Source organism: Corythoichthys intestinalis, chromosome 3, assembly GCF_030265065.1.
Source record: "Corythoichthys intestinalis isolate RoL2023-P3 chromosome 3, ASM3026506v1, whole genome shotgun sequence".
Lineage (NCBI taxonomy): Eukaryota > Metazoa > Chordata > Actinopteri > Syngnathiformes > Syngnathidae > Corythoichthys > Corythoichthys intestinalis.
The window spans coordinates 29,757,027-29,862,898 of NC_080397.1; the positions used below are offsets into that span (position 1 = coordinate 29,757,027).

At 40.8% G+C, this 105,872-nt stretch overlaps 4 protein-coding genes and 1 long non-coding RNA gene across 7 annotated transcripts; 2 read left to right on the top strand and 3 right to left on the bottom strand.

Annotated features, from left to right (window-relative positions):
* Nucleotides 1-10,685: 10,685 nt before the first annotated feature.
* LOC130913503 (far upstream element-binding protein 3-like) lies at nt 10,686-50,321 on the bottom strand. Its single transcript, XM_057832172.1, has 18 exons — nt 50,054-50,321; nt 48,166-48,274; nt 37,902-37,932; nt 37,752-37,798; nt 37,597-37,668; nt 37,460-37,517; nt 30,829-30,991; nt 30,649-30,747; nt 28,259-28,360; nt 28,076-28,178; nt 25,940-26,040; nt 24,778-24,916; nt 24,531-24,691; nt 20,332-20,399; nt 20,175-20,260; nt 17,137-17,208; nt 15,657-15,754; nt 10,686-12,701 (listed from the first exon to the last, which is right to left on the bottom strand). Exons 1-18 carry the CDS (start codon nt 50,150-50,152, stop codon nt 12,693-12,695), a joined length of 1,617 nt encoding a protein of 538 aa, XP_057688155.1. The 5' UTR covers nt 50,153-50,321; the 3' UTR covers nt 10,686-12,692.
* LOC130913504 (uncharacterized) lies at nt 31,007-37,453 on the bottom strand. The gene is made up of 3 exons (XR_009062775.1): nt 35,745-37,453; nt 34,902-35,039; nt 31,007-34,813 (listed from the first exon to the last, which is right to left on the bottom strand). It is a non-coding gene; the product is annotated as an uncharacterized LOC130913504 (long non-coding RNA).
* A 2,377-nt stretch (nt 50,322-52,698) lies between the features above and the next one.
* On the top strand, nt 52,699-76,186 carry LOC130913529 (PR domain zinc finger protein 12-like). Its single transcript, XM_057832204.1, has 9 exons — nt 52,699-52,796; nt 52,873-52,928; nt 52,987-53,001; nt 64,445-64,681; nt 65,768-65,833; nt 67,793-67,917; nt 72,160-72,315; nt 72,886-73,000; nt 75,753-76,186. The coding sequence occupies exons 1-9, from the start codon at nt 52,699-52,701 to the stop codon at nt 76,184-76,186; spliced, it is 1,302 nt and encodes a 433-aa protein (XP_057688187.1).
* A 3,838-nt stretch (nt 76,187-80,024) lies between these two features.
* On the top strand, nt 80,025-99,853 carry LOC130913868 (piwi-like protein 1). 2 transcript variants are annotated; one of them, XM_057832774.1, is made up of 21 exons: nt 80,025-80,182; nt 80,625-80,732; nt 81,668-81,770; nt 83,406-83,534; nt 83,780-83,991; nt 84,107-84,228; nt 84,428-84,508; nt 85,693-85,890; nt 87,004-87,112; nt 88,097-88,220; nt 95,713-95,830; nt 96,004-96,118; nt 96,207-96,394; nt 96,483-96,555; nt 97,939-98,139; nt 98,233-98,336; nt 98,435-98,505; nt 98,587-98,740; nt 98,825-98,950; nt 99,027-99,174; nt 99,490-99,853. In XM_057832774.1, the coding sequence occupies exons 2-21, from the start codon at nt 80,667-80,669 to the stop codon at nt 99,604-99,606; spliced, it is 2,559 nt and encodes an 852-aa protein (XP_057688757.1). In that variant the 5' UTR covers nt 80,025-80,182; nt 80,625-80,666; the 3' UTR covers nt 99,607-99,853. The 2 variants fall into 2 exon arrangements, with proteins under 2 accessions (XP_057688757.1, XP_057688756.1); XM_057832773.1 differs by having other exon boundaries at nt 80,067-80,186.
* On the bottom strand, nt 89,033-92,659 carry LOC130913867 (uncharacterized). Of its 2 annotated transcripts, XM_057832772.1 has the most exons (3): nt 89,358-92,659; nt 89,209-89,271; nt 89,033-89,124 (listed from the first exon to the last, which is right to left on the bottom strand). In XM_057832772.1, the coding sequence occupies exon 1, from the start codon at nt 92,475-92,477 to the stop codon at nt 89,619-89,621; it is 2,859 nt and encodes a 952-aa protein (XP_057688755.1). In that variant the 5' UTR covers nt 92,478-92,659; the 3' UTR covers nt 89,033-89,124; nt 89,209-89,271; nt 89,358-89,618. The 2 variants fall into 2 exon arrangements, with proteins under 2 accessions (XP_057688755.1, XP_057688754.1); XM_057832771.1 differs by having other exon boundaries at nt 89,209-92,659.
* Nucleotides 99,854-105,872: the final 6,019 nt, after the last annotated feature.

Consider the following 105,872-nt stretch of genomic DNA (forward strand, 5'->3'; position numbering starts at 1 on the left):
GTGGTCCCAGCTCTCTGTAGGTCATTTACTAGGTCCCCCCATGTGGTTCTGGGATTTTTGCTCACCGCTCTTATCATTTTGACGCCACGGGGTGAGATCTTGCATGCAGCCCCATATCGAGGGAGATTATCAGTGGTCTTGTACGTGTTCTATTTTCTTTTTTTTTTTTTTTTTTAAACCTGTCCTGTTCAGCTGTTTGACACAGAGAATGGAAGTCTAAGTGCCCAGATTCTGAACAGTTTTAATGTTTCACATTGAGAGTCTGACATACTCCCATTGTGATCATTCAAAATACCTTTTTATTATGACAAAGCAGCGAACAGGAAGGGATTATGGGGGGACAGAAGAAAAGAAATACAAGAGAAGCTAAAAGAGAAGTGTTCTATTTTCTAATAATTGCTCCCACAGTTGATTTCTTTACACCAAGCGTTTTACCTATTGCAGATTCAGTCTTCCCAGCCTGGTGCAGGCTACAATTTTGTCTCTGGTGTCCTTTGATAGCTCTTTATAATTGGCCATAGTGGAGTTTGGAGTGTGAATGACTGAGGTTGTGAACATGTGTCTTTTATACCGAAAATGAGTTAAAACAGTTGCCATTAATACAGGTAACGAGTGGAGCCTCGTTAGACCTCGTTAGAAGAATTTAGACCTCTTTGACAGCCAGAAATCTTGCTTGTGTGTATGTGACCAAATACTTATTTCCCACTCTAATTTGGAAATAAATTCTTTAAAAATCAAACAATGTGATTTTCTGTTTTTTTTTCCACATTCTGTCTCTCATGGTTGAGGTTTACCCATGTTGACAATTACAAGCCTCTCTAATCTTTTCAAGTAGGAGAACTTGCACAATTGGTCGTTGACTAAATACTTATTTGCCCCACTGTAGCTGTAACAAAAACATATCACTCAGGAATTTCAGGTCCTTCCTCACACCTTAAATTTCTAAACCCCTTAAAATTTAACTCATCCAGTGTCACAAAATAAAAAGTCGTTTGAACCTAAAACTTTTCCATGTAAAAATGCTACGAAGCCATAATATCATGCTAGGCCCCTTTTCGACGGAGCTTTGTCGGTGCTTGTAGATGCCGGTTCTTTCTGTTTCGACCAAACAAGCACTTGCCCCAAAGGCCTGCACAGGTTGAGTTGTCACTAGCTGCAACTTCACTTGAGGGGGAGGTGAGGCGCAGGGGGAGGGGAGAAGTGCGGCACATGTCAGAACATTGGGGAAAGAGGCGAAGGCAGGTACCACCAAGAGCTTCAGCTGTCCACACCGCAGTCAGGAGAGACTCTGATATTGCTCAAACCTAGGTGAATGGTTCAATAAAAAGTCTTTGAATGTCTTTTTAACCAAGAATCACCTAACTAACATGATTAAAAGTCCTAAAAAAAGTTAAATGCATATGTAGCCTAGGGCTGCAGCTATCGATTATTTTAGTAGTCGATTAATCGATGAACTAATTAGTTCGAATAATCGAGTAATCGGATAAGGAACAGAAAAAATTAAAATGCCTGAGCTGAACCTCAAACGGTATAAAAAATGAATACCGGTAAATGAGGACCTATAAACAACAAAAGAACAATTGGCTAATTTACATAGCAAAGGTCCGGTAGCTTAAATGCTGGAAAAAGCTTTTTTTTTTTTTTACAATGCTCTCAACAAATGGTTCACACACCTATTCCCACAAAAAAAAAAAAAACAGCTAAATATACCTATAAACTGAATTAGGAATGCATAAAAAAACACTTTAGCTCAAACAAAAACTTGTGTTGGTCTTAACAGGAAGCAGCTGGATTAAGCCATGAAATGAAGCAGACTAGAGGGTAGTGTATCCACCCAAATCAATAAAGCTAAATGCAAAAACTTTCAAAACAAACCATTAAAACGCCACTTTAATTAAACGAATACTCAAAGCAGCAAAATTTTATTCGAATCTTTTTTTCTAATCGAATACTCGAGTTAATCGATTAATCGTTGCAGCACTAATGTAGCCCCCATCTCCTTAACTAGCTTTTAAACTTTTTCAATTTCGGTCAATTTTAACGACGCCGGTGGACAAAAGCGGTAGTGTTTTGTCTTAAGGAAGACTGGGTTTCCCATGAGAACCAGCCTATCATTGGAGGCCTATGACTACCCACAGTAGTAGTAGTTTCGCCAATATCCACCGGTGAATGGGAACCTTTTGAAACCCCAAAAAGGCGCACACGCCTCTTCCTTCACAGCAAGATTTTTCTGCAGCTGTTTGGCTGGTGTGATGCGAAAAATAAATGTATTAATCTGCAAAATCAGCTGAATCCCTAGTCCTCATACGACAGTACGGCTGTATAGTGAGGAGGACTCCTTCTCCCGTACATGTCACAGCGCCCTCTTTCTCAACTCGAGACTGTTGCCGGAAGTTACTCATTTTCATGGGGCGGGATTCAAAAAAACTAAATAAATGTAGCGATCGCTTCCACACACATCCAAGCGGTCCATTTCATTCAGGAGCATAAAATACCGGGTGTATTATGAAATAAAATGTTTTTTCGTGTCACAGGCACTTTAAACAATGGTTCTTGAAAACTGCGCCCAGAGTGAAGATGTGTGAATTCTGCCTTTGAGGCGCCATCATGTGGACACTGACAAGAAGATTTTACTGTGGAAACGTCACTGACTGCTGAGTAAATTAGACAAGTGCGTTTTTGCTTCCATGTATTTACAAACTCTTGCAGTGCTTCATTTTGAGAACACATGCGAAGGATGGGGTATTATGGACAATTATTTTTTGCGCATTGTTATGAATCTACTTAAAAACGAATGAATGCAGTTGGCTGAGGAAGCTTTTATTTATTTATTTATTCAACTACAAACGTGCTAGTGTGGACATAATTATTTTTTTCCCGACGTATTAGGGCAGCATTTCTCGTTTTTAAAAAAAATCCCTGCTAGGTATAGACATGGCCTTAGTGCTTAGCTTTAATGAGAATCACCCAATTAATTAGGAACCCGCCCAACATGGCAACGCTGTCATCAAGAGTGTATGTGTGTGTTCCTTGTTTTTGAAAATCAAAATGTTCGTTGACCTTTAATTTGCTGAGACTTTTTGTTCTTTTTTTCCTTTGGCCAGACTAGACTATATTTTTTCAATGAGTCTGCAAACTGACATTAAATGTATGTGCACCAAAGTACAGACTAAACCCCGCCCCCCCTCCACACACACACACGGCGCGTACACGCATAATGGACACATAGACAATAAATACTCATTAGGCAAGCAGACCCTACGCGAAGCCCCGAGGACACAGCTGTGAGACTTGTTGCAAACAGATGGACACTTTGAACGTACACATACAAAGAGCAGCTGGTGGTGCTCGGTACCTGCGAGAATCAAGTGTGCCATTCATGTCTGCGCGTGCATGTAGGTGCGTGTGTGTGTGGGTGTATGTGCATGTGTGTTGACAGTCAGAGTGTTGGAAAACATTTGATGAACCTGAATACAACCACCCAGACTCGCACAAACATGCAAACATGTTACAGGAACGTACATCCACTACACAGGCACGCGTTTGTTGTAACCTCTCACACTTTAACAAACACACGACACCCATTAGCAATTTAAAAATCACATATTAGATTGACCTGTGTATGCATACATATATTTAATCTAACACGTGATAAACAAAAACACACACACACACTTTCCCTTTTACGCATACACAACACGCACACGCACTTAACGAGTGATGACATCATCAGTGAGGCCATCTGGAACATGAATAAATAAGTGAGGGCTAATTTGACCTTTTGCCAAATCCCGCCCCATATCTGTGGCTAGCCCTGGCAAGCTTTCTCAACTGGTTTGGCCAACATGCATTTTTCTGCAATTTCGGTGAAGGTATTCTGAAGGAATTTGTGGGACATTTTTGGAGTACAGTGGTACCTCGACATACAGTGGGGCAAATAAGTATTTAGTCAACCACTAATTGTGCAAGTTCTCCCACTTGAAAATATTAGAGAGGCCTGTAATTGTCGATTCTCAACCATGAGAGACAGAATGTGGAGAAAAAAAAAACTGAAAATCACATTGTTTGATTTTTAAAGAATTTATTTGCAAATCATGGTGGAAAATAAGTATTTGGTCAAGACCAAAAATTAATCTCATTACTTTGTTATGTACCCTTTGCTGGCAATAACGGAGGCCAAATGTTTTCTGTAACTCTTCACAAGCTTTTCACACACTGTTGCTGGTATTTTGACCCATTCCTCAATGCAGATCTCCTCCAGAGCAGTGATGTTTTGGGGTGTCGTTGGGCAACACGGACTTTCAACTCCCTCCACATTGAGATCTGGAGACTGGCTAGGCCACTTCAGGACCTTGAAATGCTTCTTACGAAGCCACTTCTTTGTTGCCCTGGCTGTGTGTTTGGGATCACTGTCATGCTGAAAGACCCAGCCACTTCTCATCTTCAATGCCCTTGCTAATGGAAGGAGATTTTCACTCAAAATCTCTCGATACATGGCCCCATTCATTCTTTCTTTTACACAGATCAGTCGTCCTGGACCCTTTGCAGAAAAACAGCCCCAAAGCATGATGTTTCCACCCCCATGCTTCACAGTGGGTATGGTGCAATTCAGTATTCTTTTTCCTCCAAACACGAGAACCTGTGTTTCTACCAAAAAGTTCTATTTTGGTTTCATCTGACCATAACACATTCTCCCAGTCCTCTTCTGGATCATCCAAATGCTCTCTAGTGAACCGCAGACGGGCCTGGACGTGTACTTTCTTCAGCAGGGGGACACGTCTGGCAGTGCAGGATTTGAATCCCTGGCGGCGCATTGTGTTACTGATAGTAGCCTTTGTTATTGTGGTCCCAGCTCTCTGTAGGTCATTCTCTAGGTGTCCCGTGTGGTTCTGGGATTTTTGCTCACCGTTCTTGTTAGCATTTTGACGCCACGGGGTGAGGAGGGAATTGAAAGTCCGTGTTGCTCAACGACAGCCCCAAAACATCACTGCTCTAGAGGAGATCTGCATGGAGGAATGGGCCAAAATACCAGCAACAGTATGTGAAAAGCTTGTGAAGAGTTACAGAAAACGTTTGGCCTCCGTTATTGCCAACAAAGGGTACATAAAAAATTATTGGGATGAACTTTTGGTATTGACCAAATACTTATTTTCCACCATGATTTGCAAATCAATTCTTTAAAAATCAAACAATGTGATTTTGTTTTTTTCCCCCACATTCTGTCGCTCATGGTTGAGGTTTACCCATGTTGACAATTACAGGCCTCTCTAATATTTTCAAGTTGGAGAACTTGCACAATTTGTGGTTGACTAAATACTTATTTACCCCACTGTACAATGACTTCGACACACTATCTTTTCAACATCCAACGTAAAATTTGACTCGCTGTTTGTTTCTACACCCGACGACATGCTCAAAATATGATGATTTATGACAGCGCCGTAGTTTGTTTTCTTGCAACCCAGATGCACGGCAGATTTTCTTGTGAGAGAAATCAACTTGGGTTCCAAGAAAGTGCAGGTGGTGAAAAACGGTGACGCTTACCATGGAAATGAAGATGGAAATTATAGAAAAATATAAGCGTGGTGTGCGCGTGCGTCCGTGAACTGCCTCGACAATACGGCCGTAGCATCTAAGATCTCGACGGTCCTCCTTCGACCTCCGTTCGCCAGTCTTTATATGGTAAGGTGACAATTATTTTTGTGGTAACATCGCCAAAGAAATCGCCAGCTTAGTCAGGTTTTTAATCATTTATTTCAGAATTTGTGCAACACAACACGCCTACTGTCCGCTGCAGTTGACGCTAACAACAGAACATTAAAGTAAAATCTCTACCGCACCTTTCTCACTGTTACATCAGCCACGCAGTGCATTCAGGTACAGCACGCAAAACACATCCGCCACATTAGAACCCGATTCGTTACATTATTAAAGGAATTATTATTATATTATTATTCTGATTTGTATTCATAATTTATTTGTTTTGCTATTTGTAATTGTAATCTGTAATGATACCAGCAGTATTTTTTAAGGATTCAGTCGAGGTTTTTGGGCTGTGGAACGAAATAATGAAATTATAATGTATTCTTATGGGAAAATCCTGCTCAACATATGACCATTTCGATTAACAAACAAGGTCCTGGAACTAATTAACTTCGGATGTAGAAGTACCACTGTAATTGTTTGAAAATATCAAACAGAACTAGAAAATGCAATTCCTGGAGAAATTGCGATGGAAGTTTTACTGTGTTAGGTTAGCGTTTTGATATCAGGGTATGATATCAGGTCCCTGCAGCCGTAGCGCAGTTGGTAGTTCGAGTTGTCGTGGGACTGAAGGGTCAGCGGTTTGATTCCTGGCTACGACTGCCCGCTGTCAAAGTGCCCTTGGGCAATGCACTGAACCGTAATTTGCCCTCAATGGGTTATCAGCACCTTGCATGGCAGCAGCACTATTTGTGTGTGAATGTGTGTGTGAAAGGGTGAATGTGTGCTAATATAAAGTGTGTTGGGGATGTTAAAACCATGTAGACAAATGAGCTATACAAGTACTCTCCATTTAGTTTCCAATTACCCAACTATTAGGTGCATACCCCCACCTACTATACAAGAGTGTGCAGCACCCATCTGAAGGCGCACTGCTTTCACTGTTGGTTTTTATTGGTCAATATCTGGTTCACCTGCCTAATCTTGCTTGTACTCGTGTAGCTGCCTCTAGTGCTCAATTATGGTTTAGCTGCTCTATTGCGCCGGAGGCATAAAAGTGAAACTATCAATTCACAATAAGAAAAAACAAACAAACAAAAGAAACAATTTGAAAAGTAGTGGAGTAAAAAGTACAGATACGTGCTGTAAAATGGAGGGAGGTAAAAGTAAAAAGTACCAATTCATATTTGTACTCAAGATACGCAAAAAACTGCTTAAGTACAGTAAAGAAATAAATTTTACTTTGTTACATTCCGCAACTGTGCGCAACCCCATGTGATTAGAGTATGCAGGCAGTTCCTGGAGGATAAAGGAATTGATACCATTGACTGAACCCCCCCCCCCCGTTCAACTGACCTACACCCAATAGAACACCTCTAGGACATTATTTAGTTCCAATCTGGTGCTGCCAGGTTGCTCCTCAGACTGTCCAGAAACTCAGTGATGCCCACGTTCAGATCTGGGAGGAGATCCCCAAGGACACCATCCATCGTCACCTTAGGAGCATGCCCAGATGTTGTCAGGCATGTGTATAAGCACGAGGGCCAACATAAACTACTCGAGTTGCTACAATGACTTTTTGGCAAAATGGACCAGGATGCTGCATCTTCCTTTTTAACTTTCATTTTTGAGTTGTCTTTGATTGTCCCCACTCTATAGTTGTGGGTGGCGTGGCTCAGTGGTAGAGTAGTTGTCTCCCCAACCCAGAGGCTGTGGGTTCCAATACGCCCTGATGAATTCGTCTAAGTGTCCGTGAGCAAGATACTGAACCCCACGGTGCTCCCGATGCTGCGTCACCAGTAGGTCGATGGAGAGTTAGTATAAAGTGCTTTGAGCGCCTTGAAAGGTGGAAAAGCGCTATATAAGTATAACACCGTTTATCACCAACATATAGAGTGGTCATTTTCATTTCTATCAAATTATGTGGCATCATTTTGTTACTAATACATCACCTACTGATTATAAGATAGCTATATATATAAATGGAACTGTGTCTGTGTGTGTTTGTTCCCTATAGATTTCGAAACGGTTTGGCGGATTTTAATGAAATTTTACACCGTTGTACTTTGTTTCTGGAAGTGTTCTTAGATTGGTTTGATCTTTGTAGGCCTCCATGTAGTGCGGAAAATGAATTCAAAAATCCAAAAATCCCCGATTGTGGAGAAAGCGCGGTATTTTGGGCAAAAGAGTATCTCTCGCGATTGCAGTTGGCTTTCAAACTTAACTGTTTCAGGGACAAAGTTAAATGTGCTGTGATGATACGTTGTGGCTTTGACTACTCCACAACACGACTCAGGATTAAAAAAAAAATATATATATTTTCCGGAATATTAGTAAGGGATTCATTTCGGCTGGATAATCATACTGTACACAGTGGTGGAAAAGGGTGCTATGCTGTCCTTTTACTATTTACAGCTGCATCTCTAAGGAAAATACAGTATGTTTTATCTGCGATGCGGTTGTATTGCATTCACATTACATAAAACCGACAATACTGATTGTTCAAGATTATTCCCCACCCCCAGTTTCAATCTGATGACTTTGCAAAATGTTAGAATTTTTTTTTTTAGCAGTGTAGTTGTACAAAGGAAATCTCTCATCTTGAACGAGAGGTTGTCATTTAGGCAGTTTCCCTTTGAACTGGGCGGGAGGTTTTCCCCTCATGCAACCCTGACAAAGACGGGACACTAGAGAATTTTATTCATTTTCCGAGCCGCTTATCCTCAGGGGGGTTGCGATTCGAGGGTTCCCAGATAACTATGGGCAGTAGACAGGGTACACCCTGAATCGGTTGCCAGCCGATCACAGGGCACAAGGAGACGAACAACCATTCGCACAAACACTCATACCGAGGGACAATTCAGAGTTTTCGATCAGCCTACCATGCATGTTTATGGGATGTGAGAGGAAACCAGATTACCCGGAGAAAACCCACACAGGCACGGGGAGAAGATGCAAACTCCACACAGTAAGGCCGTAGCCCTGGATTGAACCCTTGATCTCAGAGCCGCCTCATATGGTTTGGAAACTTCCTTTTGACAATGCTCAAAGCAATTGACTTCTTGACTATGACAATCTCTGCCATATGTTAAAAACTGTAAATTAGTCCCACCTTTGTTGACCTTTGGCAAACAATGTTGTTGCTGTTCCGCAGGGGTGAAAGTGGGCCAGAACGGTCAGGAACGCAGTTCGGGTATAAGATTCAGGGCCAGAATGCAGTTCCGGTATAAGATTCAGGGCCGTAATGCTGTTCCGGTACACAGTGCTTTGATTCCGAAAATATGACGGCAACTGTGAAAACGCTATGTAAAAAAAAAAAAAAAAAAAAAAAAATGCTAAGCTGCTACACATGCATTTCATCTCCAAGAAGAAAACAATCTACCAACATCAGATTTACATACACAAGTGTTAACAACAAGCATAATAAAGTGCTTGTGTAGCGTAATGTTTCCACCCATATTTATTATTTATTTTATTCCACGGACGGCATGGAGGTTGCCCCAGTTGCTGCAGTTATCTGAGTCTGACGATGATGAGTCACGTCAATGTGCGAATGCACGCAGCAAACCAAAACGCCTGGACTCATTTATCCATTCAATTGGCTGATATTCTGACATGTGATCAGCAGAAATAGTTAGCTCTGATTGGTTCAAATGTGTATGTTTTCTCGAACAGCAAAAAAAAAAAAAATAAAAATAAAAAAGGTTGTTGAATAGATGCGAGAAAAAGAGGACAATGCAGCATAAAATGGATCAAATCTTTAAGAGCAATGAAAGAGTTGAGGAGGCTTATTTATCATATTTAGTTTTATTTGCTCTGATGGGGAGGTTCAGAACATCTTAGCAGTCAATGTGCGCTTTGGACTTATATTTGTTCATTTATGTTAGGCTACTTATTCATTTCCTTATGATTTAAAAAAAAATGTTTACCCGATCTTCAAAATACATTTAATTTCATTCTCTATAGGTCATTTGTACTTATTTTTTTGAATGTATGTTACTTATATCTTTGTTATAAAAAAAAAAAAAAAAGTAAATGTTTACATTAACTTCAATTTTAATATACATCCTATGTTCTTAAGTAGTTAAAACTGAGATTTGGCATTTAGTATGTGAGCAAATGAGAGAAAATGAAAAATTAGGAGATGGAGGTTGGGGTTATTGCTGTTTTTGTTAACTTTTATTTTGCAAATCATTGAAAAAATACAATTTTTAATGAAAATCCGTTTTTGTATGTGTTATAGAAATAACTGTGCTAAAAGTTTTCTTTGCATTTTAGTAGTTTAAGAGGTTTGACCCCCCCACCCCCCTCCCAAAAAATAAAATAAAAATAAATAAATAAATAGATAAATAAAATATCTGGCTCCACGGCGACCTTCACGTCGGGGAGTTCCGGCAAGAAATTCTAGCCACTTTCACCCCTGCTGTTCTGCGAACAAATATGTCATACTGTGGCTTCATGTGAATTGGTCTCTTTCTGATGGCGAGCCAATCAGGGGAATGAGGTGGGAGCTGTAGACGTGACCAGGGAGCAACTATCTGCTTGAATACTATGACGGAATGAAAGATAGGTAAATTTCCCACGTTTGGTTGGAAATGCACTGATTACCTCATTAAAAGAGAAGCAAAGAACATCACAAAAAGTGGTTTTAACGGGAAGCAATATTTTTGCTCTTCCTTTGAACTAATGTGTCAACCTGTGGTTTCACATGTATTGGTCGGTGATGAGTGTGATGAGAAGACCCATCGTCCAATCAGCATTGTTTTGTTTTGTCCTGTACGTCTTACTGTAGTCATGTTAGTGCTCCGATTCGCAAATAAACCATTGAAAACCCTAACGAAGTTGTCCTTGTAGATGCTTCAGTATGTGTTTTTTTTTGTTTGTGACTGTTTTCCCGTATGACTTTTTTCAGTGTGCAATATTCATTAAAAAGATCCCGTATTAAATATGGGCAAACTGTACAGGTTGAACGGTACGATAAACACACAGGATGTCAGAAAGTAGGAGCCTGTTTATTAGCCCTCACGATTACATCATAATCACATTCACCTTCCTCTTCCTCGCCCGTCAGTCCATAGAATCAACTAGAAAAGTCCAAAGGTTATATTTTATAGACAAACGTCCGTTAGAAAAACCACAAAAAAAAAAAAACCAAAACAAAATGGGGAGCTTCCTGACTCAGAGTCGCCGCCCAGGCTAACAAGCTAAAATGCTAACGAGCCACTCTGTAAATAGGCAGAGCAACGTTAGCGTTTAGCATAGCAGTCTTGAGAAGAGCGTCTTCTCCTTGTGGAAAAGGGTGGGAGGGAACTTTTTTCAATGATTTCGATGACATGAACATGTAGCATTATTAGCATTATCATAAGCAAAACAAATATACATCAAGATTTGTGGCAATTGGCCAGTAGGGAAGGAGTGAAAAATAGCAAACATAGTTATATCACACGGAAAAAAACATACACACATCAAAAACACAATCATTACAACCACACACACAATGGATACACACACTCGACAACAACACATACACCCTCCTTCTCTTCATTTTGGATGGTTTGGTATGAAACGACTTGAGCGCTCGCTCATGCTAATGACTCTAATCAAGCAAACAACGCAGAAACTCATTTTGAAGTGATGAGACATGCACAATGAATTAGCATATTAGCTAAACGTGAATATATTATTTCAATAGACCCTTGAACCTAACTCATCATCATCACACACACACACTTTGCTATAGCACCTTCTTGTCACTAAGGCTAAGTCAAAAGGCAAAATGATAATCAAAAGTGTGAAAATAAATTCATTTTACCAACAACATTAATAGATTTACGCACTTTTCAACAAAAAACGTGACAGATTGCTAGCACTGTAACTACTAGCTTAGTTTGAGTACTTACATCCTAGTTAGGTGCCACCCGCCAGCGCTATATCACTTTTTTGCACAGCAGAGAAAGCGAATACTAGATCGTCTTGTGCAGTAAAAACTTCAAAAACCAAGCGTAAGAATGAGCTTCAAACCGGAAAGACATGATTTAGCATGTCTCGCTAGTGAAATGGCAAGTGAAGAACCTCAAAATGATTGAGAGTTCCTGAACTTAAAACATCTCTGTGCTATGAGATGCAAAGCGCAATACTATGCTAGCGGTACACACTTTTGCTAAGGCCAGGCGGATAAAAATTATGCAATGAACAAACTTTACGGTTCAAAATTAGCAAAGTGGTCACCAGTTCTGTGAACAGTGTTGCCAACTCATCAACCGTTACACACCTCAAGCACTGAAGACAGACACCCACACACAACAACTCATGCATGAAACCACATTCCTTATGACAACAAACAATAGATAATCACATCTCAACCACAAACACACATTCTCGCCAGCCACTACAGACGCACTAAGGATGGACACAGACAGACACGCACGCAAGAGCCCACAAAAAAACGGGTACTATCCAAAAGATGTGCTTGCTAAGATGCAAGCCTGCCCCATTTTGTGTCGTCTGCTGTCAGACCACAGTTACCAAAATTTAAACTTAGTCAACAATTTCAGACCTGAATGAAAAACCGTAAACCAGCGTTTAGTCACAATCGCTTCCAAAATGATGTCAAGAAATCGAAACGTTTGACCGTTTCCTATTAAAAAAATCCGTCACATTTCTGAAATTAAAAAAAAAAAAAAAGTATAACAATCTGCAGCATGTTTAAACTCATTATCAACCTGATCATCATCGTCTTCATCAAGACTGCTAGGCATCACGTGGTGAAAAGACAAAACGAGTGGAAGTGAACTTTGTTCAAAAGTGTCCATGCCGGAAAAAAATGACCCCCCCCCCCACAACCCAGAGAAAAAAAAAAGTCAGACAGGAAGTCCGACACATTGGAAGTTAAAACCAGAAGAAGAGCACTTCCTGTTTCTGTTAATTTGCTCCAGAAAAGGCAGGAAGGAGGCGCGGCGTCCGAGGGAGGGAGAGTGGTGGGAGCCTCTTTAGTGATCCTACAGAGACAGGAAATTATATCATCAACATCAAATTTATGTTGACCTGTTTAAAAGAAAAACGAAGAACAAGTCTCATAACAAATTTTACTTGTCAACACGAGTACAACCAAAACAGGACAAGACTTTTTAGTTTAAATGCAAGGGCCTTAGTGGATAAATCGAAAAATACGTATATCTCAAACTCACTTTTGGAGATGGTTCATCACTAAATAACTGTGCAGGAATGTTCAGTTTGCCTCGATTGGTTTGCGTCATCTCTTGAAACAAATGACATTCCCTAAACAGGATGGACGACCCTCCAATTCACTGGGCACTTCATCACAACAGATTTCAAAATCTCATTCCTTTAAAAAATTTCGCATGTCCGAGCACACTTTTCAAAATATTAAAGACAATTATCTACAGCTTGCACAAATTGCAAATGCATTACATTACATTACAGTTACCTACAGTTGGCACAACGACAAATTGGACACAGTGGTACACTAACTCTTGGGACATGGATTGTCACCTCTGTGGCGGGAAAGGCGCCCGAGCTGGTGTGTGGGGCAGAGAAGTTCCGACTAGATATAGTCGACTCGCCTCCACACACACTTTGAGTTCTGGTATGAATCCTCTTAAGATGGGTTGGACTTTCTTCCACCTGTTGTGGCGGCAATCCCTAAACCTTCAGGTGGACACCCTAGGTAAGGGATGCCATCAAGCTGAAGAAAGAGGCCTACCGGCTCTTTTTGGCGTGTGGGATACCGGAGGCCGCTGACAGGTATCGGCTGGCCAAGCCAAATGTGGGTTCTGCGGTGCCTGAGGCAAAAACTCGGACATGGGAAGAGTTTGGCGAGGCCATGGAAAACAAATTCCGAACTGCTTCGAGGAAATTCTTGTCCACCCTCTGGCGTCTCAGGAAAGGAAAGCTGACCTCGACTCCAGACGTCTTGAGTCGGTGGGGAGAATACTTGGAAGCCCTCCTTTAATCCCACAGACACGCATTCCCTTGAGGAAGCAGAGTCTGGGGACTCCGAGGTGGGCTCTTCTATATCTGGAATCAAAGTCACTGAGGTGGTTAGAAAGCTCCTCAGTGATAAGGCCCCAGGGTTGGATAAGATCCGCCTGGAGTTTCTAAAGGCTCTGGATGTTGCGGGGCTGTCGTGGCTGACACGCCTCTACAACATTGCGTGGACATCGAGGACAGTGCCTCGGGATTGGCAGATCGGGGTGGTTGTCCCCCTTTTTAAGAAGGGGGACCGGAGGTTTGATATCAGTTATTGAGGGATCACACTCTTCAGCCTCCCCGGCAAATGTCTATTCAGAGGTGCTGGAGAGGAGAGTCCGTCGGGAAGTCGAATCTCAGATTCCGGAGGACCAGTGTAGTTTTCGTCCTGGCCGTGGAACAGAGGACACGCCATATACCCTCGGCAGGGTCCTTGAGGTGCACTGGAGTTCACCTAAGTGGTCTACATTTGTTTTATGGATTAGGAGAACGTGTTCAACCGTGTCCCTCGGGGAGTTCTGGGGGGGTGCTTCGGGATTATGGGGTACCGATCCCCTTGGTAAGGGCTGTTTGGTCCCTGTACACCCACCACTGTACATCGGAGTCCGCATTGCCGGCAGTAAGTCGGCTTCGTCCCCGGTGAGGGTTGGACTCTGCCAAGGTTGCTCTTTGTTACAGATTCTGTTTATAACTTTTATGGACAGAATTTCTAGGTGCAGGGAGGTTTGGTGGCCTCAGCATTGCATCTCCGCTTTTTGAAGATAATGTGGTGCTGTTGGCTTAATCAAGCTGTGATCTCCAACTCTCACTGGAGCGTTCTGCAGCCGAGTGTGAAGCGGTTGGGATGAAGATCAGCATCTCCAAACCAGATACCATTGTCCTCAGTCAGAAAACGGTGGCATGCCCTCTCCGGGTCGTTCAAGAGTGAGGGTATGAGATCGACAATGGTATCTGACTGCCACCGTTACCGTTTCTGTTATTTTATATATATATATATATAAAACAACTTTAGTAAGGGGGAAGTGTAAATAAATTATAGAATTAAGATTTGTTATCAATGAAAAAATTAAAAGTGTTCATTGGCTGTCACTGAGTAGCATTTGCGATCGCTACACAAAGCTAACTAAATTACCCCCAAGAACGGCCAGAGACGTAGGACAACCAGAGGATATATAAGAAAGACAGGGCTGATGGTAAAGGATAGCTTGTTGAAACAGGAGAATGTCATTGTCAGTCGCGTCGATAAAAAAAGCTAAGGCTATGCTTAGGTCGGCTCGTTTTTTTCGTCTTTTTCAGCCTTCGACACTCAAGCCATCTCTTTAACTGAACATTTTTATGTTCTTCCACATCTTTGCCAGTTAATTTGGCACCTGGGACATCATTTTCGGAGAGAGTTGGTAGGTTAAGCTCTGTAAACATCTCCTTCGTACACAATTTCCATTCATTTTCTTATTAGGGACAAACGGTGACTTGTCCCTACTTAGCAACAGTAGCTAATGTCATGAATATTAATGAGATGAAGTGACGTGTTGCTTGCGGTACGTCATTCAGAAAACTATAAGAATTTGATTGGATGAAACTTTACCCATAGAAATCAAATCATGAGGTTTGGCACGCCCTCCTGGCTACTTTTGGCTCTTTGAAAGTGGCTGACCAAACGCAATTTAAAAGGATAATGTAAAGTGCTCATTTGTCATTAAAAATACATTAACATAAAAATAAAAAATAACCAATAAAAGCATAAAATATCCCCACCCAAAAAATTGCACATTGTTCTGGTGTCTAAAGTGAAGATTTTTTATTTTTGCCCAGCGGAAAAAATGAGGGTCTGTAGGGGTTAAGCATCATGTTCAGCATTGTAAATGTAGCTTTAGTGTCTCAGTGAGAGGCACAGTAAACATTTTGGCTTGACTTGTATTAGACGCAACAATGTCTGTTTGATTACATCACTTCCTGTGCTCTACCTGGATCTGGGCAGGGTTCCACAGGTACGGCTGTTGGCGGTAATACTCAGCCAGCGCTGCTGTGTAGTCCGGCAATGAACTCTGCTGAGACGACTGACCTGCGCAAAAATACCAAAATATACATCATCATTCTTTTAGGTGTCCTTAAAGAAGCTTAAGTCAAATATTTTCTTCTTGTAGTACAGGGAGTCCTCGGGTTAGGATGTCCTCGACCAACAACTTTACGACGCCTGTTCCTTATCCGCCATTTAGTCCCCGGAACAAATGTTTCTACTTAGCTACTGTAAAAAGATTGTCTGTGTTTGTGTGCAGAGAGCATCTTTGCTTTTTCCCCCCTCCTTTTTCACATGATGGTCCCAGAAGAGAAAGCTGGTCCTCTCGCTATGCTGGTCAAGCCAAAAGAAAAATGATCATGAAACCAAAACATAATATCACAAAAAGATCAGCGAAAGGAGAGATCCTCCTCTCAGCTGTAATGGCAAAGACACAATATCATTTTTTCATTTTAATGTATCGTAGCGTCTACAAAATGACGCCAACTTTGTTAGCGTTTTCAATGGCTTATTTGCAACCGAAAGCACAGAACACTATTATAGACCATTGCAGACGCCAACAAAACAACAGCCGTCACAATCCCGCTAACTTGTACATCCCTTCCTCCCACTCTCTCATACATGCAACCCGATTCGTCAGAGTGTTTTTGTTTCTTTATATGAAGTATTTTGACATCAAGACTTTAATAGTGAAATGCGATTTATGCGGAAATTCGGGTTATTTTACCAGCATAGGAACAGAACTCGTCCAGAACTCGAAGACTCCCTGTAGTTGTAAAAGGAGTATAAGTAGTACATTGTATCTTGTAGTAGTCCTGGAAGAAGCTTAAGTAGGACAATATTAGGGTGAAAAGGATTGGGTTTTCAATTAAAAAATATGTTTTTCTGCTTCATGCTCGTACAGCCTCTCACTCTCCCTCCTGCTGCTTTTCTAGGTCAGCCGTGCATTGGAGTTCGCTAGTTAAAGTTAACGATGATTGACAGAGTCTGTAGCTTTGATCCTGCCAGAGAAGCTTGGTATCTGTACCATCAAAGGTGCAGATGTGTCAGTCATCGTCTAGCTTGTTACAAACTAGCAGTAGTGTGCTGTGGCAACTCATTGTGTAAGTGAGAGGCTACGTGCGTGCAGCGTGAGCGGATTTGAGTGGACCCGATTTAATGAAGCACACTTTTTTCCTCCCAGTATCGAATTGGAAGTCATTATCATCAGATTCTCAAAATCAGGTGACTCGGACTCGGGTGCAAAAAAAATGCGGTCGGGAAATCCCTAGTAATTATAGTAGTAGTCCTAAAAGAAGGTAAACTATCACACATTCTTGTCATAATCAGTCATGAAAGGAGTAAAGTATAACATTTCTTGTAGTAGTCCAGGAAAAACATCCAAGTACAACTGTTTCATGTAGTAATCTTAAAAGCTAAAATAGTACTTTGTTTCTTGTAGTAGTCCTCCCATGCTTTGCTGTAGTCGCTCATCACACTCGCAGGCTGACTCTGCTGACCTACAAACACATGCAAACATATTTAGATGGATGAAATATGGAGGAAATGAAGTATAGGATACTCCAGATTTTTAAAGTTTTCGTACGAATGAATAAATGAACATGTCAAACGTATCCTACTCCTTTCCCATCCATCACTCTTTCGTTTGTTTACATTTATAGTCAAAAGCAGTTATATTATTGCATTGCTACCTATTACAGTATGTATTATCATCCGTATGATGAATCATTTTTCGTAATATGAAGCGAAAAAAGCTTTTAAAAAATTTTCCATGTACCAAAGCTTTTGTATCTCGGGGTACCACTGTACTTTAATCACAAATTGCGTTTCTATGTCACAAAAATGCCAAATTCATTGGATTTGATAATGTGGGCCCTTTAAATTAAGCACTACATTGAATTGGTCATGGAACAAATGGAACTCATAAATCAAGACCTGTTTGATTGTATGTACTTTACATACAATCAAAGCCTGGGAGTTTAGCTCAACAGTGAATCAACTCGACTCCCGACCAGTGTTGGTGCGGATTTGCAACACAAGAGTATTTAAACCGCTCATAGAATCTGCCCTGATACGGTGACACCGCTTAGCTATTAAAGTGAAAGCCACCAACACCTTTGTTTACATTGTGGAGGAAAATTACCGCACGTCTTCACACAGATGATGTGAATCACCATTACTCCGCATGTGCATAAGACAAGCTGGCGCCATTTTAGACATGCAGGAAAGATAGCCAATGGGAGAGGAAGCAGTTTTAAAAGAAAAAAAAAACAAGACAACGTTGCCTATCAAAATAGTTGCTGACGAATGTGTGTGCCGTCTTGACTAGTCTGGTAATTTTCCCGGCTCTATTGTTAGCCTTTAGCGCTTCAGTTTGTATCAACGATTACCACTATTCTGATAAGGCAAGCAAAATGGTAAGTGGGCTAGGAGGTGGGTTTGAGAGAAAAATTGAGCTTAAAAAAATGACGGCGACCATTACATTACCATTTTTTGTCACGTAATGGTGACCACTTAATTAATCTTGGCAGCCCTACGGCTATAACATATGCACGTGTGTATCATGGTTTGGTGAAATGTATGCAATTGTGATTTATGTGGGTGTGCATGAGCATGGGGTGAACATGCGTGTGTGTGTCTGCACTAGAGATGTCCCGATCCGATATTTGGATCGGATCGGACGCCGATATGGGCAAATAAATGTGCATCGGTATCGGATCGGAACACGGGAAAAATTCCGATCCAGACTTCCGATCCAGTTTTTTTTTTTAAAATCTGGCCCGGGTTTTCCAGCGCACCGATTTACATAATCCATTCCAGTTTTTGCTTCGGTTTCCCTAAAATCCGGTCCGCATTTTACGGCACACCTTCAACACACTACATTTACATTACCGTCTCCCAATTTACCGAGAGACTTTATCGGTAAATCATTTCACCTTAAAGGACGACAAAGACGAAGAGGCAGAGAGCAACATATGCCACAATAAAGTCAAGCGTAGTGGTAAAGCTGTAAGAAGTTTTAATGCAACCAACCTAATCAAGCATTTAGCGAAATACCACCACAAACAATATGAGGAGTATGTTAAGAAAACCGAAGACAAAAAGAAAGGTCCTACGCAACGAACACTGGCAGAAACTTTTGCTATGCGTGACAAACTGGCAGTCGACAGTCCCAAAGCCCAGGGAATAACAAGAGTCATTGCCGAAGAATTCATTCTGGATGACGAGCCATTATCTCACGTGAGTAAAGACGCACCATCCAACACGCAATTCGGTCGCTGAAGATTCGAGAACGATTCACAAACATCCAAATTCCGATTATTGAAATATGTCAAGTAAAGCGGAACTAATACACAGCGCGGTCTTCGGGACGCCATGAGAAACTGACCGCATTGCGTCCCGAAAGTAAACATAACTTGTCTTAGACCCGGGTAATGCCAATGCACAACTCACGGCTTTACCTCAACTCATGCCACTGGATAAAAAACACAAGAATACCTGACTTCTGCTGACAGCCGCAACAAACTACGTCAACGTAGTTTTACTGGAGATAATAGATATCATATGTATATAGATCCAGATGCTACACGACAGACATTGAAGTATTGAAAACCAGATGCGTTAGTAAACAGCCGCCATCTTAAAGCAGAAGACTTCCCTAGTAGGCTGTTGTGAACCTTCCAAGCGAACCTAATTAACTTTTTATCTAAAATACTCCTAAATCGGCAAAATCTTGACTTGAAGCTATCTTCAAAACAGTTTTAAGACTTCCACATGTCGAAAGTAGATAGAAGGGAAATTATGGAATAACGGGAGCAATTTTAACAACTTTAACAGTTGATTCGCAAAATTAAATGAATTGAATGTAGTTTAAAGCTGCTGATACAGAATGGTGACTTGAGTATTTTATTTACTGTTTTAAAATTTTAACTTGATACTGAAATAGAAATAAACCTGAGAGGCTTTTTATACAATTTTTGTAACTAATGCACGAAACATTAAAAGCATCTAATAGCTTGGGGGATTTGTGGGATTTTCCACTGAGGTTGTTGGTGTGTTTTGCTTTTTTAAGACAGTTTACAATATTATTTGCACGTTTTACTGACTGACTATGCCATTTCTGTGTGTTATTTATAATGTGTTTGTCACTGAATAAACAGGTCAGTTTCTTGTTACCAACCGTTGTGTGTTATTCAAACTCACCTAATTCAGCTGGCTAGTTGTTATCAAGAGTACTAAAACCTTTTTCAACATGAGTCTGACAACTAAGTAAGGAGGCTAAATAACTTTAAACTTTAACACATGCTCAGATAGGTCGGTATCGAACAGTATCGGTATCGGATCGGAAGTGCAAAACAATATCAGTATCGGATCGGAAGTGCAAAAACCTGGATCGGGACATCCCTAGTCTGCACACTTTTATGTATGGGTGTGTGTGTGTGTGTGTGTTGTGTGTGTGTTATACCTGGGTCTTGTTGGGCAGTGTTCTGCCAACTAGTCTGGTATGTGTTCCCCCACACGCCCGTCAGGAAGGTTTGAGGACCACCACAGCTGCAAACACAAATAAGTAGGTCACATGACACAAATAAGTAAGCAAGCACAGTTTTGTCAAGGCAACCTACTTTTGGTGGGTGGGGCCTTGAGTGAAGTGACTGAAACTGAAACCTCCGTTACTCATGATACCAGAACCCTGAACACACAACATGACCTTCATCAGCATCATCACCATTTTCATCAACATCTCTCGATCTTGCTCTTCCTTATCAACAGCATCACAAATTGACAATAATGACATATTTTTTTCTGTAACACAATCAATTTCATAATGTTCAACATAATTTTTGCTTTTTAATGTATATGTTTTACATTTTAAAGTGATAAGTTAAAAATTTTAGCGTAATATTTCGCACAACATAAGATCAGTACATATTTTTAGATGTTTCCATGTTTTACATTTTAAACTGAGAAAATAATTGCATGTTATTTAAGTTCGACATTTAAATGCATTGAGTTTAACGTTTAAAGGAGAGGTTTCACATTTGAAAATGCATTTCTCATAAAGCCTTTGTTGATTTTGTGTCCTTTTCCTCCACAGTTGCATTACCGAAGCCCTTGAGCGCATCATTTTGAGTTTCACTGTGCAGTAGTTAGCCTATATGGACAGTACTTATAGACAGTATCTCTTGGCCTAAACCAAATATGAAGAAATGAGGCAGAAAACCAAAACCAGTAATTCAAAATCATCATGTCATTGGAGCCAACTGAGTTGCTAGTGTTGTTTGCCTTTAAGTTGTGGCTATTTCAATGGCGTACCGCACGCATGCTATTTTTAGACCATGACGTCGCATCGTAAAGCGGAAGTAAAGCCGAAGTGGGACATTATAGACCCGCCCTTGCATAGAAACAACGTAGTTTGTGCTACTTTTCGCCGGTAATCTTTCAAAAACGAACATGCCGATCACGCATTGCTTTTTTGGAACTTGTAGAAACGACTCTAGACATTACGACACATGGAGGATGTTTTCTTCATACGTTTACGGAAACCAAAAACTCGGGAGGAAAAAATGTGAAGACCAAATCAACTTGCGCGGACTTTCACAGCTCGGTGAATCCATTCACATTTCATATGCAGTAAACATTTTGTTGGGTTGGCATGGTCTTTCAGAGGACAAAGAGTTAAGCCATTTTTATATTTTTAACTTATTTTTTTTGCGTAACGTTGTGCCGTACTGCTTCTGTCTGACAATGAAAGACCTGAAAAGAATTACAATGGTATCTGACTGCCACTGTTACCGTTTCTGTTTTATATATATATATATATAACAACTTTAGTAAGGGGGAAGTGTAAATAAAATATAGAATTAAGATTTGTTATCAATGAAAAAATTAAAAGTGTTCGTTGGCTGTCACTGAGTAGCATTTGCGATCGCTACACAAAGCTAACTAAATTACCCCAAGGGACGGTCAGAGACGTAGGACAACCAGAGGATATATAAGAAAGACAGGGCTGATGGTAAAGGATAGCTTGTTGAAACAGGAGAATGTCATTGTCAGTCGCGTCGATAAAAAAAGCTAAGGCTATGCTTAGGTCGGCTCGTTTTTTTCGTCTTTTTCAGCCTTCAATTTTTTATATTCTTACACACATTTGCCAGAGAATTTGGCACCAGGCACATCATTTTCGGAGCGAATTGGTAGGTTTAGCTCTGTAAACATCTCCTTCGTACACGATTTCCATTTATTTCCTATTAGGGACAAACGGTGGCTTGTCCCTTCTTAGCAACAGTAGCTAATGTCATGAATATTAATGAGCGGAAGTGACATGTTGCTTGCGGTACGCCATTGCAGGTCAGCTCCAATGTAGGAAGGTCTGGCACCTGGAATAAACATTACTGTGGATGGATTCTCAAACCTGATTACTAGAGGTGTGCAAAATTTCAGATTCTTAGATTATTCGCGATTCGGCCGTGGAAGATTCGAGAACGATTCACAAACATCCAAATTCCGATTATTGAAATATGCCAAGTAAAGCGGAAGTACAACACACTCAGCGCGCCGCGCGGTCTTCGGGACACAATGAGGAACGGAGCGAGAGTAGCTAAACATCATGCTTCTCATTACCCGGCACCTCGGGTAATGCCAATGCTCAACTCACGGCTCTAGCTCAACTCATGCCACGAGATTAAAAAAAAACACAACAACATACCTGACTGCCAGTGTTGTTAATAACGGCGTTACAATATAACGGCGTTACTAACGGCATTATTTTTTTCAGTCGTGGGTAATCTAATTAATTACTTTTCTCATCTTGGCAACGCCGTTACCGTTACTGAGGATGGAAAGGCATGCGTTACTATGCGTTACTATACTGGTCGAAAAGTCTGAGGGAGACGGACTCACCGAGACGACAGAGCAGAGCAGGAGTGGGGAGAGGCAAGAAAGTTGTGACGCCGAGCAGACGCGATGCTAGGTAGCTCCAATAATACATGTTGTAGCCGATAGCCTACAAACTACGCCCGCATGTTATTGTAGATATGGTAGACATGGTAGATATCACATGTACTGTATATAGATATACCTAGATGCATAATGACAGACATGGCACTAAATGCGTTAGTAGACAGCCGCCATCTTGAAGCAGTTCTTTTTAGGACGGCTCTGTTGTAGAGAACCTTCCTAGCGAACCTCAGTAACTTTTTATATAAAATACTTCTAAATCGGCAAAATCTTGACTTGAATCTATCTTTAAATGATGAAACAGTTTTAAAACTTTCATATGTCGAAAGTAGAGAGAAGGGAACTAATGCAATAATGGGAGCAATTCTAACAACTTTTAACAGTTGATCCAAGGTAAAGAGTAAATTAGGGTAAAGAATTGGGCTCGGGCCAATTGTACCAAAAACCTTCACAAAAAACTTCACATAGTGTGGCCAATGTTTTTTTTTTTTTTTTGAGGGGAAAAAAAAAAAAAGTAATTATCACCAATTACTTTGCCAAGTAACTAATTACTCTTACATTGAGGTAATTGAGTTACTAACGCAATTACTTTTTGGGAGAAGTAATTTGTAACTATAATTAATTACTTTTTTTCAGTAAGATTCACAACACTGCTGACTGCTGCCGAAAAGCTGCTACAAAGTACATCCACATAATGTTACGGTACATATCATTTGTATAGGACTAGATGCAATTTAGATTCGGTAGCGTTAGCAGCACATCTACAAAAAGCTAGATGCGGGTGTTAGTAAACGGCCGCCATCTTAAAGCAGTCCACTTCCCTGCAAGGCTGTTGTAGCGAACCTTCCAATCGAACCTAATTAACTTTTTATCTAAAATACTCCTAAATCGGTAAAATACTACTTGAATCTATCTTTAAAATAGTTTTAAAACTTTCACATGTCGAAAGTAGACAATAAGGAAATTATGGAATAACGGAAGCAATTTTAACAACTTTAACGGTTGCTTCACAACATTAAATTAATTGAATGTAGTTTAGAGCTGCTGATAGAGAATGGGGACTGGAGTTTTTTATTTACTGTTATTTTTGTATATTTGTTTACTGCCATATGTTAACTTGATACTGAAATAGTAGTTTGGTTTAGCCTGAGAGTATTTTTGAACAATTTTGGAACTAATGTACAAAACATTAAAAAAAAAAAAAAAAAAAAAAAAAATGAAGGAGGGGGGTGCATCAATAATCGTTTTATAATCGAATCGGAGCCTCTGAATCGTAATCGTAATCGAATCATTAGGTGCCCAAAGATTCCCAGCTCTACTGATTACACAGGTAATGGAGTCACTTAGCACTAAAGTGTGTGAGCCAGGAGATCTAGGTGGATTGGGGCTAGCTAAAGGGCTTGATCTGTTATGTCTGAACAGGCTCGACACGATTGACAGGCCGTTTAGGGCTAATGTTGATCTCGCTAGCAGGTTCGCGTGCGTGAAGCTTGAGAGCCGTTCGCCGAATATCTCATTGTGGAATATTTACGTTCGTGGGTAGATCTCAATAGCAACGCTTCTCCACTCACAAAAAGTTAAAAACCAAGTCTCCGAAAAAAAATTTAACAGCCTAAAAATTCGAGGTGGCAACTGCAGGAAAGGACATGAAAGCCTCTTCGGAGCCTTCAATGCTGTAGTCAACATTCAAACGTGAGTTTAACATTTTAACACAATAGGTTGCACAGAATGTGAAAACTTTCGTATTTTAGCACAAGTATCACGATTTAATGCTTAGAATGTCACTGATGAATCCCACCTCTGCCTCAATTTAAGACAAGAAAAACCTTGCTGCTATAGTTGCTAAGAGTGTATGAGTGTGTCTTACCCCGATCTTGTCATCAATGAGCTGTCGCGCATGTTCCATCTGCTGCGCGGACCCCCTGATTGTGAAGACCCGTGTATTAGGGTCGGTGGAGGGAGGCGGGTTTCTCTGGAGCTCCACGTGGGCTCCCGACTGCTGGTTGATGCTCTTGATGGTTTCACCCCCTACGCACACCCCCTCCACAGTCAATTTTTGTTCACTTGGAAGAAACAGTGCTCCTGCCAGGCACAGTTACCCGAGAGCTGCATACCTTTGCCGATGACCAGTCCGCACTTGTCGGCCGGGATGGTGTATGTGACCTCTTGAACGGGACCAGGAGAACCCACGGTCCAGTCCGCACGACCTCGAAGCCGGCTGCTCCTAAGCGCCGAGCCAAAGCCGTCACGCTCCTGAATGAAAGTTTTGTGAATTACTTTCTCCTACGAGTGTCACTGTTGGAATACTAGAACACTGCTTACATTGAATGGGGATGGAATCCTCAAAGCACAAATATGCAAGTAGAATCACTACAAGACAGTAATGAGGCCAAAAAATACACTAGCTGACAATTGAATGTGACACAAAATTATCTGAACTATTTGGAGCAGTATTTTTTTTCATCTGCAAAACCTTTCACCTAATTTCCCAGACCAAAAAGTTAACACATTTTCCAGGTAACTGTATTGACAAATATATTAGAATCAGCCTTCAGAATCCCCATACAATCCTGCATTCAAAAGGCTGGTGCTACTTTTCATGATTTTGGTGCTATATTTTTAATCATTTAAATTTGGCTGAGTTAGCATCTTTTAAATTTACAAGACGATTTTTACTGCCATTTTACAGGATCTTTAACTGGAAATGATCTTAGTAACATTAATACATTACTACACATCAGTGTTGTTCAAGTTACTTTTGAAAAGAGAAATATTTACTTCTCTTAATAAAAACATTTAAAAAATAAATGTAAGTGGAGGGGGTTGATTCAGCGTATGGTAACATTTTCCTTGCACTTAAAGTTTGTTTTAAGCCCCGTTGTGTTATTTTATATTTATTGTAATTTTCTGCCACACATTGCGAGTCCGTGAAAAAAAGGCCCAAATCACACCGATCCATGGCGCAAAAAAGGTTGGGGAGCACTTAATAGAGCGCCTTTTCAATTGGTTATGAGCCAGCCATCAGGACAAGTGCTCAAGCGTAAGGGCGACATGTGAATTGTGCATCTGTACTTTTTGCAGGTTAGCTAAATAAGAAATGAGCTCCCCTGATGAGTAAAAATAACACAAAGTACAGAGAAAAGTGGTGATCTGGAGCATCAGATTCAAAATCAATAATATCAACAAAATGGAATGTCTTGAAACTGCATCTAAATGGCTGGGATAGAATATTTTGTGGAGCATAAGGGATTTTCATTCACTGTGAGTGTTTGATACCTGCGCAGTCTGGATGAGATCATTGATGAGATGCAACGCGTGCTGACAGCGTTCCGGCTGGCCCATCACCATGGCTACACGCTCTGGACTTATGCCGTCATCTGCATGACAGGACCAGGACTTAAAGGGGAACTTCAGAATTGTTGACATTTGGCTTAGTCTTCGAGTTAGCTGGGGTTTGTTTAGTCAGTGGAGTTGATTTCAACCAATTCCGTGCAGTTCGTCAGTTATTTGTGAATTTCAGGAATCTGGAGTGGCTAAGCTAGCGCGAGTCAATGATACCATCGTAACATGCCAATAAAAAAAAAAAACATGCACGCATGAGAATCACAGATAACCCATGCAATAAATAGTGTTTTATTTCAGGATAAAGTTATAAAAATTTACCATTGCATGTCAATAATTGTGGTATGAACAGCAACATTTGTAATCCAGCAGCTCTGCCGGGAATAGGCTGCAAAGCAGAGTGACATTTTTTCCACTGGTGTGTATGTCGTAGCCAGCAGCAATTAACCACAGTTTATATAGTTCCTCGTTCTTCATAGGGAATTTGTGTAAACTTTCATTTGCCCATTTCCTGTTTCCACAGCCTCTAAATGCACATTTTATCATGTTGCCGTTCTTCAGTCAAGATTCAGACTGATTCTGCACTCGAGGAAGGTGGGAAGTCGGAGTTTTCCAGCCTCCGACCAGGAAAAATATCATTGGAACGCCAATTGAACCCGGAGGCCCAGGTCGCGAAAAAAAAAAAAAAAAAAAAAAAGTACCCTGGCTTCACGAGCTGCTTCAATCTGACGTCACCTGACAAAATGGCGTTGCCCGTCGAAAGCACACCGTCAAACTAAAGAATGCAGTTTACAGTGTGTGCTATTTACCTTAGTTGTCTTTTTTCCTCCACTATTTGATCGCTGACAAGAAGGCAGGTTTTCTGGGGGGTCAAAATGTCTTTTGATGGCCAAAACAAAAAACAACTTGTCATGATCAGCCATCTTGCTGTTTGCATACGCTTGAAACGCTTTCAGGTTGCAACTGGTATCATCTGAGTGGGATAAGTCCGACTTCCCACCCTCCTCGAATGCAGCATGAGTACAAGTGGCCAAAGCACTCCTCTCCATTTTGGTCACATTAATCATCGGGAAAAAAATTGTACTGCAGAATTAAATGAATTACGGCAGTTTGTTCTGACATCGTTTTGGCCGAATGGATATTTGGAACAATGATCTGCATTTAGAATTTATTTGACTATGTTAGATCTGTTAAAATAATTTTTTATTGATATGCTGAGATGGGACCATAGACAACCGCTAGCTAAAGTCCCTTTCCGACTTATATCCGAGTAAATTCCCGTGTAACGTGATTGTGATTCGATCGTGTCATGGCTTTCAGACATGGGGAGATATCCCGGGAATAACGCAGGTTGGACACTCTCATAGACTTGTCCCATGTTGTCGACTCAGCGGTCGGAAGGCGGCTGGCGCGATTTTATAACCCAGACATTACGTCTTTTTTGGTTGGCATTGGCAACAAAATAAACCACACATTTCCAAAGATGGACGATGGACTCTCTTCCTCGGCTTTTACGATCCATTAGCAATTTAATTACGTTACGTTTTCAGTTTAATTTAGCTATTTCCATCTTGCCATGTTGATAATTGCGATGTTTGTTTTCTGCTTTTCGTATTACTGCAAAAAAAGAGGAAATGACTATCAGCCTGCCATGATATTAACGTCATCAGCCTTCACGCTGTGACCCGGAAATTTTAACGCCTGCTTTCACACATACTGGTTCCCGGGAAAGTCTCTGACATTATACTAAGATGCGACTCGATTAATGTCCGTGTCATCTCCGTGTCAGTCGAACCGGGAACTTGCGTTCACACATAAGGACTACGCGTTTGAATCCTGGGATTTAAACGGTGTTCAGGTGTATGTGAAAGGGGCTTAAAGTCACTCCGGAACCCTGAAACAAACAAATGACTGACAATTTGCACGGAACACAGTATGTTGAAATCAACTCCACCGACTAATTAAACCTCCACTAACTCGAAGATTAAGCCTGATGTCAAAAATTCTCAACTTCTGTCTTAAGAATATAGGATTGTTCAAGGTGGTATTATAGAACAGAGTGCACAATACCCGCTTTAAACTGAATCCGCACGCCGGCATCATTCTGTATTTTCTTGATCATCTCGCCGTTGCGGCCAATGACGATGCCGACAGCAAACCTCGGCACAGAAACCTGCCAGGGAGAACGCAAGGGCCACCATTAGCTCACTCGTTGACAATTCACGAGCTGAGCTTCGTTTTGGCCATGCGTACGTCCAGGCTGGTTCCTCCCAGCCGGGCGGAGAAGTCACTGCGTCCCGAATGGAAGTCGGCATCCTTCTCCCGGATCACCTCCAGCACCAGCTCCTTTGCCACCTTCAATGCATCACCATATTACATTAAAAAATGAAGAACTAAACCATTATTAAACAAATTACCATTAATAACCATCATTAACAGATCACATATTACAACATTTATGAATAGAATGGAACATGTAAAAAATGACGTCGGTCATCATGAACTATCTCGGTAACGATAAAGGTTCGGTAAACCGCCCGGCTCTAGCCTGGTACCCACACTTTTTTACTCCAAAGCCACACTGCGGTAACGCGTACAGAATGTTGTTAGGCGGCATTTCTGGGTGTTGTTGATAAATGGCTTTTGCTTTGCATAGTAGGGTTTTAAGTTGCTTAAGAATGTAGCTCTGAAGAATGGTTTCTGAAGTGTTCTTTAGCTAACGTTGTGATATCCTTTACAGATTGATGTCAGTGTTTGAAGAAGTGCGCCCTGTGAGGTTGAAAGACAATGTCATAATTTTCAGCCTTGCGGCTGACATCCAGTGATCTCTCCAGATTCTCTGAGCAATTTGAAGATATTATGGAGTAGGGCTGCAGCTAAGTAATCGATTAATCTGTCAATTAGTTAGTTTGAATAATCGAGTAATCGGATTAGGAACATTTAATGCGTTGCAGAATAAATTTTCGGAGCTGTAAAACAAAGGCTTACTAAGTCTGCCCTTTCAAAAGAGCATTAAATGTGTATACAAAATAAAATTCCCAAGTGTTTTTTCAAACTATGCAGGATTTCACTTTCATTTCACAATTGTAATATATGCATTTAAAAATAAATTAAAACACCTGAGCTAAGCCTAAAAAAAATAATAATAATTAGCTGAAATGCTACAAAATGCTAACTTTTGTTTATAATACTCTTAACAAATCAGTCAAACACCTATTCCCATGGAAAACTGCTAAATATACCTCTAAACTAAATTATGAATGCATAAACAATCATATTAACTCAAACATAAACTTACAACCTGATGTTGGACTTAACAAGGAGCAGCTGGATCCAGCCATGTTAGACTAGTTTCGTCATATTGACTCCTGCTACAAGAGGGCAGTGAATCCACCCAAATCAATAAAACTAAATCCAAACACATTCAAAACCAAACATTACAACACCACTTGAATGAAACGAATCCGGGAAGCAGCAAAACTTGATGCAAATCTTTTTTCCTAATCGAATTACTTGAGTTAATCAATTATATCTTTGCAGCAATATTATGGAGTCGAGATTATAAAATCCCTAATTGCCTTGCAATTGTACGTTGAGGAACATTGTCCTTAACTGTTCGATTATTTTCTCACGCACTTGTACATAAACAGGCGAACATTGCCCCATCTTGAATTACATGAATGACCGAGTGGCTCCGGGAAGCTCCATTTATACCCATTAATGGCACCTACCTGTTCCCAGTTAGCCTAATTATTATTGGCTAAAGGTTTTACCAGTTTGAACATTACATATCTTGTCTTGTGTATTCAATTAAATATTGGCTGGCAACCAATTCAGAGTGTACGCTGCCTGCCTACTGCCTGTAGTTAGCTGGGATGGCTCCAGCACCTCCGCGACCATCATGAGGAGAAGCGGCATGGAAAATGAATGAATAGATTTTTTGGGGGGGGAACTTCTCACATAATTTGTTCTATTTTCTGATTCTATAACAGCCATATAGTTAATGTATGCGTCTTACCGCTTTAGTTATGTTATGTGAACCAAATGAAAAGTCTCCTCTGTCATGTACTTTAGCTATACTTATGACTACAAGTGAGAAACACTGTGAGCAAACATGATTGACTTTTATACAATTGAACCTTGGCAGCGGTCACACATCGCACAAACGCGATTGGGACCAAACCTCATTGGTCCCAATCGCTCAGCCTGCAGGTTAGGTTCAGGATCACAACTGTTGCGTAACATTCACTACCACCACATCCGCCTGCAGCACCATGGCATGTGAGTGTCATTTACAGATGTCTCTGCTGCTCTCTGTATCTGTGGTGTTCTCTGTCAACATATTTGTGTTCTCCTACTAGCCTCTGAGTTCACATGGCTCTTCTCACTCTAACTTGAACACAGCACATCCCAGACGTGGTTATTGATGGCTAGAGCAAGATATCAGGGTAAGCCAATCAGAGACAGTCTGATAGAGTACGTCAGGTCTAGTTGACAATTTCTTCAGTTGATTGTTCTTTTTTTTTTTTTTTTTTTTTTTTTTTTAAATTAAAGTATTAGTTATTTTTTCAGAGTCGTAACTATAACTCTTGACTTTTCAAAAGTAACTTCAACAAAACCAGCGAAGAGTAGGGTTTTCGAACCTGAACTTTGTATGGGTCTCCAGAGATGCGGAGAGGTTTATCAGCTCCTGTGGGCATGGGACCGTCCTGGATCATCATCATCTTGACGCCCGCACGTTCCTATAGGACAAGCAAACGTCACTAAACGATTGAAACAAACAAACAAACAAACAAACAAACAAAACTCCATTATAGTAATACCTGCAGCTGCTTGATGGTTTCTCCTCCTCGACCAATAACGAGCCCAACCTTGCTGGCCGGGATCAGCATCTCCTGCACAAGGACCCCGCCCTCCCCGTCGCCATGGTAACCAGGACCATTTCTGCAGCGCTCCACAATCTGAACCAGGAGACGCTTAGCTTGCCTACATGCGTACACACACACACATTTACATAGATAGATTAGGGGATGAACCAATTAGTCTTTTAGTCAACGCATCGACTTTGCCATGCCCTCACGAGGCTTAATGTTTACTATTGTCGAAAAATCACCAGCTTTTGCAATTTGCACAAACAACATGGACACATCAAAATCAGCAGGTGAGGAAGGGGATGTGCGCTTGAAGCAAATAAGATATACAGTGTATCACAAAAGTGAGTACACCCCTCGCATTTCTATAGGTATTTAAGTATATCTTTTGATGGGACAACACTGACAAAATGCCACTTTGACACAATCAAAAGTAGTCTGTGTGCAGCTTATAATATAAATATATAATAGAGTAATAATAGAGTTTTTTTTACCTCAAAATATAGCCATTAATATCCAAACCCCTGGCAACAAAAGTGAGTACACCCCTTAGTGAAAGTTGTCAATTTTTACATACAACATGTCAACTGTCAATATTTTGTGTGGCCACCACTATTATCCAAAACTGCCCTTACTCTCCTGGGCATGGAGATAACCAGAGCTTCACAGGTCGCCAGTGGAATGCTCTTCCACTCCTCCATGATGAGGTTGCAGAGCTGCCAGATATTTGAGACTTTGCACACCTCCACCTTCCGCTTGAGGATCCCCCAAAGATGTTCTATTGGCTTCAAGTCTGGAGACATGCTTGGCCAGTCCATCACCTTTACCCTCAGCCTCTTAAGTAAAGCAGTGGTCATCTTGTAGGTGTGTTTGGGATCATTGTCATGCTGGAACACTGCCCTGCAACCCAGTTTCTGGAGGGAGGGGATCATGTTCTGCTGCAGTATTTCACAGTACATGTTGGAGTTCATGTTTCCCTCAATAGAATGTAACTCTCCAACAACTACAGCACTCATGCAGCCCCAGACCATGTCATTCCCACCAACATGCTTGACTGTAGGCATGACACACCTGTCTTTGTACTCCTCACCTGGTCGCCGCCACACATGCTTGAGACCATCGGAACCAAACAAATTAATCTCATCAGACCATAGGACATGGTTCCAGTAATCCATGTGCTTTGTTGACATGTCTTCAGCAAACTGTTTGCGGGCTTTCTTGTGTACCGTTTTCAGAAGAGGTTTCCTCCTGGGGTGACAGCCATGCACACCAATTTGAAGTACAGTGCGGCGTATGGTCTGAGCACTAACAGGCTGACCCCCCACCTCTTCAATCTCTGCAGCAATGCTGACAGTACTCCTGCGACGATCTTTCAAAGAAAGCATTTGGATGTGACGCACAGCACGTGCGCTCAGCTTCTTTGGACAACCAACCTGAGGCCTGTTCTGAGTGGACCCTGATCTCTTAAAACACTGGATGATCTTAGCCACTGTGCTGCAGTTCAGTTTTAGGGTGTTGGCAATCTTCTTGTAGCCTTGGCCATCTTCATGTAGCGCAACAATACGTCTTTTAAGATCCTCAGAGAGTTCTTTGCCATGTGGTTACTCCCACTCCCAGGTTTTTGTTTGTTTGTTTTTTTACTTACACCATTAAATTGTTCATTAGGAAAGTCAATGGATTGTTGTCAACAAATTTGATTATCCATTTTTGCCAGCAGCTATGAGCAGTCTTGTTTGGGCTTTGTTCGTGTGCAATATGAGGCTGCGCACGCGCCAGTGATGAGAGCGAGAGAGAGAGTTCACTGCTACAGTCAGGTGTAGTTGCTGAATCAGTAATATACAGTGCTGGCCAAAAGTATTGGCACCCCTGCAATTTTGTCAGATCATGCTCAATTTCTCCCAGAAAACGATTGCAATTAAGAATGCTTTGGTAGTAATATCTTCATTTATTTTGCTTGCTTGCAATGAAACAACACAAAAGAGAATGGAAAAAAAAAAATTATTATCATTTTAAACAAAACACAAAAAATTGGCCGGACAAAAGTATTGGCACCCTCAGCCTAATACTTGGTAGCACAACCTTTAGACAAAATAACTGCGAACAACTGCTTCTGGTAACCATCAATGAGATTCTTAAAATGCTCTGCTGAAATTTTAGACCATTCTTCTTTGGCCAACTGCTCCAGGTCTCTGATATTTGAAGGGTGCCTTTTCCAAATTGCCATTTTCAGATCTCTCCACAGGTGTTATTGCTGGCCACTTTAGAAGTCTCCAGTGCTTTCTCTCAAACCATTTTCCAGTGCTTTTTGAAGTGTGTTTTGGGTCATTGTCCTGCTAGAAGACCCATGACCTCTGAGGGAGACCCAGCTTTCTCACACTGGGCCCTACATTATGCTGCAGAAATTGTTGTTAGTCTTTAGACTTCATAAGGCCATGCACACTGTCAAGCAGACCAGTGCTATAGGAAGCAAAGCAACCCCAAAACATCAGGGAACCTCTGCCATGTTTGACTGTAGGGACTGTGTTCTTATCTTTGAAGGCCTCGTTTTTTTCCCCCCCTGTAAACTCTATGTTGATGCCTTTTCCCAAAAAAAGCTCTACTTTTGTCTTATCTGACCAGAGAACATTCTTCCAAATTTTTTTGTGGCTTTCTCAGGTAAGTTTTGGCAAACTCCAGCCTGGCCTTTCCGAAGTAGGGTCTTCCTTGAGATCCTACCAGAGTCCCTTTTCATTCAGACACTGACGGATAGTACGGGTTGACACTTTTGTACCCTCGGACTGCAAGACAGCTTGAACAAGTTTGGATGTTAGCCAAGGTTCTTTATCCGCCATTTGCACAATCTTTCGTTGAAAGCTATCGTAAATTTTTCTTTTCCGTCCACATCTCGAGAGGTTAGCCACAGTGCCATGGGCTTTACACTTATTGATGACACTGTGCACGGTAGACACAGGAACATTCAGGTCTTTGGAGATGGACTTTGGTCTTCTTTCTTTTCTCCATGCTCAATGTGGTACACACAAGGACACAGGACAGAGGTTGAGTCAACCTTAATCCATTTTAACTGGGTGCAAGTGTGATTTAGTTATTACCACCACCTGTTATGTGCCAAAGGTAAGTAACAAGTGCTGTTAATTACACCAATTAGAGAAGCATCGCATGATTTTTCAAAGGGTGCTAATACTTTTTCCAGCCCAGTTTTAGAGTTTTGTGTAAAATGATAATGACTTATTTTTTCCCCCATTCTCTTTAGTGTTTTTTCTATGCAAGCAAAATAAATGAAGATATTACTACCAAAGCATTTGTAAATGCAATCATCTTATGGGAGAAATTGAGAGTTATCTGACAGAATTGCAGGGGTGACAATACTTTTGGCCAGCACTGTATACGCGAGCGATTTTTTGGAGTCGTTTAAAATTTGAATTCAACACCGAAAAAAGACATTTCATCTTGAAAGGCAATTTAAAATAATGTGGCCAACAACATGGGGAACAAAACAGGGGGACACAGGACTTGTGCTTTAACAAATTATTCATCAACCTCTGCGGGCGAAACAAACCAATAAGGACAGTCACTACAAACAGCCGTTACAATAAAAATAGAATAGATAACAGGCTAACTTGGTGTGTGGTATGCTAGTTTATCACATTCAGCTAATGTTAATGATGCATTAAAAACCAAGTGAGACATACTTATAAGAGTTCCAAAAAGAATACAACTATTAAAATCTTTGTTTATTAAAACTATGTAAACCAATCATGTACCAACTTTAAATTGAAAATACATTTAATCCACACATCTCACAACCAGACAGAGAATATTTCCGCCTCCTTTTTCATTCTGTAGAACCTCTCCATGCCTTCTGGTCTGGTCCATCAAAGGCGACGTTACAGAAGAGAGAGTGCCTCTCCTTCAATATGTTGCGCAGAGGTGTCTTCAACTTAAAAACAATTCATCATACATTAAGTATTTTTGTATTTATTCTGATACAGATATGAAGAGTGATGGTGTTTTCAATCATGTCTTACAATTTTGAGTGCAGAGAAGAACCTCTCTACATCCGCAGTCTGGACAGGAGCTGTGATGGGGATAGCAGCTGCAAGTCTCAACTCAGCAGATTCTGAAGATAGAACCACAGAAGCACCTCCTCCAGACATTTGGTCTGACTAAAAGCAGTAAAAAACAAAGATGAATGAAATTATTCAGTAAAACCAGGCTGTTGTGGTAGTGATACTGTGAAAATTGTTTCAATCACGTACGCATTGGTTTTGCGTTACTCTACTACTTGGAAACAGATTTAACCCTTAAAGTCCTGAGCCTTTTATGGCTGTTTTGGGGCAGTTTTGTTCAAACACTTTTTGTCTCTATACACTATGTACCAATGTTGAACATGCCCTGGGTACATTGCTAAATATTTTTTCTTGGCACAATGCCATCTATATGAACTGTTATTATTTCAGTTGAACTATTACATGACCACATTAGGCCAAAAAATACACCAAAATCATCCAATTTCAACTCGAAAAACATAGAATGTTGACGGCAGTGCTCTATATGCAACTGCATTTTTATGGTACTTTAAAAGATGCCGCGTGATGGACAACGCTGGCGTGATCACAGTACGCTCACCTCGCTGACTTGTCGTATTCCTGCATTCTAACCCTCGCTATCACAAGTCGCTTGTGAATTACTTTCAGACCTGACAAAAATTACAACATGTTGCCTCTGCTCGTTACACTATTTTTTTCCCACTCTGTTTCCCCTGGACTCTTGATTTTCCTTCTCTCGAAGTCACTTTTGGCGGCCATATAAAGTTAAAAAAACTAAAAAAATAAATATATGCTTGGATGCAAAAAACACCAAATATTTACCTTTTTGTATCATCTGCCAGGGAAAATCAGGACACCGAAAGCACCCATGTGCAAGGAAAAAAAAACACAATTTGTTCCATTTCTTCTTTGGTAGATGCTTCAGGTCTTTCCGGTGAACTGCTGTTCATATAGTGCCTCGCTACAGCTGCAGTTACAATACGTAGCTGTCGAAGAGGGACATCAATCACTCAATCAACACAGCTGCAGTTTTTTGTTGAGCAATATCAATTGTTCAGGTTCGAGGGCGGCACAACATTAGCTGGAAGCCGCCGTCACCCAATTTTGATTGCAGGAAAAGCCCTGGATACACAGTGGCCGCCATGTTTTAGATGCACAGTGTATTCTGGGGCAATGAGATAAGACTGATGCTCTTGTCGTCAAATTTGTCTGGCAATACCAGGGTTCTTGCACTATTTTAAAAGTCAGATTTAATGCATTTTAAGACATTTTTAAGTCCTTTAAAATCTAATTTTAGACCAAAACATGTCGCAACAATTTCTGATGAAGAAAAAAAAACATTTTATTTCCCTGTTAAGTTTTACTGCTGCCACGGACCGCTGGTGTTTTTCTCCTTTCATGTGCAACTAGATCATGGGTGTCCAAACCTTTCCGCAAGGGCCGCTGTGGGTCCTGATTTTGTTCCTACCAATCAAGCACAGACAGTTTAACCAATGAAGTTTGTGCTAAAACAAGCAGCACCTGACTGCAATCAACTAATCACACTTGTAAGACACAAGATTGGTGAAAAGATGTCGTCTTGTTTTGTAGGAATGAAATCCAGCACCCACTGCGGCCCTATGTGGAATAGTTTGGACACCACTGAACTAGATGGTTTTGACCCCAACTGTCCCAAACGGAAATGTTTTTTTGCAAGACTTTGCACCAGGCACTGTTGTTATTTTCACTAGGGGACAACCACCTCTTAAATAACCATGTTCCATCCATTTTTGATTAAATTTTTTACAACACACTTCCCAATCTCTGCATAATCGCACTCACATCTACAACCGCAATTAACCAGGAAATAGCATCATGACGACAACTCTAGTCGCTGACATAAGCTGAGGTTGCGAAAAACGCTTGGCTTTATTAAATACTTCATCGAGTGAGTCCACTCTAATCAGCTGACTTACACACAATGAGTTGCCATAGCAACTGTTTAACAAGTTAAACGATGATTGACACATGCGGCGCTTGAAGTTCGCTTCTCTGGCAAGTTCAAACACTAAATGTCTGTCAATCATCGTTAACCTTAATAAGCAACTCCAGTGCACTGACCAACAGAGAGCAGGGAGAGGGAGGGAGGGAGGGAGCGAGAGACAGACTACGCGATCGGCTCGGGACAGCACATCTGTATTATTATTTTTAAATCCACTTTGGACTAAAGGCGCGAAGTTTGAAGGGCAAAGTAGCGAGGGATCACTGTAATAACTATTTTCGTCCAAAATACAGACTAAAAAATTAAAAGGGTTGCTGAAAACAACACTGATGAACACACACATACACAGACAGAAAACATAGCTAAACATGTGAAAGTACACCTATTTACAGATACACCCCCACCAGCTCACCACAACACACATACACATTCATAATGACACACTGACTCGCACGGTAACAACCATATCCATAAATACAAACAAATACACACACATCAGCAGGTGAATGTGTGAAGGTGACATCGTCACAGGAAGTGGACTGAGTTTCAGACTCACTCGATGCACTCTGGAGTTCCGGTCAGGGAACACGGACGCTCCATCAGACCGCCGCTGTCTATACACATACACATGCAGACAATCAGCAATGGCTACACAAAAGTGACAAAATGCTAGACGTGTGCGCCAGGACTCACCGGCGGCGATCTGGATCTTGCATCCCGACTCTAACTGGATCCTGGTGATCTGCTCGCCACCTCGGCCGATGACTGTTGAAAACACACGTGCACAAATACAAGTGTGAGAACACAGCGTAAATCAGGTTTGACTCACAAAAAGGAAAACGACTTACTGAAGCCCACCATCCTGTCGGGAACCTTGTAATCCTCCGTCAAAACCCTGAAAAATACAAACCGCGCTCACGTACACGTTCAATACCTTCCCTTAGTGTGTGTGTGTGTGTGTGTGGGTGCGTGTGTGTGAACCCGCATGTGTGCCTTACCTTTGATGGCCGACAGCTGACAGTTGACTACCTACAAATACACAAACACGTTTACACACAAATATACATAACCACACTCAGAGAAACATTGGGACAAACAACACTAAGAGTGAGACAATATCACGATATGGTGATATATCGCGATATTTCGCAACCCGTTGGGTTATCAATATGCTCCTGCCAAGTATCGGTACGTTTATTCGACACCCTCACCACACTATCGAGTATGGACGCTGTAAACTGCTCAAGTCAATGTTTGTTGTGCAATTCCTTGGTGGTCTGCTCGTGGCGCTCAGAGCGGCAGTGAGGGTGAAATGCGCAGAAATCGCCGAGGGAAGAAGATACAAGACTTGGGTTGAAAAAAGAAGCTGCACGAGAATGGAGGAGGGAAAAAAATGAGAAAAATAATCCTACAAAATCACACGTGTGAGCACACTTTGGATTTTACGTAAATAAGGAAGGAACTAGGGACTTTGCTGTATGCAAGAATTGTCTAACAAAAATAAGGTACACTGGATACCTGGATACAATGAATATGCAGAGCCACTTGCAGCGCCTAGAAAATGGTCACCAAATTTCTTTAACAACAACCTGCCATCACTGCCTCACTTTTATCACCTGAGGTAAGAAAGTTTTGCAGTGTAAATGATTATCTAGTATGCATGCAGTGTTTCATGAAATTTGGTGTTGCACAATATCAAATAAACCAGGACCTTAAATTATTTGGATGGGGATGAATGTCAAAAAAGCATACATTAACTTACTGATTTATTTGATATTATTTGAGAACCACTTTCCATCTAATTTACTACATAAACTATAATTTCGACTTTAAGACGCTGGAGTCTGCCATTTTGTCTCCAGTGTTTTTTTTGTTTTTTTTGTTTTTGTTTTTTGAAGTCACGTAAACAGTACCTTATTGTACTTCACAGTATCTTATTTTTTACTTTATTTTATTGATATGACCGTTTTCCCCTTTGGCGAAATGGCATTTGGCATTTGATTATACTGTTGACTTTTGTTTAGTGCTGCATGCTTATATTTTGGCGCAGGAAGCATTGAGCAGGTAGCACGAGTATGGAAGTAAGAGCGCATGAATGCAAGAAGAACGTATTTGCGCACAAGAAGAGGAGCGCATGTGCAAACACGAGGAAGAGCGCATTTGCGCCCACAAAAAAGTCGCACAACCAAGTGACAGAGAGAGATGAAAGATTAAAGCTTAGCTCGCTGTCTAGCTAGGACTTGCTCCAACGTCTTGGCGAGGACAGTACAATGATGTATAATACAGGTTTTTAGATAGTTATTTTGAGGTTTGGGGGTATTTAGAGGTACTCGAAAGGGTTAATTCCGATTTACGCAGAAATTTGGGTTACGTCAGCAGCATAGGAACAGAACTCGTTCTTAACCGAGGGGACTACCTCTATAAATGTACATTTTCCTTATTTTATAGATATATTTCTTTATAATTATCATATATTATATACTATATATACATACACCGCTCAAAAAAAATAAAGGGAACACTAAAGTAACACATTGTAGATATCCGGGTAAATTAATGATATATTATTAAATACTTTGTTCATTCCATATTTGAATGTGCTGACAACAAAATCAAACAAAAATGATCAATGAAAATCAAATGTATCAACCCATGGAGGTCTACATTTGGAGTTTTACTCAAAATGAAAGTGGAAAAACACATTACAGGCTGATTCACCTTTCATGTAAACAAATTCAAATGTGGCACAGTAGTGCGCATGGCCTCCAAGTCCCTGGATGACCTCCCTACAACGCCTGGGCATGCTGCTAATGAGACGACGGAGGGTGTCATAGGGAATCTCCTACCAGATTTGGACCAGGGTATCACTAAGCTCTTGGACATTCTGAGGAGCAACCTGGCTCTGCCAGATGGACCTAAACGCAATATCCCAGAGGTGTTCTATTGGATTTAGGTCAGGCGAACATGGGGGCAAGTCAATGTTATCAATTCTTTCTTCCTTCAGGAAATGTTGCATACTAGAGCCAGATGAAGTTGGGCATTGTCGTGGACCAGGAGGAACCCAGGTCCCACTGCACAAGCGTAGCTTATGAAAATGAGTCCAAGGATTTCATCCCGATACCTAATAGCAGTCACCATCTAACCTATAGAGGTCTGTGTGTCCTTCCAGGAATATGCCTCTCATGGCCATCACTAACCAACTACCACACCACTCATGCTGAATGATATTGCAGGCAGCGTAATGTTCTGCATGGGATCTCCGGGCCATTCCACGTCTGTCGCATGTGCTCAGATTGAACCTGCTTTCTCCAGTGAAGAGCACAGACCCAGTGGCATAGTTGCAAATTCTGGTGGTCTATGGCAAATTCCTCTTAAGCTCTACGGTGATTGGCAGTGAGCACAGGGCTCTCTACAGGATTTCAGGCCCTCAGACCATTCTTGTGGAGCCCGTTTCTGATTGTTTGGTCAAAAACATTCACACCAGTGGCCTGCTGGAGGTCATTTTGTAGGGCTCTGGCAGTGTTCATCCTATTCCTCCCTGAACAAAGGAGTGGATACCGATCCTGCTGAGGGTTTAAGGATCTTGTATGGCCCTGTCCAGCTCTCCTGGAGTAACTAACTTTCTCCTGGAATCTCCTACAGCTGGTGTCCCCATCTGCCGGGCCGCGGACCGGTATCGGTCCGTGGTGCATTTGCTACCGGGCCGCACAGAAATAATAATTTAATAACGACCGCATTCCGGCCGAATTAACCCTGTGCCCCTGCTTAACACACCAATATCCCTGTCTACTCTAGATATAATACTAAGGGATAGATTAGAATTTCGTCATAGAAATCCATTGATTGGACTGCTAGCAGTACATCTTGTTTGTGTATATAATATATCTGTGCACTTCTCCTTGATAATAACGTATTACTAGGCTGCGGGGGCAGCACATTTGTTCCCGGAAATACAGTAATTAGCCCCCACACGAGCGAAGATGACTGGAAAACAGACGTCTCTGAAGATATTTTTACGGCGAAAAGGGCACCTGACGAGCCTACAACCTCGAAGACCCACGAACTGTGAAGGAGTGGATTCGTGACCCGTTTGTGAATAAACCGAGTGATTCGAGCATGTCTGTGCAACAGGAGGATCAACTTGTAGAGATCCCAAATAATGGCGACCTTATTAAACGTACATTTGATACAACAACTCTACCGAGGTGCTGGATCAAAGTCATTCCGGAATATCCTGACACCGCTACGAGAGCATTGAAAACCCTGCTACAATTTCCAACATCGTATCGTGAAGCGGGCTTCTTAATCAATGCTTAACGACAAGGCGAAGACGTTAATGGTGAGAGCGGTGTGCAGTTGTTGTGTGCAGCTAACATGGCAGGATGTATCTGTGGAGAACTTTTCTACAAGTTCTTCCATGATCAAATGTAAGTTAATATTCCTTTCTTTCAAGAACGTTTGTAGTGTTTACTTTGGAATCACTGCATTTGCACATTTTTCAGCTTTGTTTAACGTTACGCGCATGCGCAGAACCGCATCGTTGCAATTTTTGATGGGTTGCAAAATTTGTCAGAACACCAGTCCGTGAAAAAAAAAAAAAAAAAAGACTCAAATAACACCGGTCCATGGTGCCAAAAAGGTTGGGGACCCCTATCCTACAGGACAACAGGTTGGTCCTCAGATTCTCCAGGAGCTTAGTGATGTGCTGGTCCAGCTCTGGGTGGAAATCACTCAGGAGAACTTTCACCACCTCATCAGGAGCATGCCCAGGCGTTGCAGCATGCAGAGGCCAAACACACTACTAAGCTTCATTTTGACTTGTTTAAAGCACTTTACATCAAAGTTGGATCAGCCTGCAGTGTGTTTTTCCCACTTTCATTTTGGGTATAAATCCAAATCCAGACCTCCACATTTGATTTTCATTGATAATTTTTGTCTGACAAAGTAAAAATATTTCATTCATTCAAATCTATAACGTGTTATGTTAACGTTCCCTTTATTTTTTGAGCAGTAAATATACAGTATATATCTACATACAGTGGGGCAAATACAGTGGTACCTCTACATACGAATTTAATTCGTTCCAGGACCTTGTTTGTAAGTCGAAATGGTCGTATGTCGAGCAGGATTTTCCCATAGGAATACATTATAATTCCATTAATTCGTTCCAAAGCCTAAAAACATACACTAAATTCTTAATAAATACTGCTGGCACTGTTACAAATGGCAATTAAACATAGAAAAACAAATAAGTTATAAATAAATAATTCAGAATAATATAAGAAGAAGAAGAAGAATTAATAATTATTCCTGAAAATAATGTAACGAATCGGATTCTAATATGGCGGACACTTTTTACTGTCCCTGAACGCACCGCGAAGGTGACGTCTCCAGTGAGATAGGTCGGTGCGGTAGAGATAATACTTTTGTTTTCCTGAGAGCAGTCAACTGCTTAAGACAATGAGCGTTTTGTGTTGGATAAGTTCTTAAATAAATGATAAAAACGTGACAAAGCTGGCGATTTCCTTGGCAATGTTACCACAATAATAATTGTCACCTTAACTTATAAATAGTGGCGAACGGTGGTCATAAGAGGATCATGGAGCTGTATTGTTGAGCCAGTTCAGGGACGCGCACCCCAAGCTCATATTTTTCTATAACTTGCATCTTCATTTCAAAGGTAAGCATCACTTTTTTCCTTGTTTCTCCAACTGTATCAACTTTTTTTGAAAACTGTGTTGATTTCTCACATAAGAAAATCCACCGTGGGTTCGTTTGCAGTGCTGTCATGTCGTCGTATTTCGAGCAACTCGTCGGATGTAGAAACAAATGGCGGCTCAAATTTTACGTCGGATGTCGAAAAGATCGTGTGTCGAAGTGATCGTATGTAGAGGTACCACTGTATTTAGTCAACCACTAATTGTGCAAGTTCTCCCACTTGAAAATATTAGAGAGGCCTGTAATTGTCAACATGGGTAAACCTCAAACATGAGAGACAAAATGTGGAAAAAAAAAAAAAAAACAGAAAATCACATTGTTGGATTTTTAAAGAATTGATTTGCAAATCATGGTGGAAAGTAAGTATTTGGTCAATACCAAAAGTTCATCTCAATCCTTTGTTATGTCCCCTTTGTTGGCAATAACGGAAGCCAAACGTTTTCTGTAACTCTTCACAAGTTTTTCACACACAGTTGCTGGTATTTTGGTCCATTCCTCCATGCAGATCTCCTCTAGAGCAGTGATGTTTTGGGGTTGTCGTTGGGCAACACGGACTTTCAACTCCTTCCTCACCCCGTGGCGTCAAAATGATAACAAGAACAGTGAGCAAAAATCCCAGAACCACACGGGGGGACGTGGTGAATGACCTACAGAGAGCTGGGACCACAGTAACGAAGGCTACTATTGGTAACACAATGCGCCGCCAGGGACTCAAATCGTGCACTGCCAGACGTGTCCCCCTGCTGAAGAAAGTACCTGTCCAGGCCCGTCTGCGGTTCGCTAGAGAGCATTTGGATGATCCAGAAGGGGACTGGGCGAATGTGTTATGGTCAGATGAAACCAAAATAGAACTCTTTGGTAGAAACACAGGTTCTCGTGTTTGGAGGAGAAAGAATAGTGAATTGCACCATACCCACTGTGAAGCACGGGGGTGGAAACATCATGCTTTGGGGCTTTTTTTCTGCAAAGGGACCAGGACAAATGATCTTGTAAAGGAAAGAATGAATGGGGCCATGTATTGAGAGATTTTGAGTGAAAATCTCCTTCCATCAGCAAGGGCATTGAAGATGAGACGTGGCTGGGTCTTTCAGCATGACAATGATCCCAAACACACAGCCAGGGCAACAAAGGAGTGGCTTCGTAAGAAGCATTTTAAGGTCCTGGGGTGGCCTAGCCAGTCCCCAGATCTCAACCCCATAGAAAATCTGTGGAGGGAGTTGAAAGTCCGTGTTGCCTAACGACAGCCCCAAAACTTCACTGCTCTAGAGGAGATCTGAATGGAGGAAAGGGCCAAAATACCAGCAACAGTGTGTGAAAAGCTTGCGAAGAGTTACAGAAAATGTTTGGCCTCCGTTATTGCCAACAAAGGGTACATAACAAAGTATTGAGATGAACTTTTGGTATTGACCAAATACTTATTTTCCGCCATGATTTGCAAATAAATTCTTTAAAAATCAAACAATGTGATTTTGCGTTTTTTTCCCCCACATTCTGTCTCTCATGGTTGAGGTTTACACGTTGACAATTACAGGCCTCTCTAATATTTTCAAGTGGGAGAACTTGCACAATTAGTGGTTGACTAAATATTTATTTGCCCCACATATACAGTATATATATATTATTGATCTGAAACACGAAGAAATTACATTTAACAAAAAAAAATTCTGAATAACTTGGGACATTTTGAATATAGCCACTAATTTTGGCACAACCAATCATTTACCTTTTTAAGAGTACTTTTTCATTTTGTTTGGACCAGCGCAACACAGAATGATTATAAGCCAGGAACAAAAATTTATTTTTTGTAACATGGGCTAATCTCTGTATCACGATGTTATGAGATAATCGCTATCGTGAGCCTTGTATCGTGAATCGTATTTTATCGGCTTCCACCCCTAAACAACACACACAGAGAAATGAAAAAAAAAAAAAAAAAATCACACATCGGGTTCTCCTGTTGGAGGCTTTCGCCTGACATTGTCGGAGCGGCGTTAGAAATCAATGCTGAGAGGTTTTACTGTTACACGAAAAAAAACAAAAACAAAAAAAAAACACATGTCATGGCTGTCAGACATGGGGAGATGTACCGGGAATTACACGTAGGCGTATCTGATTTGTTCCTAGAAGTAATGAGCCCACACACTATGGAAGATGACTGGAAAAAATGATGTCTTTGGACAGATTTTTTTAAGGGAAAAAGGCCACCTGACGAGCCAGAAGGGGAGCTTACAACCTCCAAGAAGACGAAAAGTTTTTTAGAAAGACAATGCCAAAAAACCTACCTAAAATATGGGTTTGCTGGATTTGAACAGCTGGATCTCAGGAGACAAGTGACCGCGTTGCATAATATGCGGCCAAAAGCTTGCAAACAAGGCAATGAAGCCTTCAAAGCTGCTTCGGCACATAACAAAGCATCCTGGAATACTTTGGAATTTTTTTAAAGAAAACAATTATTGAGGGCTACCACATCAACAAAAGCAAATGAATTAAGAGCATCATACCTCGTCGCGAACCGTATTGCTAAAGCCAAGAAACCTTTCACGATTGGAGAAGAACTTATGCCTGCACCCAAGGATATTTGCCGTATTTGTCGATCTCCCATCGCACCTAAATGGGACCATCTCGTCTAAACGAAACAAGCTCAGGCATCCAACTGAATCAGTGTATCGTGAGGTACGTTTTCCTTGCACTTAGCTTTCGTTTTTAGCCCCGTTGTGTTATTTACCATTTGCCGTATTTTTCTGCCACACATTGACGGTATGTGGAAAAAAAAGGCCCACATGACACTTGTCCATAGTACAAAAAAGGCCCAGGGACTAATGATGTCCTGATCTGATCAAGCGATCGGAAATCGGCCATTTTTCAGAGGATCGGGTTTGTGTTTTTAATTAAAAATATATATATATTCATTTCTCTGCATCATCCTTGCACATCCTCTAACTCTTCCTCCTGCTGCTTTTCTTGCTCACCAAGCAGCTGCTTGTTAATGTTAACGATGAGTGACTGCTTTGATCCTGCCAGAGAAGCTTGGGAGCGGTAAATTGAAAGGCGCCAAATTTATGAGCTCGTTCAGCTTGTTAAACACTAGCGGTAGTGTGCATTGTGGCTTTCTCAGCAGCGTGAGAGGATTTGAGTGGACTCACTCAATGAAGCGTTTAATAAAGTCAAGCATTTTTCTAAATTATTCTTGTTTAAAAATAATTCAGTGGCACATTAACATGTTTAAAATGACATGTTTTTTTGTTGTTGTTTTTTTTATTGGAACAACAATTTTTTCCGGACACGGATCGGGACTTGGTATCGACAGATTCTCAAAATCAGGTGGCTCGGAAGCAAAAAAAGGCAATCGGAACATCCGGGGACCCTGGTTGAAACCACTTCTGCACTTACTCTTAAATGTATATTACGCTGGGGTAGTTTTGTTTATTTAAAAGAAAAAGTGCTTTGTTTTCTCCTTAATACATTGGACTCAAAATCAGGTGATTCAGACGCAAAAATATGTGATCTGGATATCTAGTTATCTAGTAAACTCGCTGTACATGCTCACAAACACAAAGACACACACAAATACACGTAGACACATGCAAACAGACAAATGCATTTACATGCCAATGCACACGTACACATACATACATACATACGCAAATGTCAGCTAGCTAAAAGGTTCATGTGGAAAATTTGATAATGAAAGAGACCAAAACATGTACAATGTACAGTGGGGAGAACAAGTATTTGATACACTGCCGATTTTGCTGGTTTTCCCACTTGCAAGCCATGTAGAGGTCTGTAATTTGTATCATAAGTTCCCTTCAACTGTGAGGGACGTAATCTAATACAAAAATCCAGAAAATCACATTGTATAATTTTTAAATAATAAATTTGTATTTAACTGCATGAAATAAGTATTTGATACATTACCAACTAGTAAATATTTCGGCTCTTAGTTCTTTTTTAAGAACCCCTCCTGTTCTCCACTCATTACTGGAAGTAACTGCACCTGTTTGAACTTGTTACCTGTATAAAAGATACCTGTTCACATGCTCAAACAAACAAACTCCAACCTCTCCACAATGGCCAAGACCAAAGAGCTGTGTAAGGACATCAGGGATAAAATAATAGACCTGCACAAGGCTGGGATGGGCTACAGGAAAATAAGCAAGCAGCTTGGTGAGAAGGTAACAACTGTTGGAACGATTATTAGAAAATGGAAGAAGCTCAAGTTAACGGTCAATATGCCTCGTTCTGGGGCTCCATTCAAGATCTCACCTCGTGGGGCATCACTGATCATGAGGAAGGTGAGGGATCAGCCCAGAACTACACGGCAGGACCTGGTCAATGACCTGAAGAGAGCTGGAACCACACTCTCGAAGAAAACCATCGGAAACACATTACGCCGTCATGGATTAAAATCCTACAGCGCACGTAAGGTCCCGCTGCTGAAGCCAGTGCATGTCCCGACACGTCTGAAGTTTGCCACTGACCATCTGGATGATCCAGAAGAGCAATGGGAGAAGGTCATGTGGTTGGATGAGACCAAAATTGAACTTTTTGGTCTAAACTCGGCTCGTCGTGTTTGGAGGAAAAAGAAGGATGAGTATAACCCCAAGAACACCATCCCAACCGTGAAACATGTAGGAGGAAACATTTTTTGGGGCTGCTTCTCTGCCAAGGGTACAGGACGACTGCATCGTATTGAGGGGAGGATGGATGGGGCTATGTATAGCCAGCTCTTGGCTGACAACCTCCTTCCTTCAGTGAGAGCCCTAAAGATGGGTCGTGGCTGGGTCTTCCAGTATGACAATGACCCAAAGCACACAGCCAAGGCAACTAAAGAGTGGCTCCGTAAGAAGCATCTTAAGGTCCTGGAGTGGCCTAGCCAGTCACCAGACCTGAACCCGAGAGAAAATCTATGGAGGGAGCTGAAAGTCCGTGTTGCCCGGCAGCAGCCCCAAAACCTGAAGGCTCTGGAGAAGATCTGCATGGAGGAGTAGGCCAAAATCCCAGCTGCAGTGTGTGCAAACCTTGTCAAGGACTGCAGGAAACGTTTGGTATCTGTAATAGCAAACAAAAGTTTCTGTACCAAATATTAAGTTCGATTTTTGTGATGTATCAAATACTTATGTCATGCAATTAAATGCAAATTTATTATTTAAAAATCATAAAACGTGATTATCTGTTTTTTTTTTAAATTAAATTCCGTCCCTCACAGTTGAAGAGAACTTATGATACAAATTACAGACCTCTACATGCTTTGCAAGCAGGAAAACCAGCAAAATCGGCAGTGTATCAAATACTTGTTCTCCCCACTGTATGCAATAATGCTATTATGAACAATAAATACAAAATATCATAACAGGAACCGTATGAGGTTGTCATGTTCAAAGTGAAAATGCTGATGTGGGTGTGGTTACTATGGCTCAATGAGAATGCTGCAGACCCATCAAGCTGCCTACCAATCTAGTCCAATGTTAACGGCTCAAAATAATTGGACGAACTAACAGCCTGGTAAAACGATGGCGCGAAGGTTCATGCTCATTCTCTCACCTGTGTCGTCGCAGGCTCGCTTGTAATAGAGTGACGGTTCCGAGCTTGCAGTTGAGCTGTTTATGTGCGCCATGGCCTCACTGCCACTGCCGCCGATCTTCCCCGCCATCTGACGAGCAACGAAAGTTAACTTGTGTGGCTAACGGAAAATTACCATTTTAACATGCTAACACAAAAACTGTCCAAATTGTGTGTATTGAATGTATTGTTTGTTTGTAACTTCAAAACAGGAAGTTAGCAAATCAGTAAATATGTACATTTTGAGGTCACAGACTAAGCTCACACATAAAGTGGCAACTTGTGTTACTGTGCTTAATGTCTTGTTTAAGAATACAACAAATGTGTTTACCATAGACTGCTAACTAGAAGTCACCTGCCAAAGACTGTAACCAGTAGGTATGTGTACATTTCGATGCACTGCGAACGTGACTGCATTCACGAATCCGGAAGTGACTGACCGTTTGCAAACATGTAGGTAAAATGTCCATTATTAGCCTAGCCTGGAGGTGAAATTCTTGGACCAGCGCAAGACGGTCGAGAGAGCAAAAGCATTTTGCCAAGAATGTTTTCATTAATCAAGAACGAAATTCGGAGGTTCGTAGACAATCATATACCATCGTAGTTCCAAACATAAACGATGCCAATGACAAGGAAGGGATCAAAACTACACAAACATGCAGCGGAACTCGTAATTTGCCTTATTTCCAAATTTTTCCGATCACTCAAGTGGTAGGCTGTTCGTTTGAAGTTTAAATCCCTCGTTATACCATATGAAAATGTATATATAGCCTTGCAACAGTGTGGAGTAGAAGAGAATGCACATTCAACTCAACTGTGTGTATGAACCAACCAATATTTTCTTGCAAAATAGTCAGAGGTTCAATTTATCATTTACTAAGCTTTCTGGTGATACCTTGCGTATTACAAACAGTGAGATGACCAAGTGAGAGGCTTTTACCCGGCCATTGTATTAGCAAAATGGGTAAAAAAAACTGATCCGGGGACCTATTACAATTACACCCATTGACCTTAATTAGCCATACTTTCCCGACCTTTAAACATCCATATCCTTGTTATTACTTGTCATAGAATAATGATGTTGGCATCACTGGAATCATACTTTCCTGTAGAATTTAATTACTGCCATAGGTCTACATGTAATTTTGTATTTTAGGGGGGTGGCGGGGGGGGGGGTCAAATACCTATACAGACATATAGATTACACCAAATTAGTGTACATAAACATTCCACCTGTCTGGCTGTGTACTGCGTGTATGATTTGGGGGGGGGGGGGGGGGGGGTCGGTCTCAACACAGGAAGTTAGCATTCTCAGCTAACAGGAAGATCTAGCGCGTCACAGAGTAAACAGATGTCATGATGAAACATTCAGTCTACACAAAAAACACTTCAGCCCCCCCTTCTCCCCAATTTGGTTTGTTAGTGTACACAACGTCTGTGTAACTTACTTACCGCGTTGTTATTTGTGAGTTCAACAGGTTGTCAACCTGAGTGACACGTGTAAACTAGGTTGACAAACTTGTGCGCAACCCATAAGGAGAGGAGAGAAAAAAAAAACATCGTCGCCCCCCCACACCCCACTTTTTGCGTGACAGCTCGTCAAACTCTCCCCCAAAGTAGGTCCACGTGTACGACAAAGTAAGGGAGTGTCGTGTGTCGTGTCGTGTTAATAGTCAACAAAAGTGTCCCAGCTAACTTAGCATGCTAATTTCCGTGCAAGCGTGTGAGTGTTTATGCGTGTGTGAGTTAATGTGTAGTCCAACTTGCGATTGTTGGAGAAGGGGGGAAAAGTGTTAGGACTCGATAGAAAAGGACTGTTCGTGGGTGTTGGGGGCGCGTAGCTCGCTTGCGGTCACTCGGCGGAATTTACCTGTCGGGCCCGCTGCAACGCATCGGCCAAGCCGTCCGACTTGAGCCCCGGCTGGCCAATTGAGGCCTGTCCTCCGCCCTGTACCAGCTCCGCCATCATAGCGCCACTGGCTAGCCGCTAGCCTGCTAGCAGTTAGCCACAAAACTCAGCTTGCTGCAAAGATGCTCTGAATCAGCACGATGTCCCACTTGAAATGAATCTATTCAATTCGAGTCAAGCGGCATTGCAAGACTAAAGGAGACGCGGGATTTTAAGAGTATGCTTTGTGAGGAATACAATGGTATCATCTAAATGCTGTCGAGAGCTTGGGAAACAGTACAATATATTTTGGGTCTTGGGGTTCGTGTCGTTGCAACATTACGAGGGTGTTTATGTATAGACGATCTATGCATCTCAGCTGGCAGTTGACAAAATGAGAGCTTCCGTTTCCGCGTTGAGTCACGTGTTCCTGCGGACGCCACAGGTGGGAAGCAACTTTGGGCAAAGTTTCCAAACAGGGCAAGTAGAATATAGTACGTAAGAGGATTAGGGCCAGTGAAGAAATGAAAATGGTCTTTTAAGTCAGAATTCTGACTAAAACAATGTATAAAATGCTTCATTGATTGCTATGGGGAAATGAACAAATTTTGTGGTCTAATTTTCACGATTCTGTCATTCAATATGCAATATCCCAGGAGAGAACAAAGATTGTTTTTGACGAAATTTTATAGATAGTAATAGTTTCGAGGAGTGGTCCCCAACCACCGGCCCGCGAACCAGTACCGGTCCATGGCACATTTGCTACCGGGCCGCAGAGAAATAAATAATTTATCAACTACTGCAATCTGGCCGGAAGCTCTAGACACATCATTATCCCTGTGTACTCAATAGACTAATCAGAGTAAAGATTTTTATAGGTTGCCATCTCGTGGTTGGCCGCAATTACTAGGGTGTTTGCACACCTATAGCAGCCCAGGGCCAGTCAATGTAAACAGTAACTTTAGCTGCTGTTGGCTCTGCGCTGCGGGCGACGACGTATTTGGACAGCTTTTTACGGGGAAAAGACCACCTGCTGAGCCAGAAGAGGAGCCCACAACCAAGTCCAATCTGCATAATATGTGGCTAAAAGCTAGCAAACGAGGCAACAAAGCGAATGCACCGAGAGCATCATAACTCATGGTGAACCATATTGCTATAGCTAAGAAACTGTTTGTTTTTTTTTGCAGCGGGAGCAGAAATAAATTCAAATTATATCTGTTCAGCCATCTAAAATATTTGCATACATACCTTTCCAGGGAGCCCTCGAGTTACGACTGTGATCCTAGCTGGCGACGTAGCCCAAATTTCTGCGCAAGTCAGATTTCACTGTTAAAGTCGAAATTTACGTCAGAATACTTTTGTGATGGAAATTTGAGTCTAGACTGTTTAACTAGATCTGCTAATGTTACCATGACAACTTGTGCATTTCTTGTCCTTTAGATGAATTAACGTAAGTTAAAACAAAATGTGCCCGACCTTGTGTGAATGACACACGTTAAAGATCACATTTCATACATTTGACTTTAGCAATACCATATTTGTTAAACCAATAGCAACAAATACATAATGATAATAGCCATATAAGGTCATGTCTTCGTGTTTGACTCCTCCCAGGAACTAGAAGCTTATAAAAGCAGGAACCGCTACCAATTCGGGGAGATGCTATGTTAAAGACATTACCCTCTGTCACATTGTTTTCTCCGAACTGCAGTTTGTAATAAAGAAATCTCATCATTGTACAACACCTTTCCTTGTCTTGGTTTCCCTGGACAAGATAGTTTGTATTTAAAAAAAGTCAAATACATTAAAATACGCCGTATTTACTATTATTGCTGAGCAGTGGATGGAGAGTTAGGGTTTTCAATGGTTTATTTGAAACCGAAAACACTGAACACTATTGGTGGTGTGTCGGTCACGAATGATTCGTTCCACAAGAACGAATCACCTGCAATAATTCGTTTTTAAGGAAGTTGTGACTTGGGTGGGAGGGAATTGAGAGTGGAGACGCAAGCTGCAGTGTCTGATATCGCGCAAGACCAATCAGACGGCAGCCTATTTGCAGGCAGGGGAGGGAGCGGAAACATATTTTGAGCGTCTGTCACTCACTTCCACGTGTGGCCAATACGCAGGCAGGGGAGCGGGACCGAGTTATGTCTCTTCCCGTTCACTTACAACTTGTTCTCAGCCCTGACCCAGATTGCTTAGATGAGTCGTTCTGCAACCTAAACGAATCAAGAATTGAAAGAAAAAGGCTTTGTCACTTCTTCTTTAATGTGGAGCCTATACTATGCTATTCAAAAGCACGAAAACAATACACAAACATACCAAACATGGTTTGGTGTTGTAATAATAATAAAAACAATAATACATTTTATTTCAAAGCACCTTTCACGACAGTCAAGGACACGTTACAACCAAGTATACAAGAGATAAAAATAAAGTAAAATAAAAGATTAAAAGTCGGCGAAGATCAGAGTAGCAGGAAAGAGATCATAACACCAAAAAAAAGAGGATCAGGATGGATATGATCATTTGAACAGATATTTTTTGAGTCTGGATTTGAAAAATGGGAAAAAGGTTGGAATACAAAGATCCAAGGGTAGAGAGTTCTAGAGTCGTGGGGCAGAATGGCTGAACTGTATAGAACCGAAAGTTCTAAAATAGATACGGGGGACAAAGAGGTGAAGAGTAGAAGAGGGCGGGGAGGAGTGTTAATGCGAATTAGGTCAGATATATAGGGTAGGGCCAGGTCGTGAATCACTTTGAAAGTAATGAGTATTTTGTAATTTGTTGTTTTCCAGGGAGTCACTGATGTTGACGGAGGATGGCGGTGATGTGGTGTGTGGTGGGGGTTCCTGTGATTAGTTGTGCAGCAGAGTTTTGGATGAGCTGCAGTTTCTGGAGGTATTCATGAGGGAGACCAAGAGAAAGTGAGTTGCAATAGTCAATCCGGGAGGTGATTAGGCTGCAAACGAGCGGCAGCAGATCAAGAGTTCAATCCATGGATCTGGCCTTCCAACTTTGCATTTTCTCCCTGTGCCTGCGTGGGTTTTCTCTGGGTACTCGGTTTTCCTCCCATGTCCTAAATAAAATTAATGATAGGTGATTAAATACTTCAAAATGACCCTAGATGTGAGACTATGCGTGATTGGTTGTTTGTCTTCTTAGCAGACCTTGATATTGGCTGGCAACTGATTCAGGGTACACCCTGCCTACTGCCCATAGTTACCTGGGATTCTAGGCTCCAGTACCCCTGCAACACTCATAATGATATGTGGCATAGAAGATGAATAAATGACTCATCCACATAGAGAAACACCAGCAAACAGGAATTAACGAGAGGCACAGAAACTCATTTTCAGTTTTTTAAGCCTCATTAAATTAATGATGGTTGCTTGTTCAATATTCAGTGTAGTTAGTATCAAATGTTCTGGTTCGTTGTCCTATAAACAGCCTTTAGTGGCTTCGAACCAAAGGGCTATGACTTGATTGCAGTCTATGGCATTGCTGAGTCATCATCGGCAAAAAAAAAAAGTTTAATCGCATCTATATCCTCAGTCTCCTTGTGAGCTCGTCGTGTATGCTTTGTTATTGCCTTCAGCAATTTGAAAGAGAGCCCTTTTACTGTAATGACGTCACAGGATATAGCAGGGAATTTTAGAATAGGCAACTTTCAAACTAAATGATTTTAAAAAAACAAAACAAAAAAAAAGCATTGGGACAACCTCTAATATTTCGGGAAAAACTAAACATCTAGTCTGGAAAGTCCTTAAAAGGTGCTTGATTTTGGCTATGAAATGTGTACGAACACTGGTTATAAGAACTCTCAGTTCTCCAAGAAAAAATGCTTTTGAGGGAGGAAAAAAAGGAATTTTAACAAATAACTCTTTTTTTCTCAGTACCATAATTTAAGATAATTTCATATAAATATGATTTAAGTTGTAGACCGCTACAAAACGGAGACTTAGTTAATACACATAAAATTCTTTCTCTACAGAAAACCCTACAAAAGAGAATATTTGAACCATTTTGATTCTGACACTGTTCAGAGCGATTGACCTCCTCACTTTGAGGCCTCTTGTCATATGTTAAACCAGGGATTGGGAATCTTTTTGAATGAAAGAGCCAAAATAAATAAATAAATAAAATCCATGTATTTTAAAATGTGATTCCATAGGAGCCATACAGTGTGGGGGTGTGCGCATTTGTGTGGCGGGGTGTACTTACGTGCTCATATATATTCATTCTCAAATTGAAGAGTTTTTCCTTCTTTTGTTTGTGTGCCACTGTCTTTTTAAAGGTGTTTTTTAAAAAATAATTATTTATGTGATCACCATATTTTAAATGGACATGAACACATCTGCGCATATAAATACAGATCCACTTAAAGCCACTTAAGGCTCTTAGGGTTTCCTCTTGCTGTCCAACAAGCTCTTCAGATGGCGCCGTCGCTCTCTCTGTGCACTGCATAGTATACACGTGTACAAGTCACTCAGAGAAAGAAAAGCTTCTTTCTTGACCTTGAATTCCCATGCATGACCTTCATTTTCCCCCAGGCCAACAATCATCGCATGGTTCATAATTTATTTCAGTTTTATTGTTTTCTACTACACCTTGATGAATATTGATTACACAGCTATGGAAACATGTCGCATCGCCCTTTTTAAACTGCAAATTTGCATCTTTAGTATAATATATAAAATGATGAATGAAATCGACACATGATGTTTGCCTTTTTTTAACTGTCAGTCAATGCGTGGAAGAAAAATAGGGCAAATTTAAAATAACACCATGGGGCTAAAAACGAATGTTAAGTGCAGGGAAAATGTAACCATACGCTGAATCAGCGTGACGGTGCTAGCAGAAAGCGGCACCTGTGCAACCTTTTTAACAGCTGTTTCTCCTAAAACTTTATGGCAAATATCCTCGGACGCAGACATAAGTTCTCCAAACGTGAAAGGTTTCTTTGCTCTCTTGGCCAATACGGTTCGCAGTGAGGTGTGATGCTGGCAGTACTTTCGCTTATGTTGATGTGGTGGCCCTCAGTAGTCATTGTGTCTGTCCTTTGTGCTCGCACTTTTATCTTTAAAAAAATTCCAAGTTATTCCAGGATGCTTAGTCTCTTATGTGCCGAAGCAGTTTTGAAGGCTTCTTTGCCTCGAAGCAGCTTTGAAGGCTTTTTTGCCTCGTTTGCTAGCTTTTGGCCACATAATATGCAGAGGCTCTGCACAATATGTTGGCAGCAGAGTGGACCTGGCGCCTGAGAGCCACCTGTTGCGACAAAGCCATATTTTAGGTAGGATTTTTTTCAGGTAGCCGTAAAAAAGCTGTCCAAAAACGTCTGTTTTTCAGTCATCAATGCTATAATGTGGGCTTATTACTTACGGTAAAAAAAAATCTAATGTGCCGACGTCATGCGTCATTATCTTCGTTTTTCCTCCGACTTGTAGTATGTGCAAGCGCTAAGTGTTAGCTAAGATGTAGCATTACATACAAGCTTGTCTTCAGGTGGAGAGGAATCAGGGCGCTATCATGTTATGTATTACAGGTTTATGGCGACTCGGGACTCGTACAGGACTCTTGCTGACAGTTTCCATGTTGGGGTCTCCACAGTGGCAGCAATAGTGCCAAAAGTTGCAGCAGCAATCTGAGAGTGCCCGGTGGGAGAGGCAGGGGTGAAAGTTGGCCAGAACGGTCAGGAATGCAGTTCCGGTATAAGATTGAGGGCCCGAATGCTGTTCCGGTACAAGGTGCTTTGATTCCGAAAATATGACGGCAACTGTCAAAACGCTATGTAAAAAAACTAAAAAAAGCTAAGCTGCCACACATGCATTTCATCTCCAAGAAAAATACGATCTACCAACATCAGATTTACATACACAAGTGTTAACAGGAAGCATAATAAAGTGCTTGTGCAACATCATCCGTTTCCACCAATATTTATTATTTATTTTATTCCACGGACGGCATGGAGGTTTCCCCAGCTGCTACAGTTATCTGAGTCTGACGATGATGAGTCACGTCAATGTGCGAACTCACGCAGCAAAGCAAAACGCCTGGACTCATTTATCCGCTCAATTGGCTGAAAAACTGACATGTGATCAGCAAAGATGGTTAGGTCTGATTGGTTCAAATGTGCACGTTTTCTGGAACAGCAAAAAAAATAAAAAATAAATAAATAAAAGGTTGTAGGATGCGACAAAAAAAGGCTATTGTGTCTGGAAAGCCTGGATTGCCTGCTGACCTTATCTTTCCAAGCTGCAGAGCACACCTCATGAGAGGCCCTTTCTTGTTCGAGGCCTGCCTGCAGCAAAAATGACTTTCAACTAGACTTTCCCGGGCCAGAATGGTGTAGATAATTTATTTGGCATACTTGCTTACCAGTGGAGAATGTACAGGCAACTGGAAATGCGACCTAAAGTGGTGGAAGGGTGTGTGAAGGCTTCCTGTGTTCTTCATAACTACATAAGGAAAAGGCCAGAAACAGCTGAAAGACTGAATGCCACTGCTACCATTGATAGCCATCCTCTGCCTGATGTAAGCACACTTCTTGCCAACAGAGCAGCTTGAGAGGCCATTGCAGTGTGGGAAGCATTCACCCTCTATTTCAATACGGAAGGTGCATTACAGTAGTATCTGTAAATTATTGTGTGAAAAGTCTCTCAATATACCAAGATTTAACCCTCTGCATTTTCGGTAAGCGGGCCCTTTATTAAAATTCACTTTGACTGGCCTGCCTGTCTTTTTATTTGAATAGTGCAGTGTATGAGACATAAGTGCAGCCAGTGAAATTAAAATATGGTAGACATATATGGCGGAAAACACTCAGGTGACTTGAAGTTCTGCTCTGAGAGCCCCAATTTGGCCAAATTTCAAAACTGTCCTATATGCATGTGTGATACATTATTTGGAAGGCTTAAAATCTCGATTTTCTGGGGGAAGAAAAATTTTTAACAGGAGGGCTTTTTTTTTTTTTTTTTTAATGTTTTTTAAACAGCAAAACCCTATCTGGAGGTGAGAGCACGCAAGAGCAGAATTACAGACGCCACGACTTTAACGAGATATTATCGCGTTCTTACCTTATTTCGATCCAAAAACTCCAAGTAGCATGTATCACTGAGTGTCAAGACACAGCTGTGAATGGGCACAGCTGGATTTTTGGGGGATTTTATGGGTCAAACATAGTAAAATAACAAGGGTCACAATGCAGAAATCGCAGACTTCAAGGAGTGGTCGAGATTTTCTTTTTCATATACTGTATTTACCATTTTAAACGTTTTTTCCCCCCAATTTTTCTTTGTTTGGATCAATTACTTATCATCTAAAACAGGGGTCCCCAAACTACGGCCCGCGGGCCGGATATGGCCCGCCTCCACATTTGTTCCGGCCCCCTGAACAATACCAGAGAGCATTTAAAAAAAAAATTTCTCAATAGTGTTATTTATTTCCTGGCCCTTTTCTGTGAAGAACTCAGAGAGGGTTATTTGGTTATTATCTATTTAATTAATAGTGTTTTTATTATTATTATATTATATTTATTTTATTTACTTTTGTTCTGTGAAGAATCCAGAAAGGGTTATTTGATTGTGGCTTTCTGAAAAACAATACATTTTTACATTTAGGCACTTCTGCATTCGTCACACTTTTTCTGTTACAAACTGACCCCGGCCCCTCATCAGAGAAGGGAAAAATTATGTGGCCCTCACAGGAAAAAGTTTGGGGACCCCCCCCTCTAAAATATTGGGGAAAATACGACAGTAACACAAAAAAATGTAATCAAGCGATAGTTATGAGGTAGATATCCGTGAGTTTTTTACAGACGGCAATTTTTTCATTGTGACGTAATTCGTTTAAAAGTTTAAAATATGCGAGGGAATATTTATTTAAACAAAATATTAGACATCAATTAATGAGTCTTAGCTAAAAATGACAGGTATTTCGAATTATAAATATGATTACTTTCCTTCTTTTTATGGCTAGGTCGAAACAAAAGCGGTTGCGCGACCTCTGTGAAAGGGGGTTTCCGGGGTAAAACGGACAAATTAAAAATAATTGGGGGCTTATTGCGCCATGAATCTGCTATGGCAGCATATAGACATATTGTTCTATCAAACACAACTGTTCTTTTGGCTTAAAATACAACAGTTTATTTTATAATGGGGTGCAAGAGCAGAAACTGCTTTTTCAGCCTTGTCTTTGTTTTTCACCATATACATTTTAGTGCCATATGATATGACAATATTTATCATGTTTTTCCCTTCGATTATTCTGAAAATGGCCCCTGGACAAAAATATTTGGAAATGCGCACTCCCACATACAAATAATACACATGTAACACAAGCTTTTTTCTAGTGCAGCCATTAGCTCATTGGCTGCCGTTGATGGCAATAGATGCCCCATCGAGTTAAAATGGGAGGATTGGCAGTGAAAGATCATGTTCATGACATTGACTGCGACAGGTGCGCAATTCATCTTGACTCGGCCAATATGGATTGGACGTCCATTGCCTTCAATGGCAGTCAACGAGTTAGGAAGCATTTGTTCATGCGCCGACACAGTGAAAATGGTGACAAAGCGGGTTATAGAATTCAATTAGTGATGTGTGTGTGGGGGTGTGTTTGTGTTTGACCTTGTAGCGCTGAAAGGAAAGGAAGTGAATAGACGCTCACCTTTTGTTGACGATCTGGTTGGCGTGTGAGTGCACGTGCGACTGAGCGAGCGCGCCTGTCATTGTGTCTAATGAAAATGTTCTTTTTTTCCCCCCATTTTAAACATTTTGACCTTTTCATCATCTCATGAGGACTTGAAATACTTGACCTCTCACCCCATCCGTAGCACTACTACAAAACACATACACAACGAGTCTGTTAGGGTTCTAAAGGAAAAGAAATATTAGACAAAAAAAACAAATCAGACAAAGTTCAACTGACAATTTTATTGATAGCTTTTTGTATGTGTGTGTTTGTGCGTAAAAGAGGTGTTGGGGTGTGTTTGTGTGAAAGACAGTTTGACGTGTTGGTGTGTGTGAAAGGGGTGTGTGTGTTTTTATGCGTGCGTATGCGTATCATATTGATGTGGCTATGAAGTCATTTTTTTGTGGTTGAGTGTGGGCCCTCGTGTCATCCTTTTAACGGTGAGTGCTCGTTTGCATGCATGTGGTCGTTAAGTACAGTAAAGTGCTCTGTAAGTACAGTTGAACTTTGCATTTGTGTGTGTGCGTGTCATCAATATTTAATGACCAACGTCTTCATGAAATATCCGTCTGTCTCTAGCACAAGTCACGTGACATGTGATATCACACCCATAAAATGATAATGATATTAACGTGCCAATCATCCAAGGATGTTTTGGGGTTTGACGTCTCTGCACAAGGGGCCCTGGGGTGTCAAACCGGTCCTCAATGGGCTGTAGTAGGTGCTGTATTTCATTCCAACCAAACAAGATGAATACCTTTTCACCATTCTGTGTTGTTATCCTGCCTTATGTTCAGCATTGATGCCTGTCTGTAGGCTGCACGGGTACGAGAAGGATCGGTCTCCTCAGGGGTGAGGCTAACCAGCAACACCTATGGCTGATTTGTAGAGGCTTTTTAAGCCCAGACACACAATACACCAGTTGCCAGATGACCAGCACGACCACTTGGTATCCTCAGTCCTGAGAAGACCACACTTCTTCAACTACTCGTTTTGCAGTGCGTTTTTCCCTTTATGATGATTTTTTGTTTGAGACTTTTTGTTTTTTTAAATGAAATCCAAACCACCTCTGCAACTAGGTCCCCGGCTTTTCCTGATCGGCTCATAACAATGTGGTGTCTTACAAGTGTAATCAGTTGATTGCAGTCAGGTGCATGCTTGTTTTAGCTGAAACTTCATTGGTTGAATTGTCCGTAATGTAAAAAAGACCAGGACACACTGCACCCCTTTTATGGAATCAGTTTAACACTCCTGGGTTAGCCAAGGAGTGCAGTGAGAGGCAAGGCCATCTGTAAATCAGGGGTGACATGCAAACTCGAATACAGTGGTACCTCGACATACTTCTTCGACTGCTTCGACACACGATCTTTTCGACATCCGACGTAGAATTTAACCCGCCATGTGTTTCTACTGTATATCCGACGACATGCTCGAAATACGACCATTTATGACCGCCGTAGTTTCTTTGTTTTCCTGCAAGACGGACGCACGGCTGATATGCCTTTGAGAGAAATCAACATAGGTTCCAAGAATGTTAGTGCAGGTGGTGAAAAAAAGGGAAAAGGTGACGCTTACCATTGAAATCAAGAAGGAACTGATAGAAAAATATGGGCGTGGTGTGCGCGTCTGTGAGCTGGCCCGACAATACCGCCGTAGAATGTCTACGATCTGGACGGTCCTCCTCCGACCACCGTTCGCCAGGTTAATAGGTTAACGTGACAATTATTATTATTATTGTAATATCGGAAAAGAAAACATCGCCAGCTTCATCAGGTTTTTAATAATTTATTTCAGAACTTGTGCAACACAGCACGCCTACTGTCCTAGAACAGAATAAAAGTGAAAGTAAAAACTCTAATGCACCTCTCTCTCACTCTGTCATGTCAGCCACTTGGTGCGTGAGGTACAGAACGCAAATCACATCCGCCACTTTTTTTTTTTTTCTTTTTTTTTTCCCAAAGAGCTACATAATTGGATGTGAAATCATTGCTATCAAGGCTTTGTCAGGCTGTTGCTTACCTTTGCAAAATAGGAAAAAGAGTAGTACAAAGTATAATACTAGCCCAACAGTAAGAAAGTAAAAATAAGTTCATAATAATAAACTGAATGAACCGAGTAAACTTTTTTTAAACCTCTCAAAGGCCAAACAGTGAAACTTTCATGAAATTATTGTCACATTCTGCTGCTGGTTAGATTGTGTTTTGTTGCTGGGCTGTTAGTGGGGGCCTTCCTGACGTCGCACCTGAATCCAATGCGGGCTCATCAACGCAGCATTTAAGCACAGGTGAGCTCAGAGAAGGCTGCCGAGATATTTGCTTTGCTGATCGCCATTTGACATCTCGCACTATAGTCTCGCTACATTTGCTTGTTACGCCCCTGCATTGGGTTTTTTCTGTTAGTGTGCTGCACTCGTTTGTAAACTCTACCCTGTGCAGGTATTTGAGTGTTTTTATTTTGGCTTTTTGGCTCGCTGCCTATCGTCTTAGGTAACCTTCGAGTTTGTAGTATTGAGCTCCGTCGACTTGCTGTCACGGACTCCTTTTGTTATTTCTACTATCCCGCGATCGCGTGTTATTTTTTGTTTGCAATCATTAAACCCTTGTACTTATCCCCCGCTTGTTGTCCGCTTCGAGGTCCAACCTTGTTTCTGCATTTGCGGACGCTAACAATTATAAGTAATAATAATTGACCACAGCATCCCATCTCTCTATTAGCCTCCTTTTTTCAGGGGGGCTTATTTCTATTTCTGAAAGGTGGCAACCCTACTTTGGAAACAGTTCCCAAATTACTGCAGCATTTCTTTCAGTAAAAGACAATAAAAGTAAATTAGACGTAGTGAACTGACCAGAGATTGTTGCACCTGTCCAGCGCCCTTCCTCTGGATAGCAGTCCTGCTCTTGCAGGCTCAAACTCGTTGTGTTCGTTCACGTTTCGTCTTCACATGTTTTATCAGGTTCGAGGTATTGAAACTGGCCGATTTAACTCCACATCTCGAAACTTTCAGGCCGCAAATCTTGCACGCAGCCATTGATTTTAATTGACGGGATTTCTATTTTGAAATATTTCCCGACCGCCGCCATGTCGCCATGTCGGCCATGTCATTGGTCAGAAGTGGCTATTGGCCCATTCTCATTGGTCTGGAGCAGGCCAATAGCGATAGCTGTTTGGTGTTCACGTGTCATCCCACAACACAGAGACAAAGTGTAGTGAGCGCCAGGAGAAAAAAAAAAAAGGCTGCGGTCAAATGTTATAATAATGGACCGGTAAATGGTATCGGCGCCGTCTCTGTTGGTACTCGCCGATACCGATACCACCATTTTGGGCCGGATTGGCGCCCCCTGCCGATACTAGTATCGGTATCGGTGCACCTTTAATTATTATTACAATTTTTATTGATGATTTATTAGTTTTGCTATCATTTCTATTTGCAATAGTACCAGCAGTATTTATTAAGGATTCGACTATAGGTTTTCGGGCTGTGGAACGAATTAATGGAATTATAATGTATTATTATGGGAAAATCCTGCACAACATACGAGCATTTCGACTTACAAACAAGGTCCTGGAACAAATTAACTTCGTATGTAGAAGTACTACTGTACTGTACTTTTATTCGTTTTCATTCTTAGATAATATCGAATTTCTTTTCCATGGAGACATACTTTTAATGTGAATCAACTATCAGATCACTGTTATCATTTTCCCTGCACCACTCTGGACACGGCGGATATTAGCACTTTTTCTCCGTTTGCGCATCATTCTGCAACAAAGCAGAGTGCAGTAAAAAGATTGCTCGCACCCGCAGCACCTTTTGAGTCGCGCTCGCTCTTCCTCAGGCCCTTTGACGACTCAACAAAAAGGAGCGCTTGCATGTGTTGCGTGCACGTGCCAATACCATGGCGCCCCGTGCATTCCCATGCCAGTGCCAAGTGCCCACCCTCTGACTTCCAGCAAGCTAAGTGCTCTGTTTTTGTTAGCGAGATTAAGACCTTCTAATGCACACGTAACAGGTTTTGATGCTCATGAAAGCCTGCCAATCCCTCGGATTGGGAGGCTCCCATCCTGTCCTTGAGCTACCCTTCAACAAAGAAAACGCTTGACTTCTTTCACTTAAAAGCGCTGGATAACAAAATTCTCCAAGTGTTTTGCAACCTTATTTCCGAATTCATTCAACTCTGCAAAGAAAAGGAGTCAAATACATCGAAATGAATTTGGCTTTTTTTTGTTTTGTTTATGCTATAAAATAGCAACAGTAAACAAAGCTGTTCTCGTACTGCAGTGTAAACATAAGAGAAAATTTTAGGGCGGCAAAATATATATTATTACAATTATTTGTGATAATTTAATACTTTAACACTTAATATTTACTTTGTATATATACAAAGTATATCAGTAAGTTAGCACTTATTTATATATAAATAAGTGCTAACAGTGAAAGAACATGCAGTATTGTTAAAATTTTCAATTTTAGGATATTATTTGGGAAAAAATTTATTTTCAATCAACCTTACAGTATGACTCTTTTGAAAAAAAATTAATACCTGAAAGTAATAGTATAACAGTATATAGTTACTTTGGCATATTTTAAGTTAATGTGATTTATCTTTATTGAGTTCCTGTCAACTTTATTGAAGTGGATTACACTAAGATACCTTAAGTAAAGTGTAATACAAATTTCAAGTGATGCCCACTTGTTTTGGCAGAATATATTGTTAATTTGACTCAAAGTAATTGAGTTGTAACAACTTGATTTGAATTTAACTAAGATACATTATACAAATAATTTCACACTACTTAACACAATTAAGTTTGTTTACTTAATTTTCCCAAGGTAATCGCTTTCCTAAATTTCTTTAAGTAAACTTTTTAGAATTTACAGTGATATTTTTACTGTGATTAAATCCAGAGGTTTTCACTTTAGTTTCTGCAAATAAACATTTAATATGTTTATAGTTTTCCCGGTTTCTCCCCCATACTGGCAAACACATCTACCCATATATTTCATGCATTGGGTCTTTTTTTTCTTGAACATAGCATGAGTCCAACATTATTCCACAACTGAAAACATTTCAAAATTATACCAGTCAAAAATCATTACATTAATTTGAGTGAGAGCGTGCGTGCGTGTGCGATCCCAAAGTGAAGAAAAGCCCCCGTCGTTATAAAGTGATTATTCCTATCTCCCGCGGTGTCGGTAATCACAGAACTGCCACAGTGACTTGCACCTCCTCGTCACAAGATATGCAATCAATTCCAACAAATCACACAGTTTTAGGTATTCCAATTCAGATGCACACACTGTTGAGATTTCCATGCTCAGACAAATAGATGCGCACACATACTTACCGCGTACATCACGTCAAACACTCGCCCCTGCCCCGTCTCACACACTCACATGCATTGCACACACTCATCTCCTGCTGCCACTCACGCCTGCACGCGCGCACCCCCGCGTGCGTGCACGACAAGTCTATAAAGGTTGCCGTGCTGAGCTCGTTGCTTCATTTTGCTCCTTCAACTTGTTGACTTCCCCCCAAAAGAAAAACAATTTTTTTGTAAAGGCCCCAACGAAAGAAAAATTGAGTTGAAAGAGTTGATTTGATTTGGTTTGGTTTACTTTCTCGCTCTGTTCACGTTTGGCCGCGATGGGCTCCGTGCTGCCCGCCTCGTCCTCCTCAGGCCGGAAGTCGTCGTGCTCCGCCAGGCCTCACGCTGCCGGCGCGGGCTCTCTCTGTCCCCTCGGCCCCGCGGGTCCGCTTCTGTCAGAGGTGATCACGTCGGACGTGGTGCACAGCTTCCTGTATGGACGCTGGAGGCGCGTGCACGGGGAGCAGCAGTTGACACACGACGCGACGGCGAGCACGAGCCCCAAAACAGCCTTCACGGCCGAAGTGCTCGCTCAGTCTTTCTCTGGAGGTCAGACGCAATCACCCTGCATGATAAATCTCCATATCATATTAGTGTAGTTCATATTATTATGTGTGGTTCATATTATTTTGGAATATCCATCCGTTTAGGCTGCATGATATTAATTTTTAATCATAAAATGAATGAAAACTGACTTTGATGTAATTTATTGTTAATATGATGATGAAAATGATGTCATGTAATTTCGTTTTTATTCATTGAGATTCTTTACGTCACCTGGTCACTTCACAGTTACATTAAATAGAATGATTGAATTTCATTTAATATTTCTGAATTTGTAGTTAAAATTAGATTCGATTAAAAATGTTTTTGAAAGTATATTTTTAATCATATTTTAGAATTTGAAACATTTTAATAAATTAACGCATGACTGGAACATGATGAAATATTTAGATTTTTTTTTTAAATGACTCAATTATTAGTGTATTCAGTAATGTTGAAATGAGTATTTTCCTACGTTTGTTGAAATAAGTCATTTTAAAGCATTAAAACCTTTTTTAATCCCAATATTTAAAAAAAATTAAAATTACATTAATAATAAATAGTTCAAGTAACAGCATAAATAATGGGAAATGCTTATTACGTTCAAAATTCGTTTAGCGAGGGAGAAAATTTAAAATATATATGTCAATATTACTATTCATTAGAAAAATTCACAATTTTGAGCGTCCAAAATGCTTTGCGGCCTTTTGAAGCCTTCTTAGCTGTTACGTGCGCGCGTTCATAATTTTATTTTATATTTTTACTTGACTTCCCCATCAAATTCGTTTGATGTCTTTCTGCATCTCTTTTTGTTCAATGTCTGAGACATGTTGTCATTACCTTTGCCATGCAGATTTTTGCCTGCTTTTATTTTTTTCAGATGTCTGCCGCTAAAACACTCATAATGGAAAAAGCTGATTTTTTAATTTCACATTTTATGGGTTGTTCGATTCGGTTCATTTTAAACGAGCCTTCGGTTTTATAGTTAACAATCATTTTGAGAATTGTGCTGAATTCGAATTAAAACCAGATTTGTATGTGTCGGTGTGTATGCGCCCACGCGTGTGTGTTTTTGTGTGTATACCCGCGCAGAGGTTCAAAAGTTGTCCAGCTTGGTTCTTCCCAGCGAGGTGATCATTGCGCAAAGTTCCATTCCAGGTACGAACACCCCTCCACACACACACGCCCCCCCCCCCCCCCCCAACACACACATATCACTGTAGTATAAAGTTTAAGATTAATAATGAAAAATGACGGCTAGATCTGCACAATTTAGGGCCCGGTGGGACTTTTCTCTGCAGTCGTTTTTGTTACGTCTAGGACAATAAAATACGTGCCAATATTTGTTGCAATACCAGGCCCTTTAAAACATGTTTTTAATAATCAATTCATGATGTACCCCCAACATCCTTGCCGCAGGACGCCATACAGCTTCTTCACATGACGATGGACAAACGCATTTAATGTTTCAGATAATAACCATGTGTATCATAATTTCTTTCATAATGTTTTTGATCTAACGTGACAACGTTAAATCAAGAACATTGATCAAAATTAATACATTTTTTGTCACAAATGTATTATTATTATTATTTTTTAAATACATAAATATAATTTTCCAGTGTTGAATTATAGGTCCCTTTTAAGGAGTCAAACCACCTGACTACGGGGGAAATGTGTCTGAGAAGACTTGTCTACTCCGATAGTGTTAATTTGGCGCTGCTGTGTGAATTAAAAATTCTCTTCCTCAGAATTAAATATATATTTTTAAAAAATGTTGATTTAACTCTGGAGAAAGTTGAAATATTGAAATATTTAGGCCTTATCTACCCCTAGCTGCGTTTTTTTTTTTAAACCGAGGATCCTGCATGCCCTATACATCGGGAAAAAATAATTATGTCCACACCCGCACATCTATAGAAAAAAAAAAAACTTCCACAGCCAACCGCATTCATTCATTCATTTTTAAGTATACATTTATAACAATGCGTGAAAAATAATTGCAAAAAAGCACCTTTCTAATTTACTCCAAATGCAAACATTAGTCTCATGTGTGACGTAGGGACAAAGTTTGTAGCAGTCAGTGACTACAGTTAAATCTTAATCTTAAATCGGTTATCAGTGTCCACATGATGGCGCCACAAACGCAGAATTCGCACATCTTCTCTTTGGACGGCGTTTTTAAGAACCCTCGTTGAAAAATGCGTGTGAGTGTGGATTATAGATGCAAAACAGTAGAAAAAGTTATTCTCTATCTCTTTCTCTCTCTCTCATATAGTAACATGGCAGGAATAATCATGTTATCCGTGACTTACATCCTCCTCTGACTCACTTTCAGTTTTGTATTCTGATTCGTCACACGAGTCATACGCCTTCTGCAGAAATCCTTGCCTGTGACGACGTCATCACTTTCAACTATATGCAGGAGCAAATGGTTACAAAACAGTATTTTTAATGCACAATTTCATTAGTTATGGAGCTGTGTGAGTCTTGATAATTGTTGTTTTCCCTTTTATTTCTCCTTGACAAAATGCAGTTTTGAAAACCCATTGTGGAAGATAGAGACTTTAAACTGAGACAATGTTAAAATAAACTGTGGGAGTCCATTCAACAATGGACTTTTTTCTGTGTATATACAAAGTAACTGCAAATTGTACAGGTCTCCCACAATAAAAAAAAAAATAGTGCCCCAAACTGAAAGGGAAGGGCCTTAAAATGAAGAAGAAGTAGCCCCAAACTAATATGAAGGGCCTTGAACACTTGGTATCTCAAACTGCAAGGAAGAGCTCTAAAATGAACGGGACATGCTCCCGTCATAATAGGAATTGCTTAAAAAGGAACAATGCGTGCCTCCATAATAATAGGAAGTGTCCAAAAATTAAACTGAATTGGAGAAGCCTTAAATTGGACATGCAGATCCCTAAAATGATCAGGAAATATCTCAAACCAACAAGAAGTGTTTCAAAATTGCACCATTCAAAATTCCTGCATCAACTTTCTAAAGAATCAGTGATAAACATTCCCCCCCCCAAAATCAGTCGTCTTTATAAATGAAGAGAATCCAATGTAGCTTTTTCCTTTTAATGCGTGTTTTGCGTGCATGTCTGTGGGTTTCAGGAGAAGGTCTGGGAATTTTCTCAAAGACTTGGATCAAGGCTGGAACTGAAATGGGTCCGTTTACTGGACGCCTCGTTTCTCCGGAACACATCGACTTCTACAAGAACAACAATCTCATGTGGGAGGTATACATTCCCGTACACACATGCACACACTCACTCCTTCAATGTATGTATAGATCAGGGTTCAGCAAATCTGGACCTCGATCCTATCTATCCTGTCGTGTTTTCCACGTCTCTTTTCCCTAACACACCTGAATCAAATGATTATGTTATCAGCAACCTCTCCAGAAGCCTGATAATGATCCTGATTATTTGATTCAGGTGTGTTGAAGGAGGGAGACATGGAAAACACGACAGGAAAAGTGGCTCCGAGGTCCGGATTTAGTGAACCCTGGTATAGACCCTACTCACGTGACGTCACAGCCACGCCCCCGGGCCATGTCCGTATACTCGTCATGTTAATGCATTAGCGCTTCGTAAATTCCTCCTATTATGGCGTGTTTTTCTGCTCGTTAACATTAATAATCAAAATGGTGAATTCGTGTGTGGCGGTCGGTTGCAAAAACAGAGAAGATAAACGGAGAGACTTGAAGTTTTACGGAGAGGAGACCGAGATTGACTGCTGCAATTCGACGAGAAAACTGGGCTCCAAACGACTACCACAGATTATGTAGTAGTCATTTTATATCTAGTAAGATGCATTTAATATATATTTAGAAGGTTTTGGGCTGACAACCACAATTAAGATCATTGCTAGGCTAATCGCCGACAACATACACTCAGACGTTGTGAATGAACTACCTGAAAATATATGATTATAAGGGGATAATCAGACAGTTGTCATACAATTAATTTACAATTTCACTATTGAGGTCAAAAGCCAAAAAATAAATTCAACTAAGGACAATCTGGAGTAGTGCTATCGCACTTCATATTTATTACATATTATATATGTATGTAGTGAGAGTGCTATCGCTAAACCATATTAACATTAAAAGCCCTAGCTCCATTGACAAATGACATGAAATACATTAGACTTGACAGTGGATGTTAGCAAGAACAAAAGATTTTGGATTGAAAATTTCGTAACTCACCTTCCGAGCACAAGATTCCTGCCGAATTTTCGTGTACGAGGACCTGTTTCACCCAACCAGCAACATAGCATTTATAAGCCTCCAAGCTCTTAAAGTTTTTCAAACTTTCGTGAGAATAGGCTGATTTTGTGTGGACAAGATAGTTGTAAATATCAGGGTCAGGCAAAGATGGCGAAGACAGCGGGTCGAAAAACATTGATTTAGGCATCAAATACGGATCTGGCGAATGGATAAACTGAAGCTTTTCCACGTAATGCCTTTTATGCAACGCATCCAATGAGTTTACAGCGTCAGATAACACTGGGGCTTCCATGAATTGCTCTATAACTTGCACGACTAATTGAAAACAATGAGAATAGGTCTAAAAAATAGGTACAATATGGCGGCCGGATACAGCGACACGTCATTTTGTGACGTAGGTGAGTAGGGTCTATAGATGTATAAATGAGCTCCATCGCAGCAGCCCCTATATTATTATGACACAAAGAGACCGCAAATAAGAGTGGCTTTATTCCGTGAGCTGATTGGCTGCGCAGCATCTGAACTTCCCGAATGGTGATTGACAAACCATAGAACAAATAAGTGTGGATTTATCTTGTGAGCTGATTGACTGCGCACATCTCAGCCTTGCCCAGCCTGTTCCCTTGTTGTATCTCCAGACTCCAGTCTCATGGGGGAATTTCAACAAGACCTGCTGGGTCATTTTCAGCGGTACTTTTTGCCATCTGTACCCACTTTAAAGAGCATATGACACGAGAAAAAAAGTCTTAAATGGCATTATTATGTGAATTAGAATCATATTTTGAGACGATTCGACTATATACAACAATTTAGCAAAGCACAGATGACGAGAAATTAGTCTTTTAATCTGCCGGTTAGCCACGCCTACCATTATAGGGCTTTAGCGTCCCCAACAGGTGGATGACGTCAGCGGTAGACTGGGCTCATCGGTTTTACTTTTCAGCCCATTGAGGGGGAATTATTCAGAACGAGGAAAACGCAATGAAGAGAGCCGCAAAATGTCATTGTTTCAGTCTCTCTACTCCAATATTTTTACAGGATATTCTTTTTATCCAAGTATTTTTCCCCAATAGCTATATAAATGGCTTGAGAAGGACCAGTCAGCCCGTCAAGGGGGAACTATTCACAACGAGGAAAACGCGACGAAGAGAGCGGCAAAATGTCATTGTTTCTGTCTCTTTACTTCAATATTTTTACAGGATATTTTTTTTATCCAAGTATTTTTCCCCAATTGCTAAATAAATGGCATGGTCATGACAAATAACAGTCTTGTGCTGAATGGAATATGAAATAATAAAAATGCATTTATTCAGGACGACATGGCAAAATTACTCCATAATGGTCAAAACTGTCGACTTCACCTTTACTGTCGCACCTCCCGAACGATATTTTATGACACCTCAATGGGACATATGTCATTTCCCTTCCCAGGCTTCGGAGAATGTAAACAAACCAGAAGGCGTGACAGCTAGCCGACATGCTAACCCGAACCGAGTGATGGTTCAAAGTCTTCAAAAGCGGAAAATCACACATAACTAGCCTGGATTATTTGACATGACGACCTGGTTGTCGATTGTCTTTGCGGATCGGCAAACCGCCCGGCGGAGAGCAATTTACAGTTCGTTCCCCGGAGGAGGGTGGCTGGAGTTGTTGTGCAGCTAACGTGCTGCTGCTAATGAGCATTAGGAGAGCTTTTTACATGCCTATCAATGATCAAACGTAAGTAGTCCTTTATTTAAAGGAAGTTTGTAGTGTTTACTTTGTAATCGCTGTATTCGTATTTGACATAATACAAAACAAGATGTTTACTCACTTCCTCGTAAGCCCAATGGTCCCACAGTAAATATCCACGGTGAATGGGAACCTTTTGAAACTCCAAAAAGGCGCATACGCCTCTCCCTCATACAGAATGATTTTTCTGCAGCCGTTTGGCTGGCGTGATGCGAAAAATAAACGTATTAATCCGCAAATTCAGCTAAATCCTTCGTCCTCATACACAACAGTACTGTAGCGTGAAGAGGACGTCTTCTACCGTACACGTCACAGCGCCCTCCTCCTCAATGCAAGATCGAAGCCGGAAGTCACTCATTTTCATGGCACGGGATTCAAAAAACTAAATAAAAATAGCGATCGCTTCAACACACATCCAAGCGGTCCATATCATTCAGGGGCATAAAATACCGCGTGTATTATGAAATAAACATGCTTTTTCGTGTCACAGGCACTTTAAGGACACTCAAAGCCTGACAAAAACCTCTAAGTCTGAAGTGTGCTGTGCCAACTCATACATTGTGTAAGTGAGAGGCTGTTTTTGGCTGTGTGAGCGCCAAAGGGTGAGTGAATTTGAGTGGACTCACTCAATGAGGCATTTAATACAAACAATTCTTTTTCTCCGTTATTCTTGTTTTAAAATAATTGATATTATGAAGGCGGCACGGTGGGACAGTGATAAGCACATCCACCTCACAGTTCTGGGATTTTGGGTTCAATCCTGGCTCTGGCCTTCCTGTGGGAAATTTGCATGTTCTTCCCCTGTCTGAGTGGGTTTTCTCCGGGGTCCTGCCACATCCCAAAAAACCATGCATGGTAGGCTGATTGAACACTCCAAAATGTTCATAGCTGTGAGTGTACTGTATGCCCTGCGACTGGGTGGCAGCCTGTTCAGGGTGCCTAGAGTTACAGTAGCTGTGATAGGCTCCAGCACCCCCGCAACCCACATGAATGTACAGTAAGTGGTTATTTGGCTCAGCCGGATTGACACTTTCCTCTAGCAGGGAAAGCCTCCCACGAAGGAGGGAACAGGTGGTGAACAAGTCCATGTTACTTTTTTGTTGTTGTTTGGCCGAAGACTAGCATGTGAAGATTTTAGCCTGCTTGCTGGTCGTTGGCGTCAACGAAGTGGAATTGCAACCCTCGTGGACTGATGTAAAAAGCGACGCTTCTCCGCTCACAAAAAAAAAAAAAAAACACTGAAAAATTCTAAGCAAAAAGTAAACAAAAGGGCAAAAAGCTGTACAAAAAGTCTCTCGAAAACACAACGTGTTGGTGGCCTTTCAAAATGTAAGCAGCATTTGTCTGAAAAGGTCACAAAAACAAAAACCCCAAAATGTTTTACGCCAAATACAAACCGTAGAAATAAGATATCTGGCACATAGATTTTTGTCACTTGAGGCTATGTATACATTAGTGTGTGTGAGTGACAAGTATACATTGTGTGTTATGAATCCCTGCTCATGATTGCTTGTGCTAGGTGTTCAACAGTGATGGCGGAGTGCGTTTCTTCGTGGATGCAAGCCAGGAAGAGCAACGCAGTTGGATGACGTATATCAAATGCGCTCGTAATGAGCATGAGCAGAACCTTGAAGTTGTGCAGATAGCCAACGCCATTTTCTACAAGGCACTGCAGGTAACGTTAGTCGCCATGACTGATCAGAGTGCTGCACGTCATGACTGTCATGACGTTAAGACTGTTTTGTTTTTGTTTGTTTTTTTTGGTTGTGATTGTTATGGCTAAATATGGTTGGTTGACGACAGAAGTGGGCACCTACAATCAAAATTGATTAAAAATTTGGCTAACCTGTGACTTCTTACTTGTGTTTAATTGGCTAAGTCCTTATGCCTACTTTTGTTCTTTTAGTGCGCTCCCGTAGTCTCTATGCGTTTGTGTGGTACCAATAGGTATTGGTGTTTTTCGTGTCTATTTCTGTTGTAATCGTTCTTTTGCATTCATGGCCAATGAGGATTATTATTCTCATGACAACAAATAGTTGTTAAATGTTATAACATACAAATAGCTAAAATGTTGATTGTCTTTGACACTGACTTTGCATTGAATTGTCTGTATTAATGAAAACGTGAATGCTGAAGAAGTGTCGCCCTGTGCGCGCCAAGTGTAATACAGTGTAGGAAGGTGCAACATAGCATAGCATAGGATAGCATAGCGTGATCTAACCAGATCTTTCTGTGTGGTCCCTAGACTATCCCTCCTGACCAGGAGCTACTAGTCTGGTATGGAAATTCCCAAAACACCTTCCTAGGAATTCCTGGAATTCCAGGAGGTGATGACGAGCAGGCAAAGAAAAGCAAAAGTGGTAAGTGTGTGTTACAGTACATTCCAAAAGTACACACCTTCTCATCAGTGCATTTTCTTTATTTTAGTTAATTCTTAGATTTCTCTCAATACTATGAATGAACGAACACATGTGGAATTATTTAAGTTAGCATACAAACTGAAATACCTGAAAACATGATTTATGTTCTACTTTCTTCAAGTAGCCACCCTACCCTCCGATTTATATTTTAGCACATTCTTGGCATTATCTTGATGAGCTTCAAGAGATATTCACCTGAAATGGTTTTTAATTGACAGGTAGAGGTGGGTAATCAAAAACTGTACTCAAGAAAAAGTCTCATTTCCCAAGAATAATATTACTGAAGTAAAGGTAAAAGTAACCTTTCAAAAAATTCACTCAACCTGTCTATGTGTTTCGTGGATTTGGAGAAGGCATTTGACCGTGTCCCTCGGGGAGTCATGTGGGAGGTGCTTCAGGAGTACGGGGCCGAGTACCGAGCCGCCTGGTAAGGGCTGTTCGGTCCCTGTACGACCAGTGTCAGAGTTTGGTCCGCATTGCCAGCAGTAAGTTGGATTCGTTACCAGTGAGGGTTGGACTCCGCCAAGTTAGCCTTTTATCATCGATTCTATTCATAACTTTTATGAACAGAATTTTTTGGCGCAGCCTAGGCATTGAGGGGGTCTGGTGGCCTCAGCATTGCACCACTGCTTTTTGCAGATCATGTGGTGCTGTTGGCTTCATCAAGCCGTGATCTCCAACTCTCACTGGAGCGGTTAGTAGCAGAGTGTGAAGCGGTTGTGATGAAGATTAGCACCTCCAAATCCTAGACCATGGTCCTCAGTCGGAAAAGGGTGGTGTGCCCTCTCCGGGTCGGGGCTGTGATCCTGCCCCAAGTGGAGGTTTTTAAGTATCTTTGGGTCTTGTTCACTAATGAGGGTAAGACGGAGCGGGAGATCGACAGGTGGATTGTTACAGCATCGGCAATAATGCAGACTCTGTACCGGTCCGTTGTGGTGAAAAAGGAGATTGGCCAAAAGGTGAAGCTCTCGATTTACCAGTCAATCTACGTTACTACCCTCACCTATGGTCACGAGCTGTGGGTCGTGACCGAAAGAACAAGATCCCTGATACAAACGGCCGAAATGAGTTCCTTCTGCAGGGTGTCTGGGCTCTCTCTTAGAGATAGGGTGAGAAGCTCGGTCATCTGGGAGGGACTCAGGGTCGAGCGGCTACTCCTCTGCGTTGAGAGGAGCCATCCGAGGTGCCCGAGCATCTGATTCGGATGCCTCCTGGATGACTGCCTGGAGAGGTGTTCCGGGCATGTCCCACCGGCGACAGGCCCCGGTGACGACCCATAACATGCTGGAGAGACTATGTCTCTTGGGTGGCCAAGGAATGCCTTGGGATCCTGCCGGAGGAGCTAGTTGAAGTGGCTGGGGAAAGGGAAGTATGGGCTTCCCTGCTAAAGCTGCTGCCCCCGCAACCCAACCCCGGATCAAGTGGCAGATAATGGATGGATGGATGGATGTACTTAGAGTATATATTTATATTTAATAATTCCTTATTTAATACAAAAAAAAAAAAACAACAACAACAAAAAACATTATCTAATTAGCGGATGTAGCGGTCCAAATGCTGACCTGGACGAGGGTGACGGCTCGCGTTGCCAGCACAGTTGCAGACCGGTTACATTGGTGCCGTGACCTGGATCTGCAGTGAAGGTTTTCGAGGGTGAATGTAAGTAAGTTGTGTGTTGCAACGGAAACCTCCCTAGAGATGCCTTCAAGATAGCACACTAGTGGCTTCAGCTGCTAACCCGGGCTTTTAGCATTAGTATTACTTTAGCAGTAGCACATTAGTTTTAGCATGTTAGCATTCGAGGTTTTGTACTCACCTATGTATAAGTGGGTCTCACATTTTCTATATGGTGGGACTCACAGGACGTGCCCCCTCTTTGTTGGCTGCACCCCCTCTCCACTTGGTGATCCGGGCCAAGTGGGCTGTGGGGGTCCCGCAGTGTGCCGTGTCGGTTGGGGGGTTGTGGCGGTGGCTGGGGTCTGGGTGGGTGGGTGGTGGTGGGGCTTGTGCAGGGGGCGGTGCCGCGTTCCCTCATTCTTGACACACTGGGAAAACACTCAGGTAGAGATTGTCTGTGCCAGGATTAGCGATCAGGTAGCATAGAATAGCATCTCAACATATCCACACTGTGATTCACATAATACTGGGTTCCACACCTCATTTAGCTGATTTTTGTACGCTTCACCCTACTTAATCATATCGCCTTTGACTCACCTCTCCTCCTCTTTCTCCTCGGTTATCAGCCCCACCACATGGTGTCTACGGGTAAATATAATTAGCAAATGATAGCACCACTGTGTTCACAGGTAACATAGGCGTGTAAAAATGTATTTCTTGTTGTTGTTTGTTCTTCCCCTCCTGTCTGCTTCCTTCCTTTCTGTCCCCCCAACCCCTTCCCGTTCGCTGCTTTCTCACAATGAATAAAACATAATGAACAACTACAATGGCAGACCATAAGGACACTCAGATTCCTATTCTCCGTGTCTTAGCAGCTGAACAGGACAGGTTAAAAAAAAAAGTTTTGTATTTATGTCACCTTTCGCAAGATAGGATTACCATGTCAGCTTTAGCATGTTGACAGTAAAACAGTATACTGCGTAATAGTCAATGCCAATTATACAATACAGTACTAATATTCATTACATATACCGATTTAATATACATAGCCTTGTATTTTCTACCTGTTTTTCAGATGATTTCCATGTCTGCGACAGCTCATCGTCATCTTCCTCCTCGTCATCGGGTTCATCAGGTGGTCTGGGCCGCATGCGCTGCGTCATCTGCCACCGTGGCTTCAACTCTCGCAGCAACCTGCGCTCGCACATGCGGATCCATACACTGGATAAGCCATTTGTCTGTCGCTTCTGCAATCGTCGCTTCAGCCAGTCATCCACGTTGCGCAACCATGTACGTCTGCACACGGGTGAGCGCCCGTACAAATGCCACGTTTGCCAGTCGGCGTACTCTCAGCTGGCGGGTCTGCGTGCCCACCAAAAGAGCGCAAGGCACCGTCCAGCCACTGGAGGCGCCTGTTCCGGAAGGCCCCTTCTCTTGGTTCATGATGAGCGCACCCCTCCGCCGCATCCTGCTTCCCTAGTCCACCACATTCCAGGCATGGTTCTCTAAATATTTGGAATTGTCGAAAGCTAATTGGCAATGTTAGCTCCCCCCAAGAAAATCACTGTTAAAGTGAACACTGATGGTTTGCATTTGCAGGTATATATTGTTAGCATAGCAGCATCTGGGATTGACTCATGTGTTAGCCAAGCATGCTAATTAGGAACATATTAGCATCTGCGTGGAAAAGCTCATCCTAATATGAATACAAAATATTAGATTTTGCAGGTGGTAGCAACATTATGATACCACATATGTATCTATATACAGTATCTATAGGCTATTTATCTATGTATATATAAACTGCTTCAGTGGTGAAAGCTGGGGAAGCTCATTTTTCCCCAGCCTACATTAATGTTTATTTATTGATATCTTAACACATAGTGAGATGGTTTGATTATATTTTTGACAGCACTTTCCATCAGTTAGCTTAACTTTTCATACAAGGAGAGCTGAAGGAAACTGTTACTTTTTCCCACCTTTTGCACTAATCATTCTTAATACCCTAATTTTCTCCTTGTAAGGAACACTATCAAATGGCTGTGCCAAAATCCGATCGACAATACAGTGGACCCTGATGATAACAAGCACAACCAAGCAATGTTCTCGTGTCATGAACTGATTTAACTGAATTAATGTGTGCAACACCTCCCGTGTTAGCCCGAAATAATAATTCAAGGCATCATTTTTAAAGGGTATGACAACACCTGGGGAAATGCTAATATTCCATCATTTATCCATCAACGCATGCCTTTTGAATTCATATCATGCCACTTCGTGTAATTTCACACATCGCAACACCAAGAAAATGATAGAAATTAGGTCGATTGTTAAACTAAAACGACCCGCCCCCGAGATGCCGGAAATCTAGCATATTGTGTGCGTGACATCACTATAAGGAAACAACCGGCTCAGTGCTTAGTACTGAATGGCGGCGATGATGGCGGACAATTTTGTTTCTAGTTGCAGCGATGAATCCGACGTAACGAACATTCTTCTAATGGTGACGAGGAGAGTTATGAACCTTTCTTTGGTGTTTTGGGTTATCAATTTGAGCTCAAACGAAAGCCAACGCAGCCTAATGAAAGGATCATTGAGGGGAGCAATCACGCTGATGAAACACATGGGGTGACACGTCAGCGGACGAAGACACTCTGGCACAAAACAAAGGGGAGACTGACTATATATACACACAGAAGGTAATGGGGAACAGGTGGAACCAATTGGTGATTAGGGAGCACATGAGGAAGGGCAAGTACTCTGAAACAAGGAGGGAAAGACTTTCAAAGTAAAGCAGGAAATAACCATGACACGACAAACCTCACCACGGTGTGACAGCCAGCTGAGCAGTAGGGGAGAGGGAGAGTGGGCAGTCATACAGACGCCGTAGTCTTAAAGGAAACGATAGCATAACATTTACGGACAAGCATTTACGGACAAACTCATACCTCCAGACAATTTGCAGTGTTAAATCAACCTACTATGCATGTGAGACAGGCTGTAGCTCTACATTGCTGTTTCCAAAATCATGGACATTCAGATGAACTACAAGAGAATGAATTGCAGGAGTCACATTTTACGAGCATGATATTTCTAAATATTACTAATATTATTATTATTAAATATTACTAAAATATTTGATAGCTGCAGCCCTAGTGCGGTGTGTTACCCGCCATAGTGGATGGGCTTCCATCCAGGGCCACGGCTTTCAGAGGTGAGGCATCTTGATGAGCTGCAATCCAAGTTGATTAGCCAGGTCCATTAACGAAACATACTTTAAGCGATTCTTTTTATCCGGCAAGCTTAACGAAAGATTAATGGGTTTGATATTTCCCCTTGTTTATATTTTATTCAGAAAATAAGCTATAGTCCTTAGAACATGTTACAAGTTTTTTGGTCATGATTTGACGATTGAGTGGAAGTCCAGTCATGTCCTAACATGGGTATAGGCTTGGAAGATTACCGGAAGTGTTGATTGTCTTATTGTTGCCTTTGTATCATTAATAATGAAACTTGCATCAACAGATATTTGCTAATGCCTCGAGATACGAAGAATTGTTAAACACCTCATATGATAATTGAACTCATATATTTTTGGTGATTGCAAATGGAATGTGACATTTTTTTCCTATGTGTTTTTAAATAATCTCTTTCTGGCGTCTAGGAAGAGTTTTTATGTGACAAGAAGCCACAAGCATACACATACAATAAAATGGGAAGTGAAGCCTTTCTTATGTCATTTCATGCTTAAATTATTAGAACAATGTAAGCTTTAGTCTTATATTCCATAAATAAAATTACTCACTATATAGCGCTTCCAACTATAAGCCACACCGTTAATTTGTTTATAATTGTTACATGTCGAATCCTGTGTCAAGTACAGCCTATTAGTAAAATTGTGATTGCCATAGTACCTGCAAACAAACTTGATTTACAAAAAAAAAAAAAAAAAAAGTACTAGATGAAATGTTGTCCATGTCCCTTCTCTCTGTCCTTTATCATAGGGAAACACACACACAACCTTAGATCTCAGACATGAAAGTGTTGTATTTATTTTCCTCAAAACATAGCAAGCACCTGCACCTTTTGCCCTTGGCGAACAAAGGGGATTTAAAAGGTAACTATTGCACATTTTCTTTGGTAGCCTTTGGACTCGGAGTCCCCGCCAAACATTGGTGACTACTGTTTCCGGGTCATTGCTAAACTGTGGGTACAGATTAGTAAACTGTGGGCACAGTTTAGTAAACTGTGGGTACAGTTTAGTAATCTGTGGGTACAGTTTAGTAAACTGTGGGTACAGATTGCTAAACTGTGGGTACAGTTTAGTAAACTGTGGGTACAGATTGCTAAACTGTGGGTACAGTTTACTAATCTGTGGGTACAGTTTACTAAACTGTGGGTACAGATTACTAAACTGTACCCACAGATTACTAAACTGTGGGTACAGATTATCTATGATTTTTTATTTTTTCTATCCTGCCACCCGGGTTTTTCATTTTTTCTATCCTGGCACCCGGGGGGCTCCGTAAAACTCTGTTTTGTGTGGAAGGATATTAATGCAAACACTATAAAGTCCATGCCCCGTACCGTATGAATTAATATCTACAGTGACATAATTTGAAGGAAGGCACCAATTGCAGATTTTCTTCATGAGGCAAGATATACTGTAACTGCATATTTAAATAATTCATCTTATTCCTGCATAATAAATAAAACTGACTTTGACTACTTCACAAAACTGCGAGGACCATACTGGGATATTCGCATACTGCGAATACTAATGATTTAAGGGTAATTCTTCAGTGTGTTCAATTCATATTCTGAAAACATTTCTCGATTTCAAAATACATTTCTACAGTGACATCATTTGAAGGAAGGCACCAATTGCAGATTTTCTTCATGAGGCAAGATATACTGTAACTGCATATTTAAATAATTCATCTTATTCCTGCATAATAAATAAAACTGACTTTGACTACTTCACAAAACTGCAAGGATCATACTGGGGTACTGGGATTTTCGCATACTGCGAATACTAATGATTTAAGGGTAATTCTTTAGTGTGTTCAATTCATATTCTGAAAACATTTCTCGATTTCAAAATACATTTACACAGTATTTGCAACACCAGAGAGCCAACTAGGGTCGCCGTATTTACGGCTGGACTTTGCTGCCCTCAAAAGGCATTTACGTAAAGTGCATATTCAAAATTAGAGCCCCAGCACACAGTTAAACGGCGCTGAAAAAAAATAGACCTAACAACAAAATGACAGTAACTTTTTCCAAATCACCCCAAAAAGTATGATTTTATCACTACCAGAAAATTTGTATTCCATGTCCAAATGAAATTGTTTTAAATCTGTTAAGCTGCGCTATTATGTGTTTCGCGCGGACTGATTTTGATACGTTATTAGGCCAATTTAGCAAAGGCGCCAGATCCGTCGACGAAAGGAACTCAGGAGGAAGCACCTGAAAATTGTTTTCATCGATAAAACGCAGTATTTCGTAAGTAAGTCAATAAAATTCAGTGTTTAATCATAACTTAAAACAAATTCCTTCAATTTCTGTTATTCGTTGCTCGTCGGTGAATTTATCGAGTTCACAACGTCGAACATTTTTATGGAGGTGGTGGGGGGGGTGTTCTAGTGGATGAATGCAAATTAAAAGTCGAATATATTGTGTATTTTTTTTTTTTATAAACTGCCAATTATAAATATTCGTATTTTCTCTTAGTCCTCATCGTGGTATTGACTGGAATGGCTAAGGTTTGAGTGTTCGCATAAGTAGTTAGTTTTATTGGCAGGTGCGCATTGAGGCCTAAGAAGAAAAATGGCGAACGTTACTGTTGTCAGTCTCTGCCTGCCTTTGATAATTTATGTCGTCGAGACGTACATTGGACGCTTGTGCTGATGACAATCTTCTTTTTTTCTTCATTTTTTACATTTAGAAATTTATTTGATAGAGGAAAAAAAAAAAGCTTTTAGGAGAAATGGCCAGTCGAGCACGTGCGAGATCAAGAGGCCGAGCACGAGGTCAGGAGCCATCAGCACCTGGGGTAAGCAAAGTTACAATCCAGAAAACCCGGGTTGGCCTTACAGTTTGAATTTTGTTTGACCATGGCAAAGTTTTGAGAGCCCTGCATGATATTGAGCTCACCATTTTGTGGTGCTGTCCTAATGTGAATAAAGGACATTCCCTGAATCGGGAAGGCACCTAATTTTTTAGGGGCTGTATAACGAAGTGGAATGGTTGCAAATGGGTTATTTTATTAACTTCTTTTATTATAACTTGAACTATGAGTAGTTAAGTATGTATCCTAAACACAAATTGTACTGTATTAATAAGCTATTGGTGTAGATGGTATGCTGTCAGGAAGTGGGATATAAGCAGTCATTAGAGGAAGTATTGTCAATTTGATTTTAATCAATGTATAAGAAAACGTAGCTTTTATGTATTTACTATACTAGTTTATGAGGGTAACTGCACAATAGTGGAACTTTTTTCTAAACGGCATTATTACATTTTAACATAATTTCTGTTAATGGAATGGCCAAATTCAAAGTACAATTGATTTTATGAGGTTGGAGGTGTGCTTGTTTATCAGAAGGGCGTCTTGTGTAAAATGCTTACTTACCTGCTGAATCAAAAAAAAAAAAAAAAAAAAATCCCTTCAATGTTTTTTGGAGGGGGTGGGTAAGTGGAAGGTTACAAGCTGTACTGTATTAATGTGGCCATCCAGTTTGTAATGGAGTTCCTTCGTTATAGTCAAAATTTGTATGTATTACGACAAAAAAAAACCACACACACACACACACACCTGCTCTTCCTGCTGTTGCCCAGGACACTACCGGTAGTGACATTTGAAGTCCTTGTGTTGGGGGAGGGGGGGCAATCATAAAATGATAACTCCCCTGTATAGTTGTTAATTGACTTTGTACAAATAAGCAGTGTAGAGCACCAATGAATCATGTTCAATTTTAAATCCTCAAGACTCAGCCACAAGAGCCTGCACCACATGTTACAGCCAAAGCAGAAGCTGGGCTGGTTGGTCGAGGGAGGCAGAAGTCCGGTCCTGTACCTTATTCTGAAGAAGGTACGTTGTTACTAAGGGTGTAACTGTACATGTGTTTGTATTGAACCGTTTCGGTACGTGGTCCTCAGTTCGGTACGGGGGCGTACCGAACGAGTTTTTGACGTAATGTAAAGTGCTGTCAAATTTAGCGCGTTAACGGGCGGTAATTAATAATTTGAATTACGTTAAAATATTTGATGCATTTAACGCAAGCGCGGAATGCCCGCTCATGCTTCCCATAATCCCACTGTTACGTCCCACGGACGGATGCTAAGGGCGTAAAAAAAAAATAGCCACGCACACAAGTTGCAAGTGGACACAAATTTATTCACACAAGTCGAACTCGCACTCAACAAAATATACAAAATGCGGAAGAAGCTGGCTACAGCGTAAGCGCAGGCCAAAACAACAAACAAAATGAAACTACACTTGAACCCCACCTGCTAAGTAAACCCTGATCATAAAAAAGAACAACACAGCCACTATCCTGGCTTCTACACTAAACAAAACGGGTTGAACAAAAATGGCATTTTACCTCTACTGCTGCGGTGCTCTGATATATATATAATTCTATATATTAACGAATGAACACAAAATACCTCATCGAAAAAGCGGGAGTGTAACAAAATAGGGATCAAATGCACAGGTGAATGAATGGCGAGCAAACAGCTGGCAAGGAGGTATGCTGTCAAATGCGAAGTTGCGAACTCTTGAGTGTTGACCGTAAAATGACGAGAGGTCATATGACTTTTGTTAACACTGCCTTTATTTGGTTAACAAGACTCAGGCACAATACAACACACGCAGGTATGCAAGCTCAAACAACGGCCTATTGGTATTTCCCAGAGCCGTATTACCGTGTATCGGATTAGCTGCCGTAAAGCAAGTGTCGTTATTGCCGCAAGTGTAAACAAAGCGCTGCATAATGGATACATGTCAGACAGCGGCTAGTTTGGGTGGCCCGTCAGCGGCGGTGATGTCGTCTGCCCGTCCGGCGTCAATCAGAGTACGCAACGTTGGGAGGGGAGGCAGCCAGCTGGCGGACGCGGCGATCAGATGACTGACAGTCTCAAAAAAGATAACTAAACGGCAGGGCCTTTGCACCACTCAGAAGTGCAGTGAGCAGCGTGGGTAACGTTTAAATGTTAACACGGAAGATGGCTGACCCTCTGGGTGGGGAATTCAAGTTAAAAAAGAATAAAGATGGAACAACACTTCAGTGTTGCAACTGTTCAATTCTGCACATCAGATATTTGTTTTAAAGAAAAAGGCTTAGCCAAAGTTATTTTTATTGTTTTTCAAAATATCTACATTTCTGAATATTTTCTATTTTTTAGCAGAATTCTAGCTTTGTGTAGGCTAATGTTCCTATTGTTGAAAGCACAAACGTGTGTAATAAACAACCAGCATATTTATATTTTGCATTTTTTTTCTTACTGTACCGAAAATGAACCGAACCGTGACTTTAAAACCAAGGTACGCACCGAACCGAGATTTTTGTGTACACCCCTAGTTGTTACAAAGTATCAACTACAGTACACTGCGTTGTCATGTCTTGTAATTGAATGTAAAAGTAGTTAAAACTTAAGAAAAAATACACTGTACAAAAACAGTGGTCATGTTTCCTAAGTAATATGTTGTTGTCATATATTAAAGCTGCACTGGAGATCTCCGCTGGATTTCAGCATGTCAAGATAGGAGATAGAGGTGGACGCCGAAGGGATTTCCATGATGCTGGGGTTTATACCAGGCAGCTGATGGAGCACGTCAAAACCTCAAAGTCCGGTTAGTCATTATTTCAAAATATTCTAACAATGTAATGTTCATGACAATGCAAATGAGGGGGATCTATCTCTTAACGAGGAACGAGAAGAGCAAAATATTTTTGTAAAGAATTTAGGGTGACGTTTATAATCAAAGCATTCAAATTAATATTGCATTTGTGGAATAACATTTTATGAGGGCTTCCAGGTTTGTACAATAAAAGTGACCTAATATTGTCATATTTATTGAGTCTATTGATTTTTCAGGAACCAGTGGCTCGACAATTCAGTTGTCGGCCAACTTTTTTCGCATCCTGTCCCGCCCTAATTGGGTTCTGTACCAATACCATGTGGACTTCAAGCCACCAATGGAGTCACGTCGCCTACGATCAGCCCTTCTATATCAGCATGAAGTACTGGGCGCTGTTCACTGCTTTGATGGAAATATTCTGTTTCTGCCGATACTACTTGCTAACAAGGTGGGGTCATCTGTAATTTTGACGACATAATGTACAGTATACAGAAGCATATAACAGTCTGGCGATTAATAGCGAAGTGGACGTTTTCCTGGACAAATTCATGCCATGTGTTCAGGTGACTGAGCTGTACAGCGAGACAAGAAATGGAGAGAAAGTGCAGATAACTGTCACACTGACTAATGAACTGCCCCCGACATCACCAGTCTGCCTGCAGATCTACAACATTATATTCAGGAGGTCAGCTTTCTAGTTAACTACAATGTTTGGCTATTAAAGATAATTTTTCCGAACACCTGGGAATAGCGAGGGGCAATCAACATGTCATTTTAAAATGTTTTGTTGTTCTTAAAGCCAAGCCAGACTTAAACATGTCATTGTGTCCTAATAGGCTACATGCTTTCGGATGATCTTAACATTGTTTTCTATTCACCTCAAGGATTTTGAGAATTCTCGGCATGCAGCAAATTGGACGCAATTACTACAATGCTAAAGATCCACTTAACATCCCGCAACACAGGTAATTTCTTTAGTCATTGAAACACTTTTGAAATGAAGGATAACATTTTGCAAGCATAGTATTTAAAAAAAAAATTAACACAACATTGCAACCTGCAGAATACATGCCACCAGAGTCACTAAAATATTTATGACGGTCCAAATACGGGTTGAAGCACCTGCTGCGTGATCAAAATACGCCGAAATGTACTTTGCATTTTTCATCATAAAAATTTGCAGTTTTTCGTTCTATAGTTATGAGCAGTTTGAACATCATAAACATTGTTTATATTATACAGCATAAGGTTTGGAAAATGTATGAAAACTATTGCAATCAAGAGCCATCACAAAATCAGGAGCAGGTCTTTCTAAGTTACTACTGTTAATAAACGAGACGAAAAGGATTCATTCAGGCCTACTGCTACTAAGTTATGTCCAAACCTCCGAAAGCAGCACTTCTTCCTACGAGATTACAAAGGTGAAAGGAAAACTATTTATTCCAGTTATACGTACCTAGATGCTACGGAGTGTAGCCTATGTTAAAATGAAAATCAATGTCCAAGAGTTAACGATGTTTGCCACACTAATGCTTACAGGAATGCTATGCTAACGGTATGTGTTAAATTTGGTGTTTGATAATCCCTCAGCATAGACTTTCAAAGGCTAAAGCAACATTGCATATTAACTCTTGCCAGGATAAAGTACCTTACCATGTGTTAAAAAACAAGCTAGCCTGGTGCGCAGCCTGGCTTGAACAGCATATAAATCTTTGGTAATGAGTGAGTTAATTACCAGTCAATTGGTGTTAAGGTGCGTGTGGGGGCACACACTGCTACGATTCAGAGTGACCATTTTACACGTACAATAAAAAAAAAATCACTCATTGTGAACATATGACAAACCTGCATTTTTTTTCTCGTCAGACAAAAAATGGCAATCATGTCGTTATTAGTCATTGAAGACAAGTTTTTAATCAGTCATCTAATCCTCATGAAAATAGTGGTCAATGAAATATTTTCATGAGTCATAGTGACAACAAAATTTGTTGGGAATGATTACAACAGTGCTCAGGATTGAATTTCAAAAGAGTTTTTAATCTCTGACCTAATTTTTCATATATTCATGATTAAGGGTCTGGTGTGCTCATCAGATCCTTAAAAGTTAATTATATGTTATTACAACTGTCCTGAAATGTTTATTTCCCAGACTGACCATTTGGCCAGGCTATGCATCAGCCATTTTGCGTTATGAGTCCTCCATCTTGCTGTGTACTGATGTGAGCCACAAGGTGCTGCGTAGTGAGACTGTCCTTGATTTCATGGGCAACCTGAGGCAGAAGTGTAGCCCTCATTCCTACACTGACATCTGTGCCCGGGAGCTTATTGGACTTATTGTTCTCACCAAGTAAGAAGCACAATACAATTTATATGGCGGAAAACACTCAGGTGACTGAAGTTCTGCTCTGTGACCCCCAATTTGGCAAAATTTCAAAATTGTCCGATATGCATGTGTGATACATCATTGGAAAGCTTAAAATTTTCCAGGGGAAGACAATTTTTGAACAAGGGGGCATTTAAAAAAAAATTTTTTTTTTTTTTTTTAACAGCAAAACCCTATTTGGAGGCGAGAGCAGAATTACAGACGCCATGACTTTAATGAGATATTATCGCGTACTTGTTTCGATCCAAAAACTCCCTGTAGCATGTATCACTGAGTGTCAAGACACAGTTGTGAATGCCCACAGCTGGACTTTTTGGGGATTTTATGGGTGAAACATGGCAATATAACCAGGGTGCGATGCAGAAATCGCAGACATCAAAGAGTGGTCGAGATTTTCTTTTTCATGTATTTACCCCTTTAAACTTTTTTTTCAAATTTTCTTTGTTTGGATCGATTATTTATCATCTAACATATCGGCGAAAACGCAACAGTAGTAAAAAATACAATTAAGCGATAGTTATGAGGTAGATATCCATGACTTTTTTTAGACACCATTTTTTTCATTGTGACATAATTTGTTCAAAAGTTTAAATATGCGAGTGAATAATTTTTTTTAAGTGTTTTTTTTTTTTTTTTTAACGAAATATTAGACATCAATTAATGATTCCAAGATAGAAATGACAGACATTTTGAATAAATATAATTACCTTAGTTTTATGGCTGGGTTAAAACAAAAGCGGTAGCGTGACGTCTGTAAACGGGGGTTTTTGGGGCAAAACAGACAAATTAAAAATAGTTCGGGGGCGTAATGCGCTATGAATCTGCTATGGCAGCATATAAGCATATTTTTCTATCTAACACAACAGTTATGGCTTAAAATACAGCAGTTTCATCTAAAGAGGAGTGCAAGAGCAGAAACTGCTTAAGTCTGTGTTTTCCGCCATATATATATATATATATATATATATATATATATATATATACTACCAGTGTAATTTGCGCAGTAGTCAAATATCAGCTTGAATATAACACGATTGATTAAATAATGACCTGTGTTTCTCATTCATTGATTGTTAGATACAACAACAAAACCTACAGGATTGATGACATTGCTTGGAACCAAACCCCCTGCAACACATTCACGAGAGGGGACACCGACATCTCTTTCAAGAACTACTACAAAAATGTGGGTGATACTATTAAAGCTGGGAAAATATATCATCTGGCAATATATCGAGATCCTTTATGTCACGATTCAAGTATTGATACTTTTTGAGTATCGATATTTCTAATGTGCTGCGTTAACGCAGCGCCTGCCACAAGTCAACAAACTAGAGATGTCCTGATCTTTTGGTCCGCAGTGCCCTCTAGATTGCTTGATAAAGTTAACCATGAGTGATGGCGGTTGAGGCTTTGATGTTGCCAGAGAAGCCTTGTGAGCGATACTAGAAAGAAGCTTCATCGTTGAGCTTGTTTAAACACTTTCGCTAGTGTTGAGTGGCAATTCAATGTGTACATGTGTTCTGAACAGAGGGAGCGAATTTGTGTGGACAGACTCAGTGAAGCATTTAATAAAGACAAGTATTTTTCTACGTTATTGTTGTTTAAAAATAATTCAGTTGGACAGTAGCATGTTAACATTTTTTTTCAGCAACAGTTAATGCACTTCATTTAAAAAATGTCAAATGGCATCAAGTTTTAAAGAGATACATGTCTGTCTTTATAAAATTGAAAAGGTATTATGTTGCCATATTTGAAGTTTTGCAACATGTATCGGATCCGCACACCGGTATCGGGCTACGGATGGGATCGTGACAAAAGCGGATCTTCCCAGTCCTACTAATAATACTTGAAAACAACAAAAAAATAATGAAAAAGATGCGGCTGTTGGGAATATTTAAGTTTTTAAATGGAGTTCAGCACTTTTGATCGGGTTTAGGCCAAAGACAAGGCCTTGAACAGTGTGACTAGATTGCTTCAATAAATGCAACTATATCTGTATAAGTAATTGTGGAAACTGAGCAAATTTATCATAAAGGTATACTGTCAAGTCTTTGATTACATTCAATACTGCAGTAGTAGAAAATTGTGACTGAACTTGATAGGGATTATGATGTACATTTTTTTATTTGTGACATTAATTTGGGTTTCATTTTAATTTGTCTGATAGCAATATGGCCTGGAAATTATGGATGACAAACAAGTTCTCCTGGTCAGTCATGTGAAGAAGGCTGCTCAAGGTCAAACTCCTACTGGCCCAGCTTTGCTCATTCCAGAGCTATGCTACCTTACAGGTACAAATTGCAGAATGCAAGCATCACTCAATGACTATTTTGGATGCCCAAATGCCCAACGGGACTGCAGGCACTGCTTTTCTGTACATATAGTCGCCATTCTACAAAAACGGGGAAAAGTTCTCGAATCAGTTGATGATGCACTTCATGGGAACTTGTCTGAACTGAACAAATATGAAAGCAGTCGTGAGTCAGATGAGGGATTTAGTGGCCGAACTTGGAGCACGACGACGCAGTGATGAGGGGAGGAGACAAGATGGCAGCACGACGGAAAGAATTTGCGAGCTTGGCAGAATACAAAAAATGATGAGGCAAACATGGAATATTAGGGATGTCGTGATCCTACTTATTTGATTCCGATCCAGTACAGATATTTAAGCCCGAGAACCAATCCGATTCAGCGCATATTTCTGTTCTGACCATTAGGTTTTTTGTGCTCATTTAGTAGAGTAATATAAAAGTAAAAATTTGATCAAGAAATCTCTCAAAATAAAAATAACATATTCCCAAGATGAATAGACCACAAAAGTTATTAAAATAAAGCTTACACCATTAGATTTGACATTTTTTAATCATAAAATAGGCAGCAGCAAAATAAAAATGAAAAAAATCTCTACTGCCAGTGGCAACCTTGTGGTAGTGCAAAATGTACAACTGCAGGGACCAAACAAACTCTTAAGTCCATGGCCCAAACCTCAATGCAACATGATGTAATCAAACTGAAACTTAGTGAAAACTGGAAAAACATTTATCAGTCAGTAATGAACTCCTCCTTCACCACTTCCTGCAACATGGAGAGGATGTAGCTGACCGCTCGGAATGATGCGACACGCAGAGGGCTTCGACGGGTGTTCTTTAACTTTATTTTCAGTCATTTTTTGTTCTTTTGTTGACACCGTGAAAACTACAAAATTTCAGAAACGTAACAACGGTGTGGCATTAAAATACAATTCACAAAACCAACAATAAACATTTCCATTTCTCCTACCTCCATCTGCTTTCCGAGCGCGCTATCTTCAATCGAACCAATATAACCTCTCCACACTACAGTCTTTCCACAAACAAATACAAGCCAAACGAATATAAACATAAATTCCCGCAGTAATAATAACTCTTGCAATTTATTTGTGGACTCACCTACGATGTGGCTGCGCTGCTTCTCAGACAGTGCAGCGTGTGGACAGGTTTACAGACAGGTGTGCTAGATTTCCTCATTAAGAAAAAGACGGGAGCATGGGGTTGTGCGCGGTGCCTTTCAAAATAAATGCAAAAACGGAAGTGCCCGCAATTCACAGACCCACACGCCATTTACACTCCCACCAAATTCTGTTACAATGAACAAACAACAGTAAAATGAATTGTACAGAATTTCTCAACTGTGTGCGTGTACAACTACTGTCAATTCTCCACGAGAAGAACTAGTTTTTGAATTGGTCTCTCGATAACGGACTTTTTAAAGGAGGAACTCTGAATTTCTTGCGCCTTGCGTGCGCCAACTTTGATTCGCCGAACTAAGTCATTGCCATCTTGGACTGCCTCAACTACTCGTCCTAATTGCCACTGATTTCTTGAAAGGTGATCGTTCCTTATGATAACAATATCATTGACATTTAGGTTGCGCTTTGGTAAGTGCCATTTCTTTCTTGTGCATATGTTAAGGAAGTATTTCCTTTTCCACCGACTCCACAATTGTTCAATAAGATATTGGACTCTCCTCCACCGCTTTGTCCCATATAAATCTTCCTTTACAAATACTCCAGGAGGAGGAAGGGAAACTTGTGCTTTCAACATGAGATGGTTTGGTGTTAAAAGTTCCCAAGTCTGTGGATCATTGTCATTTCTAATTAATTGAGCACGATTCACAACCTGTTTCAATTTGAGAAGATCATTCCTCCATTCCTCCCACCGTGGTCTAATATCTTCTGAGAATGGCTTGTCCCATCCAGTGTTGCGTTGACTAAGCTCTTGAAGGATTCGCTTTCCTGTTAGAATGAATGGGGCAATGAATCCAGGTTGATCGAAGAGAGAGGCGATGACGGACAAACAGCCACGGCGGGTGGAAGGCTGATCCTTTGCAGATATGTTAAAGTTGGAAGCGTCTTCTTTAATTGACCACTGAACACAGAGACACTGTTCTGACGGAGATACATCTTCATTCGACTTGAACTTATGCAGGCGCATGCCTCCCATTTTGCACAACTCTTGTGACTCGGTGATCAGTTTCTTGGCTTCTTCCACTGATGACACACTAGCTAAACCATCATCGACATAAAGGTTTTTCTCCAAAAATGTTAATGCCCGTGGATGATTATCCTTGTATTGTTTTGCTAGATGCTTGAGGCCAAAATTGGCACATCCCGGAGCCGATGCGGCTCCAAAGAGATGAACTGTCATTCTGTACTCTTGTGGTTCCTTCTCCAGATCACCACCTTTCCACCAAAGGAATTTCAAATAATTTCTTGACTCCGGAGAGACAGAAAATTGATAAAACATTCTTTCGATGTCACAGATAATGGCTACCTTTTCCTTTCTGAATCTACAAAGCACTCCTACTAAGGGATTAATTAGATCAGGTCCAGTTAGCAGTGTGTCGTTTAAAGAAATTCCATGAAATTTTGAAGAACCATCAAACACAACTCTTAACTTATCTGGCTTTTTAGGATGATAAACGCCATGATGCGGCAGATACCACTCTATTTGACCTTGCGATGTTGTAGGGGCAGGCTCTGCATCGCCCTTATTAATAGTTTCCTCCATGAATGTTTTGTATTGATCATAATATTGTTTATTGGCCTTCAATTTTCTTTTAAGACACTGTAAGCGAACCATAGCTAATTTCTTGTTGTTTGGCAGATTAGGTAAACTGTCACCTTTAAAAGGAAGGGGCATCTCATAATGGCTGTCATGATTTTGCTTAATATTTTTACTGAGAAACTGTATAAACTGGACATCTTCTTGTGACACGTACCTATCCTCGTACGCTTTCTCACTGAAGTCTGCTTCAAGGGCCTTTATAACATCTGTCGTTGTTGGACATGGCAACTCCTTGACTGTGAGCCGGTGCACAAAGCTATGACTTCCTTGTCTGTCTAGGTGGGGGTTTGCTGAACCTATTATACTCCATCCTAGTTCTGATCGTTGTGCGAACGGCTGGTTTGTGTCACCTAAAATTACTTCACGAGGAGCCAGTGCTGTAGGACAGTCGTATCCGATTAAGAGCCCTATATCACAGTCTTGAAGAGGTGGCATCTTGCATGCCAAAGTTTTGAGATGAGGCCAAAGCAATGCTGTCTCCTTTGTTGGAATATAAGATTTGTCTACTGGGATGAAGTCACGACTATAGGCTTTTTGTATTTGAATGAGGATCTCAGAATTGAGTCCTCGTATTTGTAGACCATGAACGCACTTGCTGGGTATAATTGTGTCAATTGCGGTCATGGTACTAAGTTTCAAGTTTACTGGTTGGACGTTTACACTTAATTTGTCGAGCACATCTTCTAAAACAAATGTTGAATCACTTTGTGTGTCCAGCATTGCATATGTGAGTACTTCTCTGTGTGGTTCTTGAACTGATGAAACAAAAACTGGTACAATACTTGAGGTGGCAGACGTATGTTGTGTTGATATGTGTGACACAGCATGGTGTGGCACTTGACTTTCATGTCCTTCTGTGGCAGCAGAGTTACTAGTTCGTGCTTCCACCAGTTCTTGCCTTCGGTCCTCATGCAAACAGGTTGGGTGACGTCGATTGCAGGTGCTACAGGTGTGTCGTCTTTTACAATCCTTGGTCATGTGACCCTTTCTCAAGCATCCAAAACAGAGTCTGTTTTCATGTATAAAGGCTCTTTTATCCTCAATGCTCTTAGCTGCAAAGGTGGGACATTTTGTGATGACATGTGTCTCATTTTTACACACAAAACAAGGCCATTTGGGTTTACTGCTAATTGCTACTTGGCTTTCGTGTGCAAGATCTCTTGGTTGTGTGTTTGTATTGAAGGCTTTAGCTCTCTTTAGGTTCCTGTCATCTATAGTTCTGAAATTTGTCAACAGTTGAGAAGTAATGGGATTACAAGAGATTCTCGCTTCTTTACTTAGGAACTCAGTGAAGCATGCGAAGTCTGGAAAGTTGCCTGTTGTGTCGAGTTCATCGACCACAATTCGACTCCACTTTCTAACAATCCATTCAGGTAGTTTTTTGAGCAACCTTTGATTTTCTTCACAATCGTTAAGAATAGCTAGACCACTGACGTGTGGCATTGCTTCAACACAGCTTTGGAGGAAGTCAGAGAACTCTTGTAGTGCTCGTGGGTCATTAGTGTTTATCTTTGGCCATTTTAAGAGCTTATCACGGAACGCTTTTTGTACAATAAACGGATTTCCATATCTGTCTTGTAGAACTTTCCAAGCTCCGTTATAAGCATTTTCGGAATCTCGGTAAAAGAAACTTTCCACAGCTCTGCGCGCCTCTCCAATAAGATAATTTTTTAAATAAAACAGTTTTTCGCTTGCAGGGAGGGGCTTTCTGTCAATGAGAGTCATGAACGACATTTTCCAATCTGTAAATTTTAAAGGATCGCCACTAAACATGGTGGGTTCAGGCACTGGTAACCGATTCATACTCAAAGAACTAGCAATTGCTTGTGCTAGGCTACTTTCCTCTTGCGTCGTATTGTCAAACGATGCTTGGCGAGGTTGAAACGGTGCTGCACCTGGATTCAATGAAGGCTCAGTTTTAAGTCGTCTGTGACATACAGGGTTAATTCTGTCATTGATTCCTTCGTTGCGATTCTCATAGCCATCAAAACCATCATATGCTCTCACACGAGCTGCTGCAATAGCGACCTCCTTTTTTGCTTGTAACTGCTGCAGTTTGGCCCTCTCCTGCTCTAGCTGCTGCTGCGTTTCAACTTCCCTTTGTTTCATTTCCGACATCATTTTTGCTTCTTTAAGCTTCCATTCACTTTCCAGTTTGTGGACATGGGCTTGCTGTGCTTGAATTTCTTCCATGGACTTGGATCGTTCAATCCTAGCGGCTAACTCTGCTTTGGCCTCTACTCTGCTGCTTTGAGTGCTGCTTGACCCAGAATGATCACTTGTTGTTTCAGATGAACTTGTAGTTTCCGTTATGGTGTACCCAAAAACTGAGCCATATTCATTTTTATTTAAAGCTGCTCTGACTCGCTCTTTCTCAAGTTGATCATTATAATCTTCGTCAACAGTTTCAAGGCGGTTAACTATTAGATTACTTATTTCCTTCGTTAAAGTAACACAGGCGTCCATTTTGTTGACAATTTCAGGTGTGGTGTTACTGTTCCTTAAAATAGGTTCATATTGCTCTCTTACAGCATTGTGCTTCATTTCAACATCTTGCTTTGATTTGTTGAGTTCTTCTGCTGAGCAGAGGGTCTTTAATTGTGTCCTTACATCCCTCGCCGTCAATTTCCAAGAGTTATAAGCTTTATGAAATATTTTAGCATGTTTTTTAGCCATTTGCTTCTGCATCTCTTGGCCCTTTTCTGTTAATTTTCTCTCACGTGAGCTAGACCTGAGTGGCATGTCTATGGGATTGTCTGTTTTCTCGGCTTGAAGTGACATTTTAATTTTTTCTTTTTTTTTTTTTCTGACTGTCTTATTTGCTTGCAACCTTTTATTGTCCCACGCTTGAAACTATACTTATAAGCTGCAGTTATTTTACACCACAGAGTAACACTTTGTCAAGCATTTAAAACTTATGGACCTTCAAATAGAATTTCAGCATACACAGTGACAATCAAAAAATGCCATTAATGGAAATCCCTAAATAGACATTAATAGCTATAGAGCTTCAACCGTATTTCCCTTTTATAAACAGACATGTCATGTAATATTATACCATAAACATTTGAACCAAAATTGCGCCCCAAAGTTTTTAATTTACGCCACAAATTACTTTGACGTCATCTAATGCGAGCTGTCATGGCTGGATCTTCAATTCCACTGCCAGATTGGGTGCGTATGTCCCTCCTCTTTGCTCCTTGTCGCTCTGTGTCATGTGTCTGTGTCCGTAGATTACCTTGAATGCGCTTTTCCCTGCGCAAGATGCCGATGGGAGTGGAGTTAGTTTAGTTGGCTTGTTGTTGGACGATCGATGAATTTAAGGTACGAGGGCGTCCGGGCCTCCACCGAAATGGCAATCCGTTGCAGCCGGGAAACATGCGCTGGTCGCCGCCGAGGAGTTTTTCACTGTAGCTGACCGCTCGGAATGATGCGACACGCAGAGGGCTTCGACGGGTGTTCTTTAACTTTATTTTCAGACATTTTTTGTTCTTTTGTTGACACCGTGAAAACTACAAAATTTCAGAAACGTAACAACGGTGTGGCATTAAAATACAATTCACAAAACCAACAATAAACATTTCCATTTCTCCTACCTCCATCTGCTTTCCGAGCGCGCTATCTTCAATCGAACCAATATAACCTCTCCACACTACAGTCTTTCCACAAACAAATACAAGCCAAACGAATATAAACATAAATTCCCGCAGTAATAATAACTCTTGCAATTTATTTGTGGACTCACCTACGATGTGGCTGCGCTGCTTCTCAGACAGTGCAGCGTGTGGACAGGTTTACAGACAGGTGTGCTAGATTTCCTCATTAAGAAAAAGACGGGAGCATGGGGTTGTGCGCGGTGCCTTTCAAAATAAATGCAAAAACGGAAGTGCCCGCAATTCACAGACCCACACGCCATTTACAGAGGAGAATTTTAAAAAATACTAAAAAAGTTCGGCATGCTCAACTGTCAACCTGCTTCTTGTCTCATCAATAATTGGCGCTATTCTAAAGAGCCTCTTTCAACGCTCGTGCAGCTCCCTCCATGAGCTCACAGTAAGCGCTGGAGCGAAATTTTTAGCTGGATCGATTGTACCAGACGCTAATATCAAAGTTTTCCCCTGCACGTGGATCCGATCCAATCGGTGTTTTTTTTTTTGGCCTAATCACGGCATATATGCGGTCTGTGGATCGGATCGCGGGATCCAATTTAAAACTGCCGCAAGACAAGAAACTCTTTTGTTAGACTTCGGAGAAGTTTCATTTTTGCCGGAGGAGTAGGAAGTGAGTGGTGACGTGAGGAGACGGCCAACATTTCGGTGATTTCGCCGCATATGAGTGGTAAACAAATAAAAGAATTTTTGCAGCTGTTTTTTTTTCTTACACATAAATAATAAACCTGTTTTATATGCTTCCACTGAATGTATATGTTAGGGGGTTAAGAGGAGAAAAACTATTTGAAAGGGCCCAAAGTAGGCTCAGGGCTTTCAGAGTTAAAGTAAAAGAATGTCAGGCAGATTTCTATTGAATTTAGTGACCTTAAACGCCCAATGTTAGGGTAACGTTACTGGTCGACATCAAGTCGTCACCTTTTTAAAATGTGTTCCATGTAGTCCACAGGGTCTGTTACACCTTACATAGTTTTTAAGTTTCAAGTTATAACTAGATTCAACTTTGTCAGGTCTGACTGACAAGATGCGAGCAGACTACACCATCATGAAGGACCTGAGTGTGCACACCAAACTGGTCCCAGAAAAGAGGGCAGAGCGCCTTGTAAGATTTTCATCTACCATAAACAAGTAAGTCCCCACTATTGTCTAATTTGGAAAGTAAATGTTTGGTTCGACTTTATTACTAACCAATCAACAGACCCAATTTGTTTCTAACCAGTGAAGGCCTTTTAAAATAGTCATTATTTCAGGCTGTTAATCCAGAAAAAAATGGTCAGTCTACCTTTTGTGTGCCTTTACAGAGATGAGACAGTACAGGGAGAGCTGACGAAGTGGGGACTCAAATTTGACGAGAAACTCTTAAATCTGACCGGCAGAGTCCTTCCACCAGAAATTATTTCCCAGGGATCCAGATCTGTATAACTCCTTCGTAGTTGAACTTTTTTTTTTTTCTTCTTCTTGTTCAAATTGATGTCAAAACCTTTGTCACTTTTGTCCCTTTTAGTATAGTTATAACCCCCGGACAGCTGACTGGGCGAAAGAGATGCGTGGGTTGTCATTGATTAACTGTCCTCCTCTGCGAAATTGGTTGCTGCTTTACACTCGCCGTAACACAAGAGAAGCTCAAAGCCTCCTGGAGACCCTTTACAGAGTGTCAGCTCCACTTAGGATCGACTTACAAAAAGCTGTCATGTGAGGGCCAGGAAACATCTGAAATACGTAATTTAGTATAACTCAGCGTTTGCCATTAAACTGTTGAGCTGTGTTTTCTCCCCATTAGGATTGAGTATGAGGATCATCAGCAATCTCTGCTGAGAGCCCTTCAGCACAATGTCAGAGCTGAAACACAGATGGTTGGTAACAAATTCTCATCGTTACTATCCACAACCAATTTTTACACAATGGCGCACACCTGATCACAAGCCGCACCACCTAATTTCCCAAAATAAAGAAAAATCTCTAACCAAATTAACACCAATGCGCCAAGTTACATTCTCTCCAGTCATATGCTTCATAGTCGTCAGCCATATGCAGATGCCTATCAAGGTATTTAGTGTCAGTGCCCGTCAGAAACCAAAACCACTTCAGTGTAATAGGCACAGGTCCCTACTATTCGGAAGAGAAGAAAATCAAATCCACTTTACCTTGACTTCCAAATGGTGCCGGTAGAGACTTTGTCCATGCTTGCAAGCACAGCAGATTGGTCGTTGAAAACTGGATATCCGTGCTTTTTAAACCTCTTTAGATATTCACCCGTTGTTCACTTTAAATTGCACTTGTGTAATGGCACCAGACGGGAGAAGTCTTGGGTAATTCAATTTTGGCTTGACTAGCAGCGGCGCTAGAATAACACCTTCCTTGTAGCAAACTTCAACTTTTTTTTTATTTTTATTTATTTATTTATTTTTTTATTTTTTTTTTTTTTGCATCTGGAAAACCAACCAATGTTAAAATTCTATGGTTGGACCAAGGGTCTTCGCTTGACAATATGTCAGCATATACATATATATTATATATAACTTGTAGTTAGTGTAGTTTAGGAATAATCACAAGGAAAAGAAGCTAAGAGTGTGCTTAACAGTGAATTCTGAGCATGCTGCTCTTCTTGGAAACTCAGTATTGCGTGACAGAAAAAACGCTAGCAAGTAGACTGGACACACCTAATGTCAATATATTGATTTATTCCAGCAAAATGAATTCATTATTTTCAAAATAATGTCTAAGTTGCTATAAGGAGTTGTGTGTGTGTGTTTGTGTATTGTCATGAAAATCTTAGATCCAATTTCCAAAAGTCTTAAAAATGTGAACACGCAAGTTCATTTAGTTAGACATACTGTAAGTAAAATGCGATGACTTAAAACTCATCCCATCTAAAATTTCATGCAAGCGTAACTATTGTGGCAAGAATAAAACAAGTTATCTGCTGTTTGGCGTGACTTTTAGCATTGACTTGAGACACCACTTGATGTACCATAGTTTTTCATTTTCTTTTTTTTCCAAATTTGTCAAGTCTTAAATTTCAAACGGCATTAAATAGTCTTGACTTTAACTTGCCTTGAGCTGTAGGAACCCTGTCCATGAATAACCCGCTTTATTACAGCTGCAGGGTTTAGAGGGGAAAAAGTAGTCAGAAAATATTAAGGTCAGTGCTTGGTTTCTGTCAGATGTAAATAAGTTGGAATGACGATGAAAGCAAAAGGGAATGTCTTAACTGCTGATATATCACACGTGCGTAGGTGGTGATCATCCTAAGCAGCAGCGGAAAGGATAAATATGACAGCGTTAAGAAATACCTCTGTGTGGAATGCCCTACACCCAGTCAGTGCGCTCTGGGACGAACCCTCAGCCGGCCTCAAGCCCTCATGACTATTGCCACCAAGATAGCCCTTCAAATGGCCTGCAAGATTGGTGGAGAGCTGTGGAGTGTGGAAATACCTGTGAGTTACAAGCATGCCTCCGATATTTTATATAGGGTTCCTGTTCTGCAAGACTTTTGTAATCATGGCAAACTTCTCATTTTCTGTATGCAGCTAAAACAGCTGATGATCGTGGGCATCGATTGCTACCATGATACTACTGCTGGGAAAAGATCCATTGGCGCTTTGGTGGCCAGTCTCAATCAGAGCATGAGCAGGTTTGAGAGCAGAACCAAGATAGCATACAGTAGCTCTGACTTTGATGTAACATTGAAACTTTTTTTTTTTTTTTTTTTTTTTTTAAATAATTGTCAAGATGGTATTCAAAGGTGAAACTGCAGAACCGAGGTCAGGAAATCATGGATGGACTGAAGATGGCCTTTGTTGGCAAGTTGAAAATCCAATTACCTTATTAAATGCAAAATCAGAGAACGTGTTTACGAGCCTTGGCAAACATTTGCTTCACAGGTGCCCTCAAAGACTACTACAAGTTCAACAAATGCTTCCCGTCACGCATCATTGTGTACCGTGATGGGGTGGGGGACGGCCAGCTCCACAGCATTGTTAATTTTGAAGTGGCCCAGATCATCGACTCCATCAAGTCCCTTGGACAAGACTATATGTAAGCGACACTCAAGTGAGCACTTTGCCTCTTTAAAAATGTCATTTTATTTTAATTATTGAAAGAGCCTCTCTTTTTGGCCAGGCCCAAGATGAGTGTAGTAGTAGTGAAGAAACGAATCAACTGCAGGCTCTTTGAGCACAGCCATGGAAAGATCATCAACCCACCACCAGGGACTGTTGTCGACACGGAGATCACTCGTCCGGAATGGTACGCTTGACTTTTTACCCCACACTTGAAGTTTCTAACTAAAATAGATTAATGATTTTGATCTTTAATTTGTCAGGTATGACTTCTACATTGTGAGCCAGGCAACCAATTTTGGAAGTGTCTCGCCTACGCACTACAATGTTGTGTACGACACCAGTGGACTCAAGCCCGACCATATGCAGCGGCTCACCTACAAGCTGTGCCACATGTACTACAACTGGCAGGCAAGTCACGTTTTGACTTTTTTATTAGCATGCAATTGTTGATGTTGCTTTTGTACCACTCAACAAATAAGCAGCAGATTACAGGGCACTAGTTAATTTCAGGTACCTTACAATTTATAATTTTCCCACCCCCCAACGATAATGTTGGACTTGTGATTTATACTCTGGTACGACTTAATAGTCCAAAAACTACCATAATTCCTAAAATAATTGTAGTGAATGAGTGCTAGCCGAGATCTCAAATTTCCATCAATAAAGTATAATATACAATTTGCTTTCTTTCGCATGTCGTGATGAACAAATTTCTCATTTTAGGGTATCATCGCAGTCCCTGCTCCCTGTCAGTATGCCCACAAGTTGGCCTTCCTCGTGGGTCAAAGCCTTCATAAGGAGCCCCACATGGAACTGGATGACCTTCTTTTCTATTTGTAGAGCGGAAGGATGTTTGTTGGCTGTGAAATAAGTTAGGTTTGTTAGTTAAAAAACCTGCAATTTTTGTTGTCAGCCCGTGAAGGAGCCCCACATGGAACTGGATGACCTTCTTTTCTATTTGTAGAGCGGAAGGATGTTTGTTGGCTGTGAAATAAGTTAGGTTTGTTAGTTAAAAAACCTGCAGTTTTTGTTGTCAGCCTGTTCGTTTTGTGAAATGTTTTTTTCACAATAAAAGAAGCAAATGTTAGAGTATCTAATTTATTTAGAAAAAATTGTACATGCACACACACAGTAGTTTGAATCTATCGATATACCGTAATTTCTGGACTATTGGGCGCCCCTGATTACAAGCCTCACCCAGTACGTTTTTAAAGGAAAAACCATTTTGTACATACATAAGCCTCTCCTGCCTTTAAGCCGCGTGTGCCCACTTAGTAACAAGAGACATTGACAAAGAAATAGTTTTCAAACTTTAAATAGCACACAACTTTTCGTTCCAAACAGCGCCGGCAAACACGGCTGTTATATAGCAGTGGCACGGAAGTTACATAGCATCAGCATGGCGGTGCAGCACTAATTGTGCTGGTTAATAAAAACATAAAAGTCTTTGTTAGCAATCTTCATCTTCCTCCTGTGCATTCAAACCATGGAAGTCTTCACCCTCAGTGTCGGATATGAAGAACGCTCAGATGCACTTCGCCACGCACCTACTCATCACTCTCCTTCGCCGTCGCCTTCAATGTCTCCCATAATGAGGCATATTCAGTCCCAGCCTGTGCCGTCTTCCTCGCCTTGTCACGCAGCAGACTGGCGTCTCTAAACCCGTTGGTGATGGCGGGCTCTTTCACAGCGCTTCATGCTGCCAGGCTCCCCCGGCAAACCTGTGCAAAAGCTGCTCTTCGCATGTGGCGAGTCTTGGCAAACGATCTCTCTCCGCTCGTCATCAAAGCTTCCCATACAACTCTGATGGCCAGTTTAATTTCTTCCAGCATTTTCCATGATGCAGGTCTGCCAATTCTACTCATGCACAAAGACGAGGGTCCGCCACCTCTATGCATGCACAACGCACAAAGTTAAACTAGTAGTAGTGCAAACTAGCGTCTTCCTCGACACATATATTCCACGTGTCTCACTCCCACATTCCGTGTTCGAGCGCCCCTGGCGGCCGTCAGAAAAATACACAAATTGGCCGCATCATTGCACACGCCGCAGGACCAAAAATGAGGGGAAAAAGGTAGCGGCTTGTAGTCCGGAAATCACGGTAAGATGATTATTGTTTTATTAAAGCTAGCTCACATTGCAAACTTAAAGGTCTTCAAGACACCATGGGAAATGTTTTCACTGCATAAAGTGAATGTACAATAAAAGGCAGTTTGAAAATCAAGTACAAACATAAACCAATTTACAAAAGAGCAACAGTCACACAAAAATGATCGGAAGCCATGTGCACTGAGGAAACTACTTGTAGATATGACGTGTCATTTTTCAGAATGTTTTGCATACATTTGATCTTGGGTTTGGCAGTTAGGTATTTGTCAGTGGACGTGTCCCTTTTGATGCCTTCAGGTAGAACAAGGCTTTAATGCAGACATGGTTATTGCTTTGATGGGGGTGGTTAAATACAGTGGCTTTTAATGGAACATTCACTACAGACAGTAGGAGTGTGGCTATATATAGATTTACAGTACTTGAACATTGCAACATCATATTGAGTCTTCTGATACAGTTTACAGCTCCTCTCCCCACCTCATCTGAAAGAGGTAGTCTTCAGTCAGCGGAATGTCAATCAGCTTTCAAGTCTTTCCCGTAGGCCTACTTAAATCTATTGTTTTCCCCTCAGGAAGTTAAACATGATTTTAGATCTGATTTTATGGAATAAGGACATTTCCAATGGAGTGCCAAAGGTGTTTTTTTAAAAGACAAGTTAGTAAGTGGCTTCAAAATCTGATTCTAAGGCATGTATATGAAGGTTTGACCTAAGAAAGGTGGCGGTGGCTACAGAAACGCTTTGCTTGGATTTGTGCTTATTTGATAGGAAATCCATTGTGGATAGCAAGCTGTTATATTCTATATGCCACCCAACCACTGTCAAATGATCAAAGTGATCCATTAGGAGTGCCAAGCAAAAGTTTATTCCCTTCTGAGAGCTGTCCCTTTGTCTTTTTGAAGTCGTGCATGTCCAGTGGAACCCTGATGGGACTGCAGGATGTATGGATGCACTTTGGGGGAGCCTGCTCTTCTGGGCGGACCACGTTTGTTCCGCAGAACCTAATTGAAGATGCGTAGGGTACAGTTGAGTTGTTATTTCCCAAATAATTGCAGCTCCTTACACATGTTTGGAGACGAGGGACATCACACGTTCACTTCTTCAATATAGAGATGTGGAGAGACCACTGGGTTACAGAGAAATGACTGGTCCTGTCTCCCACATGACATGTTATGTCAATAAACATCTTTTTAATATGAACTACTCTTGTAGTAGTCATGTAGAATCTTTGTCCTGAGCACACTTTAATTTACGTAATTTACTTTTTTAAATCTCACACTGCAAAATCAGTACTCAATTAGCATTTCAAATTATCTTAGATTTTTGAGTGTTTTTGCATAGATGTAGGTTTACCATCTTTAGTATGCCATTATACAGTGAATGTAGTGTGCAGTTCAAACTGGGTAGGGACAGCAGAGGGACAGTGCAAAATCGCCTTTTAGCTTAAAAGATAAATACTGTTTCAAAGCTACCACAAGAAAACGCTACTTAAAGGCAATGAGAGGAAAACACGCCAAAAGTATTTTGAGGTAATGGAAAGGTTTAAAAAAAAAAAAAAAAAAAAAACTATAAAAATTAAAATATGTACTTGCTGTTTTTAACTGATGTTCGCATGCGTGCAAAAGCGCATTGGACACTTTTTGCCATGTAGAATATTTTGGCAGAACACCATTTCAAAATAAGATTTGTTCTTGGGCACGTTGCAATTTGAAAACGGTACTGTAAACTAAATGTCAAAAAAACCCAAAAAACTTTAGTTCGTATTTTTTGCTATTTAGTTACACATATAATCTGTTGAAACCGTTGAAAATTTAGTGTTGGTGAAAATACACCGCAATTAAAAAAATTTTTTTTTTTTAAGATCTCCATTTCATTGTGAGTCATTGTGTTGAATATAAAGAGACTGAATTTGGACAGTACACGAACAACTGTCCTCGTTCCTCATACACATTGTCTGTTCCACAGATGATTTTATTTGTTGTGTGGTACCATCTTTGGGACCTGTAACACTCGCTATAGCTATTTAGTGAACATACAGCAGAAACGGTAATTACTGCTCATTCACAAAGCAGGTAATCAGGATCATGCAAACACATTATTTCTAAAGTCAAAATTAATCAGTTTCCTGATATTGTACAATATCAAACAGCACAAATAAGGTTCAAAGCAAGAAAAACAATTATCAACAGAATATTCAGCAGTGGTTTACAAACTGAAAAATGTTACAATTTACGGAGAGGTATTGGGATTTCAAAGAACTCTGGTATCGTACAACAGGAAAACAATTTTGCTTATCAGTATGTGGGGTGAGACTTCTAAAGAGATTTAGTGTGGATTTAGAAGAATTTACAAGTATGAGACACTTTAAGAAACTATAAAATTATGATTTTCCAAAAATCTAAGGATCAGGTGATAGTGTTTAAGGATGATAACTAGGTGTGTTGCGACAATTGTGATATATATTTGTGGTATAGGATATTCTGTTTTTTCATTCATTTGTTTTTGTTTCTTCCGGGTTTGATTAATGGACTTGGCTTTTGTGATGTTTGTGTATAGTGCAAGATGTAGAGTTATGCTGTAAGTGCCATTGTAAATGTGTTAAATAAGAATGTATTAGGCTATGGGTTTGTTTAAATGGATTGACGGAAGCTAATACGTCAGTACTTAAGGCAGTGGTTCTTAACCTGGGTTCGATCGAACCCCAGGGGTTCGGTGAGTAAGTCTAAGGGGTTCGGCAGAGGACCCACAGGGCCCTATTATCGTAAGCCAACTAAATCTTAGCAAAGTGGCATATTAGATTAGGTTTTTGACTGGCTTGCCCCCAATTTATATGCTTCATTTCATTTTTTCCAACTCTTTGTCCTCTATCTGATGGGAGGAAACACTGTTTTGCTTGGTTGAAGGTTGACTGACACTTGGTATGAAGAAGTATAACAGACTGATGGGCAGCGTGAAATTTTGACCTATTTAAAAAACATGCTGTCAAAATGAGAAGGAAGTTGAATGGGAAACCGCTTAGATATTCAGTGAGATATAGTGGTTTTGAATTTGGGATTTGATCTAATTCCGAAGGGTTCCATGAATGCATATGTGAGTGGGTTTCGGTACCTTTAACAAGGTTAAGAACGACTGACTTTAGGACTTAGCCCTTAAAAGTCACGGGACGCGTCCTACGCGCATATCATCTTTGAAGCCTCACCACGCTGTAATTACGTCACCCACGTGCCGCCGGTTGGTCTTGTTTGAAAGTGCTGAAGTTGAGGTCAATGCTCATTTTTACTTGAAGTCAATCGACCATGTAAAACTTGAGATAATGTCGTTTGAGTTTTATTGCCTTAATAAATAAACATTAAAACACTGCTTGGCCCATGGGTTTATTCCCATATTTCCATCATTCATTTCCACCCTGTCTTCGATGGTTAGCTATTTTGCACTGTTGGTCTAATCATTAGGCCAACAGTGCAAAATATAAATTAGACTCTAGTCTAATGTATATTAGAGTAGAGGTTAGATTTTGTGCCCGAACCTGAACCCGACCCGACCCTCGGGCCCACAATTTAAGCATTCACGTTCGGGTCAGGTCGGGTCGGGCCGCCATGCCGGACTAATAAATTATTTAAAAAAAAAAAAAAAAAAAAAAAAATGGAGAGCATGCTCTCTGTATTGCGCTTTTGCTTGTCCGTGTGCACGAACGCTGTGGCGCCGGCCGCTTTTTCTTCTTGTCCTCCCGCTGCACTGCCGAGGCGCCGCCCTCTCCTGTTCCCTCTCCTTGTCAGAGAGGCGCGTCCATGTGCGAGAACAATATCCCACACACTCAGAAATATGTTTAACAAACTTTCCCAGCGTTATTTCGTTGTGTGAATGCTTTGATAATTCTCAAAAAAATATGTAGATTATTTAAACATTAAGAAAACTTGCCTTTTTTTCTGCCAACTCGAAGAAATGAAAATAAATTGCTGCTGCTGCGTTTTTTCCGCGTCACTCAAAAAAAATAAAAAATAAAATAAATTTAAAAAATGGAGAGCAGGCTCTCTGTATTGCGCTTTTGCTTGTGCGTGTGCACGAACGCCGTGGCGCCGGCCGCTTTTTCTTCTTGTCCTCCCGCTGCACGGCCGAGGCGCCGCCCTCTCCTGTTCCCTCTCCTTGTCAGAGAGGCGCGTCCATGTGAGTACAATATCCCACACACTCAGAAATATGTTTAACAAACTTTCCCAGCGTTATTTCGTTGTGTAAATGCTTTGATAATTCTAAAAAAAAATATGTAGATTATTTAAACATTAAGAAAACTTGCGTTTTTTTCTGCCAACTCGAAGAAATGAAAATAAATTGCTGCTGCTGCGTTTTTTCCGCGTCACTCAAAAAAAAAAAAAAAAAAAAAAATCGGGTTTTTCGGGCTCGGGCCTGCAAATCTAGTTAAGTGATCGAGCTCGGGCCGGGTCGGGCCTCAATACCAGCGGGCCGTGTCGGGTCGGGCTGGATTTTTTAGGCCCGAACTAGGCTCTAATGTATATAACCTGTTTTGACCATTGTATGTAGAAAGGCCAAAAACTCCCATGACCATACCTGCTGTTTCTGCTGAATTATCAAAAACTTGAGTCTCATTTTATACTGTTGAATGTTTATTCTAAGAAGTTGAATAAATATTATTAAGCTTGAAAACAGGGCTTTAAGCATGTTTGGTTGTCAATGGGACATCAATATTACAAATTTTGACTATATTTTGGGGATTTTTTTTTTTTTTTTTTTGTCTTTTGGGTCCAAAAAGTTCATTATAATAGTTCAGTGAATAAAACAAGATTGGACATAAAGGCTATGGTGTCCTGGAAAAAAGGGCACCCAACCAGTTACTACATGATATTCTCAGAAACTATTTGTATTGATTTTTTTTGTTTTGTTATGTAGAATTCCCATTTGTAATTGTACCAGCAGTGTTCATTATGGATTTAGCGTAGATTTTTGGATGTTGGAACTAATTATTTGAGTTTTAATGTATTCTTAT

Bases quoted from the DNA above. Each gene is read 5' to 3' on its own strand.
- LOC130913503 (XM_057832172.1), bottom strand. From the start codon at position 50,152: ATGATGGCGGAGCTGGTACAGGGCGGAGGACAGGCCTCAATTGGCCAG. The intron at 37,933-48,165 runs GTGAGAGAATGA...GTGTATTTGTAG, and splicing joins GCGAGCCTGCGACGACACAG to GTAGTCAACTGTCAGCTGTC. The intron at 17,209-20,174 runs GTATAACACACA...ATGTGTTTGTAG, and splicing joins CACTGCCCAACAAGACCCAG to GTCAGCAGAGTCAGCCTGCG.
- LOC130913867 (XM_057832772.1), bottom strand. From the start codon at position 92,477: ATGCCACACGTCAGTGGTCTAGCTATTCTTAACGATTGTGAAGAAAAT.
- LOC130913529 (XM_057832204.1), top strand. From the start codon at position 52,699: ATGGCTGAACTGTATAGAACCGAAAGTTCTAAAATAGATACGGGGGAC. The intron at 52,797-52,872 runs GTCAGATATATA...GTTGTTTTCCAG, and splicing joins GGAGTGTTAATGCGAATTAG to GGAGTCACTGATGTTGACGG. The intron at 64,682-65,767 runs GTCAGACGCAAT...ATACCCGCGCAG, and splicing joins CGCTCAGTCTTTCTCTGGAG to AGGTTCAAAAGTTGTCCAGC.
- LOC130913868 (XM_057832774.1), top strand. From the start codon at position 80,667: ATGGCCAGTCGAGCACGTGCGAGATCAAGAGGCCGAGCACGAGGTCAG. The intron at 81,771-83,405 runs GTACGTTGTTAC...CATATATTAAAG, and splicing joins TGTACCTTATTCTGAAGAAG to CTGCACTGGAGATCTCCGCT. The intron at 98,741-98,824 runs GTAAGCGACACT...CTTTTTGGCCAG, and splicing joins TCCCTTGGACAAGACTATAT to GCCCAAGATGAGTGTAGTAG.